This window comes from Ctenopharyngodon idella, chromosome 23 (genome assembly GCF_019924925.1).
Source record: "Ctenopharyngodon idella isolate HZGC_01 chromosome 23, HZGC01, whole genome shotgun sequence".
Lineage (NCBI taxonomy): Eukaryota > Metazoa > Chordata > Actinopteri > Cypriniformes > Xenocyprididae > Ctenopharyngodon > Ctenopharyngodon idella.
The window spans coordinates 5,357,739-5,501,917 of NC_067242.1; the positions used below are offsets into that span (position 1 = coordinate 5,357,739).

Below are 144,179 nucleotides of genomic sequence, written 5' to 3' on the forward strand. Positions count from 1 at the left end.
ATGCCTTTTTATCACATAATTTTGATTAGGCCTATGACTTAGCATGTCACCATTTTTACCTTTCATCTCATAATTAATCAAAATTTCGTCTTACAGTATGTCATAATATCGACTTTTTGTGTCGTAATTATAATATAGGCTACCAAAAGAATAGTAGGCCTACGCTAGAATTGCTTCCCGACCATAGCCTTGCAGTGTTGAAGGTCTCGACTTATGAATATTAATTAGCTTACGTGACTGGACGCTCCAGAGCGGTTACCAAGCAACGTCAGCGTGGCCTAGTTAATATTCATAAGCTAAGCCCTTCCCCTCAGTATTGCTGCTTGTGTTGGTCCTCTGGCGGTCTGTTAGAAGCCCGGCGCGCGGACACAAAGCACTCAGTTGAGCGGCTTGAGCCTCTGTCCAGCAGTGCAGTTTCCCTCAGCGAGGTATTAGATTCGGAAGCCCGCCTATGTGTTATATGTAGCGGTTGGGGGCCGTCAGGAAGGCTCAGACATCTCTAATGAAAACAACGAAGTGCGAAGAATTCGCGCAACAAAGCACCACATATTGCAGGTGTTTTTTTTTGTTTGTTTTTTTCCAGCGTTTAAAAACTCTCATTGAGCTTATAGGCTTACCTGACAAATATAAAATCCGATTCAATGATTTAGCATTAGATGAATTTTTATAGTATGGCATTTAATAGACTCGGAAAATAGAAGTTTAAATTGACTTGTCAGTCAACAGAAAGTTTGTAGTTTACCAAAAGGGGAAAAAAAAAAAATGCTTTCCTTTCCATCAGTTTAAACGGTTATATATGGGTTATGTGATAAAATATTAGCCTACATGTCTGCCACAATCCTGAGGTAGCAGTGGAAGTTGTACTGTAGCTAGACTGTCTGTACAAAAATAAAGATTTACAAAAATCCAGGGTCTAAACAGCTACTTCAAAGTCCACAACAAGTCCATTTGATCATCATCTAGATCAATTCGAGTCGAGATAGAAAACATGGAACTCATAGGCTACAGTACAGCATGAAAACTTACTGGAAAAAATGTAATTGTTGATTGAAAATCATGAGCTTTTAAAGGTGTCCCACTCTAAGCTAAAGTGAGATATTGGTTAAAACAAACCCTCACAAATGTACCCAAATTCACGTTTTCAACAATACAAACCTTTTGTATTGACCATTCAATGATCAATGAAAAACCACCATAAAGTCATTTGCAGGGCGGATCTTCCATCATGTGCTCGTTCAGAATGAGAATGACAAAGAATCTTGTGACAATTATTAATGACTGTTATATTTGATTGTCTCCTGATAAGGGCAATCGGTCATAAAACCTATTTGTCCCACTTTAACTGATGGCCTACTCATGTTAAACCCACCATCCATGCACAAAATACATTTTAATATCTACTTTAAGCTTTATTGAGAATAGGTTGTGATATACAAACTCTATTGTGAAAATGATTTAGAATTATTTCAACAATCTGATTGTAGTGTTCATTCAACAAATGTTTTGTTTCAGTGTAGTGGATGGTGTAGGCGGCTTGCCGGGGCAGCATCATGGAACAGGGCGTGAGGCATTCTGGATGGACTCGCGTTCTCGTGGAGCCCGTGGCGCGCAGCGGAGTGCAGAACTTCTCTCAGATTCCTTAAGAATGAAGCGCGCTTTCTGCCTTATCTCCGGACCCGTCCCTTGGTTTCGACCTCTTTGAATGGCTGCATGAGCGAGCCCGCGGTCACTGGAAGATTTCAGCCTGACTCAGTACGACAGGACCCTGTGATTCCTCGCGTTGAGTGCGGCGGTGGCTGTTGCGCAAAGCCAAATGCAGAGCCAAATGAAGGATACAAGCGGAGACTGACTCTTATTTGGAGAGGGAGACGCGATCAGCTCCGAGTCTGATGTTTACGGATTTGAGAGGACAGTATCGCTGCAGAAGATAACGGCGATCGCCGGATCGTATACTGTACTGGATGTTAACGGGGTTAACAGCTTGTAGGCAAGTGCTGATTGTTTGTCTAAGCAGAAAGGATTCGGTTGAAGTGACAAGCATATTCTGTTTAGAATAAGGACACCGTCGCGCACGAAAGCGAAATCGATGCGCTCTTGTACGACCAACTTATTCATACATACTGCTGCGTAACGCGCGCAAATCACACTCGTTTAATGCTCCGCTTTGTATTTATGGATGAAACACGCGTTTTAAGTCACCCTGCAGTGTAAGGAGACAAGGTTGCAACAGATTTCAGTGTGATAAACCTTTAAAGAAAATGCACATGGACACATTTCCATATTTGTAATATTTCCATCCTTCTAATAATCAGGATTGTGCAATATTGAACGAAGTTCTGGATTAATAATAATAGGAAAAATAATAAATCTCACATGAAGTATGGAGAAAATGCACTAAAATAATATAGATAGCCTACGATACATGCAATGCAAATATGAAACAATAGCTATAAATGAAATAAATTTACAGTTTTACGCATTTTCATGTTTGAAACGGTTTCCACATAAATCAGTACAAAATCCAACATACAGCGAGAGCTAATATTATTGAAGCTAGTTCTTTATTTTGGTCAGCAAGTTCCATCGTCGCTTGACATTAAGGAAAGCACCCGTGCCGCGCTTCCACAGCGCGCGAGAGCTGGACAGTGTCTCACAGAGAGCTAGGGGTCTCTGGGCTCTTTTATAGGAGAGGTTGGGCTCCATATAGGTCGGGCTTTGCATATGTGTAATCAAACCAATGAGAATCCCCTGCGCGTCTGGCACACGGCAGAGCAACAAACTCTAGGAAGAAGAGAAGCGTAATTTAGGGGGTGTATCCCTTGTTTAAGACGCTGTTATGGCAAAGCCAATCGCCAGATGTTTGTGTTCCTCACTCAGATTTTGAGACTAAGCAGAACGCCGGGTTACTACGCGGAGGCTGATTCGCGTATCCAAGCCACTTTTAGCCAAAGTATAGCTACACGCGATCTCTCTCACCCGCTTTACGCACAGGATTACGGCTATTTCGCGGAACTGCAACGTTTTTTCTGTCATTCTTTAACAGGCTGAAGGAAATGGCAAAGGAGAGAGGATCGCGTCTGGGAGAGCGCAGAGGAAACCAGAGCTGAATGGCAGGATGCAAGCGACCTGAAGACGCACAAAACCCCGCATTTCTACAGCTCACAGCCCCTTTTACGCGTTCTTTTGGTTTCCTTCCTTGCGAACGAGAGGAATTATCACTAAACGACCATTTAAGGATTTTCTTTTTTCTTCATTTTTCAAATTTGTATCATTTTCACACACAGAACTCTAGGAATCGAGGATGCATTGTGGATTAGTGTTGATCCTCTTTACGGGAATCTTTCTCATCGTCAGTGCTTTCAAAAATGGTGAGTGTCAACTGAGTTACCGGGGTGTTTTAATGACTTTTGTGGGGGATTAGATGAGGAAAGGGTTGCGACTTCAGTCTGGTCACCTGCTCTCACCTGCCGCCTGTTTCTGACACTGGATGGCCAGTCAAAACCATGCCTTTTATCCGCTCTCATATTCAGTTCTTGTTTTTGTTTTTCGACTGTGCAATAAACGCAGTGTTTGATTGTGGTCAAATGCGTTCACAACTTCTATTAATAATATTAATGTTTACAAAATTTATTTTACATTTGTATTATTAATTTTTCATCATAATTTAAATAGGCTTATGACATTATATTTCGTAAATGAAGTTAATGTGCGTTCAAATATTTCAAAATGTCACGAAACTCATTTTCATATAGGCTATAAGTTTAAGATTTGAATACAGATTAACTACTCATTACCATTATATTATGTTTGCTAGTAATTAATAAAAATTTAAAAAATAAAAAAGTGCTACCCTGAAGTTTTCCGTTCGTCTAATAACTTAAAAAGTTTTGCGTTTCTGACCCTAATCTCGGCCAAATTAGGGAAACAACTTTATAACATTGTTAAAATTATTCCTGAAAACCCGACGCCTAACTGACTGGCCTGATACTGTGAACTATACAATTATAAATAATAATTTTGTCCCATTAGTCGTAGTCGTGAATACGTTTAGGTAAATATAGCTATAAGCTAATATTATTTATAAACTTAGGTTGTTATGGTATTATTGACTAGGCCATTACTGTAAGAAGTTCTGTATTTTTCAGTAATATTTGCGCAATTATGCGCGTGTATTGCTAAATCACACAAAAGTCACACAATGTGCATCGTGTCTGTCCGGAATAAAGTCTAGAAGGATTCAAGCGAAATTTCCTGGGGTCACTTGCATGTAGTCTTCAGTCACCTATAGAGAGCATGGGTTGAAAAGTAATGCGTATACATCCATAAATTAAAATAATGATTAAATAGTACAAATTCTAGACTTTTAAGAGAGATTACAGGGTGTTTATTCACTTTTGTTGTATTTCAACAATATCAAAAAGCATGATAAAGTCATGAAAAGACTTTGAATTTACATTATTATGCATTAAACTTTACTGGACCTTATTTAAAACATTAAGTCCATGCTCAAGAAAGATGCTCAAATATCTTGATATCTTGTTTTTGTATACTTACCTTTATTCTATGTTAACAATTTTACATTAAAACCCTGTTTTGTTCAATAAAAAGTTAGTTTGTATGTAAACATCTCCGTTAAACCATGTGCTCCATGAGTTTGTTTGTTGTTAATGGATATGATAAAATTCAGTGTTGATCAGCTGTAGAGTAGTTGAAAGAGCAAATAAATAAAATATGGAAGAGACAAAGGTCATGCTTCCCCTCCCACATAATGACATTAAATGTAGGCGAAAATATCAAGCCTTTATTTAGTGCTTAGAAATAGGTCAGAAATGACTAGAGGAGATTTTCTCTGAATATTTGGAGAGAAACGGCAAAGTCATTCTTATGTCAAACTACAGTGCTTTTATTGTATTAAATATTCTAAAATAAAGCATTAAGACAATGTCACACAATGGAAACGTTACTGAAACAAAAGCCACTGTGTTAAAACTCATTTTTATTTTAATATTACTGTAGGTAGTCTCTATTTGGGGTATGGATTATTGCTTGGTAAACCAACAGAAAAGGAGAAGCTGGTCAATAAGCATGATCTTCCTGATAAACCTGATTCAGCTAGTTAAAAAGTTTGGTTCGCAGCATTCAAAACACAACGTACAGTGTTGAATGTTGGTGACCAGCAATGTATTTTCAGTATGAATGATTTTTTTTTTCTTTTCTGTTCTTTCAGACAAATGTGGGGACAATATCAAAATCAGTAGCGCAAATTACCTCACTTCACCCGGTTATCCGGTGTCTTACTACCCATCTCAGAAATGCATATGGGTGATTACAGCTCCAGGACCGAACCAGAGGATTTTGATCAACTTCAACCCACACTTTGACCTGGAAGACAGAGAGTGCAAGTAAGTGTTCAGTATTTGGTGTGGAGGTGCGCCACCTGCTGGTGCTGTTTGAGTATGTGCAAGACGTTCATCTGGTGTAGAGCAGAGAGCCACATGTGTGCTTGGCTTCTTTTAGTGCTGATTTCACCAAGATTTTCCAAAAACATTTTTTTTTTCTGTAAATGTGTTAAAAATAACACATATTGTGTATACTTGTGTGTTCAAGTTCCTTTTTACACACTGTCTTGTCAGTTTTGTCATGCCAAAAGGTAAAATAATAAAGTACTGAAAGCTAGTTTTTTTATTTTTACATCATGATTCAATAGTTCACATGTGGTTTGGTTGGTGTAGTTTGTTTCCACCATCTTCTCTCACTCTTTCTCCTTCTCTTTCCGTCTGTTTCCTTTGTTTGTGCTGGCGGGTCTGAGGGACGTCATTGTACTGTCAGAGTGTGACCGACTCTGTTACTGTATCCCCTCCACCCAGATAGTCTTCCGCCTGGAGTCCTTTGTTTTCACTGAATGCCTTGTATTAATGGCACCGTTTATCAGGATCTTTACCTTTTTATGGCTCTGTAAACCTACAGAGATTTACAGCCCCAGATGACCCCGCACTGTCTACTCGTAGGGGGTCCGTCTCTTCTGAGAGTTCAGGTTTCGCTGACCAGAAACGACCAGACCCCCCTCTAGTCACACACACACACAAATCTCCAACCAGGGGATACTTAGAGTGAATGGAGTGTGGATACACACATGGTGAGGACATAATGAGCCCTCCTAATGAAATTATCCAGCCTGTGTTCGAACAAGCCAAGTTAAAGAATTGCAAGTTTAGCTCCCGAGGCAGTCAGTGGATATAAATGAGTTTAACGTGAGCTCTTTAAAGTGTGCTGGGATTTTTATATGGAACTGTTTAGGATTATGAAGTCGTTCGAAATAGACTTCATAATCAAAATTTTGGATTATGGAGTCCTTCCGATTTTACATAATTTGCACACAAACTGGATAGTAGCTTTATTGTTTTCTTTTCGTCCATGATACAAAAGTGCTTTATTCCAAAAGTCTTCAAAATCTATCAAAGTATAAATTTCTCCGCCTCTAAAACAAATGTCCTTTTCGGCTGACATGATCAATACTTCTTATTTTTAGCCCCTCCCATCAAACTGCCTAATTCAAATTAGCAGTGGATTGCGAATGTCATTTTGTGTTTACATCAAATTGTTTAGAAGACATTTCTTTTGTATTTCTTTAAAAATCTGAGTGGCTTCATCCCAGGGCCGTAACCACCATAGACATTAAGGGGGACAAGTCCCCCCCAATAACCAGAAATGGTCAAATTGTCCCCCCTCAATATTTACTATTACTGATGCTGCTCTGCTGTACTCCATTATTCACCGCTCTCTGTTTGTTGTTAGGATGACAAAAAAAGTTTTAAAAGTTACATTTTAGACTGGTCTGCCTCAGCGGTCTAACATCACCGTCAGAATGACTGAGATGGCCAATCAAATCAAAGAAGGCGGGGCTTACGGTTTGCAGAAGATGAGTGCGAATTTCAATGTGATGCTTTCGTTTTAGCAGTGAAAGAGTATGTGGCAAGTAAGTAGCTAAACATTTAATATTTGACGACTGTTTTATGATTTAAATATTCAGCAACTAACTACTCAACATTTTTATGAAATTTCGCTGTTTTGAATTGAAAAAATGCTATTATTTGACATATTAGACATACAAATAAGAGGGAATATAGGCTATTTTTAAATATATATATATATATATATATATATATTTGGAAATAGTTTAAATTGATTACTTAATAACTACAATAGACCTGGAACTTTTACCATTCTTAACACAAAATATGGTGCCCCCCAATGTTAAAGACATGATTACGGCCTTTCTTCATCCGTTACTCAAAAATGCTCTTTGTACCACATGCCAAATGTCCATGCTTGGTTTTGCATTATGCCTTTGCATGTGGTCGCGGTTCATAAAATAGCAGAACCATTTAAGTGCTAACTTGAAGACACACTCATGCCCTCCGTGCTGCGTTTTCTGCGGGAACTCTGCTCCAGGGCTTTTTTCCCAATCCTAAAGCGTGCTGCGGTTGTATTTCCCCTCCAAGGCAACATATGCCGTTCACTGGGGTTCATACCACTCTATAATCTTTCCACTTCAATCTATCATTTTAAATTGCTGTGCAGAACAGCCATTCAAACAAATTTAAAGTTGTTTAGTAATTTTTGTTGCGACTGGCTGAAAGTTATGAGCGACAGAGATTGACACCCCCCACCACCACCATTACCTCTATCTCTAATTCAATTCTATGACCAGATAGACATCTGTTTGGTGGATCTGGTTTCTATAGATTAGGGAGTGTTTTCTTGACTCCCAGATTCAGTTGGACACACATTAAGGGCCTCTTGCATAATGGAAACTGTTGATGGCCGAAATGGCTTCTTTATCAGATGGACTGCCGAGCGAGGGAAGCTACAACACACGCTTCAGTGCGCCGCTCGCAATCTAATTAGCAACAAATGGAACGCACATGCTCAGCATAACATGTCCGTTATCAACAAAGCAAACAAGAAATGCTTCATGTCCACTTGTGAACAAAAAACAGCTGCCAGATCAGAGTCGACACTGGGTGTTGCACGAGAATGATGTCAGGCATGTTTTGTTTGTGATTGGAGCCAATGGATATATTTATATGAACATTTTTAAATATATATTTTCATTCTTTATTATTTAAACTTATATATTTAACATTTTATTTTATGATAAAATAACATGGTTTTACTGCAAGAACATTTTTGAAGAAAAAAAGGCTGACAGCATTGTTGAATGTGTCACACGGGTGTATTTAGTGCTCTTAAAGCAGATGGACTTCAGTGAGGTCATAGTGTGTCTCTGTGTGTGTACTGTGTTGTGTCAGAGGCCGCCCTCTGCAGATAACACATTCCTCTGACAGCATTATGAATCATTGATGCGCCCCAATCCGCTGACCTAACAAAAACTGGAAACATTTCCTCCCGATTGTTAGATTCCTGTCTTGAAGCGGTGAGGGGATGTGTTGGATGGCGGAATTGTTGAAACGTGGTAAAGGACAGAGTGTAGCTTTGCTCTCGAAAGCTTTGCTGCTTAAAGCAGTATTCTTTGTACTTAGTCAGAGAATGTGCAACAATGGCCGGTCGGTTTTGATTTGTGCATGTGTGTGCACTTGTGAATAGTCAAGATGGCATTCAGAGAATGCTTGCTCAAGAATGGTCCCAAAGGAGGTCACTAAAAGGCCCTATGTTTCCGCAGTAAACTTAAGCTTGAAAGCGCAGCTTTACAGTGACCAACCTTCAGCGCCGCCCTGCTGGGTCAGCCCGCAAAGTGCCACATGTCCTGCAGAGAAAGCAAATACACTTTTGGCTTGCCAAACAAACCACACATCCTGTATCTGTGTTGCTCGGAGACTTGGATAAAGCTGATTAGTCATGGAGACACTAACAGTAGATGCCTTTGATTTAGTTATGGGTTGTTTCATAAAGAAGTTTTAGGTTTAATTCATATAGAAACACACTCATTCAGTTGCTCAGATGCCCTGCTGTTGATGTGATTTAGTGTTGTGGCTGAGAAGAGAAAGGGTGAAACAGTAGATCTCACTGGTGTTTAAATATCAACACAGCTCTTCCACTCAGGCAGGGTCTCGATCTGTTGTTTGTGTGCTCCAGTGCAGTAGGGGCCCCGTGGGTCTCCTCTCCCCCACTGAGAGGCACCATAGCCAGGCTGGGAATGGCCGTAACTCTCCCTGCTTCCTCCAGACACCTAACACTGGCCCTCTCCACTCCTCCGCAATGAATAAACACAGTGAGGGAGACGTATGGCATGAACATTCATCAGCGGTTGTCACGGAAGGGAAAACCAAAGAAGTATGGAATGCAATGGACCTCCTTTCATCCTCAATGACGAGGGTTTTTAAAGGCAGGGAATGCTTTGACCTCTGGGCAGTGGAGGAGGCTTGGCCTGACAGAGATTGTTTTAAATACTTATGGCCCCTGTTAACAAACATAAGCACGGCGATCTATTCTCAGGGAGGGTCAGGGAAGCAATCGTAGGATCAAAAGCAGTACCGGGCCATTTGTGAGCTGTTGATGAGAGGCAGAGAGCCTTGCCTGACTCCATCCGAGCTCCTAAAACAGGTGTACCACTCCTGTTTCATTTCACGAAGATGCCATTTTTTCTCTTTACGGTTGATGTGCTTTGTGTCGCAGAGCAGACAGAAAGCAGACCGCAAAACAAGGATTTTTGCTACTGCGCTGAGCTGTTTGCTGTGTTGGGAGGTTGTTTCTTGTCCCTAGACTGCCTCTAAATCACATTTGTTCTGGCTCTGCACTGAATTCTGGGTACAGGGAAAGGAGGCAGCAGCTGTCATATGGAGCAACAGCGAGGTGGTGTTACTAAAGCCAGTCCAGATGGAAAATGAGGCATAAACATAGGAAAACATACACAAAAGTGCCCACATAGGCTGTTGAGAACAGGAGATTGGATTGGAACAGGAGGTTGGTTCCCCTGAAAAGTTTAAACTCTGTGGTGCTTTCAAACCATTGTTGTTTGTTTGAGAATCCTGACCAGCCTAACACAGTAACAGTTCAAGCAATGGCGTGAGTCTGGGGTGTGGCTATTTTTCTGTTCGACCAGTGAAAGCCAGGGGGAGTATTTCTGTAATGTGTTTTAAAACAACCATTATTAGGCCATCTCCTCAAAAAGACTATTTGAAGAGATCTTAACAATGTTTCATAGTGTGCTCAGAGATACAATCAGACTTTCAATGTGAACTCAAACTTTTCTCATCAAATTCGTCCAGTAGCATGTTATCTGAGCTATGCTAACCAGATTAATTTCATAGCTCTAAAACAATTGTTGTTTGTCAAAAGTACCAACTTAGTATCGAAGTGAAATGAAATTTTAAAAATGTGATGCTTTGAGGACTGTTGAGCGGATTTGTAAACACCTCTGATTGGCCATTGTGTTCACACGCTCATCAGATATGTCTGTGATTGGCTACAATGATCAACACTTCAAAAACACGTTGTAAATAGACATCTTTGACTCTGTTCACCGATCGCTTACACGGACACGGGAGCATTTGAAAGCAGGCGTCTATCAGAGGACCGGTCCGCTGGTAGACGCCTGCTTTCAAATGCTCCCGCTTTTAAACCGCTTTCAAATTCAAACACTTTCATGTGCTTTCAAACTCTCCCTTGCGTTGTAGCCAATCACAGACATATATGTTGAGCGCGTGAACACAATGGCCAATCAGAGGTGTTTATAAATCTACTCAACAGTGCTCAAAGCATCACATTTTTTTAATTTCAGCACTGACTTGGTATCAAAGTCAGTACTTTTGACAACACTAGTTTGTTGTGTACTTTATTTTCCACAGTCATGCCTTTCTCACTCTGTGGTATTCATTTCTTCACCTCATTTTCTCTTTGGCCCTCTAACCCCCTCACATGACACTGGGCAACTTGAGGTTGTAAAGCGGTCTGGCTAATGAGAAAGATTAAATTGTGTGTATCTTTCGGTATGTGTGTGTCAGGGCAAGGGGTTTCCGCCGCTAAAGCGCTTCACCTTGGCCCGTGTGTTGGAAGGACAGGCTGATTGAAAAGCTCTCTCTCTCTGTGACATCTGCTGTCCTCCCTGCTGTTCTGTCACCGGCTTGATTCATGTCCTCCTCGTTCTCTCGCTCTTCGTCTCTCTCTCTCAGAAAGCCTAGGCACTTCGCCACTCAGCGTGAGCTTATCTATGAGGGGAGGAGAAAGTGATGAAGTAGGGAAGTGGGGAAGAAAAGGAAGAGAGTGTTAGAAAGTGAGTAGATGAAGAGGGGGAGGCAGATAGGATGAAAAAAGGGAAAGATTCAAATACAAAACACTACAGGATGTACAAGTTATAGTTGGATAAATGAGAGAGAAAGGAGTGAGGAGTGAGAAAAATCTATTTGGATTTAACAAAGAAGTAGCAAACCTCCTCCCTTGTCACAGTAGATCACAGAAGACATTAGAAATCTCAAAATTCCCCCTCTGACAAAAGAATGATGAAGCTTCTAAAGAGCATTTGGCAAAGGCCTCTCCAGCTTTCCACACAGAACAGGTTTCCCAATATGGAAGTTTCTGTTCTCCACTGTGAGCCGTCACAGCTGAGAAAATCCTGTTGCTCATTTCCTTTTTGTTCCAGCTCAGATGTTCTTAAGAATATCTTTAGTTGCGTGATTAAAGAACAATTTGTTTATCTCACCGCTGGATTAAGATTTAAAGATGTGGCTTATTGAAATGATAAAAAAGCAGGTATAAAAAATTGAGTAACACTTTATAATACTGATCCTTCATTAATGAATAACTACACAGGAACAAATGAGTAATGCATTGTTAACACTCTAGTAACTGCTGTGAACTAACAAGAAACTCTGATTCATGAATTAGTAAGCCATAGTGCTCAGGTGAAGGTGGTAGTTCCCTATTAGCTAATCAGTAACTACTATTTTTTTCATACCTCCCAGAGAACTACTAAGAACTACTATATACAGGTTCATAATTAATGTGAATAATGCATATGCATAATTGATTCTAAAGTGAAGATCATGGTAACCCACTAGTAATGACTGAAGTATTACCAAATCCTTCAGAAGGAATTACTAATTATTTGGATCAGTATTCTAAAGTGAGAAACATGATAACTCTCTAGTAACTACTGGAGTCATTGTAAACTTTTGAGGTTTTTGTAAAGTATTGGATATTAATAACTCAAGAGGTACTACATAATTCTAAAGGAACTACTACTTATCTGGATCAGTATTCTAAAGTGAAGATCATGGTAACCCACTAGTAATTACTTAAGTGTTACCAAATACATCAGAAGTAATTACTGTACAAAAATGTACAAAAACCTCAACAATTTACAATGACTTCAGTAGTTACTAGACAGTCTGTTTTTTGTTTTTATCATGTTTTTCACTTTAGAATACTGATCCAAATAATTAGTAATTCCTTCTGAAGGCTTTGGTAATACTTCAGTCATTACTAGTGGGTTACCATGACCTTTACTTTAGAATTAATTATACATTATGCATCATTCATGTTAATTATGAACCTGTATATAGTAGTCCTTAGTAGGGCTTAGTATCTGGGAGGTGTATATATATGTATAAACAGTAGTTACTGATTAGCTAATAGTGAACTACCACATTCAACTGAGCACTATTACTTACTACCTTTACTTACATTAATCAGAGTTTCTTGTTAGTTAATAGTAGTTACTAGAGTGTTAATAATGCATTACTCATTTGTTCCTGTGTAGTTATTCATTAATGAAGGATCAGTATTCTTATGTGTTACCAAAAATTGTTTTGCCGAAAGCATTACCGAAAACTGTTGTTGAAGACCCCTTGGCATTTAGTTCATGTCGATTAGCTTTCAGGCCATCTATGTGTTAATCTACACATAAAACACATAAAACATAAGTCTTTATCTTTTAGGAAGACCAAAAATAGGACTTATCTTGCTTACATAAGTATATATATATATATATATATATTGTCTAATAAAATGTACCATAAAGTGTGAAATGTCCGTGGCGTCTAGCAATAGCAATATGAAAAACAGCACAGGAAAACGGGGTCATCTACAAAAAGTAAAGTTCTCATTGTCTAAACTGCAGTAATTTAATTATGCATTACGCATGTAAAAATGCAGTGGAACATAAATCTCTGAATTTGTTTAGATGAAGCTCATTAGCAACAGTGTTTCCATGTAGAGGCCCAAATATGGAATCCGAGAACTTACGAGAACACAGAGAGAGAGAGAGAGAGAGATGAATGGGGGGAATTTACCACTGCTTAGGAACCAAAAGTTAAGGTTCTCAGTAAGATTGGTTAAAGATCTGATTTAAGACAACCTGGTTTTTTAAACTCCCCTGGAGAACATCAGAAGGGCCTAAGCTTTAATTGATGTGGTCCTGTTGGAGAGCTAATGCACCATGTCTGCACATGCTGGCCTTGTTTAGTTTGCCGCCAGAGCCGCAAATGGCCCTTTATTTTTGATTGATGGGGCTCCTTCCCAGCTATGGTTCAGCCCACACCGCTCTGAGCTTAAGGGACCAGTTGGATGGGGATTTGGGTTTGATAAGGTTCAGCTCCACTTGGGCCCCATGCTAAGATGGCAAATTGAGTTTTTCAGGTTGTATTTTTGAATGTTTTTTTTTTTTTTTTTTGTAAATTTAGCCTGTGAGATCTTGTTTTGAGAACTTAACTTTCATCTCATTCACATTCGTTCGCTCTAGATTGAGTGTAGCCGAGGGCTGTCCTTCTTTGTTTTCTCTGCGACAGTGTTGGTAGTAAGTTTGATGGCTGGAAAGAGACAGTGATGAATGGGGCAAAGGCTCTCTGATTGAGTTGAGGCAGTTCACACTCCGCTCGCCCGCCCCTTTGTTTGCTTTCCTCTTGGTCTTGTCTTTCAGAGGATTGGTGTTCGTTTTAGGGGGTTTGATTGTGTGCGAATGTGGCATTTTTCTCACACTATAATTTGCCATTAAATAGCACGTCTCAAAAGCTGCAAACTGACCTGTGAGTAAATCAACCCCTTAGTGGGATGTACGTGGTCTTGTAATGTTTCAGACTCAATGCCAGCTTAAGTCTGTCAGTCCCTCCTCTCCTATCCTTTCCTCCAGTTTCCAGCAGGTCTGCTGGTCATAGCATGAGCTAATTATCTTTCACGAGGTCTCCAAGTTGGCAGCGGCACTGTGGGTTTGTGAATGGAGAGGTCATTTTGCCCTCCAAACTTTGGCATCATCTTTGGCATCGGTGCTTTGATCAAACTGCTGCACGACAAGACACCACACATATGTGTGCACACACTTTGACACAAGCACATTGCCCGGGCCACAACAGAATGCACCGGAATTGCAATAGAAAGAAAACAACACACCACCTGGTTGTCTCAGTGTGCGCCCTCTAAAGTGCGTAATTCCAGGAACTTGATTTCCTTTTTGAAGAGAAAAGATAACCTGTTGGGAAAGGAAAGAGATAAAGTGAGAATGTACATGATAATGAATAAGGACACACAAAGAATAAGGAAACTAGTCAAATGCCAAGATGTTGAAACGAATGTCAGACAATTGACAAAGCAAAGATTTCTCTTTTGTTCTCCTTCTTCCGCTTATGTAATAAAAAATCAGCATCTGAAGGGTGTGAGTGTCCCAATTCCGTATGTCACTGTTGACCATGACACTGTTCCCATGAGATATGATGCAGACTTGGTCAAAGGAACCACTTTCTATCCCTTCCCTGCCCCCATTTGTCGCCGTCATTGTACTAGCCTGGATGAGGAGGAAGGCGAGGGGGTGAAAGGAAGGAGAGGGGGCAAGGCACGCAAGGAAAGCAAGTTAATTGAATTACTCTCAGTGCAGTTATAACCACAGTTTTCCTCTTAAAGAAAGAATAAGCTGGACATTATGGGGAAACTCCAAGTGACCCAGGACATAGCCCAGAGGGACCTCATGCTCTCATCCATGCACATGCTCTCTCAATCTTTCTCTTTCTGTCTACCTCTCTCTTTCTCTCATGGACGCCACCCACTGGTTTACCTCTAGTTGACCTCCCTAAGCATTCTGTTCATTATCAACAAGAGAGCACTTATTAGACTGCAGTATGTAGATGGGCCAGATAGTTAAGCAGTGGTCTTGTTTTCTTTATGCATGCTCGTTGTCTCATACTGTACATTAACAGTCATCATTTGGGTCTGCTTTTAACCCTTCTCAGAAAGTCAGTAGGTCATATCTTCATCATCAGCTTGTCCTGACAGTGCTAAATTGGATTTGTGGGTTGTTTTATTTAATAATGCACTTAGATACACATCTATAATAACTGTCTTTTCCTTTTTTTTTTTTTTTTTGCTGTCGGACTAATGCAGTGTCAGACATTCTAGCCTGTGGGAACTTTTTATATACAGTATCTCCAAATAATTAGTATTGTAATTAGCATAGCAAAAGGTATTACCTTTAAGCTGACCCTATTTCTCTCTGCACGTAGTAGGAATGAATTTAGTCCTCATTAGAGGAGAGGCTCACATGTCACCTTCTACCACTGCAGAATCAGTGTCAGCCCAAGGGTGGGAGACACCGGGGTTACTGGGTGGTAGGGGGGTTGCATAGAATTTTTAATGGAAGACTGTGCACATCTGCCCTCTGACCCCAGTCAGCCACCTCCTTCCCTCATACTCAATCCACGTTCTTTTCTATAGCTTGACTTTTCATCTTCTTAACCATGCGCCCTTCTCCAAAGGGCAGTGGCCACTCTGGCTCAGTAATAATACCCCCTATCAGATGTCAAGGTGGGACAAATGGTGGCTATTCTCTTAGTAATAACCAGTGAAATGGGCTCCTGACAGAGACCGAATGAAGACCTGTGTCCCTTATACACCATATAGTGCAATTTCTTTTTCCATTGTCCTATTCATGGACTAAAATGGATTTTTGTTCTCTCTTTCTCTCTTATGTACAACAACAGTGAATATATATTACTTATATAAAATGTATTTTTAGCTGAATCCTATATTAACATTTAATATCGTATTGCACTCTAATGGTTTAGCTTCACATTGGACATCAACTTGAGAACTCAAGTGGCGAACCAACACACAAAATAATTGTCTCAGTGTTTTTTTTTGCTGTATGTTTATACCTTTTGCACATTTTTGTGAAAGTCCACAGCTAAATCTTAATCTGTAGTTATAACGATGTTTAACTCTTGCCCAGTTCATAACATTTTTTTTTTCCTAAATTGCAGCAAGTTTGCAGCAGCTTCCTTCATGTCATTGCTACACTAAGACTAAATCTCTGAGGTAAAGTTAAGCCAATTTAGTGCAGTTCCTCATCATATCCTGTCAGTGGATGATACACAGATATCCATCCTGCCCTGCTGGCTGATGACAGAACTTCCTCAAGTTCCTTCAGCTGTGTTTATATTGGATCATTTGGGAATTGTACATTAGCGAAGAAGTGTGGCACTCTAAAGTGGCCTAACCGAGCTCTATGCCACGGCTCGCTTAGTGTACGCGTTTCACTTAATCAGTAAATGCATATTAGCCATTTTGCCCCCTGGGCAGAACTCTAATTAATTGCTCTTGCTCCTTCCTCCAACTAGAACAGGATGTTAGGCATTTTGTGGTCTAATGTATTCTGTGTTTCTTCGAATTCCAAACTATAATGCTTTCTGTTTTACAGCAAAATTGCTTTAATGGATAATGACAGATGATGGATTGAGGAGAAACAGAATCGTTTGCTGACGTGCACCATTGTAGAGGGGAATTAATATTGTAGTGGTAGCACAGTACCCTCTTTGTCTTGTGGCCCTCTCTGCTTTTCCCTGACAAAAATTAACATCCAACAAGTTTGGATGTGGTTAAGAGGAAGGACAAGGAGTTATCTCAGAGGTGTAAACCAAAAAATGGACAGCTTGCTATCAGTGTTTCACATGTGATTGCACATTTTCTCTTTTGCATTCTTTCTCAGCTTTTACTGCTACCTCTTTCATTGGGTTATTTGCCTATTAAAGACTATAAACTGTTAGTAGTGCAGTACGCAATAATTCCCTCAAAATACTGGAATTTATTAATGTGATTGTTGAGAATCCGTGTCTCTCTGAACAGTCTAATTAGCAGTGCTAATGAAAGCGGACACGCTAAATCCATCAATGTTAATCATAATTGCCATTTATGAAAGCATGCGGCGTGGTCTCCTGCACCATGCCCATTCAAAATAAATTAGCATCTAAAAATATGTCTCAAAGATTAAGCATGATGCTCAAGACCTCTCTCCGATTGTGGCTACTGGGGCTGGGTTGATGTAATTTACTCTCACGGAATTGAACAGTATTGAACCACTTGACATGTCCACACCCTTCGCCAGCCCTGCACCACATGCGCTCTGTGCCACCCATTTCTAAATGGTGCTGCTCTAATCATTTGTGTTTTGGAAGGTAGGTCAAACCAGTGGGTGGTTGTTTGGATAGACACATCAGTCGCTGGGGAACATGAAACATGATTTGCACCCATTTTTAAATTATTTTCTGATGTTGGCAAGAAAGTCTATTTGAGGTCAACAGCACACATGCAGTGTGTAAAGGTACTTTCACACCCAAACTTAATTTCTAATTTTCCTTTGAATAAACAATATTCAATTCTCTTGAGACAAAAAGAATGTCCCTTTAGCTCATAGAACCAACCAGTCTCAACCAGTCATTTCAAAAGGTATAGTAAGAAAAAAATAAACAAAATAAAGCACCCCTAAGCCGTTACTCAGTTATCATGAAAACACAGGTCTAACTTTATAGCCATAGCCTCAAGTCATGGCCCCTCCCTCTACACTCTTCAACAGTCGCATGTAAGCTAATAACTCCATCGGGAGGTGTTTTCATTCTCTGTACTGTTGTAACGGACTCTGGTCCCAACCCCAACTCCTTTTTTTGTCTGTTTTACTAACATTTTGAGTGACAGCGGAGAGGTTATTATCGTTCCAAATACAGCTTGCAGCTGCAGGAGCCTATTACAGTAGGCTTGGTTAACACTTGTCACATACTATGGAGAATGGTAGACAGTTTTGGTGAGCGAGCTGCTACCTTGTCCCCTAAAGGCTTGAGCTGTTAAAACAGAAAGAAAAGTCTAGCTTGCTTCGTGGAAAGTTAACCTTGTTCGGCATGGTGACAGTACGTTGGTGTTTTTTTTTTTTTTTTTTTTTTTTGCACATGACGTTTGGGTCAGAGTCTCTCAACAGTTTACAGCTCTACATGTTTACACTTTCTTTAGGACAATGACGGCTTGTACATCCCCTCAGCCTTCTCCAAGCCAAAAGAAAATATGAGAAAAGAGTGATTGTTTCGAAAAGGGCACGTCGAACCTAATCTTTCCCTAAGGTGATGGATAAAATGTTCCGCTGAATTGTAGACTGACATGCCGGTCATATTTTGTTTCTGTGAATGCTTATGGGTGGTGAAGGTAACAGCCTTCAGTCTGTGAGTCAATGAAAAATTGTTAGCTTGTGGTTGATCGTCTTAACCCTAGGCGTGCAAAATTTAGGCGTGCTGCGTTTCCCATCTGACTGCTCTGGATTGCCTAGCCATTACTATCCCTGTAGACAGGATTGTCTGCTAGTATTGCAAGGCAGCGAAGTGAAGGTCTCTGAGATATAGGTTCATCCTTTTTGTTTTAATTTCCCCTTTGGATTGGCAGGCTATATTCACTACTATTATGGTTGAATGTGTGTGTGTATAAAGAGGCCTTAGAGACTGGTTCACAATCCTAACAACAGTCCAGTGGTATATGCCCAAAGATTTTGAACAATCAAAAAGGGCAAAGGTAGAGCAGCAAGATAGAGAGATGGGAAATGCATTAAAAACAATCTGTCTGCTGTCTATTCTGGGGTCGTAAAAATGAAGCAGGCGGAGACCGGGTGGAGCGAGGGGGTGGTTTAAGACCTGGGGCAGGTGGAGAGGTGTCTGGTCTGAGAAATTGGGACTCTGTACTTGATGAGAATGCTTTACACCTCTCTTCTTAGCTTCAGGGGCAAAACTTCATTTTAAAATCGGTCCGTGCTGTTTTTTCTTGCTCTGTTAACGGCAAACTCCATCTTGTAGCCTCAGACTCCCGCAAGTTCCAGAAGAAATAGATTAGCAAATACTGTTCTACACAGACCACTCTTGGAAAAAGTCTTTCTCTGAATGTAAAATGGCCTCTGCAGTCAATCCCATAATGCCCTGCATATGATTAGCAGGGCCAAGTTGGCACTCCAGAGCCACTGAGCTTGCAGAATGGGATGAAACTGTGTGCAGCCTGTGCCGAGTAGTCTTTAAAAACAGAAATGAGAATGTGGTTAGAATGCTTAAAGACATTTCTTCTTTTTTTTCATAAGCAGCACTGGCCTTGAGGCGACTACTGCAGTTCCATCTGCATCTTATTCTAATACCTCCCACTCCAGCTTTACAAGGTCCATCTGTGTTAGGGAACAAGTGCCGCGCCTGACTAAAAAATGCCATAAACAAGATTTCTGAAGGTGCTAAGACTTTACATGCAGGCAACCAGGAGAGGCCTGCTGTTTTTCAAAGCCATAGCGAAAAGGATGTCTTGAGGAGAGCTTGTAGTACAGTATAATGTTGCCTCTGCTGTGACTACGGTTGTGCAACGGTGACTGTGATTCTGTGACAGACTGCTGAAATCCGATAACACACCTTTGATTCTCACAGCACCACTGAGGAGGAAACGACTTCTTAAACCCCAAAATCTTTTGCTGGATAACGCCTGCATCAATTTTTCAAAGGTCTGGTCACGCTTGAGTTTACCTGGTTGGGATTTAAAGTAGAAAGAAAATCTGTGTGTGCGTGCATATGCTCAAAGTAGAGGTATCATTCAGCTAGCCATAAGAGCAGGGAGAAATTACCGGCTGAAAGAGGAAGGAGAGAGCAGAACAGACAGATCTGAACAAGACTGATGCTCTCCATCTCCATTACTGCACCCAAACATCTTCACAAGCTGTATTCAGACCAATCTCTAATTCACTTTTCAATGACTGAATTTGGTTAGGATTTTAGAGCAACTTGGTGTGCATTCTTGTATTTGCTTGCAGTCGCAATGCAAATTAGTCAAGTAAGACATGCTCCTGAATCAATATACTTGTTGGACCTGGAACAACATCCCTATCAAATAAATATAAGCCAAACTTACCCTAGCAACAAGCTACCTCTAAAATCAGAGAGGAAGTGTTTGTTGTGCCGAATTTTGAGCCCCTGCCAGATTATTACCCCCTATTGGTAGGTTTATAAGTAGGTGTGGGAGAGGGGTTAGGATTGGGGTGGGGTTAAGATTAGGCAATCAGGTAGCGACTTAAACGAGGGGGGCGAAATTTGGCAGGGGGGCGAAATTCTGCACAACAGTTTGGTTGATAAAATTGTTGAAGTCCCAAATCCTAGTCCTAACCCAGCCTATCCCAAACAAAGGCCATTTCCTTAAGCCCTTTCAGTAGTCTTTTATGTCCACACTTTGATAGCATAATTCCATGTAGACTGTTGGGCAGTGTGTAGTCTCTGCAAACGTCTTGTGGTGGCAGTTAAGAGAGTGAAATGAAACCTATGACAAATGCGACACCTTACATTCTCAAGATCATCACAAATTCACAAGATCACAGGTACAATGAAATGCATCATTTGAGACAGGGCCTAAAAATCAAGGTCATTAAACCTAATTCTCAGATCAGTTTGGAATTGTGTTCTGGCACCAACAAGGAAAGTAGTCCACTCCACCAATCAGATTCTTGGGTTAGTGTTAGGACTAGAGCCTTGGACAAGTTTCTTACCAAACAATGATTCCCTTCTGGTTTTAGTGATCGGGTAGGTCTATGTTTGTTTGAGGACAAATATTGCCCCAGGAACATGTTTAGACTTGAATACAGGGATCTACATCTGCACTAAAATAATGATGTTGATGATCAACATAACCATCACTCTAAGCTTTCCTTCTCTTCATCTTCTCTTATCATTTACTCAGAGCTCTGAATCATTTGACCTAACTTTAGTAATTCAGGCTCACCAGAATGGCAAGCCAGAATGATGAGAGAAAACAAAAGAAGTCTTTGGGAAAGTTAATGACTGCTTTTTATGGCCACTGTGCCGTAAAGGCAGTGAGTAAAAGCATAAGTGCATTGGCTGGATTCCTGTGTAAATGTACCATGATGGGGTAGAGGTAGACTGAGTTCTCCTGCTCAGACTGATAAAGGAGAAGAGGAGAACAGAGCTTGTTTGTGTGGGTGCAGGAGTGCTGTTTCCACAGCTGGCCTTAAGAGGAAGAGGGCAGGGATTGAAAAACAGAACAGCGTGCTAAAAAATGGCACCAAGCACAAAACAGTAGACCCAAGCCAAACAGAGTGAGGTCATAGCTCTGCAAACGTCATATGAGCAGAAAAGGCTCGGGTAAAGCTGTCTGAAAAGAGCAGTCTGTTTGCAGATGTGTTTGTTTGTATTATGTCGATATTTGGGTCACTGACAAAATAAAAAAGGGAAAATACTTTAAAAATCAAAGAAAATTCACACATCAAGTTCTTAAAGGGTTAGTTCACCCAAAAATTTAAATTCTGTCATTAATTACTCACCCTCATGTCGTTCCAAACCCATAAGACCTTTGTTCATCTTCAGAACACAAATGTAGATCTTATAGATGAAATCTGAGAGATTTCTCTCTCCATTTTTGCAAATTGATCATTGACGCTTCAAAAAGTTTATAAAGAGATTGTAAAAATAATCCATATGAATCGAGCGGTTTAGTCCAAATTTTCTGAAGAGACTCGATCACATTATACGATGAACAGATTTAATTTAGACTTTTAGTGAAGTTCACAATGTAATTTCGGGAGGAGTGAACCCATCTAATCTTTCAATTAGTGAAATTGAAACATAATTTCAAGAGGAGTGAACCCTAATCTTTCAATTAATGGCCAGAGCATATAAGCAGCTATTCACCCTGCTCTGGCATCAGTTGTTTCGATATCCCTCCACCTCCCCAACTCCACCACATAATTTAGGCATCTCATTTATCATACTCCTCTTCCAGGCACTAGTAGTCCCTGGGGGGGGGTATATCCAAGCTCGAGTTGAAGCTGCTTCCTCGAGCCCCTCCACAGCGGACAGCAAGCCAAATACGCTTAACCTCATTAGCTTAAAGATTATATGAGGAAACAAACTCGTGAATTCATAAACATTGATCAGTGAACATAAACAGAAGCTCAGCTGAACCTGCTTGACGCACGAGAACAAACCTCTTGCTGAAGCTCAGACGTGCTGCGTAACACAAGAATGAACCTCATTGGTTCTCGCAGAAGTTAAAAAACGTGCTGCGTAACACATGAGAACGAACCTCATTGGTTCTCGCAGAAGTTTAAATGTGCTGCGTAACACGAGAATGAACCTAATTGGTTATCACGGAAGCTCAAACATGCTGCGTAACACACGAGAATGAACCTCATTGGTTCTCACGGAAGTTCAAACGTTCTGCATAACACCAGAATAAATCTCATTGGTTTTCGCAGAAGCTCAAACGTGCTAAATAACACCAGAATGAATCTCATTGGTTCTCGCGGAAGCTCAAACGTTCTGCGTAACACAAGAATGAATCTCATTGGTTCTCGCGGAAGCTCAAACGTGCTGCGTAACACAAGAATGAACCTCATTGGTTCACCCGGGAGTTCAAACGTGCTGCGTAACACGAATTAATCTCACTGGTTCTCACGGAAGTTCAAACATGCTGCGTAACACGAGACATAACACAAAGCAATCGTGTCACTTCAGAAAATTTGGACTAAACCGCTCAATTCAGATGGATTAGTTTTACGATCTCTTCATGAACTTTTTAAAGCGTCAAAGCGGTAGTTGCATAGACTGTCAATGGAGAGACAGAAATCTCTTAGATTTCATCAAAAAGATGTTCATTTGTGTTTCAAAGATGAACAAAAGTCTTATGGGTTTGGAACAACATGAGGGTGAGTAAATATTGACAGAAGTTTCATTTTTGGGTGAACTATCCCTTCAAAAAGGTATAGTTTTTTTTACTTACTTAATAACCTACACAAACACTCAGGAGGGTCCACAGGGGTCCTCTCTATATTGTCCAATTTTTTAATAAATTAAAATTTATTTTATAAAAAGTTATGTCATTCTCCTATTTGCATGAATGTATTGTACTTTGTGTGGCATTTTTGCAGAGAAGGTGGACTTTCTTTACCTGCCAGTTTAAATGCATTTTCATTGTATATGTAGCATTAGAGCCGTGGCACTCTCTTCTGCTGTGACTGATGGAGTTCTAGGCCTCTTCCATCAGGCCAGCCAAGCGGAGAGACACGGGTGAAGTCATCTCTACATTACTGCCCCCTCAGGGGACCCAATTTCAGAGAGCGGCACGCTTCTCATATTCCGTCCCCTCCATTCGCACACATACGGTATCATGCCACCCCCAACGGTGTGAAACAAACCAACCTTTATATCACTGAATGCACAGTATGAGACGCGCCCCAATTTTAATGCCTCCCATAACCCTTCTGGACACACTAACACGCAGACACACATTCTGCTGTCTGCAATACCTTCGTTAAATTTTCACACATTTCCTCCCGTAATGTGTGACAGGTGGAATAGACCATTTTCTTGAGCAGGGAGATCTTCTGTTGCATATCTAGGCTATTATGCACATGAATAATATATATATATATATATGTAAGTATCAGTATTTTAATACTCCTCTCCACATAATGAAATTATATTATGCACAGGCAAGATTTTGTTTCTGCATCCCTAATATGCTTAGAGAAACCAAACTGAAATTCTTTGAAAAGAAATAGACCGTTGTACTCCCCATGATGCTTTGCTCTCCTTTCCTCCCGCCGTTCCCGCGGTTACGGGTGTCAGGGGTGATTAAACGCCATGGAAACAAGACCCTGCTGTCAATCATATTCCATGCTGAGCCTTCCCCCAATTGAAATTCGCCATTATTATATTAGTATGCGGAGTGTATTGTACAAACAGACTTAAAACAAGAGAGAATTCACATCAGCTTTAGTTTTTCATCCCATCTCACTCACTCGCTACTTGAGGCAGGACCACCCACCCACTCTCGTCTTGTATTACAGACACAATATTAGCGTGCGTATGTGTGCGCACGTGGGTTTGTGTGTGTGCACGTGCTGCCATTTGTGCAACAGTCTTCCAAACTGTCGCCGACTCAATTATGTGGCGGCACAAACCAATAGCTTTAGGGTTGAAATTCTATTTTGAGGACAACTGGAGCGTGTGTGTGTGTGTGTGTGTGTGTGTGTGTGTGTGTGTGTGTGTGTGTGTGGAGGCGACACCTGTGTCTTCTCATACTATAACTGTTGTCCTACTCATATATATTGTGAAACCGACATGCAAAGTCAACTAAGAGTATGTATGACTGTCTTCTATCATTCATATGCAGCAATTTATATGCCACTTTTTACCTTTCTAACACACACAGACACACTCTCTCACACATACACTCTCTCTCTCTCCCACACACACACACACACTCACACACATACACACTCTCTCACACACATTCTTTCTCTCTCTCACACACACACACACACACACACACACACACACATACACACACACTCTCTCACACACACTCTTTCTGTCTCTCTCTCTCTCTCTCTCTCTCTCACACACACACACACACACACACACACACACACACTCTCAGACACACACGTTGCGTTTTCATGCTTTATTGGGACATTCCATAGACATAATTATTTTTATACTTTATTTACAATTTTAGCACATGCAGGTGTTCACAACCTAGTCATTGTTTTTAAAAAAATTTTTTTTAAATTTTTTCATTTTTTTATAAATTTTTGAAAGTAAATATCTTTATATATATGTAAGTAAAAATTCATAACCAGATAAATGAAAGAAACTGAATGAACCGCCTTGCTAAAATATATATATAAAAAAGTGTATATTGTTAACAGTTTAGATGAACAAATCTTTGTGTTTCTCTCTCTGTGCAGATATGACTATGTGGAAGTGAGAGATGGAGTGGATGAGAGCGGGCAGCTGGTCGGGAAGTATTGCGGGAAGATCGCCCCCTCTCCAGTGGTCTCCTCTGGGAACCAGCTCTTCATCAAGTTTGTGTCTGACTACGAGACTCATGGCGCTGGCTTCTCCATCCGCTACGAGATCTTCAAAACGGGTGAGTAGAAGGAAAATAAGAAAGGGATGAGAACTCATAAGTGAATGTCAGCTTCAACAGCCCCACAGTGGATCATTTGATCAGATTTGCCATGTTACTTCAACATCCATAACTGTTTGTTTAATAAGTAAGTATTTAAGAAAGATGCGTACAAGGAAGGAATTAACAGTAGGTGAATACAACAACCATACAAGGACAGAAGTAAGCGAGGGAGACCACTTTCTGTTTTCTCATTGTCAGTCCCAGTGGGAGAGTTGCCTGAGGAGAAGAGATCAGTTGATAACGCAGACTTGTAGACCTTCAGGGTCTCTCTGACATTGTCTGGCCCACAGAGACACACACAGATACACAATAAGGGACCGATGGTCTTATCTGGAGATGTCATGGCAATAAGCAGAAATTTCCTGTTGTTCAGATCTGTTTCCTGTGTTTGAGGTAGGGCTAGAGACTCAGAGAAGCGAGAGAGAATGTGTGTATGCGTAACCTCGAACAGGTGCGGTACACATCATGGCCGAATATTGTCCCTTGGTTACCCCGATCATGACCTCAGGATGAGATGGATGTTCCTCGGGGGGTTATTTTCATCTTTATTGTCTGTTTGTGTGGAGTCATTCCCATAGAAAAGATCTATCACAATTGCTATTCCTAGCAATGAGATTATAAGGAGAGGAAATGGAGAATTTTGTAGAAGTGCCAATAGTGTCAAACTGTGACATTACATTTTTCAAGATAGAAAAATCTGCTTTGTTTTTTCTTATATTTCTGCTTGCCAAGGCTGCATTTATTTGATCAAAAAATACAGTAAAAACAGTAATTTTGTAATATATTTTTACTATTTAAATGAACTGTTTTCTATTGTAATATATTTAAAATTCTAATTTATTCCTGTGATCAAAGCTGAATTTTTAGCATCATTACTCCAGTCTTCATTGTCACATGATCCTTCAGAAATCATTATAATATGCTGATTTGCTGCTCAAGAAACATTTATTTTTATCATCAGTATTGAAATCAATGTTGAAAACAGTTGTGCTGCTTCCTTTTTTTATTGGAAACCCTGATACATTTTTTTCAGGATTTTGTGATATAGTTCAAAAGAACAGCATTTATTTGAAATAAAATCTTTTGTAACAATATAAATGTTTTTACAGTCACTTTTTATCAATTTAATATCCTTGTTGAGTAAAAGTATTAATTTCCCTTCCAGAAGAGGGCAGAGCTTTAACAGCTCGCACTTCGGTTGCTCAACAACAACAAAGCTGGAGAATCTCACGCAGCCAAAATGACGACTGTCAGTAACGGTGTTCAGCCTTACATTGTTCAAACCAGAGTTGGAGACTGATGGAGAGACTCAGGAAGAAGTTATGACTTTTAAAATGCAAATAGACATTTCTGAATGGTTAGTGGATAAATTTATGTAGTTGCTGTGGAGTTGATTGAACTCATTGACTAGCATGTGCCGTCATGTTAATCTTTTTTGCAAATCCAGCGTTGAATTGACCCTCGTTTGTGAAGCAGTCCGGCGTAAAATGATGGCATTTTAACAACACTCTACTACAAAAACTCTTCCTCTTCTCTAAAGCAGCACAACATATATAGGTTTTGATCTGTTTTATTTATTTAAATATTTTAAAGAAATTTTCCCTTAAGGAATTTCAAGAGAAACATTTGAGACAAAGTTGATACTTCAGAAAACTGATTCTCCTGAGCTATAAAAGAGCAACCTCAGAGTAATACATTTTCCTCTGGCTTGCCATCCCCCATAGCACCCCCACACACTTTGGCTCATCAATAACATCAATAAGTCTCCCACAGTATTCCATTATCTCAGTGCTGGTTTTCTTAAACTCATCTTCTTGATGTGTCTGATTGGAAATAAGGTTTCTCTGGAGAGACCAAAGACGTCTGAAACATATCGACTCTGTGCAGTCAAGGGTTCTACCAGACGCTCTCGGCCAGTGCTGGGTGTGTTCCTCCAGAAAACCCTCTTAGTTTATCAGCATGGGTGGGCCACAAGATCCTGTGTGAACAACAAATACTGTTATGTTTGTAGTCCAGGGCATGGGAATTTGTTGTGTCTACGCAAACTCTGAAAAACGTACAGCAACCTTATCAATTAAAGACAGAGAAGGACAGCGAGAAAACAAAGGAAAGGATGTGAAAAGAGTGACGGACAGTGAATAAAGAAAGGGAAATTGATTTGAAAGCCTTGTCAACAACATCTAATCTCTGTGTGTATGACATACAAGTAAACTCAGTGATTATGCACAGGTGTTGAAACAGGTGTGCAGGTATTGAAATGAGAGATGATTATAAGAATGTAACCATTTAAAATGAGATTATACTCATTTCAAGCTGCTGCTGCTACATTTAGAGAGGTAAGCTGTGGATTAGAGCAGGTTTCACACACATCCAGTGTGTGGGCTGCATTGCTTGAAGCAGAAGTACAGCAGAATATCTAATTAAAGGTACACAATGTATTTTGTGTGCTCTCAGATGGCTAAAATGATTTTAGAACAGGTATCTTCAACTTCAGCTACTTCTATATGTTTTTAAAGCAATTAGCCATGAGAGAATGTGCTTTACAGGGATTTTACTCCACCCTGTCCTTGAGAACACCACTTAACCATGGTTAAAGCACTTTAACACGTATTTCAAGTGGCTTATTGCTTTTATAAAATGTCAGCAACAGTGATATGATGAAAGACTGCAGTATTGACTAAATAAACCTATATTTCTGGCAAGCATTAGTGTAGCGGATGGATGGATGGATGGATGGATGGATAGATAGATAGATAGATAGATAGATAGATAGATAGATAGATAGATAGATAGATAGATAGACTATAAAAGAAGGAGAGAATAAACAGAGAACACACAAGGAGAGAAGAATCTATTCAGGAAAAAAGTGTGAAGGTGACAAAGAAAGTGAGGGAGAGAAGATGTGAAGAGAGGGCGAGAAAAGCTGGGAGCTACACACACACACACACACACACACACAGGAAAGATAAGAGATGAGAATCTCTCCGCCGCAGCTATCTATGAATGCAATCAAGCCTGACCCAAGCACTAACCCACACTGGACAGCATGGATATCTAACGAAGAGCTGTCCTCAGGGGCTTTCAGACCGCTATGGTTTCACAGGCACCATGTTCTTTCTCTCAGAGTTCCCTCAAAACCATCCTTAACAAGGGGCTTTTAGATGATTTTTAGAAACTTCCGTAAAAAAAGAGGAGTCTGTAGTTATCATGTCACCCTGCCTTGCCGTGGCATCCCCAAAAAGGCCTTTCTTAGGGTGGAAGGGGACATACGTTTTTAGTTAACAGCTCTGCAATTTTCAGAGCCACAGCAAGTGTGAAGAGAGGCCGGTGGAGTGGAAGGCGTGGGTGTGGGATAGAAGCATGGATAAGTAAGTTACACTCGCTCAGAGTAGTAGTATGGGACTATGGAAGTCTGATTCCAAATCAGAGTACAAAAAAAGGTAATTGTGCGATAGTAAATTGACTCAAATTGCGAGATATAAAGTGACATTATGAGATATAAAATCGCAATTGCTAGGATTAAATTCGCAATTTTGAGAGATAAAGTCACAATTACCTTGGGCTTCCATATTAGATGGACTACTAATAGAAAGAATGGGAGAAATCGTAACGTTCAAAATGGCGGCTGTGGTAACACTTCAATTCGATGGTCCACTTTAGACATTTTACTAACTATAAGTAATTTTGCAACTACATGTCAACTAGCAGTCATTAGAGTTTTAGTAGACTGTCTGCTTAAAGGGTTAGTTCACCCAAAAATGAAAATAATGTCACTTATTACTCACCCTCATGGCGTTCCACACCCGTAAGACCTTCGTTAATCTTCAGAACACAAATTAAGATATTTTTGTTGAAATCCGATGGCTCAGTGAGGCCTCCATAGCCAGCAATGACATTTCCTCTCTCAAGATCCATTAATGTACTAAAAACATATTTAAATCAGTTCATGTGAGTACAGTGGTTCAATATTAATATTATAAAGTGACAAGAATATTTTTGGTGCGCCAAAAAAACTAAATAACGACTTATATAGTGATGGCCGATTTCAAAACACTGCTTCAGGAAGCTTTGGAGCGTTATGAATCAGTATGTCGAATCATGATTCGGATCGCGTGTCAAACCGCCCAACTGCTGAAATCACGTGACTTTGGCTCTCCGAACCGCTGATTCGTTATTTTGTCTTTTTTGGCACACCAAAAATATTCTCATCGCTTTATAATATTAATATTGAACCACTGTACTCACATGAACTGATTTAAATATGTTTTTAGTACATTAATGGATCTTGAGAGAGGAAATGTCATTGCTGGCTATGTAGGCCTCACTGAGCCATCAGATTTCAACAAAAATATCTTAATTTGTGTTTCGAAGATTAACAAAGGTCTTACGGGTGTGGAACGGCATGAGGGTGAGTAATAAATGACATTATTTTCATTTTTGGGTGAACTAACCCTTTAATATCTGCTAACACTTTATTTTGATAAATTCTACTCACGTTGGTTATAGTTTGTATCGGGGCTAAGGTTTAATGCTCTATCACATTTGAAAATAACGTACCACTTATACTAAACCTAACCGAATTTGTTAACAAAAACAAATGTGAGAGAAAAACACATTTGCTGAAACAACTGTGGCATTTTAGTCGCTTCTTAAAGCTCTTTTATCGTGACACATGTTTCACAGGACTTGTACCCGAGCGCTTCACGTCACAAGCGTAATGCTGTATCAGGTGAGCTAATGAGCAAGTTTACTACAGCAGAAAAGCCAAACATATGGAGCTGGTTATGTGATGCAAACCTCAAAATGCTTTAGTTTACAAATCATTTACTATGGCAAAAGTGTTTTGAGGTCATAACATAGTATTGTGCAAGGAACTACATGAAAAAAGTCTTTATTAATCAATAATCTTGCCCTGTAATCCTGAATTTGTCTGAAAAGGAATCAAAGGTGTTGTGGTTTTACCACCACTAGTGCTCATTTCAGCTGAAAACTGCAGTGAATTGTATGTATATGTGCGTTGTTAGAGTTTTGCAAAAATGTTGTGTGTTCCTGTTCCTTAAATAGCTACATGGCCAAGAAGGCCACTGAGTGCCTTAAAGTAATGCTAAAGTCTGCGTCATCATCACATCTAGCTAGGCCATTCATCATGGAGATGTTATCTGAACGTCTTTACGATGGCACCTGTGTCAACACAGTAGGACAAGGATTGCGTGAGGAGGGCAGCTTGTTCAATGTATCCAGTTTAGTTGTCTTTTACAAGTTTAGTTGCTTTTTACAGGCCAGTGGCATAGGTCACATCTGGCACAGCAAGCATGTCTTTCTACGAGCCCGTCTTTTAAATAAACCCCCCTACATTAACACTCAGAGCTAATGAAATCCAAGGCAGAAACTGTCTTTCTGTGTGTTGCCCATTCTGGTTCTCAAGGGGACCCATCAGCGGTGCTGGCTGGCTAAATGATGTGTCAGCAACTGTAGATTGTAAGTGTATGTGTGTTTGTGTGTTCTGGGTAACCCCACAGCTGTGACTCTAGATTAATGTTTGTTGGAAAGTGTGGCTGAATTTTGCTTCTCAAACTCTCATCGCGCCCATTAACCTGTCTTAGTGTAGCCACGGGGGTAAACGGCAAGGAAATGTATGTGTGCGTCCAGATTAATTATTCTCCCTGCAGATATATGGAATATAAACAACAGCGATTAGTTCACTAGACCCAGAACACCTTAAGCCATTTCATTTCTGCTTCAACGTTACACATCTTTTGTCGTATGCACAGGGATCTAGTGACACAAATGTGTTAGCATAGCTGTGTCAGCTCAGGTTTTCCCAAACTGTATGCCATGGAGCTAACAAACAAATCTTCCCCCGGTTTCAAAGAGGCGTAAGCCTAGTCCCAGACTAAAATGCATGTTTAAGCTGTTTTAACCGAAAGCAACTTGCATTGGCATATCTTAAAATATGTCAGTGTTATTGTTTTGTCTCAAGATGCACACCAGTAATGTTTTCTCTAAGGCACGTTTATAAAAACTACTTAAATGTCCTAACTGAACTAAGGTCTAATCCTGGCTTGATCTAAACCCTGTCTGTGAAACCAGGCCTTTAACATTTACAGAGAACCCTTAGAGAAACAGTTACAATAATGGATGCAAATCAATGTATCTTAGTTTTATTTATATACTATAATAGTATTTATTTATTTTAAAGGGGACATATCATGAAAATCTGACTTTTTCCATGTTTAAGTACTATAAAGCATGCTAACTGTTCTGTCGTTGGCTGCATAGACGGGCACAGAAGACTATTTAGAGTCTCGTTAACTTGGATAGTCTGCAAGTTGAACCTGGCAAGCTCGATTGCTAAAAAAGGAGCTTTTCTGTCTGAGCAATATTTTGGAAAAAAAATATTAGACCTTTCACAGCATTTGATAGGAATCATAAACATTAGCCTGGTGCATATAGCTCTGTTTGGCAAACAGTTACGCTATGTATAATGGGCGTCCATACTGGATTTGCACAAAAGATTAACATGACAGCACCTGCTAGTCGATAAGTTAAATCAACTCCACAGCAACTACATAAATTTATCCACTAACCATTCAGAAATGTCCAGTTGCATTCTAAAAGTTGTAACTTCTTCCTGAGTCTCTCCATCAGTGTCCGACTCCGGTTTGAACAATGTGAGGTTGAGCGTTACTGAAAATCGTCATTTTGGCTGCGTGAGATTTTCCAGCTTTGTTGTTGTTGATCAACCAAAGTGTGAGCTGTTAAAGCTCCGGCCTCTTCTGGAAAGGGGGCCGGGAGCAGCAGCTCTTTTGCATTTAAAAGGAACACACAAAAAAGGTATGTTTTTGCTCACGCCCACATAGGGACAAATTTGACAAGCTATAATAAATGATCTGTGGGGTATTTTGAGCTGAAACTTCACAGACACATTCTGGGGACACCAGAGACTTATATTACAAATTGTGAAAAGGGGCATAATATCTGGATTTGTTTAGCTGAGAAGAACTTATTAATATTATTGAAACCGAAAATAAAAGGCTCATTTCAAAATGACAGTACTGTTTAGACATTGTTTTGTTATTGTTAGATATAGCCTACATCATTGGGGTCTCTGGGAACCAAACCGTAACAACAGTAACAGTTAATCTCAACAGAACATGAGGATTAAATCTATGACACTTTGCTGGGTTTGTTTGCACTAAAGGGAGACCTGAAAGTGATCTTTCAACAAGCGTTGCCTCTGGCTTGTTAAATAAACTGAGCATATTCCATAGAGGCCCAAGGCTTCGGCCACTTCACCACATTGAATAGATAAGCCCTGTGTATATACGTTATTGTGGAAAAGCAAAATAAATCGACAAAAGCTAACCGTTAATGTCAGGATTAGCGCTTAGATGCTATGAATCAACCCTGTGTTGTTTTTTCAATACCACTTCACTGGACTCCCATAAATTCTGGTGTTTAAGTGTAAATTTAGTTCAAAACGACTTGAAAGTATTTGTGGCTGTGAGAGGGAAAGAAACCAAGAGAGAGAGAGAGAGAGAGAGAGAAAGCTGGACGGCTCTCACAAAGCTTTATTTGTTTGGCTTGAGTTTACAGCCTCCCGTTTCGCATCTCAGCTTTCCCCAGTCTTTCTCTTGTAAAGGTTTTCCCAACTATTTGCAAATAACTGCAGAAACAAACCAAGGGACATGGGAATGTGTGGAGGTTTTGAGCATTTGTGGTTAGCGACAATAGCAACATGTCTCTGTATGCTTATGAAACACGCATAATCACAAACACGCACACACATACTGTAATACACAAATCCTAGAATCCCACAGCAATCTGTAAACAGCAGTGGTGCGTTACAAAGCCAGTCACAGTGAAGAGCAGCAAAGATACACAGTTTCAGCTAGACGGATAAATATACTAGTGGACCCACAATTCTCTTTATTTTGCACTCTATATTCTAGACATCCACATAGAGGCACATGTTGACAGTTTAGCTAACTTTAACTAACTTAATCAGCCAGATTCTTTTAAATTGTTGCTCCACCTACACCTAAAGCCCAGGGTATAAGTTTTTTTTTTTTTTTTTACATGTACGCTAGTGTACACACACAGTCGTACGCATTAAAAAAATATATTTGACTCATACGTATACACAGGCGTTCGATGTATGCGCCATTTTGAGCAATCTATCGCCACGAGTTACAACCCATGTAAACATCTTTGTATTCTTTCATGCTAGAGTTGTACAAATGAGGGTACTTTCTAACCTCTTTGAACAATCTCTTTGTCTATGTGGACCTCCATCGTCGCTGTAGCTTGCATGCGTTCTGGTCTGTTCTGTTTATGCAGTTTTTCTTCGACTACCTTGTGAATCAATGCCCCCAGGGCATGGTTGCCACCTTGTGGATAAACTAATAACTACAAAAAAAATTCAATGTGCATGTGCGACAACGTGCGGTTACAAAAATCCGACGGTGTGCGTATAGTACGCGCATACTCTTCTGATGAAGAAATTTGTGTTACGCACACTGTACACTGACCCTCATGTACGCATAAAAAAAGTGAACTATACTTTGGCCTTCAGAAACCTAAACATGAAAAATGATCATAAAAACGACAGTTAGAACTAATTCCCATTATAGTGCCCCTTTTTGGCAATGCTAAGAATGTAACGTGAATTGTGTTCTGATAAATTTCGTAAATCAGCAATGTGTGAAATCATGCAAACTTAGAAACATTTGCTTTCATGTCCTTGCTTTGAGTATATTCTGGGTTGTTTTACTGAAAAAAAAAAGTTATAATATGCACTTTATATAAATAGTGCTGAAGAAATGTGTTCTTATCTTGCAAGAGGAAAATGAAATTCCTTCTTGCCCGTGGAACAGCCACTGAACTTTTTCCTCTCTCAGAAGATTATCTTAAGAATAGTCTACAGTGTTTCTGTGTGTCTATCTGCAAGTGCTGGAACTATCAGAAAATAAAGATGAAAGTTGAACGTTTTTGGCTCCATCATCAAATAGTTCCTTTGAATTTCTCTGCAAGCCTGTTAAGCCTAGTAACTTTTATTTCAAGTTGGAAAGTTTTAGAGACACTGATTGCTGACCATTCAGCTGACAGTTTTCAACTCCAAACCCCAAAGTTTTTGTGCAATTACCCTGTCCTATTCGTGTGACACCTTCTCCCCACGTGTAATTGCTGACACCCTAGTTTTCAATAGATTAAAGTAGAGTCCTGTAGAGTTCTGAAGGCCACATTAAGCTTTATTTTTCTTATTTATGAAAGAAAATGTAATTTTAAATGTCTGGAATTTTAAAGCTCTGTGTAATGAAAGGACTAAAAGTGTGGAATTTATGTCCTGCTGTTTAAAAACCAACCAAGTAGTACCCTAAATGTCAACTCACTTTAGTTTCAAATTCCCGTGCTGGTCATTTTCTTTAGAGCGCTTTCAGGAAAAATGGAAAAGAAATAAAAAGAATGAAAAAAGAAGCAGTTAACGGTTTTTTGGTAGAATGTGGTAGTGAAGAGGTTTTGATGAGATTAAATTATGCACCCAATAATGTTCACAAATACAAAATAACAGAAAAAGCTCTTCAACATCCAAAAATTCTGTTATCATTTAGTACATACCATCATGCCAAAACCCATTTGACTTATAGAACAATTTAGGAGATATGTAGTAGAATGTCCATGCTGCTCTTTTACACTTAGGCTAATGAAAGTGAGAGGTGATCTTTGTGATCTGCCCAAACATTGACATTTCGATCTATGGCTTCAGAAGAATATAGAGCACAACTTGTGTGAACCACTTTTATGATGCAGTCCTGGCCCCCATTCAGTTTTTATGCAAGAAAGCAGCTTCATCTTATCCTTTTGTGCTTCCACTTAAAGGGGACATATCATGAAAATCTGACTTTTTCCATGTTTAAGTGCTATAATCGGGTCCCCGATGCATCTTCCAACCCGGAAAACGTGAACAAGGACAATCCATTAACTTTGTTTTGGTAAGCCTTTCTCTGCAAGCATCTGAAAAAATGAGCCGCTCAGATTTATCTCCCCTTGTGACGTAGGAAGGGTATCTTATTATAATATTTATTATATTAGCGCCCCTTGATCTGTTAAAACGTTAGCCTGTTGTGTATGCTATGTATAGTCGGCTTCCATATGGGTTTTGCACAAAAGATTAACATGACAGCACATGCTAGTCGATGAGTTGAATCAACTCCACAGCAACTACATAAATTTATCCACTAACCATTCAGAAACATCCAGTTTCATTCTAAAAGTTGTAACTTCTTCCTGAGTCTCTCCATCAGTGTCCGACTCCGTTTTGAACAATGTAAGGCTGAACACCGTTACTGACAATCGTCATTTTGGCTGTGTGAGATTCTCCAGCTTTGTTGTTGTTGAGCATCCGAAGCGCGAGCTGTTAAAGCTCCGCCCTCTTCTGGAAAGGGGGCCGGGAGCAGCAGCTCATTTGCATTTAAAGGAACACACAAAAATGGCGTGTTTTTGCTCACACCTAAATGGGGCAAATTTGTCAAGCTATAATAAATGATCTGTGGGGTATTTTGAGCTGAAACTTCACAGACACATTCTGGGGACACCTTATATTACATCTTGTGAAAAGGGGCATAATAGGTCCTCTTTAAGAAACTAAGTAATATGAGTTTGGAAGCACATGAGGGTTATTAGCCACAGTGACATCATTATTTGTCATCTCTGTTCTGGTTCAGGATCTTTAAATTTTTTCACCCGCAGTCATAATCATAAGATTCCACACTACATTAGGTACAGTGCTAACGTAATGTTGACATTTTCGGTGTTGATGATCAAGAGGTGATCTGATATGCATCACTCTGTAACAAGAGTGTATTTACTCTTAGAGCTCTGAGCCTATTCATCACACAACAGGTTTAGTCGAGCGGCCGTCATGTAAGTGCAAAGTAGTGATGTATGTGTGAACTTCAACAACACACTGCATCAACAAAGCTAGTCCACTAGGGAGTTCTGGGAAAATGTTTTGACTTGCCGATATAAAAGTGTGTGTGCACATTTCTAAAGGGTGGTTTTATAAAGCATGATGGACATATTTTGCTATTTCTTAATTGTGCTGATGTAAGTACCAACCATACTGCCTATGAAACATTTAATAAGTACAGCCTCATATGTGCTTGTACTTTCTTTTTGGTCTCGTTTCATCTTCATCATTAGCCCACACACCCAAGAAAAGAGGCAGCAGCCATATCCCGAGCAGGGTGGGCCTCCACCATGGCCCATAAACCATGCAATCATCGAGCAAAACAACATAGACCACCGTGTTCCTCCTTCGATGTTTGTTTTTTTCCCCTACTCCATCTGCCTCAGTGAACAAACAAAAAATCCCAACTTTTTCCTTCCTCTCTGTGTCCACCTCAGGTCCAGAATGTTCCAGGAACTTCACCTCCAGCAGCGGAGTCATAAAGTCACCTGGATTTCCAGAGAAGTACCCCAACAACCTGGACTGCACATTCATGATCTTTGCTCCTAAGATGTCGGAGATCGTTCTGGAGTTCGAGAGCTTTGAACTGGAGCCAGACACTCAGCCACCCACTGGAGTGTTCTGCCGTTACGACCGCCTGGAGATTTGGGACGGTTTCCCTGGAGGTGAGTCATTGGAGAGATCTGTTGCTCCAAACAGGACAATCAGAATGTTTGAAACAAAATATGATTTAGTTGGATTAGGTTTGCCCATTTATTCTCAAACACTCACACTTCAATGGACCGGCAACAATAAACTTGGATAAATCAATATAGAAGCATCTACAGAAACAAGACATGACATCAAATAACAAGAATGTATACTATATTTACAATGCAAAATATATTTTACATTTTATGAAGAAAATGTGAGTGACCTATGCAAAACGCATTGGGAGGGTGTTGGCTTGGCTACCTCCTTAAGTGATTTTTCACACTGTCAAAAAAATGTACAAAAAAAAGTACAACAGCTTTCCACTGGAGCAGTGGAGCAAGTTAAAGTGACAACTTTGTACCTTATTTATCTCTAAAAGGTGCATGTTTGTACCTTATGTACCTTAAAGGGTTAGTACACCCAAAAATTACATTTCTGTCATTAAGTACTCACCCTCGTGTCGTTTCAAACCTGTAAGACCTTTGTTCATCTTCAGAACTCAAATTAAGATATTTTTGATGAAATCCGAGAGGTTTTTTATTATCTCCCATAGAAAGCAATGAAATTACCACATTCAAGGTCCAGAAAAGTGGTAAAGACATGGTTAAAATAGTCAACATGACTACAGTGGTTCAACCTTAATGTTATGAAGTAACGAGGATACTTTTTGTGTGCCAAAACAAAACAAAAATAACGACTTCATTCAACAATTTCTTCTCTACACTATCATTCTCTTACGCAGTTTTTGTTGAAGACACATTGCATTATCTTCCGTGTTCTACGTCAGAACGCCGACTCTATATTGGCCGGCTCCTGCGTCAGCATCACACGCATCCGTTGTGGTGCTCACGTGAACAACATCAGCCGATACTGAGCTGCCGTTCGGATGTAAACACGGAAGCCCTGAACTGCATTCACTGCGTCAACTGCGTAGGAGACTGACAGGGTAGAGAAGAAATTTTTGAATAAAGTCGTTATTTTTGTTTTGTTTTTGAGCACAAAAAGTATTCTCGTCGCTTCATAACATTAAGGTTGAACCACTGTAGTCACGCTGACTATTTTAACGATGTCTTTACTACTTTTCTGGACCTTGAATGTGGTAATTTTGTTGCGTTCTATGGGAGATAAAAAAAACCTCTTAGATTTCATCAAAAATATCCTAATTTGTGTTCCGAAGATGCACAAAGGTCTTGCGGGTTTGGAACGACATGAGGGTGAGTACTTAATGACAGCAATTTGATTTTTGGGTGAACTAACCCTTTGAAGTATATGGGTACTAACCTTTTATAGGTAAATAAGGTAAAAAGTTGTCCCTTTAAGTGGTAAGCTGTTGTACCCCTAAACGTAAAATTTCTCCACATTTTTCTGAGATTGCAGAAGTTTTATCTGCCAGGTGAAAACTGTAAATCAGATTATGTTGAAAGTATTAGCAGACCTTGCTTCAACAAGCCACATGATTTGAGATATCATACATCTTCAAACAGTGCTGAAGTTCAATACTTAAGAAGGGGGTCTGGAAAATTAAAATAAATAGAGGTCAATGGAAGGGTCTCGTCTTTGACTTTTAACAAATAAGTCAGATGCTATGATTAAAAACCAAAGCCATAGATCTCTAGGTGAGAACAGATGCCTGGCCCTGATCCATTTGCTGTGTTTCACAAGCGAAACAAAACTCTCATAAGCATGGCCAATTTTCTAGATAGATATTTGGATCTGCACACATAATCTTACATTCACAATTTGCTGTATCTGAGAACATGTCAGTAAGATCTCTTTATCCCGTTAATAGCTGACTCTCTGGACATTAGACTGTGGTTTGTCTCGGGCAGTTCAGGGTGAGGGACTCTGGAATGTAGACTGTTGTCATAACACCAAAAATATTTTGTTCTTCTAGATAATTACAGTTTTTATTTGTGTGTATTTGAACTGCATAAACACACCCAGCAGCACAACAGGAAGATTCCAGCTCAGAGCGGGAAGGAAGTCTGCGAGGACCAGAGGTCTTATTCAGTTTCCACTTCATTATCGACTTTTTTCCATCTTAACGGAAGAGAGAAGCTGTGAACAAATGGCACCTTTGAACTGAGGCTGAGCCTTTTGAGCTTTCTCATGAGTTATAATTTTTTTTATATTAGTTTCAGCATCTTATCCAAGGATAGGTTGTGAACCTATAGCTCAACAATTATGAGAAAATTAAGTCTAAGTGTTTTTGAAAGGTTACACTACTTCTGCAAAGATCTTCAGAGCTTTTTGTGAGTGCAAATTCCATGTAGGCCTGAGGGAAGTGTAGAACCTGGAACAAAGGTTGCATGCTTTATTTTAGACTCGACAGCCTCTGTTGAAAAATCTACAATAAAACGGTGTCCCACAAGTGCACAGTCGCAGAGAAAGAGCCAAGAGGGAGGTTGAAGACAAGACTTTAAAGGGGAGTCCCTGGTGCCTTAGGGCCTCAGTGTAACTCCTCTCTACGGTTCAGACACAAGCTGCATTACCTGTGGAGCCACACCAATCAATAAGTGCATTAGTGTGGAAAGACTGCAAGGCATGAGACAGAAGCTTCTATGACTTCAAGCCCCCGGCCCACCCCTCCATCACCCACTGGCCGCCCACTTTGAGGCAGTGGCAGAGGGTGTATGAAACCCCCTCCTACTCCACCAGAGCAGACATGCTGGATGGATTCATGGAGAAGCTCTTTAAAATTTCATAGCCCTGTTGAGTCATGCAGATAATCCGGATGCTTCACCACACCCAGAGCCGTCTCCACACACACAAAGCGCACACACACATTTATACACACTTGGATGCACCTGTTTCTCCATTCTATGAATTCTTATGAAGATTAAGATCTATGTAAACCCCTAGATCTATTTTATGTAATCACACGCACACAAAGCTGGCAGTTCTGTTTAATCTCTGTTGGACTGTAATGGGCATCTTCTTAGAGCCAATCACAATGTTTCTCTTGAGAGAAACTGCAAACCTTGACCAAGGAACTATTTTATTTCTTTCACTTCTTCTTATTTTAAATATTTTTTATTACTCCTCCTGTGTCATACCTAAAGCCAATATTTCTCTCTTTTTAATAGTAAATTTTAACCCTGGATTAACATAATACTTTCATATTTTACATGGTTCATATTTTGCTTTGAGTCCGTAATTAGTCCTTTTATTTGAGATTTTAGATTTGACACTGTATAATTTTAATTAGAGTTAATTGTGCTATTACAATTTTTCGAAGTTAATATTTTTGATTAGACATTCCAGTATGCGAAAAACACACAAGTTTCTGTGGCTGTACAAAACTGATGAATAATTAATAAGGCAAGCAATGGGACCATTTATGATTGGTTGTCTGTTGTCAAACAACTTACCGTTACATTCTAGCACCGAAATCTAGCAAGTTTGAAATGTTGCTTAGCCCAGAGTTTAAAGTGGCCTTAACCTGGAGAGCCTGTTATTTCTTATTTTTCAGTAGAGCTTCAAAATATTTACTTCTCTCAACTGAATGTACTGCATACCTCTCCATTTACATCCTCAGTTGTGTTCAATTCTTTTTTTCCTGTCCCCTCCAACTCCTACACATTTTTTTCTTTTAAAGTGGCTTCTGGGAAGTCACATCAAAGTGGCCCTGGAACGAACAATACGTGCAGGAATTTATGATCGCCACTGAAAACAGAAAGCCAAGGTCATAGACACTTACAAAACAGACACTGCCCTTTTCATTTCCATCAACAGTAAGGTTTAGAGAGAATGTTTTGTTCAATCAACACAGTTATACAAGGTCAACCAATGTCACTGTCCTTGACGTTGACACACTACAGTATCAGCTGTGATAGAATGGCTTGAATAGTGGATTATTGAATGCTTATAATCAAGCCTTCTCATTTCTTTTTACAGTTGGTCCATACATTGGCAGATACTGTGGACAAAATACTCCAGGACGGATCATATCCTACACTGGAATCTTGGCTTTGACAATCAACACTGATAGTGCTATTGCAAAAGAGGGATTCTCAGCTAATTTTACTGTGCTGGAAAGGACAGTCCCAGATGGTAAGTCAATACTGTAATGTTTAAAGTGCACAAAGTAGTTCATGAAATTAATATAAATTTTTTACACTCATGAGATGAAGTCTTCAGTCATATGGTGGTCGCCATGTTGAGATCACACAATCAGTCTTGTTGTGCGAATAAAGTATGTTCAATATTTAAGATTTAATAGTTAATAAACACAAATTTCATATAGACTTATTTCGCATAGAACGTCAAATTGTTATACTGCAAACTTTTCAATTTGCACATAAACACCAGAGCTGGTGGGGCAGTAGATTGATGAGGGCAAACAAAACATGTAATTACACTCTAAACAGTGCTGGATTAAAAACAACCCAAGTTGGGTTGAAAATGTAAAAACCAAGCAATTGCGTTGCTTTAACTCAGAGGTTGGGTTAAATGTTTGCCCAACATGCTGAGCAGTTTTATTTAACCCAACTATTATTTAAAAATTACTTTATGCTGGCTTAAAATGAACCCAAAATAGGTTGGAAATTAAAAATCATACACATAATTACTAGAGGCAACAATAATAATCAAAAGGTGAACATTTATTAATAAGCAATTTGATAAATGTTTATTGTTTAATTATTATTCGTTAAAGTTGTTAATAAATGTCCATTTATTAAACATATTAATAAATGTTAATTTCCAACATATTTTGGGTTCATTTTAAGCAAGCAATACAGTAATTTTTAAACAATAGCTGAGTTAAATAAAACTACCCAGCAAGTTGGGCAAACATTTAACCCAACCGCTGGGTTAAAACAACCCAATTGCTGGGTTTGTCCATTTTCAGCCCAACTTGGATTGTTTTTAACCCAGTGTACTTAGAGAACCTCTAGAATTAACAAAAATATTAATAAAAACATTATTTTTTACAAACAGTCAAAATGTCCAGTTTCCTTAGTCGATCCAGTTCCTCTAAAACTGCCTCAGCACCGACAAATATGTACCGTTCTGCCTCTTGGGGTTTTTCGAAGTCATTTTGACAATAATAATAGATGCATAAATCCACAAGTGCTGTATTTAGGTGCTGTGTGTGTGTGTGTGTGTGTGTGTGTGGGGGTGTGGGTGTGTGTGTGTGTGTGTATGTGTGTGTGTGTGTGTGTGTGTGTGTGTGTGTGTGAGTGTGTGTGTGTGTGTAGTTGTGCACACAGCTCTAATGCATCAATGCAGTCCATATGACGTGCACATATGCAAATTAATGAATAAAATAAAAATGAAAAGCAAGGACTCTAAAGCCCACCATTACTTTATCATAGTCACGGTGGTGGCTGCCAGACCATGATTAGAATGTATATTTAGCAAAAAACTAAGTTAGCATAACCTGAAAAATCTGATTCTACACTAAAAAATGGCAGGTTGTTTCAACCCATGTTTGCGTCAAATATGGACAAACCCAAATGTTGGTTTAAATTTTTAAATAAAATTTTAAACCCAACAGTTTGTCCATATCTGACCCAAAAATGGGTTGAAACAACCCAGCATTTTTTAGAATGTAGAAAATACTATTTAAAAAAAAAAAAACTAGGTTAAAGGACATTTGAAAAACATGAGAACTTTATTATGAGAATGTTTGTTCCTAACGTTTGCACAGCCTTTACATAACGTTAGCCAAAGTTATTGAAACATTTCCTGTTGGGTGGGGTAGACAGCCATATACCATGTACACACATTCACACACACATTCAACATGATGTAACATGGGAAGCTATTAAATCACCATGTCCCGCTCAGCTGTGGCCCTCTTTCATTAAGTGATTGTGTTAAGAGTCATGGCCCATCTGCCCTGCTTTTTGGAGGTTGGATTACTTCTTTTTTTTTCTTTTTTTTCTCCCCAAACCAGCTCACCCAGAGGGTTCACCTTTTCACCCCAATTTGAGAAATGCTCCGACTAAACATTTAATTTCAGAACACACCATCAACCCTCACTCGCAATCATGCTATGCATGCAGATCTATCCCTAGACACTTTTCTTTCTTTCTCCTTCACTATCTGTCTTTTTGTTACCTTCTCTTGAGAATATACCTTTTCAACATTACCACAGTATAGTGATGCTTGTGAATCAACATGAACAGTAAAGCTAATCACAGGTCATACCAGATTGTCAAGCTGTTATTTATACATACAGTATGTGTTATAAAGTACATATTACCATTAGTGCTGTGAACTGATGTACATGTTATATTTCAGCTTGCTACATCTAAACCATCCCGGCTCATGCTCAAGAATACATTCGGTGTGTTCTCAGCAGGGGCTTTGCTGAACAGTCGCAGTCTATCAATTATTTATTGGCTCCATAAATTTACATTCTGTGGCAGCTTCTCTAGCAGTTCGACATGTTTACCAGTATATTGTGCTTTGCAGGAAGGAAGGAGATCGCCATTGGCAATAAGTCTTTATGTGAAGGATTTTGTCAGAGAACCGTCATAGATTTATGGTCTCTGCCGAGTGGGACCAAACAGTGACGGATGCCAGATGTAATCAGACGAGCGATCTGGTTGTTTTCAGTCATTGTTCTAAAGAATGAAAGGGTGGAAAGAGAATAGATGGCTTGAAGAGATAGAGAGATAAAACAGAGCACAAGAGAATGAGTAATCATGTTAAGATTAAGTTGAGCTGTAGTTTCAAGGGTAAAAGAGAGAAATTCATGAGAAGCACATAAAAGACTCAACACTCCCTTTTGATTTTAATAGAGTTTGACGCTAACACACGTTGCTAAGCTAATAATGTTATTCTATAATAATACATAGCACTCTTTTACAAATTGACAATGATAATCATAGTTGTTACAATAAGTTAATATTATGACAGAATCTATGATTACTATGGTATATTTTTCTACACTTTCAGAAAAAAAAGGTACAGAAGCTGTCACTGGGATGGTACCTTTTCAAAAGTTACACCATTGTACCTAAAGAGTGGATATCAAAGGTACATATTGGTACCAAAAGTGTACATATTAGTACCTAAATGGTACATATTAGAACCACATTAAAGGTTAATAGCTGTCCCGGTGACAGCTTTTGGACCATTTTTTCTGAGATTGTATGGATAAAATTGTCTGTTATTTAGATATTAAGCATTTTTAATGATACTTTTCCATATTGAATTAAATTTATAGTTATATACAGTATATTAACATTTCTCTCAAACCCATGCAGCCGCCACTTTTGTTTTTTCACTGAGCTTTACAAAAGGCACTCTCAGGTTGGCTAATTTACAAAGAATAAATGTGATGCTTACAATTTGGTATAAGTATAGTTGCATAAATTTGATGCCTTCAAGTGCTGTCTGGGCAGGCGACTCACTATGTTTTCAAAACAGGGCTAATGGCTCAGTGTGAGTGAACACATAAAACTACTGTCCATTTAACACACATGCCTTCTCCATCTGTTACATGTGTTTAGGCCTGCATGTTTGGCCTGTGTTGTTTGAGTATGTGTGTATCTGACCTGCTTGCACCTTTCGCTGTTAAATTAGGGAACATGAGCTCAACATGTATTTCCCTACATTGAGGACTCCAATATGTGTTTGTTTGGTGTCTGTGACCTCTCGTAAATAAATTAGCGTGTCTCCCACCTCGGCCTCAACATTTCCCCATCCTCCGCAGTCCTAAATACTGTGCCGATGTGTCTGGATAAAGACCCTCAGGGGTCAAAGCATGAACTTTGCTTGTCTCCGACACACGGTCAGCATGCACCATAACATCAAAAAACAATCAGTAATGCCCTTATCCTGGGTGGCATGGCATGTGGAGTGATATACAACCTGCTCTCCTAGCATCTAAAAACACAGACACACTAGGGCCGTCTGTGACTTTCCATTCTTCCAAACGCTGACGCTGGGGAAATGGCCTTCCCATGTGCCATTTAACTGTGCACCTTCCAGAGGCTTTTCTTTTATGAACCTCATGACTTGTTGCTGGACTTAAGAGCTTAAACTGAATGTTTTATGAATAAAGGTTTGCGTCTTAATGTGGTATGCTACCCACCGTGCTTCCATTAAATTGTGCTTTTTTAGCGAGGAGTGAGAGGGAAAGAGGAGTGCGTATGTTTTATTCTGGTGCAAAGAGATGAAAACCTATGGTACTTTGCTGCTGAGTGGCCCATTCCCAAGAGGCAGGCCTTAGTTTGGGTCGTGATCTGATGTATTCTTTATTTAGATCATGAAATGACATTTTAACAACTCCCCCTCCCCTCTTTCTCTCTGTGCTTTCTTCAGACTTTGACTGTACCGAGCCTTTGGGTATGGAAGCTGGGGAAATCCATTTTGACCAAATCACGGCCTCATCCCAGTACAACCCCAGCTGGTCTCCGGAACGTTCTAGACTCAACAACCCAGAGAATGGTTGGACCCCTGCAGAGGACTCAAACAAAGAATGGATTCAGGTAGTGCACGATTCACATGCATATACTGTAGACAGCAGTCTATTATGAATGAGTAATGGAAGAGGGATTTGTCCTTGGCAGAGAATAGACACTGCTGTGATTTTTTTGAAGAATAGAGAAGCTGAGTCTACAGAAGAAAAGTTTGAAACTCTGAAACTCCCCCACACTTTTATGATTTTTGAGTCTAGTTGAATTTAACTTCAGCTCTAACAGGCAGCCTTGCAGATGCTTTTGCCACTGGCTTGCTGCTCTCTATTGAAGACCAGCAGCAACATCTGTTGAATTTTGCCCTTTGGTTGACAGCCATGGAATGTTAAAACCCAAATGTACTGGTTTGCTCCCAGCCAACAGATGCTTGTAACCTCAACAAAATCTGTCTATGATATGCATTTGGGATCTAACATAATCGTAATGTCCGAGAGACAATACGAAACCTGAAACTTGTTCTAAGGAATGTGGCCACACACAAGTACAGTTACACGTTCTAAGACAACAGATTATTTGTGCATGTCTATTTTGGACACATGAATCTGTAAGAAAAAAAAATTGGCAGCAGTTATTGTGTTGATTACAGGCCTTTTCTTGCACTTAGGGGCTTTTCTGTGACCCAAACCCCAAGGGTACCCTGAAAACCCAGACTTGTTTGCCTGACTGGAAAGTTTGGGCCAAAGAAACTCCTCAGGAGGCTAATAACAGACATGACCCGCGGCCAAATATCTGCTAGGGGAGGTCTGTTAAGCAGATTTTCCTTATTGCTATCAAAATATTGTCTATGAAAACCCTTGTTCTGAACCAGAGACTAATTGAATTAGGGGAAGGTACCTCAATGCAGCAGAGAAGAGGAACTGTGATGTTTAATTAATTTAATTGCGGAAGCAAGACATATGGATGTCCCAAGGAACTGGAGACAAGTTCTCCCCCTATGGCTGCAAATTCTGCCCCACATTTTTAGGAAGAAATTCCATAGCTTAGTAGAGCAGAGCCCTGAGGATACAATGTTGAGAATGATCAATATGAGGATTGTGACTGTTGCCGTTTTATCTGTTGATTTCTCAAGTGTTCTTGATCATCATGGTATTTCAAAGTTCTTCTTTGTTTAGATGGCCTCATTATGCTTATAGATTACCGGTCTCTGTCAATATGGTATTGATTTGGGACTCTTGTACAGAGCACAATGAACTATACTAACACTCTACCAGGATGTTCTCTGAGAAGCAGTCGATAATTAGCCTCTACTCGTTTTACAGACCATCACTTCAACTGAAGGATTCTCATGTTCGTCAGATGACAGTATATTTGTCAATGTTTAGCATGTGGTTTTGACATGCTGTTGCGCGAAATCTTGCATCAAACCAATGGGAAGTCTTCAAAAATGTGAAACATTATGCATTTGTGACTCAAATGAGTCTCAAAGATCAAATGAAGAGAAAATTTATATTCTAGCTCCTAAACCAATCGGTTCCACATCATTTCACAGTTGCCACTTCATATTTTATTCAGGATAATTAAGTAGACTTTGCAAATGTTCGCCCTCTTGGCTTGCTAAACTTGTTTAGTCATTTCAGATATTAATGAAACCCTAAATGACTCGCCTCCCACAGTGCAGTATCGAGCTGAAGAGAGCACAATTTTGCAGGCGCTTGGAATTCTCTAAAGGATATTGATTAGAGGAAGGGTACTCTTTTCGGTAGGAGAAATTTCAGCAAATCAAACATATTCTGTTTCAGCCCTCATGTGCAGTGCCCTGTAAATCCCTTTCCGCCAATCAGATGTCAAAGTTGAACCCCGCACATCTGTTTCCAAGGGAACAAAGGCGGAACCCTGCCGAGGATGAATGATTTATAATTTGGAGACGTCCTGCGCTCATTCTCTCTCTCGTGCCCAGCACTTGTGGAGGAGTTTAATTATAACAAGCGTTATTAAAAGAGTGGAATTCTTCATTTCGCTTCCATTAAGCAACACGACCCACCACAACAGTATTTCTCAATCTAATAGCGCAGTCCAACAACTCGCTCACTCCTGTATCCTCCAACGCATGTTATCAGTTCATTATTTATTACATTTAGACTCTCAAATGTAATTTACAGCAGACACTTATATTATTCATAGAAGCCCTGTTCTTCCTTGTTAAAAAATCCCCAATTCTAGCAGGTTTTTTTTCCACCCAGAAGGTGTCAAAAAGACAGCGTTTGTCATGCATCTTAATGCAGCTTCAAATTAGATTCAGGGTCTAATGCTCCCAGCTTGCCACTCCTGATAATTAGTCAAGGGTCAGGAGATCTTCAGCTAAGCCAGAAAGCTACAGAGGCTACTATTCTCTATGTCCATTTACAATGGTTTGTGCCATGCTGACAAACAAATGTCCGTTAAGGTCTTTATCAGATTTAATGGATGAAACAAGGGGCAAAGTCTTGCAGAACATGGGATTCTGGCACTGAAGACTTCCAGTGTGCTAAGTTTATGGATACAGCCTGGTTTCAATCGGAAGACTATGTTAAAGCGTGACAAGCCGAGACACCTACATCTGTACAACACATTTTGACTCTCACAGGGAAAGACTTCCGATTTATAGAATACCGTAACCTAAAACAAAGACACTCTGAAGGGCCTTATGGATGGCAGATTTTCAATCCCGTGGAGAGCCTGGCACAACAAAAAACAGATCCTGTTTGGTAGACAGACTGAGATATTTGAACATCAATGCGGCGTACTGCAAGTGATGCAATAAATGCGCGCTCATCCACTCTAGCCGCATCAAAGCACTTATATGAATTATGTATTTTGGTCTGGGAAAAAGTCAACTGTCGATAGTTGAAAGCTCCTGTCTAGCTCTGCTAATGGTTGAATAGAAGTTGCTCATTATAGATCATGTTCTGTTTCATTAATCTTCGCCTCGCATTCATTCTCATCCACAGGTCTGCCGAAACGCGTCAGCTGTTGCATTTATGCTTTGAATACACAGTGGTTCATTTATGAACCTGCTGCATACGCCTGTCCTGCTGTTCAGCTAAATGGTTTGATCAGGGCTTGATTCACAGGGATGCGAAGGCTTTTCTCCTTAGCATCACTGGAGAGGATGTGAACCTTCATCTTGTTCATTAAAGCATCTCTGACAAGAGGGCAGAGCGTTCAAAACAACAAGGCGATGTTTTCAAGTCTGGAACTGTAGAATGCCAACCAGGTTTTGTGTCAGCCAGTTCAAGAGGAAGCCGTCAGCTTGATTGATGGAGGTGAGAAGGGAATGTGCCAGGTCCGTAGATGGAAACAATGATTGAGACACCACCCCAACCTCTTATTCTTATCCGCTGTGCCAATGCCTTGAGTCGCCGACCCATTTTGTCACAAAAACAGGTCGGAATTCCCATCAAGCAGGCACTAATTACAGACTTCCTCTGAGAAAAACATTCCTCTCAGGCTCTCGAGCGTACGATTATCTAGGAAGGTTGAATGTAACGAAGGAAATAGCGTGAATGAGGGAGAATTAGGGGCAAAATGTCACTCCCGAATCAACGCGTTTGGCCGTATCCTGTTTGGCTTCGCATGTCATCTACATGTGTTTTCTATTAGCGATGGTCATGTAGACGCAGCTATGTCCGCTCTCCATTGTTTTGCTTAGATTTTTTTCTCTCTTCAATTAAAGGATTAGCTGCTGCTATTTTGAGACGGGTGCTGTTCTCCTGCCAGCTGATGAGTAATTAGACAGTGGGACTGTAATTAACATGAGAGTCTCTACTGACAAAGCCTGCAGAGCTGGTGTCAAGCTAGGCCACCCTGCTAGCATCACACCTGCGCTAGGTACATTCTTATGGTTTAGATTTTAAACCATCTTCAGTGCCTACATGTAATTAGCTTGAAGCGTTTAAAATATCTTCTTTGATATAATTTTCTAGCAATTAAATATGAATCCAGGTGTATGCTGGATACATAAGCTCTTATGCTACTGTGAAAGTGGTCCTAGCAACATTGCATTCATAATAAATTCATGTCAGAGGAAGTCCATTTCTATATTCCATTGTCATCAGTGAACTTATTGTTGTCTTATTGTATTTGGTTAGTAATAACAACAAAACAGGACCATGAACTTTATGATAACAGACCTCTAGCCTATAGTCCAAAATCCAGCAATACAGCGCAACAGATGAAACAACTTTCGGAAACTATTTTACTTGCATAATGTTACATATTGCAAGGATGTTGGTTTTATCCATTTGCAATTCATTGAATTGTGAAAAGTGACCAATATATCACATGTGTTTGAAGGAAAGGATCTCTTTTTTAGACTTTTTTTAGATGAGTTATTAGGTTAATCTTTTCAACTGTGGGGAAATTATATTCATTTTTGTGTGTTTTGTTTTTTATACATTTGCTCCACTTACATACCATCCTCCCCATTAGACTGGTTTGGGTAATTTTTCTCTGAAGGAGAAGTAGATGATCACCACTCAGGCACACGCATAATTTTAAAAATTAAAAAATCTTCAAGTTCTAAAAATAACGCTAGCTAATTCTGCCAGGTAAATTGGGTGATGAATGTGAGGTCTTCGAGGAGCCTATAGATCTCTCAGCTGGCAGTAATACAATTTTCATGAAAATGTGAATTAATTATACCTGTGGTTAATGGAATTTTAGAGGAGCTTTCGGAGCAACCAGGTGTCGTGGGATGGGATGGTGGGAGGAAGCCGTGATTTGATGGATGAAGTAGAACTTTGCCCTGCGAAACCTGCCGTCCCACATTTGTGTTTGCTTTGACTGGGCCATCGCGCATCTGTCTGCTCAACGTCTTAGTTCCTCCTGGCTAACCCGCACCAGATGGTGCTTGAGCCTTAGATACACAAGAGCAGTTGTGCTTTTAATGATTGACCAATTTGTGGATTTTTGTTGTCCTCTAATATGCAAGACAAGGGTGAAAGACACAAAAAAAAAAATAGACAGAATGAAGAAAAATATTTTTATTCAACGCTTTATTTTTACAGAGCAGAAATTGAAGAACCGCAAATGAGAAAATGTAAGCAACTTCCTACAAGCACAGTAAACAAAATAAACACCATTATGAGCCCATGCCAGGATGAGCACAACTGTCACAGCTTTAGGAAGTGAGCAGACATGTTTGACGCTTGTTTAATTCAACGCAATTAGCATGAGAAGCTTCAGTGAGTGTGAGCTGGGTTTAGGCAGATTAGATTTCTGCCGCTTCCTTACATGCGGGCCGAGGCCAAGGCAAGAACTGTCCCTTCCAACACAGTCACACACAGACTCTGATGTAATAAAACACACACTCTTTGTAAATTTAATTAGCTGTGAAAAATCTAAGCTGAGGTCCATACTTCACAGATGGACTCTGGGCAAAACGAGCAGGTTTTAACATGCCAGGACTTTCCCATGACTGAATTATAAGAAGTAGTTACACTTGGGTTCTTGCCAGCAAGATATATTAATGATATGTTTTTATTCAATTTCACATTTTAGATCATTGGGCGTGATATCATGAGAACGGCATGAGAAAAGCATTATTTGATTTGTGTATTGAGTGGGATCTCTGTAGACCCATCCTCTTACATAACCCACAACATCCAAACAAACAGAGTAGAAATAGTGAAGAATATAAAACAATATGATTTGCAGAGTCAGCTGGCTTGAGGACACATTTTCCTCCAGAGACATTTGAATTCAAGTTCGGACACTTTCTCACAGACTTCAAATTGGACTGACCGTTATAAAACTGCATATTCACACTAGTGACTAATACAAGTACTCGGCTGGGCTGGTTTGTCTTCAAATGTCTGTGTGGTTTCAACTGTTACCAAAAATTATTTAATTCGTCGTTGTTTTTGCTTCTGTGGTCACGATATTTCAAACGAAATGCCTACAGTCGAGTCCGGCTTGTTTCCTTATAAGGAAGTGTAATTCAATTTTAGAATAGTTTTTTTTCTGGAAGCCAGAAAGTGGAGTTTCTCAGCCAGGGAATTCCCATGAGCAACTTGGGTTTTCCCTTAATCTCCTGTTTGCACTGTATTGCTTTTAGAGGTGAAGTGTGTATTTGTTTCTTGATGTTAAAATATTGTCTTCTATACCAGCTTAATAAGCAGAGACGACAATAAGCAAACCATTTGTAGTTTGATTTCCCTGGAAATTATACACTCTGCGATTCTGTTGTGGTTTTAAAAAACATTGCTCTATTTAAGAATCCTGACCAGCCTGACACAGCAACAACTCAACCAATGGAGTCAGTTTGAGGCAGAACTAACTGATTGGCTGACCAATGGCAGCCAGGGAGTGTATTCAGGAAACCTACTAAAAAAAAGTTAATAAACCCACGAGGCACTCATTAGTTCTGATCTGTGATCAGCTGGTGTGAGGGAAATTGATCCAGACTGTCTTTTCTCCAGCCAAGCTTTCTGATCTCAGTTCGCTCTCTTATCTTCCCGCTATGTATATTTTAGCATAGCCAGAAAATCAGATCTGCACTCATTCAGCAGACCTCAGAAACAAAGACCTTATTTTTTAATACAATTAAACTGAGTGAGGACTATGTCTTACAAATGCTGCACAATAGGGAACAGACTGAGTTTGCAATTAGCTCTTTCTATGCTAAATGAGTTTGAGACGAGCAAAACCATTATGTTAGTGCTTCTACATCCCATCATGTTTATTACAGCTCTGATATTACTGGATTTGCCCAAATCACAAGACAGCTCTGTCCACATTGTTTTCTCTTCCAGTAACCCTTGACCGCTCTCTCCCGACCACCTCTCAGACACGCTCACCGCAAGCTCACGGGAATGACATCAGAACTCATGACTTCTTTATGAAGCATTCATTTTTCAATACAGCACACGTCTGAAATACACGTTTCCTTTCAAACAATTTTTTCCCCGGCACAGATTCCATGAAGTTAAATATCCTTCCTCATCCAATAAGCTCTTGTCTCCCGTTCAGGAAATTAAATCGTCACATCGACTTTGCTTTATTAAATTGGGATTCATTAAAATTAATCTTTCATTCTAATATTCACCTGGGGTCTTATGAGCTCAATATGTGACACACGATAAGCCACTTTTAAAGTGATACTCCCTCTGTTCTGAGCAATATAGAAGTAATATGGTTCTCTCTCCTCAGGTTGATCTTGGATTCCTGCGCTTTGTCTCGGCAATCGGCATACAGGGAGCCATCTCGCAAGAGACCAGGAAGAAGTACTATGTGAAATCCTACAAGGTGGATGTAAGCTCAAATGGAGAAGACTGGATAACTATTAAGGATGGCCCAAAACAGAAGGTGACTTATTTGATTATTTTCATGCTCATTCTTAAAGGATTAGTTCATTTCAGAATTAAAATTTCCTGATTATTTACTCACCCCCATGTCATCCAAGATGTTTATGTCTTTATTTCTTCAGTCAAAAAGAAATTAAAGTATTTGAGGAAAACATTCCAGGATTTTTCTCCATATAGTGGACTTCAATAAGGTACAACGGGTTGAAGGTCCAAATTGCAGTTTCAGTGCAGCTTTAAAGGGCTCTACACAATCCCAGTTGAGGAATAAGGGTCTTGTCTAGTGAAACGAATGGTCATTTTCTAAAAAACATAAATAAAAAATTATATACTTTTTAACCACAAATGCTCGTCTTGCACTGCTCTGCAATGCGCCACGCATTACATAATCACGTTGGAAAGGTCACGCATGACGTAGGCAGAAGTACAAGCATTTGTGGTTAAAAGTGTGTGTGTGTATATATATATATATATATATTTTTATATATATATATATTTTTTTTTTTTTTTTAGAAAATGACCAATCATTTCGCTAGACAAGACCCTTTTTCCTTTTTCCTCGTCTGGGATCATGTAGAACCCCATTGAAACTGCAATTTGGACCTTCAACCCATTGTACCCCAGTAAGGACCGTTATATGGAGAAAAATCTCTCGAATCTCTACAGAAATCTAAAAAGTTTTATGTAAGAACTACTATATGCAATACGGTTTCTGCTTTTAAACTATCCACGATGAACAGTTTCTGTTTTTAAACTATCTACAATTACTTCCACTGTAAATATGTTACTGTAAACACAATTTGTGTTTGTTTTTAGAAACTAAGCAACAGGTCAAAAGGATTTTCTTCTGTGGTAATAGAGCGGTCGATAACGCTTTACTCATTTTGAACCTGGAACATTCCCTAACCATTAAACATATTCATATAACAATGAAATAGTGTTAGAATGTCCTGGTAAGAGCTCAGGTTTGGTTCCGTACAGCTCATTTTCCACTAAACGATAAAGAGGTCTTTTATTTTCTCATCCTAACATGGAAGTAATCCGTAACTAGGTACATTTCCAGAGCTCCTTGGCAGGAAGCCCTGTAAACATCTTCTTGCATTGTAGCGCTGTCACCATGTGCATTCGTTACACCAATCCATGCTCCAGCTCCAGACGGGAATGCCACGCTCATGTGTTCTGCAGGGGTTGTGTTTCTCTGACTCCATTATGTGCCCAGTGTGGTATGTTAATCCACCCTCTTAAAAGACTGAACTTGCAAGCACTGTAAAAACTCCAACTCCAAAGCCACCACAGTAGTCTGACTGCTTTTCTTTTTCCCTTAAAGGAATGATGTCAACATTTGTGGTAGGGCTTTTTATTTTCTTTGAAAGGAAAGAACAAAAGAGTTAATAAACACAGAGTGGCTAATTGAGAGAGTGAGAGGAGGAGGCATTCTGGGAAGGTTTACCAGGTTTAGAGTGTTTGAACAGCTGGTTGGATGCACTTGAGCACGTGACTCATAGAATGAGGGCCAAGGAAAGGCTGATCGATTAGCCATCGAGTGAGCTGACTCTAATGTGTCCCTCAACACAGAACAGTTAACTACAGGAAGACATGCCTATTACATTTGACACATTGGCTGTCTCTCGAAACCTTGTGAGCCTACCTACCTTGACATCATTTTGGGGATCATAGCCAAGACAGGTTCAAATAGAACAAGAAAATGCATGTGGACCACATGAAACCTGCCAAGAACATGTTCAGATCAGAAAAAAAAAATATATATATATATTTTTTTTCCCCAGAATCAAATTTTACCTTAATCCAAACAACTCAAGTGTAATGTGAACAACATGATGTGTTACATATGCAAATTTTAAGTGTATATAACTTAATTTTGCTGCTGAATGATCCAAAGATTCGGCCTCTGTATGCAGCTTTGTAGGTTTTGAGACACTTCCAGTGTGTGAAGTTTGTTTTACTCATTTGTGAGTGCAGGACGTGTTCATATGCATGTTTATGTCTGCTTGGCAGACTTGCTTTAACAATACAAGTTTTGAAATAGACCTGTCAAGCTCAGCAAACCAATTAGATGGTTACGTATGTGTGTGTGTGTGTGTGTGCGTGTGTACGCGTACACATCTTCATGCTTGGAAGTAACAGTGAGCTTAAATATACCCAAAGGCCCAATTTCTATGTCGACCCTCAACTAAAGTACACTGTTCTCTTTTTAGAGCGTGCATTTTTAAGGTGCGGTGCCTTGTTTCTGTCTGCTTGGCTCTAAAGTGCTTTTGTGAGGTGAGGGCCCATTTACAGACTGCTGAAACAGCAGTTCGACTGTGGGGTTGTTGCACAAAGGAAAGCCTTTTTACTACTTAGAGCAGTAGGGCAGAGCATTGGCGTGACATTTAAAGATAGCGGATGGCTCCTCATGTGTCTCCCTCCCAGACACACGTTTTGAAAAGTAGTGCCCAGGGACACGATTAGCAGCATGGATTCTGGAATAGACGGATGGCTGTATACCCTGACTTGGCTATCCTGTACGGCTTATAGTTTGACCTTGTCTTGTTTAGAATTGTGTTGAATGTACTGATATTAAAGCAATACACTGAGAGAGAGAGAGAGAGAGAGGCTGCACATTGCAGTGATTTTACCACTGGTTAGGGTGGTTTCTAAAGTGTTAAGGTTGCCTAGATTGACTTCTTGCTTAGAAAATGGTGGCAACAGCATTATGAATAGAGTTTGCACAGATAACTTAAACTTCTTTTTAGAAATGTAATTACAGGATTACTGGAAAATCAGCCTTATAATTTTTGTCAGCTACAACACTTTTTTTTACAGGTCAGTGGCTTTAGTCAAATTTCCATATTTCCTTTAGGTAATCAGGTGTGAAGACATGATGCTTTAGAAATGCAAAAACTTTAGAAATGGCTGTTCATGCGTTTGTTACGTCACGTGTAGATTACTGCAATTCTTTATATTGCGGTATATCTAAATCTCAAATTGCGCGACTTCAGCTTGTCCAAAATGCTGCAGCCAGACTTCTTTTAAAGTGTCGTAAACATGAACACATAACTCCAATTCTTAGATCCCTTCACTGGTTGCCGATTTGTCAGAGAATAGACTTTAAAATTCTCCTCTTCGTTTATAAATCCCTACATAACAAAGCTCCTGTCTATTTATCTGAACTTCTTCATCCTTATACTCCATCTAGAAGCCTACGATCCTGTGACTTGGCCTTGTTGGTGGTTCCTCGCGCTAGACTAAAGCGTAGAGGGGAGCGTGCATTTGCGGTGGCAGGGCCTCGACTCTGGAATACCCTGCCCTTAGAGATTAGACTGGCCCCTTCCTTGTCTACCTTTAAGTCCTTGCTAAAAACTTTTTTATTTTCCTTAGTGTATTGACTACTGTGATATGTTAAATTTTTAAATGGGTGGTTTTAAATTTTTCTCTGATCTATTTTCCGTGTATGTGTAATATTCTTGCTCTTCTGTAAAGCACTTTGGTCAGCCTGGGGGCTGCTGTAAATGTGCTATACAAATAAAATTGAAATTGAAATGCTATCAGCAATTACAGTTCATTCTTAAAGGTGCAATATGTACGATTTTTGCAGTAAAATATCCAAAAACCACTAGGCCAGTGTTATATATTTTGTTCACTTGAGTACTTACAATATCCCAAATGTTTCCAACTATTTGTAAATCGTGAGAAAATTGCATCGTGTGAGGAGTCGCCTGTCAATTGCGTCATACCCACGATACCCTTGGTTTCCTGTTTTATTTTGTAGAAACCATGAAAACACCCAAGACGCTTCAATATATTACACGTTTTAATAGACAAGGGAACAACTGTTTTGATATATTTATAGACAGAAAACTAATTATTGTTATATAGCTCAACACGTTTAGTTTTATTGTTTAAATCTAAATTTCTTGATTTTTTTTTTTTTTTTTTTTTTTTTTGCGAGTACCATGCTTTACCATGCCTCAGAGAAAAACACTATTTTGTCAAGTAGCTAACATAGCATAATCAGATGCAGCTTTATTTTTAGTAACAGTAACACAGAATTATCTCCATCATACAATACATTTTAAAATGAATTGCATGCCATTCATCAACACAAGCCATCCAGTATTTAATATGATATTCTAAAATCGATCTAGCTTACTGCAGTGTGTCTCAAACAAGTGTCTCACAGCAGCCACCGAGCGAACGCACAGAGTAACGTTATTTTCAACACTCTCAAAGGTATCTAATATGATAAACAGAGCTGCGTTACCTCATACTCATGACCGGAAAAGCGGACGCGGCGCCGGCGACTGTGGCATAATAAAAGTTTCGCTGCTCGTTAGGTGTGTGTTGCGCAATCGCTCCAGCGGCCTCGCTCAGCTCTCACAACATTTGGTCCTGCTCTGCTTCATACTACAGTAATGTTAATAATCACATCCACGAACATGATTTCTTCCCGAGTCCTATCCCTATTCTTTTTGCGTCCATTAGGGTGAAGACCACATGTCCCAAGATTCCGCGCTCAAACTTGGCATCATCAAGCTACGCCTTTGTTTTGAATAGGCCTCTAGCGACCTCTAGCGGACAGAAATCCTACATACTGCACCTTTAACTCTCCTCTGAGTTTGTCTCATCTTGAGAGCAAAAAGTCGGGAATTGAGGAGGTGAAAGAGAGAACCTTCAAAATGTACTTAAAAAAATCCACTGACCTTTATACAGTGCCAAGATGCTATGTACAACAAAGTCGCCTTTGCTTTCATTTGTCTTTCTTGTAACACATTTCCAGATCCTCCCTTCACAGAGAACATGTGCTAGCTGTCAGCAAGTATCAGTGCCCATAAACAAAACACAATTTGATTCATCGCTATGTCTGTTGAAACAACAACAGAGACCATTGTGTAACTGAAGCGTCCAAAACATTCAGCCCTAGTTGTAACCCAGACTCTGACATCACAAAGTAGCTTTTGTATTGCTACACAGTTGGCTCCAGAGATAATTCAATTCAGGCTCTATTTAGGTTGTCATATTTGAAGATGCTGATCTAAACACATTCCTATCATTTCTCTCTGTTTCTAGGGCAGGATGTTAGGTGAGTCCCAGGCCACAACGGTCTGTCCTTGGTGGCTCCCTTAAACAAACCATGTTAATAATTAATATGTTTGTTCTTCGTTTGTCAGATTTTCCAAGGTAACACCAACCCTACTGATGTAGCGAAAGCCGCGTTCCCCAAGCCCACGTTGACACGATACCTCCGGATCCGACCTTACTCATGGGAGACCGGCATCGCCCTGCGGTTCGAGGTGTATGGATGCAAAATCTCAGGTTGGTTCCAAAAGAATCTGGTTCTTTTCACAGGCCTCGAAACAAACTGTCAACAGCACAACTGAGATATATCAAAAAAATCTGTTTAGAAGCAGAGTGTTAATTCAGATTTAGAAGCAGTGTTTTGTCAACACACCACTCCATCATGATCTTTCAATTAGATGGTTTACGTTTTGCTTGCTTTGGAGGCAGGCGTACAGAGAAGTGTTTATTCATGCCTCTGAAAGCCATGTGCGAACCGCGCGTGTGCAATAGTCAAGGAGCTATTGCATTAAAGACAAGTGTTCACGTCAACGAAAAGGACCGTGTATTCATGTTTCCCCACGTTTGGATGTACTTCATTCAAAATGAATGGCGTGCACAGCATGCACGGCTGCTGTTACAACCTCTTCACTTCTACCCCAATTCTGCCTCTACCCTCCTCCCCTGAGCTTTAACCTCTCAGCCTCTCACACACACAGATGTACATATTGCACATGCGATTGTGCTCGCCGAGATCTACACCCACCAGCCGCGGTCAGGCCCAGCTGGCCCTGTCCTCATTTGCATACTCATCTGCATGTTTTGGCATGGCTCCACCCTACAGAGCCTTGATTGCAAAGGCTTTCGTATCATCAGTGGCTCCCTGCTGAGAACATTTCCTCATATGTGTAGGAGGAGGGCGAGTGTGTTTGCCATCATGCACCGTCTATCAGCTTTACATTCAACATGCATACAGGGGGCTTATTTTTAGATTGTGTGTGTGCGTGTACACAGATTTAGCACTGGTTGTATATTTGTGCGTGTATGTGTGTGGTTCACCACGGTTCTGGAGCGCAGCTGTTGCAGTCATGTTTTGGATGGGTGAACAGACCGCATTCTAAACACATCACAAGAGCGAAGGCCTCCCAGTGACATCATCAGTGAGCATTGGGCTCCCTTGTTATGATGCGGCCAAGCTGGGCGACTGATTAGAAAAGAATGTTCCCCTAGTTTCACTTACTAACAAGAACCATGGTATTACTACTGGATGTTTTTGGTAACACTTTAGTATAGGGAACACATATAAACTATTAACTACAACTTTTCCCTCAATAAACTCCTAATTTACTACTTATTAATAGTTAGTAAGGTATTTGTTAAGTTTAGGTATTGGGTAGGATTAAGAATGTAGAATAAGGTCTTGCAGAATAAGGCATTAATATGTGCTAATAAATAGCCAATATTCTAGTAATATGCATGCTAATAAACAACTAGTTAAAAGACCCTAAAATAAAGTGTTACCATGTTTTTAGTACAAGGTACCATGTTAAAAGTGTATTTCTTAAAGATATAATTTGAAAAGACCATGTTTTTGGATATTTACCAGGATATACTACAAAGAATACCATGGCGCATGTCCACAAGCCATGAAAGTACCCTGGAGTACCATATAAACACCATTATTTTAGTACCAATGTATACAGGTCAAAATACCATTGTATTACTATCGTTTTAAGTAAGTAAGTGACATGTGAAGGCCAAGTATGGTAACCCATACTCGGAATTTGTCCTCTGCATTTTTGCTGTGGTGCCTGGGGAGCAATTGGGGGTTAGGTGACTTCCTCAAGGGCAGCTCTGTCATTTCCTGCCGGTATTGAGACTCGAACCCGCACCCTTCGGGTTACCAGTCTGACTCTAACCATTAGGCCACAACTGCCCCATCCACCCCCACTTTACTATGGTAACACCACAGTACTTTTTGCTAGGGCATATAGCAAGGAAATGTACTTGTTAGATTAATATATACCAACATGATAACCATTCATTACCACGGTAAGTATTAAAGTACCATGGTTTTACCTTCACTTTACCCCCACAGACACTATTCCTGGGCACTATGATTGTTAACACCGTACCTTGATACTACCCACAGAGGATGCCGGCTGGCAGTTAGAAGGTGGTCTTGTGCACAGTTCAGGTCTGATAGGCTTTCCACATCCACACAGCCATTAATAAACTTCCTCCCGCTGTTTGTAAATAAAACCATCTGTGTGTGTGGTCATCCAGCCTTTATGTGCTGTGCACAGACCAAACCAACAGATGATACAAGTGATGCATATGAACCAGTCCACCCTCAGGGTGTGTCTGTCAGGGTCTACCACACCAGGAGCTTCTACCAAGCATCCCCATCTGAGATCCATAAACAGGTCCAGAAGACAGTGCCAGCCAGCGGATTAAAAATAAACTTGGTTGTCTTCCAAACTTTGAGGTCCAACCACCCCAGTGCAGATCTTTTTCATTCAGGTCCCGAAACAATTTGGCACGCATATATTAGAAATTATTCAAAGAGACATCTTCCAAATCTGGCAAGGGTATGAGAAACCCAACCCTGGCTGTACATCCACAAACAAACAAAGGGAAAGTCAAAGTCCCATGCATTTGTTGTTTTAGGAGCCTGGAACTTACATTTGGACTCTGTGCAACTCCTGAAGGGGTCACAGACAAGTGCTCTTTCCGTTCCAGAACTACAGAGGAAGTTCCCTACATCAGTACAAAGGCAGTGTTGTGAATGAAAACTCTGTTCTGGTGGTATTTCACGGGACATTAGGTCCATCTGTGACTAGTCCAAGATTGTCTCTGACGCTTTCCTGCTCCACGGGTGCTGATCGTAGATTATGGTATCGCTGGCAGGTCACAAATCCCACAGCGTTGGAGAAGGTATGAAAGTCGTGACAGGCAACTCACAGAGTCAGTCGGTCGGCGCTGCGTGTCTGATAATTTTCCTCAAACTCAACATGCCTTTACCTAAAAGTAGCAAGGCGTGAAAAATCTTATTATCAACGCAGGAACAAAGGAAGTCAGTTTGGAGAGATGAAGACAGATTGCAAGAGAGATGAAGGGGTAGGTCTGAATTAGAAAGCAGTGAAAAACAAAAGAAAAGGAAGGTAGGAGTGGAGCAGGACTGAGGATGAGAGCAAGAAGCTGTTCGGAAATGAAAGGTAGAAGCTCGAGAGAAAGGTTTTAATTAGGTAGCTTGAGAAAAAAAGAGGCGGAAGAGTTAATGCACAAGGTCATTGGTGAAAGGAAGATGGAGAGAGAGAAACAAAGAGAACAAGAGGTTTCTTATCTCTTCTGTCCACTTCATCTGTCTTTCCTGTGCAATGAATGTCTTTCCTTCTCTCTTTGTTCAGCCTCTTTATGGCCTGTGACCTCTTTAGGTTGTTGGTAAGAATGTTTTCAAGCTCATCGAGACGTGACCATTTCTACCATGTTTATCAGCTAACGTCATTTTTTCTTCTCTTTTCTTTCTCTTCCACTCAGACTCATCCACTCACAGCTAATCAAATCTTTCATAGACACTTCCCTCAATTACCATTCAAGTATTCCACTATATGTACTCAAACAACTCTCTCTTTCTCCGTGCCCATGTGATTTATTGGCATGACAAATAATGGTACATTTGTTTTGCCACAGCAGTGGCAGGTTAGACAACAGTCTAACCAAGGGATCAGGATATGGCTGGTTAGTTTGGCTCTGTTAGCCCCTGCTGGTCGGTGCCATAACTACACAATCTGGGTCCAAATGCATCTCCATTGATCGCCATTCAAAGGTTTTTTGAAGGCTCTTAAAAACATGAAATGTACTTGGGATAGTCACTAGTGAAGGGTTTAAAATTTCCTTCAATCTAACACTGTCTTTGTCCCTCAACAGAGTACCCATGTTCAGGAATGTTGGGAATGGTCTCGGGCCTCATCGCAGACTCCCAGATCACAGTCTCCTCCCACACCGAGCGCACCTGGGTGTCAGAGAATGCTCGTCTGCTGACCAGCCGTTCGGGATGGACGTTGTTGTCACAGTCCCAGCCATACGTGGACGAGTGGCTACAGATAGATTTGAGCGAGGAGAAACTGGTCAGAGGTTTGATCATCCAGGGAGGCAAACATCGTGATAACAAGGTCTTCATGAAGAAGTTTCGGCTGGGCTACAGCAACAACGGATCCGACTGGAAAATGGTGATGGATGCTACTGGCAACAAGCCCAAGGTAAGATATAGGGAAGCTGGAAGGTAGTTGGACATAAACTAGATGCTCATTTAGAATGGTTGTGAATCACTATGGGTGCTAGTCTGAGATTGATTTTTAGGAATTAAGTTTAAGAAAGTTGAATGTGGAGCTATAATGCATTCTTCCCAAAGCCTTTAGATGGACAGAGGAGAGAATGACAATAATTAGACTAATGCTGTGAGTACAGTATTGGGGAAACATCCCAAATGCATTCAATAATATTACCAATAAATTTAACCCTAACAACAGTCATAAGACAACAGAAAATAATGTTACTGTATGTAATGGATAATGTACGATCAGGCAACTGTACATTATCCTGTTTGGTTTTAAACGAAAAATAAACCATTTAAAATTATTAAACGAGAAGGAGAGAGCATGGAGTGATATTAGAAGCATAAAAACTAGTAGGAAACTAGTAGGAAATCAGATAACTAGAACAATGATTAAGGACATAGTACAGTGCTCATCATCATACATGAAACCGGCAAATTTCGGAAAAGAATTGACAACGTGAATCACATAAAATTTGCCTTTTTTGTGGAGCATGGACTATGTGCCTTATCCCCAGTATCAGTCTTAGAAGGCCCCTTTCAAAACCCTTATATCTCTTCTTTAGCTTGAAGGACAAAAGGAGACATGATGGCCATTAATGTTCTTTTATGACTCCTCATCTTGTTCTGTACCTTTGTTACCTCTGGCGAGTGTCTTTCTGTCTTTCCTTCCTTTTTTCTGTCTATCTCCTGTGGTACTTTGTGTCTGGGTTGTAAGACTTCAGAAGTGTGAAGTCAAAGGCAGATGCTTTTGAAAGGCTGTGCATCCTGCTGTCGTAGACTGCAGTGTTAGCCCGCAGCCTTTATTTTTTGAGCTTGCTCAGCCGTACGATGTCAGAAGTAAAGTTGAAGAGTTTCTTTTCTCTAGTGCTTTGTTGCATTAGACATACAGCAGTGCCCAAGTTAAGAAAGGTGTGAGCTGTGTGCCCTCTCACTCGTTCTCTTTCATTAAATCTCTGTTCTTTGCTTTCCCTGTCAGACTACTTTTAATAAATCTTTCCCCTTTATCTTTTTCCATTTTTATCTTTCCAAGTTCTCTTTCTCTGCTTGACTGCTAACTATTGCCTTGGACTCTGTCATTGTTCTTGGCAGATTTTTGAGGGGAATTTGAACTATGACACACCAGCATTGAGGACGGTGGAGCCTACATTGACACGCTTTGTTAGGGTGTACCCAGACAGAGCCACTCCTGCTGGGATGGGACTTAGACTGGAACTCCTGGGCTGTGAAATGGAAGGTAAGTTAAAAACTCTTTCACAGACACACACACATAACCACTCATTCATACCACTGCTGAGGAGTACCCAAGTAGTGACGCTACTAACTTAAGTACATTTTTCACTCGCATAACAGTTGCTCAATTGTTTTCAAGATAGTGTAACTTTAGCCAAGTGTAGTGAGTTAATTATTTGTACCACTTTGCACAGCACATTTTTTGTCTCATTGTATTGCACACACAGCTTTGTAGTCAAGCAAACCAAGACAATAATCTCATATGTACCATTAGGAAGTGAATCATAATCTGGGGTGCGTTTCCTGTACAACATTGTAACTCGCTGCTTAACTTAACTACCATAGTATGATGCATCAACTAGTTGGTCACAACTGTTTCCTTAAACCGTATTAAAAAACACTGACATTCTGGATTCCAATGGCAATGAAATCACCGACTAGCCCCTGTAAATGTTGAAAATGCCTTACGTCCCCATGAGAAACAATTACTGTCCGAATAGGGCTTTAGCTAGTCTTTGCTAATATCTTATACCCTGCTAAGAAACACAGTTTGCTGGTGATTTTGTATAGCTTGCTGCTTTTGGCATGACTAGCTTAACTAACGGCAATTATGGGTAGCTTTATATGTAGCATTTTCCAAATAGCTTCCTCAACAGTGATTCATACACATAATGGACAGACCCTCTGCACTCTAAAGACATACTGTCTAAACCAAGTGAACAAAAGACAAACAAAATTATAGAGTTTTGAAGGTCCTCAAGTGTGTGGTCTTATAGTACAGATGCTATTTCATTAAATTTGGACTTATCAACTCAGGGAGAACAGGATATGGTATGGTTTAGCTTTCTTCATAATTACTTGTCCCATCGATGCAGCATCAAAGGATGTCTCCTACCCAGAAAAGCAGGGGCCTATGACACTCCTAAATAACAGGGCCCCTCACAGCTGGAGATAATCTTTGGTCCACCTGCCTTGAAGGATTACGGAAAGGTCCTTGATGTCTTCCCCTCTGTCTTTCTTTCTGAATTAGCTTAGCTCTGATGGGGGGTGTGTGTGTGTTTTCTGTTGAGGCAGCGTTAAGTGGATTTACATATTGGATTTCTGAGAGACTGTGAGACTTGCTTGTGTAAGCCACAGCATCCCACCGGGAGCTTTAGTCAGATGATAATGCTTGTTTTCACTTTTAATGCCAGCACATGTGCATGCAGTCCAACACTCTGTATATAAATTCACCCAGTGTCTTAGCTAAAACTCTCACACTCAAACAAGTGACCCCACGCATACACATACACACTCCTAACAGCGGGGCGCCAAGTCCTAGCAGGAGTGTGCGATCAACAATGCTGTCCAGAGCCAGCATGATGACCTCTCTGCGACCCCTCGGCTTTAGAGACTCTCTTTAAAATGCCCTCAGTTCACCCGCACAACTTACACTACAGCTCCGTTTCCCCCTCTCCCTCCCTGCTCATTTTTTCCCTATTTCTATCCCGGGAAAGCCCTACAGGCTTATGGGCAGCTCATTACAAGCTGAGAGTAAACACAGGGCTTTAGGCAGATGTAGGCAAAGGCCACATCCAAAGGGGCACAGGCAGCCATAATGAGAGGACACCGCAGTTTCAGGGAGCTGTACAGGCCCAGGGTGGAGCATAACATCCTCAACTCTGCAGCCTAAACCCCAGCAGCCAGAGTCACGCACAGGACTCTATCAAAGGGCTAAAGACTTGGAAAGACTACAAAAGGAGCATAATCATTAAGATGATTTGTGGAGTGACCTACAAAAAATACCATGGTTTTAAATGGTTTTTGGGCATTCAGTAATCACTGATATGCCATGGTTTTTGGGATGAGAGGTGATTCATCACTTGACGCTTTGTGTGACACTTGTGTAAGAGCAGGGCCATACCCACCATTGATGTCCCCAATTTTTCTGCGGTGTATATAATGAAGGTTGTGAAATAAATGTCTAATATTAACTCTACTTTGGTGCTGCACGGATATTGCCCAACGGCACGATAACTGACCTTCTCATCTGAGCTGTCAGTGGTCAAACAACACTCGTCAATGTAAAAATGTTTGACATGACCAATCAAATTAAAGTAGGCGGGCCTTAAGTTCACATAATCTGCTGAATGTTGATCATGAATTCCAGCTAGATCACTTCAGTAAATGGTAATAAAGTGCAAGAAAAGATATAAGTAGCTAAAAATAAGATTTAATATTTGTCAGCTGTTTTACAATAGAAATGATAAATGACCGACAGAAATATTTAGGGATGCAAACTAATAAACTTTTGTTTAATTTCGCTATTTTTATTGAAATATATAGGCTATAATTTACATGATTCATTGTAATTCGTAGCCAGTGATGGGAAAAGTTACTTTTTTAAAAGTAATGCATTACAATATTGCGTTACTCCCTAAAAAAGTAACTAATTGCATTACTACTTTTAATGAAAAGTAATGCGTTACATATACTTTTGTGTTACTTTTTCTCACCTGGCCTGGGCTTGCTTATTTGTTTTTTTAAATAACAACAAAAAAAGTTCTATCTTTGTTAAGGCTGTTTCACACCAAAAGTGAAATGAAATTGATCACAACATTTTTTTCCTCTGTCAGATCAACTTAAATAATTAATGTGGTTCAGATAACATAATATTTTGAGTTTCTATTGATTAAACCAATCGCCTTCATTGTATTAACTTAAATTTTTAATTTCAATGAACTCAAAATTTTACTTACTTAAAGTTAAACCAACAATTCTTTTTTTACAGTGTAGTTATTTGAAAAAGTAATCTAATTACGTAAATCAAGTTACTTGTAATGCGTTACCCTTAACACTGTTTGTAACTGTCACTGTGACGATACAAGGAACATTAATGAAAATGCACTAAATGAATATGCACATTAACTCTCTGACAGTAGATGGCGCTTATGGAACAGTATTGAAATATTTCATTCAAATTTTTGTATTCGCTTTGGTGTTCATCACAGCACCAAATACTTAAAATACTTAATAGGCTATTTATTTTTAAATATTTGTTTACACTTTTTTTTTCCACAACAATACTTCTAAAGCATTTGTTAATCTTAGTTGATGTTAATTTCAGCATTTACTAATGCATTATTAAAATCAAAAGTTGTACCTGTTAATATTAGGCTATTTAATGGAACTGAGCTAGCATGAACAATGGATAGTAACTAATATTAACAAAAAAACAATAACTACTATAAAAAATGTATTGCTCATTGTTAATGTTAGTTAACACATTAACAAACATTAACTAATGGGACCTTATTGTAAAGTGTTACCAATTGGTCATTATAGTTCCAAGAATGCTGATATTTTACCATTATCAGTAGCATTAAACATAGTCTCTTCTGTATTTCCAGATTGTGTTGTGGAACATTCATTGCAACATTTAACCTGATTCTTATGTTTAAGTATCCGAGCTGTGCTTGACAAATAATGTATGCTACTGACATGATTTTAAAGCTTGCCTCCGAACCCCCCTAGCCAACTACATCTTGTGAACTTGGTAATTATGAAACCCTGTATACGGCCCTGTGTAATATCATGAGTACCTTTATCTCTCTTTCTCTCTGTAGTGCCTACAGTGATTCCTACTACGCCCGCTTCCTCCACCACACCGTCAGACGAGTGTGATGATGACCAGGCCAACTGCCATAGCGGAACAGGTGATGACTACGACCAGACAGGTGCTAACACCCGCCTGCAGAGACTGCACCCTTACTTACTGCATCTTGCACCTTTAGCTATGCTAATCACACTATGCTAATCCCACTAGACTAATTGTCCCCCTTGCTTCTGCAAGCATCAGCCTTTTTTGGGAATGGTTCTGCACTAATCACTCCTCACACCTGCGACCCCAATCATCGCTTCCCCCATAATCAAACTTACCATACTACTCCTACTAGAAATTAAGTATTGTGTGCATGGTATGCAAATTTTCTGTGTGCATCTACTATTGAAATAACCTACTACATTTGCCAAATGCACTCCACTTGACCTTCCATTACATTATAAAATCCAGACAGTGATGAATGAATGGCGAGCGATATCAAATGCAATCTCAACTTCTACTTTGTGACTTCATGGACTGCCAAAAGTTAGGATTGTTTTATACAAAATTGGATTAAAAATGCTAATTCGCTGCATTTATTTCTGATATGCTCCATTAGTGTAAATCAAGGTTATTTCACAACAATGTAGCATTCTCAGTTTAAATGGTTCATACTGCTTCACGTATGTTTAAAACAGTCTGCAGTATACAGTATATACTTTGTAGTATGTAGAATTCAACATGTACATACTAAAGGTCATGAATTGAGCATACTGCTTCTTAAAATGCAAAATTTACTGTTCGTTTACTACATACTGCTTTACATAATATTAAAGGGATAGTTCACCCAAAAATGAAAATTCTGTCATCATTTACTCACCCTCAAGTTGTTCCAAACCTGTATAAATGTCTTTGTTCTGTTGAACACAAGGAATATATTTTGAAGAATGTGGGAAACTGAACAGTTTTTGGGTGAACTATCCCTTTAAGGAAACAGCATGCAGTATACAGTGTAGTATGTAGCTTTCATTCATTCCATTCCATAATTAATTCCATAATTAAAACTTGTTGTACCAGTTCCACACAGTATGTAGTATACACTACGATAGTATTCCATTCCAACATAGCAATATGCTGAATTCAGAACCGCATACTAGCATACTACTCATACGCCCTGGGTGTACTTCGTTTTTTTTACGCATACGTTAGCATACGCACACAGTCGAACGCACAGCCTCGGAAAGTATACTTCATTTGACTTGCAGGCGTTCGACACATCCGCAGTTTTGAGCAATCTCTCACCGCGAGTTACAACCCATGTAAACATCTTTGTATTCTTTAGTGCTAGAGTTGTACAAATGAGGGTACTTTCTAACCTCTTCGCACAATCTGTCGTCTGTATAGGCCTCCATCATTGCTGTAGCTTGCATGTGATCCGGTCTGTTCTGTTTATGCAGTTTTTCTTCAACTACGTTGTGAACCGACAGCCCCAGGGCACGGTTGCCACCTTGTGGATAAACTAATTACTGCAAAAAAAATAAATTAATTAAATGCACATGTGCGACCTGAGCGTACAAGTACTCTTCTGATGATGAAATTGCACTGTACGCTGACCCTCACATACACATAAAAAGTGATGTATACTTTGGGCTTTACTATTTCTGCCATAGAACAATAGGGTAAAATTAGTACGAGCAGTAACTAGTATGCGGTTCCGAATTCAGCAATAGTCTGCACTTATCCTCGGTGCCCATGTTTGACTACTAAATTTTCTTCTGCTCTCCAGCTGCTAATACTAACACTAGATTTAAAATTCTGCCTCTAATCTCCTCTGTGTTCACATCAGTGCAGTCTCACAGAGTGTGTGTTGCACAGAATTACACTCCCCTCTGCTAAATGCTAAAAGTAAAGGTTCCACGTGAACAAAAATGTATTTGCATGTCTCATCCGGCAAAGCTCATTTTAAAAATGCTAAGCACACACAAAGAGGGGAATTAGCACAGTCAGATCCGTACCTCCTGATAATACCCAAATAAAACATTACTTCACTGTCTCCTTTTAAATTTTCATCTAATGGCCTTCACTGTGTTCACACTACAGGTGGAACCGCTGCGCCAGAGACGACCACAGAGATGACCACCATTCCAGGTGAGAAAGGTACTTATCTTATAGTACTTTCCTTCTCTGTGCAATTGCTATCTATAATTTCTTTAATTATCCTGGATTTTGCTAATGCAAACTCCCTTAAAGGTGCGGCGTACCATTTTTGCTATGTTAGCATGCTTTCTTATATCCCAGTCCAATTTGCAGAGACCACACTATTAGTAAGCCAATCGTAGCTCACTTCCATGAACAGTGTAAACGACACTATTTAAAATAATTAATTGTGTATGTGGTCTAGCGAATTATACACTGCACCTTTAAAAAAAAATTCTTATCATATGTTTTCTTTGTTCTGTTTGGTTGTTTAGGCTATTTGATTATAAGTGTGTAAACTCTAAGATGAGTATGTAATCTTGTTTCTAAAGTGTTCTTGTGAAAAAATCTATAAAGAGCCCCTTTGATTTGCTCATTCAGCATAATGACTGATTAGCCATTCAAGACTCCTCACTAATGGGCAAATGAGAAATGCCCCTTAACTGACCTTGCCTAATTAGCCAGTATTTGTGTGTGTGTGTGTGTCTGTTTGGCCCTGTCTGAGCCTCATCACAACAGCAAAACAACTGAATAGAATGAAGGTCCTAATAAGCATGTGTCCTTGTGCGTGAGTGTGTGTGTGTGGTCTTGGTTTGGTTAACATTGAGTAGATGTGTGCGCTTTCTATTATTGGATGTGGTTTATTTGCTATGACAAGCATTCAAAACTGGTAGAACGTTCTGGACTGCGGTGAAACGTATCCTTGCACTGTCCTCCACTGCAACAGCCCCAGTCCATTTAAAGATGGAAAAGAAGAAATAACTTTTAATTGGAAACTGGCATTTTTTGTAGCGGCAGTGGCTGTGTGCCTGAGCTGCGGCTTTTAATGGGAAATTCTTTCCTCCGCATTCAGTGAGCAAATACCCTCCGAAACTCGCAGAGAATCCTGCCATTATTAAGGGAGCGGAGCGCTTGGCTTTATTAAACTGTCTAGAAAAGCAGCGCTGAGGCTGTGCAGGCACCGGCAGAGCTGACATCCTAGACGTGCTTCTGTCTCAATTCTCTCTGCCTCTCAGGCTCTCTCTCTCTCTCTTTGGCTCTGTATCTCTCACTCAATCTAACATCGTTAAATCCCTCCCTCGTTTTGTCACGTCAATCTCGATTTCAGAGCTTCATTGTTTCGTATGGTCTGTATTCTCTCTCAAGACTAAGCTATATTTGGTGTATAAATGTGGATTTGGCTTAGGCATAAAAGAAGTTAGAATAGATTTGAAAATGCTTAAATGTTAGGATTTTGTAATTGTAAAATAACTCTCTATTGCCATCAAGTGGACAATAGATATAAAACATGTTGTTGTGGGCCCTTCATGCACTGTAAAAGATTATTTTCATGATTTGTTATCACAACATCCTTTGTCAAATCAACTTCGATAATTAATGTGGTTCAGATAACATAATATTTTGAGTTTCTGTTGATTAAACCAATCACCTTCATTGTATTAACTTACATTTTTAATTTCAATGAACTCAAAATTTTAAGGCAACCAGGTAACTTACTTTTTTTAACTTAAACCAACACATTTTTTTACAGTGTGGAGTCTAATCAACCACACAATGGTGTTAATGATGATGACATTAAAAATGATAATGTTATTATATACACAACCATTCAATACTAATATTATTATATATTTTAAAGAAATTAACACTTTTATTCAGCAAGGATGCATTAAATTGATCAAAAGTGACAGTAAAGTTGTTTATACTGTTACAAAAGATTCTGTTTCAAATAAATGCTGTTCTTTTAAACTTTCTATTCATTAAGGAATCCTGAAAAATAAAAATGTATCACAGTTTCCACAAAAAAAAAAAAATCTGAAGCAGCACAACTGTTTCCAACATTGATAATAATCTGAAATTGTTTTTGAGCAGCAAATCAGCATATTAGAATAATTTCTGAAGGATCATGTGACACTGAAGACTGGAGTAATGATGCAGAAGAGACCTCTTAACCAACCCTAACTGTACATAAAATTTATTTTTGATCATATTTATTCGTGCTGTCAATCGATTAAAAAAAATACTGTTACTTTTGTCTCTATGAAATTGATTTTTTCCCCTCGATTTTAGCCTTTCAGCATTACAGTATAATTGAAAGCTATCATTTTTAAACATTTATTAGGCTTTATATAATATAACAACTTTTAAATTGAAGTGAACTTAAAACAACTTCACATAAACCACATATGTTATTAATCCTTTGCTGTGTGTGTGTTCTGTCTGTAGCGTTCCTGTGGTTTGCCTGTGACTTCGGCTGGGCCAATGATCCTTCATTCTGTGGCTGGATGTCAGAGGACAGTGGTTTCAGGTGGCAGATCCAGTCCAGCGGCACCCCTACTCTAAACACTGGCCCGAACATGGACCACACTGGTAAGAGAAGAAATGTACGCATAGGTCTTACAGCACAGAAAGTGTGAATCTTCAAAACCTCACATCCTGTGTTTCCTTCTGCCGTAGGTGGATCAGGGAACTTCATCTACACACTGGCGACAGGTGCTCAGGAGACAGAAGTGGCTCGGTTAGTGAGTCCGTCAGTGTCGGGGCAGGACTCGGACCTGTGCTTGTCTTTCTGGTACCACATGTTTGGCTCCCACATCGGCACGCTACACATCAAACAGCGCAGGGAGAGCAGCCAGGGCTCAGCTGATGTCCTGCTCTGGACCGTCAGCGGTCATCAAGGCAACCGGTGGAGGGAGGGTCGTGTTCTGATACCCCACTCCAACAAACCCTACCAGGTATTCAAAGGATATATATGTCATCAGGGCTTAACGGGTAGAATTTTATATAAAATACATTTTTCAGTTGTAGTCTTTTACAAGGGCATCTTAAATAATAAACTAACTGCAATGTAGTGTTGTCAAAAATATAGATTTTTCCATACATATCGATACTGAAATATCTGAAACGCTTCCAAAACTAATTTTCCACAGAGCAGATACACGATACCAGCTACGCTTTCTCTCTTTTTCATTTCTACGACAGCGAGTCGACACACGAACGCGCCTCCCCTCACTCACTTGTTTCATTTGCTATTGTTGGTGTTCCAGGGCTTGAATTTTGGAGTGGGATTGAGCGTATTGCACATAATTTTACTTTTTTTGCTCATACCCAAAGTGCGCACACATAAAGCTGCCTCTCAGTACTAAATTGAGTTATTTTTTGCTGCTTATTACAGTCAAATACACACAAAATAATATCAGAATGCTGGTCTTGGCGAGTATTCACGTAAACACAGTCAGTTATGTTTTAAGTGAACGTAAACAGTTGAGAAAGAAAACTCTTTAATGGATCAAAATTGAGGCCAGTGAAAATGCTGAGTGGCTTGTAACTTTAAACAGGTTTAAAATACCATTTTTGTGTTTTTATTTATTTCAGGTGGTAATTGAAAGCGTAGTGGAGAGGAAAAGTTGGGGAGACATTGCCGTGGACGACATCAAAATCTTAGACAATCTGAACATGGCCGACTGCAAGGGTGAGTCAACAAGCCCATTACAGTGCAAACACTTTATTTTACAGTGTCCTTGTTACATGTTATATGTACACTAGTTACTATAGTAATAACTATACATTTTGTATAATTACAGTACATACAACTAACTCTAAACCAAACCCTAACTTTTACAGTGTTTTTTGACTCCTATTGTCAAATGAGGCAAAATAAGTGGCAATGTTAAAAATATACACACTCATAAATAGCAATTTCAACCTGATTTAATAAATATCCAGGTCTAGAAATCACACTTTTAAAATTCCCTCATATATCCAGGTTTTCCAAGATAGTGAAAACTCTGATTCTTAAATAAAAATGGCAATTGAGGTCTTATTTTAAATCATTTAGGCCATTGTGCTGTTGAGAACTGCTGACTTAGATGACAATATTGGACTATATACATTTCCTGACTTTTTAATGTTGCTCATTTGCAGACCCAGATGTCCCAGCAGAGCCAATTCTACCTGAGGACAGCTTCAATGAAATCAGTAAGTGGCTTTTTTACATCTGAGGCACACAATGCTGAATAAATGTTGGATCACTCTCAATATTAGTGACTAAAGAAAGCTTGTTACAGTATGTTGTAAAATACTGTTATTTAACATCACTGAACCAACCTACAGTGTTGGGGAAAGTTACTTTTAAAAGTAATGCATTACAATATTGCGTTACTCCCTAAAAAAGTAACTAATTGCATTACTTAGTTACTTTTTATGAAAAGTAATGCGTTACATTACTTTTTGCGTTGCGTTTGTGAAAGTGAGATGAGTAAATGCATGTTCACATTTAGTCTAGAAGTACAGTAACCTTCATATTACACAGCGCAAACAACACCTCTGCACTTTATTTCTCTCAACATGGGGACAGGAGAGCTGTCAGTCAATAAATGTGAAAAAGTAACTTAGATATTTTGTTGTAAATTGAAAAAGTAATGCGTTACTTTACTAGTTACTTGAAAAAGTAATCTGATTTCGTAACTCAAGTTAATTGTAATGCGTTACCCCCAACACTGCCAACCTATATACATTAATTTATACCACCCAAACTAATTCTTATGGGTTAAATCAGGTAGAAATTGCTCTTTAAGGTAACAATTGCAGGTGACCACTTTTTACAGTGCACATGCAATCCAAAAACACTCTCAATACAGGCTTGTTTTAATATGTCATGGCTTATCTGTTTTTTTTTATAGTTGTGGACATCACAGACTTCCCTGAGATTGTGGAGAACCATGAGATCAGCGGAGCCGGAAACATGCTGAAGACGTTGGACCCCATCCTCATCACCATCATCGCCATGAGCGCGCTGGGAGTCTTCCTCGGCGCCATCTGCGGTGTGGTTCTCTACTGCGCCTGCTCCCACAGCGGCATGTCCGACAGGAACTTATCCGCCCTGGAAAACTATAACTTTGAGCTAGTGGACGGTGTCAAGTTAAAGAAGGACAAGCTCAGCTCACAGAACTCGTACTCAGAAGCGTGAGGCACCAACCAATGAGAGGGAACCTCTCCTCAGGGAGGGCGGGGCTAAAACGGACTGCCAATGCCATCCGGTTGGAGGAGGACAAGGCTCTGTGGTTCAGTGAACCAATGGGAGGACGAGGGACTGAGCCATGCTTTTCTCAGGAGCTGCAGTGAAAGGAACCTACCAGTAGGGGACACTGTGTACAAAACATTGAATACAAGGATTTAAAAGAAACAAAAAACAAATCAAAATGAAAAATAAGAATATGTACAGATGATTGAAATTATTATTTTAATTTTTTATTTTATTGTTTTGTATTATTTTTAGTTGATCATTTTTACAATCGGATGCTGGTGTTGAGACCAATATATAATAATGTTATAAAGTATTTATCTTTTTTTTTTTTTTCTAGGAGGAAAAAAAATCATTTATTTTTATTTTAACAGATTGTTTTGCGCTTTAAGGAGATGTGTAAAAAAATAAAAACCCAAGTGAACCATATATACGACCAAGGGAAGGTAATTACCCCATGGTAGGGCAAAAGATCAGGGGTGGAATATCATCCAGCCCTGTTGCATTCTGGGTATGGTTCAGTCAGTGCCTTTGGTACATCTTTTTTGGCCTCCTCTGTTGTTTTCAACCCTTTAGTTCTCAAAAAAGGCTGTTGGTCGAATCTGCAAAACAAAACCCGGTGAATTCATAGCGCTTTAATGTTGAAATCCTGCATATTGTACATAAGTTTTAATATATTTTAATGCCCTTTTCAAAGAAACAAGTAAAAGGACAAAAAAGAAAGCTGCAGTATCCCTTTTTTCTTGGGTTGTATGTTGTAAATACAATCGTCTGACTGTTTTGTGAAAGTGAAACGTGTGCTTTTTTCCGTCCTGTTTGGTTATTTTGCTACGCTCCCAAAAGATGCAGCCCTTGTTCAGAACAGATGTTCATACAAATCCAGTGCACATTTCATCATGGGCATCCGCAGTGGCTCAGTCGAGTTTGGGTTATTACATCATCATATCAACGTTATAATCACATTCAGAATGTCTGTCTATCCAGCATACCAAAAAAAAAAGAATGCTCATCATTGCCTTGCTTTGATTTGAAGTTTGCAGCCCCAAAATATTTCATCAAAGTGCTTATTTCGCCATCCGTCGAGCTTGAATGCATGTGGTCTTGAATAAAACTCTCTTATCAGGGGGAACTGTCATTTTAAGAGTGGTGCTATTAAAGTTTGATGTCACATCCTGGTTGCGTGATGATGTCATAGTGGAGTTCTGTCATTGGCCTTGTGTCTGTACCAAAGGACTGTTGCCTCAAACTGCAGGGTCCAATCACAACAACCCATTGTCATGTGACATCTCGAGACCTCGGCTACGGTGTCATCTCATTGGTTCTTACGATGCTGGTTTCGTCGCTCATTATCATTCCGTTCTGGACTGGCGGATGGATCTGACTTTAGCAATGACACACACATATAGTTTAACCTATAACAGGGCTTCACTGCTGACAATACTAATGTTTTCTACAGGTTTCTTGGTATGTTCATGTAATGTGTTGTATACTGTGGCAAACACTTCTTTTCCCATTTCTTTCCGATGACCTGAATCCACGTGCTACGTGTGTGTTAACGGTGACTGGCTTCAGTCGGGATTCTGTGAGAAAGCATACTGTAGCATTAACTAAAAAGAAACAATGTTGCACTGATCAATATATTTGATGAAGTTTATGTGTTTATAGCATTCATTTGTACAAAAGACAACGGAAATGAAAAAAGACAGTGTTCATTTTTTTTAATATAGTTTCAGAATATGTAATACGATTCTGAAATGGTCAATTATCGAGATGTTTTCATTATTGAAAAAGGTATACAGATTTCCTATAGTAAAGTTCCCATTTACCTGACCCGATTATCTTTTCGTTTTTGTACTGTCGTTTAAATTTTGTGCTGATTTTCTTTTTTTTTTCTTTTTTTACGAGAAGATGCGGAAGCAAAGAAAAATCTTTTATTTTCAATACTGCCTCTGTAATTTGCTGTTGTAGGAAGGAAAAAAATGAATAAAAACAGCAAGGCCTTAAAATGGATTTCAATGTTTTGTATTTGAACATCTGCATCACAAGAGAAAAAACTGTCTCTGATCAAATCAGATCAACTGACATTCCAAAGATTCAGCTCCAATAAATGTTTCTGAAACTATTTTTCTTTCTTTCACTTTTTAATAATTTTTTTTTAATAAGTTAATAGATTTTAAGCAGAAAGATATGCATGCAAGAAGGCAGAGGGCGCTGTTGAGCAACTTGGCGACAAAAGAAGTGTTAACAAATGTGTGATTGCAAATAGTTTCAATAGAAATTACATGTATTTTGCTTATAGAATAAGTAATTAAGTAATTTCACATGCAATTAAGTGTCCATAAACTATGGAAGCTTGTTTCCGCCATAAGATAAAAAATAAAAAAGGTAATTGCGACTTTTTTCACACAATTATGACTTTTTTCCTCGCAATTGTGTGTTGTACAATTGAGAGGGAAAAAAGACACGTTTTTTCTCAGAATTGCAAGTTTAAATCTCACAATTCTGACTTTATAACTCAGATTTGCATGATATAAACACAATTGCGAGTTATAAAGTCAGAATTGCATAATATGATTCTGACTCTGTGTGATATGATTCTGATTCTGACTTTCTTCTAAATTCTGACTTTATATCGCAATTCTGACTTTATATCACGCAATTCTGACTTTATATCACGCAATTCTGACTTTAAATCACATAATTCTGACTTTATAACTCGCAATTCTGACTTTATATCTCACAATTCTGACTTTATATCACTCAATTCTGACTTTATATCATGCAATTCTGATTTTTTATCTCGCAATTCTGACTTCATATAATGCAATTCTGACTTTAAATTCTTTATTAAAGACTTTATTTCTAAGAATTGTGAGATTTAAAGTCAAAAATAAAGTCAGAATTGTGAGATGCAAACTCACAATTGCGAGGAAAAAGTCAGAATTGTGAGATAAAAAGTCATGACCACTAAAAAGTATGTTCAATATAGTATGAATGTGTGTAGTATGAATGAAATTCGGACATACTGCATTCACCATGTTGTCATTAGCATGTGACCTACCAGCACCAGTTGCGTCGCTTCACTGCCATTCACAAATCCTCTCCCGTGGCCTCATGGGAAACTAAAGTGTCCATAATATGCACACTTCAGAAGTACTTGCCAGAAGTAGTAGGTCATCCGGGTACTTTTTGCCTACTCTATTATGATACTGTGAATTTGGACATACTTCTTTAGTCACATACTGTTTTTTACCTACTGTACAGTACGGAAGTATGCTATTTCAAAAGCAGCCACACGCTTATGACTGTGCATGTGCATTGGCTGGTCTAGCCTGAAAAATGCAGTCATGATTTGAGCGTTTAGAAACAAAATTTATGAGACAGTTGTTGTCAGATTTCATTGGTGATTTCAAATTGTAAGCTTGGTGAACAGCTTTGGAGAATCTGATGTTTCCCCATTCAAAGAAATAGGAGCTGTACTTGCATGACTGAAATAGCTGCCCGAGAGGCGTTTCAAAGATGGCCGCTGAGTGAAATGACTTGCCTTAAAGGGACTTTGACTGGACTCAAACTTTTATAGTTACTGAGATATAGTCTTTGTGATGACAAGGCCAGTCTCTGTTTTTAAAGTCTCAAAACACATTTGAAAACAGGCAGAAAATATGACACTGGTCTCATTTAAAAAGCAAATATATTTCCTTATCTTTCTCTGACTGCGATGCCTGCAGGTGAATGTTTGCTCATGTGCCACTGAGTCCAGCATTAAACAGCAGGAAAGAGTAACACAAGCTTTCTTTCATTACCTTCTACTCCTCAATGTTTGAGTTTATCGATCAAAACAAAACCAATTGCCAGAATATACAACATGAAGAGGGTTGAGCTGAAAATCAATGCAATCTTTCAGTTAAAACAGCTTTAATCAACAAAAAACATATATACTCCACCTCTGTCTCAAAGGACTGCTCGCACATGCTTTGCTTTGAAATCTATTAGTTCTTTGCTCAGGGGCGACAAACCAACAGACACACACAGAAGGATGGGAAATATATGGGTATTATAAGAAATCTCCTCAAATTATATACAGTAGTAGTAGTAAAGGTCTGTGTCTCTTTATTCATTTTTTTATCTGAGAGAAAAATAAACAAAGCCTTACAAATAAGATTTAAAAAAAAAAAAAAAAAAAAAATCTGACACTGAAAGCGCAAGCTCAAATAATCAGTATTTATATATATATAAATCATCAGTATTTATAAAAAAAACAAAAAAAAAACACTAGAAGAACAAATACAGACTTAAAGTGTTCTGTTTTAGAATACTTCCTGAAAAAGATGAACATATACAGCCATAAATCTCACAAATATTAGTATATGCAATATCAGTTTGTGAGAAATGACTTCATCAATCATGTACCTCATGTGTGAATATGTGCTCGATCTTGTTCAGCTCTTCTGGATCTGATGTCATAAACCAGAAGAATGACAGTAACCACGCCCACCAGAGCAGAGAGGACCAATCGGATCACAGCTTCAGTAGAACCACAACAGTGGACAGAGTATGAGGAATAAAAACATCAAACTGAGATCAGGGGGTATTCCAGAAAGCAGGTTATGTGATATACCTGGGTATGTTTAAGAGTAAGTAAGCGGATAACCTCAACTTTCGGTTCCAAAAACAGAGGTAACTTTCAGGGTATGTAAGTAGCCATAGCAACTTGCTCTCTAAACATAACCTGCTCCTAGTTCAGGGTTAGTTTGCTTAAGAGGTATTCAGATGCGTGTTATATAATTAATATAGTTATATTAATATATATATAGCTATATAGTTACAGTTATATATGCAATATAATATTATATATAATAAAGCACTATTATAAAGCAGTAATGTTTAAATGTTTATTCAATTCTAATATATGTATTTATTTTATTGTCATCTCACACATGGATCTGCTTTTTTTTTTCCTTTCTATATCAGGACGTTTTTTTATACTAAACTTCCTATAATAAAATAAATATGAGATATCTTATTAAATAATTAGCATCTAAAAAAAAAAAACAATATAATTCTTATTCTCAGTGAATAAAGATTATTTATTAAATAAAAAGATTTTTAAAAAATTGCACAACCACCCATAGGTGGCGTTGTGAACTAAGTAGGTTTGGTAAATCGCCATTAAACAAAAGAAGAAGGAAGTAGTATGGAGCGCTTTTTCTTAGCGTCTGTTTCCATGATGAATCACCGATTCCTTGTTCTGTTGTGAATGTCTTGTGTGTTAACCGGGAACATACTCTGGGTTGGCTGAACTTACTCCCAGAAGCGTTTTTGGAACCAGCATACCTCGAGTAAGCAAGGTTTGGGTTACTCAACCGAGAGTTCAGGGTATATGTGACGGTAAGTTAACTTTGCTTTCTGGAATACCCCCCAGCTCAGTCAATAAACGCTAACATCAAGAATATTTAAAGAAAAAATGATCTCTACTCACTATAGACAGAAACTCTGATCGCTTTTAACGATTCTTTTGGCTCAGTTATGTGTAGTAGATAATATCCAGTATGTTCAGTTGTGATGTTTATGATGGTCAGAGATCCAGTTTGATTGTCCAGCTTCAGTCTGTCTCTGAATCTCCCATCAAGAATATCATCATATACAGTGATTATGTCAGCCTGTTTATTGATTTCAGCTATTTTAGTGATTTCAGGTCCAAACATTCAGAGAATCCGATCACACTTCATTTCAGTAAGAGCAGAGTTTAGAGTGACTGAATCTCCCTCCTTCACTGATATTTCAACTGTATCAAACACACACAGACAACAAACAGAAACAGGGTTCAACACAGATTCATATTTTTTTTTAAAAAAATTTGTTTATGAATAAACATTTTTAAGTTTAAAAATGAATAAAATCATAAAGCAATAGATCAGGAAATTTTTAATTCACCATAGAGAGCAAGAATGAAAGTCATGCCCATATACTTCTTATATATTGTATAACGTCCAGTATGTTCAGCTGTGATGTTTGTGATGGTCAGAGATCCAGTTTGTTTGTCCAGCTTCAGTCTGTCTCTGAATCTCCCATCAAGAACATCATCATATACAGTGATGTTGTTGGCCCATTTATTGATTTCAGCTATTAAACTGTTTGTATAATTTCCAAACTTTCAATGAATCGCATCATCATCCTTCATTTCAGTAAAACGAGAGTTTAGAGTGACTGAATCTCCCTCCTTCACTGATATTTCAACTGTATCACCAAACACACAGTGAACAAACAGAATCAGGGTTTATCACAGATTAATACTGGTAGTCATTTGATGGTTTACAAAAGTAAATACCCGAATTCCGGAAATGTTGGGATGTTTTTTAAATTTGATTAAAATGAAAACTAAAAGACTTTCAAATCACATGAGCCAATATTTTATTCACAATAGAACATAGATAACATAAATGTTTAAACTGAGAAATTTTACAATTTTATGCACAAAATGAGCTAATTTCAAATTTGATGCCTGCTACGGGTCTCAAAATAGTTGGGACGGGGGCATGTTTACCATAGTGTAGCATCTCCTCTTCTTTTCAAAACAGTGTGAAGACGTCTGGAGTTTTGGTGTTGAAATTTGGTCCCATTCTTGCCTGATATAAGTTTCAAACTGCTGAAGAGTTCGTGGTCGCCTTTGACATATTTTTCTGTATAGGTGAAAGATCTAGACTGCAGGCAGGCCAATTCAACACTCGGACTCTTCTACGACGAAGCCATGCTGTTGTAATAGGTGCAGTATGTGGTTTTGCATTGTCCTGCTGAAATACACAAGGCCTTCCCTGAAATAGACGTCGTCTGGTGGGGAGCAGATGTTGTTCTAAAACCTTTATATACCTTTCAGCATTCATAGTGCCTTCCAAAACATGCAAGCTGCCCATACCGTATGCACCCCATACCATCAAAGATGCTGGCTTTTGAACTGAAGGCTGATAACACGCTGGAAGGTCTCCCTCCTCTTTAGCCCGGAGGACACGGCGTCCATGATTTCCAACAAGAATGTCAAATTTGGATTCGTCTGACCATAGAACACTTTTCCACTTTGAAACAGTCCATTTTAAATGAGCCTTGGCCCACAGGACACAATGGCACTTCTGGACCATGTTAACATATGGCTTCCTTTTTTGCATGATAGAGCTTTAGTTGGCATCTGCAGATGGCACGGCGGATTGTGTTTACCGACGGTGGTTTCTTGAAGTATTCCTGGGCCCATTTAGTAATGTCATTGACACAATCATGCTGATGAGTGATGCAGTGTCGTCTGAGGGCCCGAAGACCACGGGCATCCAATAAAGGTCTTCGGCCTTGTCCCTTACGCACAGAGATTTCTCCAGTTTCTCTGAATCTTTTGATGATGTTATGCACTGTAGATGATGAGATTTGCAAAACCTTTGCAATTTGACGTTGAGGAACATTGTTTTTAAAGTATTCCACAATCTTTACTTATAAGAGACTCTGCCTCTCTAAGACATCCCTTTTATAGCTAATCATGTTACAGAACTGATATCAATTAACTTAATTAGTTGCTATATGTTCTCCCAGCAGAATCTTTTCAAAATGTCTTGCTTTTTCAGCCATTTGTTACCCCCGTGCCAACTTTTTTGAGACCTGTAGCAGGCATCAAATTTGAAATGAGCTCATTTAGTGCATAAAATTGTAAAATTGATCTGTTTAAACATTTTTTGTTATCTGTGTTCTATTGTGAATAAAATATAGGCTCTTGTGATTTGAAAGTCTTTTAGTTTTCATTTTATGCAAATTTTAAAAATCTCACAGCATTTCCAGAATTTGGGTTGTAGTTCAAAATTTAAATTTTAAATAAATATCATCAAACAACAGAAGCAAAATTGAGTTTGGATTATTAATTGTATCTTTGTGTTGATTAAAATATAAAACAGATTAAACAAATATTTAACTCACCACAAACAGTAAGAAAGAAATACTGTCTTCTACTGTTCTGTAGTTCATAATATTTAGCATGTTTCATTGTGGTGTTTGTGATGGTCAGAGATCCAGTTTGTTTGTTCAGCTTCAGTCTGTCTCTGAATCTCCCATCAAGAATCATCATATACAGTGATTCTGTCAGCCTGTTTGTTGATTTCAGCTATTACGGTGTTTTCATTTACCAACATCCACTGAATCACATCATCCTCCTTAATTTCAGTAAGACCAGAGTTTAGAGTGACTGAAAATCCCTCAATCACTGACCTTAATTCATCACCAAACGCATCTGAAGAACAGAGATTTTCACAGATTAAAGCTTTAAAATCACTTGATGTTGGTTTGATGAAGCTTCACTAAAATACTTTTAATTATTTAAATGTAATGTTTATAATATTCAGCAACAGTACAGAGATAATAAATAAAAAAAGAAACTAAATAAAAAGAAACTACACTGTTAGACCTTACCAGGCTTTTTTACATTGTCACCAGTAATTTACTGTTGATTGTAGTTATTTACTGTAATCTACAGTATGTTACTGTCAAGCACTAAATTAAAACTTGAGTTAACCGACTGTCTTAAATTGTCCGACTGCCATTTAAATTTATAAACTAATATTTATAATATTCTAATAATGTGTGCATATTATTACTGTGAATTTATTTAATTTTGGTCCACTAAAAAAATATTTTAAATAAAGAGATTTTCACTGGATCAGCACCGCCTCTTAAATAAATCAACATGCAGCATATCATCAATGTTTCTTGGTCTTTTCCTGGACTGAGGCACAGACTCTACACTTCAGCACAATGGTGACCCACAAAACTCAATTTTACTGTAAACTACTGGCAACAGTGTTGCCATTATATAACTGTTTTTTAACTTACAGTTTGTTACTGTTAAAATACATTTTGTGGGTGTGTCTTTTTATCTTTCACCTTTAACCCTTTCAACCCCACAGGGACATCCTCTAGGTCCACACTACAAAGAGTAAACACTGACACTGTGTTGCAGTGAGATAAATGAGTGAATATGTAAGTGATGATTGAGCATTAGTGATGAACACCTGCTGTTAACAAGCAGAATCACTGAAGGGAAGAAGAACAACAAGAACAACAACAACAAAAAGAGACGAGATGAGCAAAAACACAAGAACTACAACTGATTTCCAGCCATTACACATTATTACACTTATTACTAACCAGATTCACTTTATTTCTACAGAAGGTCTTATTAAGAATTAACAGAAGTTTAGATGTTGACGGTGTCACCATCATAGAGACCAGTGTTTGCTTTAGTAGAGCTCTTGAACCTTTTTAACATCAGTTTTCTTTTTCTCTGGCTGCTTTAGCTGTTTTTGCAAGCCACATTTGTTATGGAAAAAAAGATAATTGAATGCTGATAGTTATGTATTGATGATGATATAATCATCATATAGTCTCTTGATTCACTGATCTCATACTGTGTTTAATCCCTTGTGTTACATTATTAACAGACTTAAATTTTACATTACCTCCACTGTGAAACTACAGCAAGAGTTCTAACAACAATCAGTTACAATGAAGTTTTTTTTAAAAACAGATCATGCTCAAAAAAAAAAAAACAGCTACTGCATCATTTAGATGCACACAGATATCAAAAATCAGCACATGAATCTCAACAATGGTGGCAATAAAAAAGACCATTCAGCTGCATAATTTATTCATGCTGCAGTGCATACTGGGAGTTTTGTACTATGTTGGCACCCATCATGCATTGCAATATTAAACTTTTAAATGTCACCATTCTTGTGATTCATATGCTGATTGTTGATGTCTGTGTGAGTCTAAGTTATGCAGGAGCTTAAATTGTTTTATGCACTGTTTTATGACTTCAATACTATTGAAATATTGTTGGATCTCATGCTGTTGAATCTCAGAGATACTATAATCAATAAATATAAAATTAAAATACCCATGAAATCAAAGATTAGACACAGAAAGAGATCAGTGAATCAGACAAGTCCATAATGATTAAGGCATCATCACAACAAAACACCTGATCAACTTCTTTGTGGCTTTTTTTTGCAATAACAAATGTGCTTTATAAACACTCAGTTACAGCAGTCAGAGAAAACTAATGTTAAAGAGTCAAGAGCCCAACTAAAGCAAACACTATTCACCATGATGGCGACTACGAACTTCATTATTTTCAATAAAACATCAACATCCAAAACTGTTAATTCTCAACAAGAACCTCTATACATGTATCAAAGAAATAATGTCAAACTGGTTTGTTAAAGGGTTAGTTCACCCAGAAATGAAAATAATGTCATTTATTACTCACCCTCATGTCGTTCTACACCCATAAGACCTTCGTTCATCTTCGGAACACAAATTAAGATATTTTTGAAAATAACATCATTTATTACTCACCCTCATGTCGTTCTACACCCGTAACACCTTCGTTCATCTTCGGAATACAAATTCATATTTCTGATGAAATCTGATTGCTCAGTGAGGCCTCTATTGAGAGCAAAGCCACTGAACCTCTCAAGATCCATAAGGTGCTAAAAACACATTTAAAACAGTTCATGTGAGTTCAGTGGTTCTACCTTAATATTATAAATTGACGAGAATACTTTTTGTGCTCAAAAAGAAAATAAATTAAAAAAATAATGACTTTTCAACAATATCTCATGATGGCCGATTTCAAAACACTGCTTCATGAAGCTTCTGAGCTTTACAAATCTTTTGTTTCAAATTAATGATTCAGATCTCCTATCAAACGGCTGAAATCACGTGACTTTGACACTCCGAACCACTGAATCGATTCGTAAAGCTCCGAAGCAGTCTTTTGAAATCGGCCATCACGAGATATTGTTGAAAAGTCGTTATTTTGTTTTTGTGGCACAAAAAAAGTATTCTTGTCGCTTTATAATATTAAGGTAGAACCACTGAACTCACATGAACTGTTTGAAAAAAAATGTTTTCAGTACTTTTATGGATCTTGAGAGGTTCAGTGGCTTTGCTCTCAATAGAGGCCTCACTAAGCAATCGGATTTCATCAGAAATATGAATTTGTGTTCCGAAGATGAACGAAGGTGTTACGGGTGTAGAACGGCATGAGGGTGAGTAATAAATGATGTTATTTTCAGTTTTGGGTGAACTAACCCTTTAACTTTCAAACTCAGTGTGGCTGGAAGTCAGTTGTAGTTATTGTGTTTCTGCTCATCTCTTCTCTTTTTTCTGGTCTTGTTTCTCTATCCTTCAGTGATTCTGCTTATCAGGTGTTCATCAGTGGACTATATTAGTGAACTAATGTAGGGAATAATGAATGAGGGTATAGGGTGTGATTTGGAACACAGCCTCTGAATTTCGACTTTGAGCGATGTTAATTCACAGTATATTCCTGTAGGCTACTTTCTCGAAAACGACAAATATTACCAAGAATGCATTTTCTAATGTATATTACTGTTTTAATTGAAAATGGTATGTTATTGTCAGAATTTGGCCATTTTTTACAGCAAGGTTTTACAGTGTGCATAAGCTACTGAAACTTCTTGACCCAGCAAACAAAATACTTTAAGCAGAAAACACTGATTTACTTGCGGCCATTAAGATTGTAAATTGCACAGATGATTGAGTTAAAAAAAAGCACGGTTGAGGCTTTGAGCGGAGAAATGGGTTGAATGCTCCCCATCAGTAATGCCCTGTAACAGTGAATGTTGATCCTCTCCAATTAATTTAACCATTATTACATGATACCAGAACAGAAGCAACTGAAGCCATAAAAACACATTTAAAACTCACCATCCAGACGCCACAAACACAAACAGAAAAAAAACAGTCTAAAACATCTTCAATGGTTTCAGTCCACAAATATGAAAACACTTGACATTTGATTTTCAACAGTGTTTTGATCTGCCTGCATTGACACCATTGTATGCGAACTGAACTGAACTGGATAATATCACTGTTTACTCCAGTGCTGATATAGATAAATTAACTAAATTAATAACTATTGATTCTTACATTGGAATGAATCAATACTGAATTTACTTAAGATGGATAATGACACCATTTTCTTTAAGAGATGCTGTGCAGCCAAAATTATATACCAGTTATAACTGTAAAGCTGCTTTGACACAATCTGCATTGTTAAAAGCACTATGTAAATAAAGGTGACTTGAAAAGACAAACTCTTCAAAACTGCTTCAGTAATAAAATGTCAGATGAGCTGATGTGAAGCTGCTCTGTAGTAAAGTAAAGTGAAACTTAACCTTAAACTAACTGCACATCTTTAAGTGTTAATGAATGTGACCATCTACAGTAGCTATTTTTATCTGATAAATTCACGCTCTTTGAGCTCTAGTAGGCCTCAACTTCCTGTAGATCAATGATATCATTTTCAACAGAAATAAACTCACCTATAACATGTTTAAAATATCTTAAATCAACCGTTTCATCTTGTCATCTCCTGTAACTGTCTTAAGGTCATTTGTTGTTCATTTCTTATCAAATGTCTCAATAGTTTCTCCTCTCAAGACTGATTTCAGAGTTTCTCTAATGGCTTTATGGAGCAGGAACAGATCACCTGCTATAACTGTGTATGAAAGTGTTCTCTGATATTTTCATAGGATTGATATTCAACGGATGTTACGCTCTAAAGGCTTACTTTGTTCAGAGTGAACACCGCATTAGTCCTTACAGCTACTATTATGAGTATGCAATACTCAAATCCACTACAGCTGATAAAGTCACTGACAGCTTGGAGGAAGTTTTCAGTCGTCATGGTCTGACCCTTACTATCAGATCAGACTGTGGCGCACAGTTCATGTCTGATCAATTTAAACAGTTCTCTAAAGCAAATGTCATTCAACATGTGAAGGCAAAACCATAATGGGCACAGACAAAAGGTGAGGTGATGTGATGTGTCCATATTAAAACACTTATAAGTAGCTCAGACGGAGGGGCTCGACCGGGAACAGGCCATGTACAGATCTACTGAACACAAAACTAATAGGGAAAAAGCCTTGCTGAGTTGCTTCTCCAACAGAAAAATCATGGGAAGCTTAAGTTATCGGATCAGCAACTACCCCACCCCCCTTCACATGAGTAAGCAAAAATTAGCATAACCGATGTCCATCGCATATTCAAATTGATATCTAAAAGTTTTTTCTTCTTCTTCTTCTAATCTTCTCATTAGAATTTTAGATATTTCAATCGAATAAAACGCAAACAATAAAAAGAACTAACTAGGTTAGCTGATTTACCTTAAAAGTCCATATAGATGTCGCCGTCAGTTCATACTGCTGTTAACTTTCTCCGACTAGCTATAAAGTAAAACATTAATCACGTCATTTATTTCAGATGATATGCCAGATTGATTCCGCAATATTACAAGTGCTGCTGAATTCCTTATCTACAGCAGAAATGTGAAAGATTTTTTTCTATTAATCAAAATAAGTGTTAAGTCACATATGGCAGCTCCTTATGAAACTGCTTTTATCAGCCTATGTAGTGCGTATAAAGGATCACAAGAGGGCAGTGTTGTATATGCAATAACATTACAATAAAACTGCATGAATGATCTGAAACTAGGAGGTACTAACCCTGAAAAGAGCGTTTTTATTATATGAATAAAATTAAATACAAATATAAATATAAAAAGTGAATATATATATGACCACTGACAGGTGAAGTGAATAACACTGATTATCTCTTCATCACAGCACCTGTTAGTGGGTGGGATATATTAGGCAGCAAGTGAACATTTTGTCCTCAAAGTTGATGTGTTAAAAGCAGGAAAAATGGATTTGAGCGAGTTTGACAAGGGCCAAATTGTCATGGCTAGACGACTGGGTCAGAGCATCTCCAAAACTGCAGCTCTTGTGGGGTGTTCCCGGTCTGCAGTGGTCAGTATCTATCAAAAGTGGTCCAAGGAAGGAACAGTGGTGAACCGGCGACAGGGTCATGGGCGGCCAAAGCTCATTGATGCACGTGGGGAGCGAAGGCTGGCCCGTGTGGTCCGATCCAACAGACGAGCTACTGTAGCTCAAATTGCTCAAGAAGTTAATGCTGGTTCTGATAGAAAGGTGTCAGAATACACAGTGCATCACAGTTTGTTGCGTATGGGGCTGCATAGCCGCAGACCAGTCAGGGTGCCCATGCTGACCCCTGTCCACCGCCGAAAGCTCCAACAGTGGACACGTGAGCATCAGAAATGGACCACGGAGCAATAGAAGACAGTGGTCTGGTCTGATGAATCACGTTTTCTTGTACATCACGTGGATGGCCGGGTGAGTGTGTGTCGCTTACCTGAGGAACACATGGCACCAGGATGGGAAGAAGGATGTTCTGCTGGGAAACCTTGGGTCCTGCCATCCATGTGGATGTTACCTTGACACGTACTAAGTATTGTTGCAGACCATGTACACCCTTTCATGGAAACGGTATTCCCTGCTGGCTGTGGCCTCTTTCAGCAAGATAATGCACCCTGCCACAAAGCAAAAATGGTTCAGGAATGGTTTGAGGAGCACAACAACGAGTTTGAGGTGTTGACTTGGCCTCCAAGTTCCTCAGATCCCAATCCAATCGAGCATCTGTGGGATGTGCTGAACAAACAAGTCCGATCCATGGAGGCCCCACATCGCAACTTACAGGACTTAAAGGATCTGCTGCTAACAGATACCACAGCACACCTTCAGGAGTCTAGTGGAGTCCATGCCTCAACAGGTCAGGGCTGTTTTGGCAGCTAAAGGGGGACCAACACAATATTAGAAAGGTGGTCATAATGTTATGCCTGATCAGTGTGTGTGTGTGTGTGTGTGTGTGTGTGTATGTGTATATATATATATAAATTTTTTACACCATTTTTACACCATTTAGAGTTACTCCTTCATACCAGATGCTGAAGTATTTCAGTATTCAGGCAGGAATTCATTTCGAAAGCTGCATTGCCTCTTTTGGGCGTCTCATTTTCTTGTGCTTATGTAATCATAGCTACTGAGGTTTTCTGGGTCTATTTTTTTGCACATGATACATGATCTTTTTCCATCATTCCTTTTTGTATGATTCCACCCAATACTTTCAACATAAAGCCTGGTTTCCCCTTTAAAATATATATATATATATATTTTTTTTTTTCTTCTGAGTAACAGATCTGATGTAATTCTTTTTTAAATGTCTATCTGCATAATTTCTCTTTCTCTTTGTCTTTCATTTCTCTTCTGTGTTCCTCTTTCTTTGGGATGTATAGTTTAATTATAGCTTTTTTTTTTTTAGACTTTAGAGATTTAAAAGTTTGCTTGGCAAGAGCCAGAGCAAAAAAATAAAAATTAAAAATAAATACATAAATAAATAAACTGTATTTTTCAAATATTTTAGTATATGACCTTTTATGGAAAGTTCTCCCCTTTCTGATGGGAGGAACATATGGCTAATTAAAATTAAATTAGATTTACCTTCTCATAGCATGTTGTCTTGTCTTTTAGATAAAATTGTGAGTTTTTATACCAATCAAATAAAAAAAGTAAAATAAAATAATAACAGTAGGCTACATATACAATATAGAGAGATTACACAATCAATTAATCAATCAATCAATCAATCAATCAATACAGAAAAGAATACCTCTAACTCCTAATATAATCGTTTTAACCTAGGCTTACAGTTTTTGTTATTCAATATGTAAAGACAAAATTACTGAGGCAAACCCACCTTTTCTATTTAGTGTTGGACTAAGAGGGTTCGTGGCGTCATAAGGCAGCTCTGATGACGTCGGGAGGTATTTCCTGTAGGGGCGGGGTCTGTCGGAGGGTCTGCTGACCTCATACTTTTTCATGAAACGTTCATCAGCTCTTCTGTCCGACGCAAACGCGTTGACGGTAAACGCGACCGGTGGACTTTGTGGAATACTTAATTTGACAGCGAACGGACGCGGAATGGATTGTTTTGTGTGATTTGTTTTGACTGAAGGATTTAACAGAAGCTCTTTAAGGGTTAAAAAGAAACAGAAGGATACACGTTGACAAAAGACCCCTATGAGGCTTCGAAAGTGAAGAGAGAAAACTAGTAAAAAAGCCATAAGGTAAAGTTACCGTGCATATGCTGTCCGCCGAATGAAGGGACACTGTTTTCATCGGGGTTTTATTTTAGAAAATGGTCAAGTGTTTTTTAAATCAGATGCGAGTGTGATGTAAAGTGAGAAATGTGTGGTAAAGTTGCTTGTGCGGTTTGAATAACGGTCGGTCTCTCGCGGATATTTTGGGTGGTTTATAAAAAGATTTGTATCTACTTTTGTTAGTTTAGAAGTAAAGCCTCTCATAGGCGCTTCGTTGTCAGTTTACTTGTTTTTGTGTGTGATTTCTAGCACACAACAGGGGGGAAAAATGTTCGACCCTATATTCCATCTGTTTTCTCTATCAATATAAATGCAGCACATCAACACTTGTTGCTAGGGAGAATCATTTTTCTGAGCATTTTGTGCTCCTATTCTGACTGAGCTTTCCGTTTTTTAAAGTGGTTTATTAATATTAATCAAAATACATGTATTTATTTCCAAAAGAAAGAAATGAACGATGACGTATAGAAGGTTCGAATGTGTGATGTCATTTGACATTCAAATGTAGCGCTTATTTCAGGCTGCAGGTTTCTGTGGAAAATATGATTCTTCAAAAAAAACATTCAAATCATATACTAATAAGCAATGGAATAAGAAACAAACAAAGAAATGTAATAAATTGCTTTCATAATGAATTTGCTTAAATGTTTTCCTAGGTAAATGCAACTAACCACTATCCAGTGTTTAAACACAGCCATGGTATTGGTCTGGACTAACTATACAGTACAGAATGACATGTCTACAGATGTTTCTCATTTTACTGTATTACTAGTAATAGGATTCAGTACATATTGGACACAAATGGAAAACATGAGTGAGAAAAAAAAAAACATCTTTCATGGTTTCTGTTTACAATCAATTTCTCAAATATGACCAAAGCAAGTCTTCTTCCTAAAGCTGACATGTTCCTTTGAAATGTCAATACAGCAGGAAAAAGACTGCATTGATTAATTGGATGCAGGGACACCCTTGTACCCATTTTAATCTGAAGAAGACGTCTGGCTCTTCTGTCCTTTAGAACAACCTTGTGTCTGACAGCAGAGGAGCTTTTTTAATCAAGTAAATGTACGAATCCAGTATAAATCGGGTGTGTGGTCAGTAGCATCTGTTCGCTGACAGTACATGACCTCTAACCTTCGCAACAGCTGCTGGACAGAAAAAGAACTTGTTGTTGGACCTTTAACAGCGACTTCTTTTGACAGATAAGTGCTGTCTTTCAAGCAGGTGTGTCACAATCCTGTGGTGTGTTTCTGCTTTGTTGGTTGCTTAAAAGAGTTTTACATATAAGGTGTCGGTAATGATTATAACTTTAAGTTAGAGGTTAGTTTTTCTTGTGAAGTTTGTGTTGTCCCATTTATCTCTTGTCCAACACATTAAAATGCATATATACGCTTATATTTTTCCACAAAAAACTAATTTCAAGTATTTAAGTATAAGCCTTTGAATCAAAAGCTCTTTGAAGATCATGCAAAACATTAAGTTAGTCAAGTGTGTCCAAACTTATTGGTACTCTACATGTGTTTTATGTACGTAATCATGCTTTAATGTAATTATTTTCCATGCACTCTTGTCAATTGAAATCTTAGCAAAAATATTTATAGGAACGTCATTGTTTTCCAGACCTTGTTTGGCAGTCATTCAGAACTGGGCTTTGATCCTGCATCAAATTGAGAGGAGGGGTCCACTTTTATGGAGTTAATATTGTGCCATAATTAAATAAATCCAGCATTTTGCAAACAAACACGATCTGCTTTGCAAAGGAAAACTCGACTCGCCTCGCAAACAAAGTTTGAGCGAAAACGCAGAGGAGTAACAAATATATGTATTGTTTTACAAATATAAATAATTGAGCCTACTTCATATTTCACAAATAAATACAAACCATCCTACAAATGGCTTGTAACACTTACCTTTTTATGAGATCTCTCGGCTTGATTTTCTCACAAATGCAGTTGAGCAACTTCCTCTTCCAAAACAGCAGATGGCGCTTTGCTATGAGTCAGTTTACGCTAGTCTCCCGAGAGAAGCCCCGATAACATCACTCGGCTCGCTCTGGCTACTCCGGTTATCTCTGTATGCATAACATGTTATACAAAACATGTTATAAAACACCAATCTGCCTCTTTTCATTTTCATTTAAACATATTAATAATAGCCACACAAATTTGGTTCAGGCAACGCTTACATTGATCATCTTCACTGCATGTACAGTACCGGTCAAAAGTTTGTAAACATTAAGGTTTTTTGAATGTTTTGAAAGTAGTCTCTTAATCTCACCAAGGCTGTATTTATTTGATAAAAAAAACAAACAGTAAAAACAGTAATACTGTGAAATATTATTGCAATTAAAAGTAACTGGTTTCTGTTGTATATTTCAAAATGTAATTTATTCCTGTGATCAAAGCTGAATTTTCAGCATCATTACTCCAGTCTTCAGTGTCACATGATCCTTCAGAAATCATCATACTCACCTGTTCACCACTCATTTTCGTCAGCTGAAAACTTCTTGTAAACTTTTTTTCAGGCTAGCCTATAGGCCTATGTGATATACATATATATAGCCTATATATGTCTTGAAATGTGTTTTGATGCATGATTCTATAAATGCCCCGAAACATGCATTTATAGTAATAATAATAATGAAAATCAAGCCGAGAGATCTCATAAAAAGGTAACTGTCTTACAATCATAACAGACAGGTGTGTGCTTGTACTAGATTTGTTAGTTCAAAGGTTACATGCCATTTGTAGGATGGTTTGTATTTATTTGTGAAATATGAAGTAGGCTCATTTATTTATATTTGTAAAACAATACATATATGTGTTACTCCTTTGCATTTTCGCTCAAACTGACCTTTGTATTTGCACATCACTTTCTGTTTGTTTGCGAGTCGAGTTTTCCTTTGCAAAGCAAATCGTGTTTGTTTGCAAAATGCTGGATTTGTTTGTTTAATTATGGCACAATATTAACTCCATACATTTGACAGTTCGATTCTCTGTACTTCTATGCATTCCTAATATTTTCAGTAGAGTTGTGATGAGACTGTTAGCTCATGAGACAAGACTAGACGAGACACGATATTGAGTTCACGAGATGAGATTTTTACACAGTATTTTTTAAAAATCCTCAATGGCAAAATACATGAAAAGTAGTGTGCAGTTGCATTTGAAATGTTTTAACTAAGCATCTTGTAATGAATGTCATTTCAGTTCTACTTTCTGAGTATGAATTATCATATGCAGTGAAAGACAACAATACTGAAGCACTGTTAAAGGTTTTCCCACAAACTCAACTGACTGGCTTCTTTCCTGTATGATTTCATATGAGTCTCTTCAGACCTCACTGCACATGATTTATGAGCTTCTACAACTTCTAACTGAACTTCTTTCCACAAATTGATCATAGAAATAAAAACAGTATAAATAAAAATGAATAACACAAATGAAATACTGTCTCAATATTCAAAGTGCAAATAGAGACAAAATTTTTATTCAAGCATGATACAGAGCTGAGAGACAGAGCCCAGCCTAAGATAGCTTTCATATTGGGAGATATTTGCATGCATCATGCAGGGAGCCACTTTCAAAATGCGAGGTATTGAAATTGTGTTTGAATGAGCACTTATGTTTTTTTGTTTCGCTTTTGATTTCACAATTATACTCTGTGAATAGGGAGCAGCGTTGCTGAGCGTGCATTCTACCAGATAAGACATTTGTAAAATGCTTAGGCTCTGTTGTGCAACGAATCCTCCGCCATGGTCTTGTCAGTCATCTCATCACTTACTCTCGTCATGTGATCAGTGAACTCTGATTCTTGCTGCACTATGTACAACTACTCTGCAGCTCGTGTTGGATGAGCTGGATGGGATTGAAGCAACCGTTATCCAACTGAATTAAATGGGTTTTTTTATTTCTATAAAAAGCAAAACGACAGTGGAGGCATAATATAAATGTAGTGGTGGCGTATTCTATACTGATTTCACCCTCACACTTTGTCATGGCAATATTACGAGACAGCTTTTCACCTCGTCAAGAAATCTCATCACATTTTAATTTTGCGAGATCTCATCAGAAAGAAGTCTAAAATTGTAAAATCCAGACTAAAATGCAAATTCTTTCATCATTTACTCATGTTCAAATCCATATGATTTTTTTTTTTAAGAATTTTCATGTTGCTCTGTTCCATTCAGTGAAAGTGAATGGTGGCCAGGGGCTGTCAAGCTGCCCAAAACAACAAAAAAAGTACCATAAAAGTAGTCCATATGACCCGTGCACTGTAATACAAGTTTCATAAAGAAGCTGTGAGTAAGCAACACACCGAAATGTAAGTTTAAGCCACTGGAAATCTTCCCTTCCATTGTAGCTCATAAATATTATTGAATAAATATGCTGATATTCAAATTCGACACACTACAGTCAGTTACAAGACAGTAATCAATGACATTTGGCATCATGACATCAAACCTGGTGTTACGTTCTTGAAGCTTCTTATTAAAATAAACAAAAACGTGAATGAGATTTGAGAACAATAGTGGGTGAGAAGATCAGTGATACATTTCTTAAGTTTCCCACAAAATCATATCTGTGTTACTTTTTGTAATTTTTGGACATTTTTGACATCCAGATCACCATTCTTTTAATGTATGGAAGTAAGCTGCTTGGACATTTTGGAGATATTTTAGCATCTCTACCCATTTTTTTTTATTTATTTTTTTTAATGGATTTGTCTTGTAGACCATATTATGCTGCCTTTTTTCCACATCATGTTGTTCTGAGTGTCCTTTTATTTATTATAAGGAGGTTGTTCTGAAGTTGTCAGACTTAAAGGGTTAGTTCAACCAAAAATGAAAATTCTGACATCATTTACTCACCCTTGTTGTTCCAAACCCATAAGACTTTCGTTCATCTTCGAAACACAAATAAAAATATTTTTTATAAAATCTAAGAGCTTTCTGTCCCTCCATTGACAGTCCATGCAACTACCACTTTGACGCTTCAAAAAGTTCATAAAGAGATCATAATCCATATTATGGAAGCTCAAGAATGTGAACCAATGAGGTTCATTCTTGTGGGTCACGCAGCACGTTTGAACCAATGAGGTTTGTTCTTACGCATCAAGCATGGTTGAGCTTCTCGCTCATCAATGTTTATATGTGAATAAAAGCCTAAATTCAGTCTTTTCATCATATAAAGCGATCAAGTCTCTACAGAAAATTTGGATTAAACCGCTCCATTCATATCGATTATTATTACAATCTCTTCATGAACTTTTTGAAACGTCAAAGTGGTAGTTGCGTAGACTGTCAATGGAGGGACAGAAAGCTCTCAGATTTCATTAAAAAGATCTTCATTTGTGTTCCAAAGATGAACGAAAGTCTTCCGGGTTTGGAACGACATGAGGGTGAGTAATTGATGACAATTTTTTTTTTCATTTTTGGGTGAACTAACCCTTTAAAGCATATAACACATGTGTCTGGAGGAACTTGACTCGCTAAATGTCCCAACTTTTCTTCTCAAAAGAATTACCCTTCAACATTTGGCTTACAAAGCATTGAATCTTTTTTTAATGTAATCTTTTTTTCAAAGTGTAAGGTAGTAAACTCTCTTTAGACTCTAAACCCTTTTATGTTTTCATGTCGCGATAAAGGAGCTCAGAATGTGTGTATATCTCTGTTGCTCTGGTAATATCTCTTGTTTGATGCTGGTCTGGAAAACAGGCGTCTGTCTAATCTGATCTTCCTTTTGTCCCCTCCCTATTTTCTTGGAGCAGTCCACTCTTTTCTGATCTCAGTTCTCATTGCTCTTACTGGTCAGCCAATGAGAAATAACTTTTTTTTTTTTTTTTTCCTGCCGGTGTACAATGTAAGCAGTATTCATGTGAGCCAACGAAGGTCACACAGTAAATTAGCTTGAAATTGACCTGGAATGGCATGTGGTCAGTGCAGTATTGTGTAGCTGGTCTCTCATCTGTTTTAAGCATTTTTCTTGCCAATCTGTCATAGAGAAACCTGACGAAAATGCTGAAAACAAACAGTTGTTGTTATACATGCTTAAAAACTTAGTGAAGAGAAAGCTGAACTGTTAGACCAGAAAAATGCAGTTAATATCTAATGCTTGCCGTAAATCTAATGCATTAAATGCAGATGCAAATGATTTCTGTTAAAAGCTACATTATTCACTTTGTACTTACTTCATACTTGAGCATGAATTAATTTGTTAAGGTCTTTGGGGTAAATAGATGGCCTGTAGTGTTGTTAGTTTGGGAAAGTTTTGAATCAATTCTGCACAGTCAACAGCTGGTGTTGTACAGCTGTTGGTAGAAATGCAGAACTGATGTAAAAAAACAAAAAAAAACAAAAAACATGAACACAAGATACAAACCAGAAACATTAGATCCTTATAGAGTATAAAGAGTATATTAAAAAACGTAACTGACAGAAAAAATTACAATGACCATTTTAGTTACAATATATCATTATATCGATATTTTTGAGCATTTGTTATAGTTTCCTGTGGTGGCAAATTTTGACGTTAACGTTGACGCTGAGGATGGGGATGAAGATCGGCGGATAAAGGCTTGATTTTGGGTCTTTTCATCACAATCATATCGATTCAGAAGATCTGAATTACAGTGCACTAATAAAGTGGACTGTTTTTACTGTATTTTATCGTCTGTTTGAAATGGCAGCATATTAATAAAATGCCTCTTGTGGAAGCCTGTAAATAAAAACAGTAATTGCGACTTTTTATCTCAGAATTCTGACTTTTTTTCTCACAATTGCGAGTTATAAAGTCACAATTCTGAAATAAACTTGCAATTGCAAGAAATTGCAATTGCAAGAAAAGAGTTTGTCTCACAATTGTGAGAAAAAAAGTCAGAATTGTGACTTTATATCACACAATTGCGAGGTTATATCTTGCAATTCTGACTCTACAACTCGCAATTGTGAGAATTCTGAGATAAAAAGTCACAATTACTGTTTTTATTTTTTTATTTAGTGGCGGAAATGAGCTTCCATAGCCTTTTGTGTCTCACAGCTAACAAAATAAATATTACATTAAGTATTGGTTAAACAATTACAGAAATGTTGTTTGTTTTAAGGTTTTAAAATGTATACAGTATAAAACAAAACAGATAGACAAGTGTAATCGCAATAAGTTATTCCAGAAATGGCAAAAAGCAATACCGAATTAGTCCAAATGACGATGTATTGCATACAGAGTGCTTTCTCATGGTATACAGTAGTTTTGTGTGAGGTACAGAGTATAATTTTAGTTGTTAATCACCGAAAATCTTATCTTGATCCACTCCATGATGCAAATCTCATTCAAATGCACACATCGCCAAAAACATGGCATGTTGCAAAAGAGACAATGAGCATTTGATATCACTGACGCAAAACCTTTGCTGTAACACTTCTTAAGGTGGCAAAAATTGAATTTTGAATGCGTACGCAATTTGACGGTTATGAGCACTACTGACTAGATAAAGTTTGTTGAATAAAGACTTGATATGGATTCTGAAAATTTGGATTACAGCACAATAAATGTATTACGTTTTTTATCGTTTTATGTTGAGTTTTTGGTGTAATTTTATGGCACATTCAGACACTGATTCACTTCTGTGAATAATAAAATAAATATAACATAATAAGGAATGGTTAAATTATTACAGAAACTGTATTCATTTTAAGATTTTAAAGTGTTGTCTTATTTAAAGTTATGTAATCCGTTAAACAAACTGGCACCAGAAGTCATACAGAACAAAATGAAATATTATAGTAACTTACAAATGATTCAACTGCGTTCAATAAATGTGATTGAAAACATAATCTCAATGATCAAAAATACAATAGCATTAACTGATTTATTGCATTCACATCATTTGTACATCTGTAAAGTTGTTTAAATACATAAATGATTTACATTTTAGATTATTTCAAAATGTCAATATTGTATGTTTTAGTGTCTATGCTAACATAAATAAATGCACTTGTGGTTTCAGTTTTTGAAATATGTTGAACATTGATCTAAATAAATAAATTCAGTTATTGCTGTTGTCCCAGGTAAGCATTTCCCTATAGTTCTAGTTTGTAATCACGTCTTGTATCCTGTTTATTCATGTTAAAATATAGATAACATGTGTATATATGTTTCTACATTCCTGATCTCCCTGTTGGGTTTATTTTGTGATAATGACCAGCTGACTCCACCCTTACTTGTTCTTGTTTTGTTTCACTGCCAAAAATAGGTCCAACCAAGAGGCCAATACAAATCTCAGATAAAATCTTTAATTTCCTCAAAACTATTACAGCCCTCCTTATCTACAGAGACTTCAACACTGCCATAATGTTAATTAATGCTTGGATAAAAAGAACTAACCTCAACAACACTTTTACACCATTTATTGACCTATTAAACCTAATTTATACGTATATTAACATTTCAAGTTGTATAAATTAACAGTCAATGTATGAACCAACATAAATGTACAATGAACAATAGTGTATTTAGAAATAAACATTAACCTACAATAATAAATTCTGATACTTAATTGCATAAATGAATGTTAACAAATTGAACCTTAAAGGGATAGTTCACCCAAAAATGAAAATTTGATGTTTATCTGCTTACCCCCAGGGCATCCAAGATGTAGGTGACTTTGTTTCTTCAGTAGAATACAAATGATGATTTTTAACTCCAACCGCTGCGGTCTGTCAGTCGTATAATGCTTGTCAATGGTAACTCCATCTATAAGAGTAAAAAAAACATGCACAGACAAATCCAAATTAAACCCTGCGGCTTGTGACGACACATTGATGTCCTAAGACACGAAACGATCGGTTTGTGTGAGAAACCGAACAGTATTTATACAATTTTTTACCTCTAAAACACCACTATGTTCAACTTGCGCATCCGGTTGGTGAGGTTTGAACGCGCTCTGACAACGGAAGTGATCTCTCGCACTCATTGAAGTATAAGCGCGATGTAACGGAGGCCAGCTAGTAAGAGCTGTACGTGTAAACCTCACTCCTCTGGCCTCAAGAGGCACACTAGCGACTGATGCTGTAGGCTGTGGTCTTTAGCGTCCTTGTTAGTGCTCATGCCATTAACGCTAGTTCGAAACCCACTCTGAGCAGTGCAAGGAGAACTGAAGGGGCCACATTGGTGCCATGACCCAGGTGGGAGTGAGGTTTAAGGGGGTGAGTGTAACGGAGGCCAGCTAGTTAGAGCTGTGCAAGCAAACCTCACTCCTTTGGGCTCAAGAGGTGCACTAGAGGCTGCAGTCTTTAACATCCTTGTTAGTGCAGCTGCCTCTCATGCCAGAAGCGCTGATCCGCTTGGAGCAGTGCGAGAGGAACCAGAGGGGTTACGTTGGTGCCGTGACCCAGATGGGAGTGAGGTTTAGGGGGGTAAGTGTAATGGAGGCCAGATAGTAAGCTTGTTTTCTTGTTTCCATAGTACCCTGTTTTTGTTCGTAGTCAGTTTGTAGTATTTACTCCTTGGTTTCTGTTCCGTTTGGTGTGGTGCTTTGTGGATGTATCGTGTGTGTTGTTGTTTTCAGTTCAGTTTTTGCCTGAATTTAACCTATTTTTTGTCTATGTTTCTCCGTGTCTGGATTTACTTTTGTTATTTTTGTTATTAAAAGTTTAATGCTACATTTGGATCCCATTCTCCATGTTCTCTGAATCAACCCGAGTTACATTAGCGCTGTAACATATTGGCCTGCTGTTGAGCTGGTTTACCCTTGTGAGACTGAAGAGTCATGTTCAACAGTGCTGTTCTCCTCAGAGTCAGCCCCTCCATTACAATGAATGAATCAGTTAGGTCCAATAATAAAAATGATAGATGAGCATGTGACTGTGTTATTTTTCTATCTTAAATCATACGGATGACTTCAGTGATGCATCAGCCACAGTTACACCAGGATGAATATGAATCAGATCATAAAAAGATACAGTACGTAAAAGGGGAGCAAATATTGGGCGGGGCTTGATTTTGTCCATGGGGAATTGATTGGATGGTTGCGGTTTGCTATTGGTGGATCTTAAGTGAGTGATAGGTTGCCCCGCCCTCATCATCAGAAAAGAGAAGTCGCTGCAAGAGGGAGGGGGAGTAATTTTGATTCAAGATTACGAGGCACATGAATTTACAAAATAATGATGTGCACCCATAAATCATTTATAATTAACAAAAATAAGAATTGTCTATTTTGATTTCATGGTGACTTTAAATGGCAGATCTAGAATTATTGGATATTTACAGTATTATTTTATTGTACACTTCTTAATAGTCCCATTAACAGGCTCATATATGTTCAATACAAACCACCATCTCGTCATCTAAATGTTAGGTATCACAAACATATAGGCCTTACATTGGATAAAGGGTCCTTGAACAAACTGTTGGGCTCTCGTTTTTATGGCCAGAGGTTCACAGCAAGGGGTTTCTGGCTGTTGGCCAGACCGCCTGCAGGTTTCCTGTGTGATAGGGGGAGATTCCCGTAAAGCGAGGGAGTGAAAGCCAACTCAACGGTTAAAAGGGACTAGTCAGGCAGAAGCAGTAACATTACGACGGTCCTGAACCCTGTAATGTCAGCTACAGGTCTCAGAGGCGTAATACATCATGCTCAGTGTAGTCTATGCATTATATGTGTGCTGGCTTTTATTGAGGGCTAACTCTCGCCCAGCCTTCAATTTGATTCATCTGGGTTGCATTTGACTGATACTAGAGGAGATGCTGGGAATAGAGTATAAAAGCCTTTGTTCTGGCCATAGGGAAAACACATCTCAAGGATTCCTGGGATGTTTTTAAAGAGGATGGTAGAGTTAGTGGTTTACTACAGAGGGTGGAGAAGATAAAATGAAGAAGTTGGCCTTAGGGTGGAACCAAGATAGATGAGTTTATCCATATATTCAACACAGGCTCACTGGAAAATGTGCTTCTACATACATTTTTGCAAAACTCCAAAAATGTATACAATTTAGTTTCCAGGTCCCTAAACTTACCCGTATCCCACCTCAATATCAGCGAAAGTATTTTGCAATACAATATGAACAAAATAAGTACATTGTACTTATTTTTTGATGTAAGTACACAGTAGTTATGGCCATCTAGGTTTAAGGGCGGGTTAAAGTGTAAGGGATGGTTCAACAGTGTAATTAATATAAAGTGGGAGCGAAAAGTATTGCATTGAGGGAGGAATCCAAGCCTTATCTAGAGACTTAACAGACTTGTGCCAGTAACACCCAAAACACCCTAGTAACCATATAGCAACATACTAAATAACTCAGAACACTTTTAGCAATGCCCAAATCATCGTAGTATCATGGCAATGACTTTTGTATGAGCAAAAGCCAATCACATCTTCTTACCCTGGTGTCTCTCTGCTGCTTGGTGATTACATACATCTTGTTCTATTTGTGTCGTTGTTGAATTGTGGTTGGCTAAGTAATGTCCAGTACAGCAGAAAGTGGTATTGATCCAGTATGACTGTGAAGGATGGGGTTGAACTCAAGCATTAGCATGGTCAATATTCCCCTAAAGGTCCATTTTATAGAAAGAGCATTACTCTTTGATGTTTTGCCATATTCACAATTTGATTTCGTAGTTTGAAAGTCAAGAAAAAGGTATTTTTTGCAAATGCATTGTTTACAGCAAAGTTTTTGTCAGCCGAACTTCTTTGACCTAAAAAAAAAAAAAAAAAAAAAAAAGGTGCTATATAGTACTAAAAGTAATTCTTTGGCTCGTAATCATGGGGGAACCACTTTAAGTGCTGTATAGCACCAAATCTTGGTGCTTCAGTGGTTCTTTTGGTTCTTTGGGATGACTGAGGTGCTATATAGCACCACTACCGTATACAGGACCTGTTAAGCCGCTGTATGGTTCTTCAATGGTTCTTCAGTGGTTCTTTGGGGTGGTTAAGGTGCTAATAGCACCATTGCCATACAAATAGCCTGTTAAGCCCCTTTAAAGGTTCTTTACAAGCCAAAGAACCACTGTTGGTGCTGTTTAGCACCATTTTTGTTGAAGAAATAAAATGCGATATGGCACCTCTTATGGGTTCTACATAGCACCATTTGACAAAGGTGCTGTAGGGCACCTTTAAAGATATGGTGCTACGTAGCACCAAAAGTGGTTCCCCTATGATTACGAGCCAAGAACCACTTTTAGTGCTTTATAGCACTTTTTTTTTAGAGTGTACATGTACTTTATTGTATTCACAAGGAAACTGAAATAGTCATGTTTCTGCAGCTTGACAGCAAAAAGAGAGTTCCTTAAATATCTATATTTGCATTAATAGTTCAATGTAGAGCCAGATCTATCTAAATAACCTCTTTCAAAACCAAAAGCCTGTTTAGCATTATAAAGAGTTCTGCTATTGTTACAAGGCAAATCCTGGTGAAAAAGAAGTGTGCTTAATTGTATTGAATGTGCATGTGTAGTGTACTTTAAATTTTAAAAGTATATTTTAAAAAAACCTTATTTGGAGATAATATAATATTAATGAAATAAAGTCACTTAAGTGTACTTGTAGATAGTACACTTTCATGTTTCTTAACACATTTAAGTACACTTTTAAAGAGTTTATAATTATTGTAATAATTTCAAAAGTACTTTTTAAATCAGTAGGGTTTAATAATCTTTTGTCGTGCTTTAAAGAAGTACTCTTATTTAGATACTTAATTATAATTTTATAATCATAATTTTAACTGTAAAATGTTATTCAGTATTACATGTAAAGTTAATATATTTTAAATGTACTAAATAGTAAATGTGTAATTGCAAATATATTCATGACATACAAGTTTCGGTAACACTTTTTTACAGAGTCCTTGTCACAAATGTTACATGTACTTAGTAATAACAGTAAAATAATTACAAGCAAGTAAGCCTAAGCCAAATCCTAAGCCTAACTGTTAGTACATGTTTTCAATTATTATTACATGGCTCTGTGGAATACTTGATTCTGATTGGTCAATCGCGCCATCCAGCAGTATGTTATTCCCCGATAACAACCACTGAAAACAGATAACACAGGCTCACCCGGGTTACTGAAGTCAGCAGCGCTATACGCTTGCTAGGAACGTTTTTTCTTTGTCAAAGTTTTGCGTTTGGTGAGCTAATGAAATATTAAAACTTTAGTTATTTAATTATGCCATCCAGTATCGTGGACTCATTCTCTCTTGTTTCACACAAACGCATCTGCTGCCATTTTGCGACTATTTTTTTGTACACTGTTGGATTATAAGATAGCAAACAGGTACGATTTTAAACAGTTTCATCTCAGATCAATATCTCTTATCAACATAACTATACTATATATAACTGCTCTCTCCGCGGAAGCTTTGCGTTTAAAGAGCTAATAAAATATTTTGACTCAGATCAATATTTCACATCTAATTATTTACTTATGTGGCAAGTAGCCGTGTAATAAGCGGGATAATGTACATTTAGCTGGTTGTTATCTAAGAATAAACCCCTTCAGCCTGATTACCCTGTCTGGGTTTATTCTGAGATAACAACCGGCTGGATGTACATTATCCCTTACTTATTAATCAGTACTTAATTGTATAATTACACTGTAACAGTAACATCTTAAAATGACATGTAACTCAAGTTTCAATGGAAATTACATTATAGGACATTTTAGCTTACCAATAAATGCATGTCAGTACAGCACTTTAACCAGATTTCAAAGACAGTAGGGCCCGGTTTCACAGACAGGGCTTAGACTAAGCCAGGATTAGGCCTTGGTTCAATTAGGGCATTTAAGTAGCTTTTATAAACATACACTAGAAAAACACATTACTTGCATCTTAAGACAAAACAATGGCTCTGACATATTTTAAGATATGTCAGTGCAAGTTGCTTTCAGTTAAAACAGCTCAAACATGCATTTTAGTCTGGGACTAGCTTAAGCCTTGTCTGTGAAACCAGGGGTAGAAGTAATAAAATTGCATATAAAGATGCACTTAAGTGGAGCAAAAAAGCACTTAAAAGTTAATTCATAATACATTCATTTAAGCTATAAAACATTTTCATTTAATTTCAGATAACATGCAATTAAGGGTCTGAAAACATTACATTCAGTTAGCACTTAAGTATTCTTTTAAAGTATATAATTTCTGTAATAAGTGCTCTTTTTAATCAAGCTAGTGTTATTTTTCACAAGGGAAAATCCCTTGAACTAATCTGTTGATTTTCAGAACCAGCGATTATGAGTTTTATTCCCTGGACAATCTGACTAAATCTGAAGAACAGAAACGAAACCTTCTGATTTGAAAAGCATTTTGAGGTTGTTGAGTGCTTGAGAAAACAAATATATATATATATATATATATATATATAATTTATCTTTAAATAAGCAACAGAATGCGTCAAAAGAGACTTTCTTCTGGCGGATTGTTAAAGCTGGACCTCATTACATGCTCCCCCATTTAAAGGGATATTATGTCATGGTTGTGTTTGGCCTTCATTTCAGGATGGGGCATTTGTGGGCATTTATTCTGATCCCTCTTTCCCAGTCCAGAATGGAAAAGAGAGACCAGAGAAGAAAGAGGGTGGTCTTTCCACGCAGCATTCGAAGGGTTTGAAGTTTCTGTCTGGATTTCAGTGTCCTGGAGAGAAGGGCCGTCCTTTTTACTGTTTTTCTCTTTGCTCCTTTTTTTTCCTTTCCTTTTGCATTTGTATGTGCATTTATCTTTGTGTTATCTTAATGTGGCGAAGAAAATTGCATTAGGATCAGAAGAAAGTTTTCGAAAGTCAATGATGAAAAAGAACAGATTTTCACCAACTGCTGAGTTTTGTTGTGACACTATCTGTGTCTCAGAGTTGTACCAGGCTTTTTACCACAGCATTGTATAGATAGAGACATCATTCCCATGATGCTCTCTGTTCAGCCTCTCCCCAGCATTCCTGTGAAACCAGCTGTAAAACCTCACTGAACAGAAACACAGCAACAGCCATGTTGTTTGTTTGTATTTGTTGTTGTTTTTTTGTTTGTTTGTTTGTTTTTTTTTCAGTGTGACACCTTAATGGTGTTTATCAAGATGGTTTACGTTCACACTCTTAATTAGGGCCTAAAAATGTGTTTTTCTTGGCTAGATTAATTAAAAATGAGTGAATGCATTTGTTTCCATTGAATTTAACAAGTCAAAAAAGTACAGAATAATGCTTATGTGTGCACTATTTTTGTATTAAAGGACAATGGGGCTACACTGAAAAAAGTAATTTTTATATTGGTTTAATCAATAATCATGGTTTTCGGTTTAAACCTTTTTTGTTGAGTTTGTCTTAAATAACACTCTTTGTAGAAAAATAATTAAAAGATTTTTTTTTTTTTTTTTTTTAAATAGTATTTTCACTTGATGTGCAGAACACATTACTGGCTAGCTTTCAAGGGTTAGTTCACCCAAAAATGAAAATTCTGTCATTAATTACTCACCCTCATGTCGTTCCACACCCGTAAGACCTTTGTTCATCTTCAGAACACAAATTAAGGTATTTTTGATAAAATCCGATGGCTCAGTGAGGCCTGCATTGACAGCAAGATAATTAACACTTTCAGTGCCCGGAAAGGTACTAAAGACATATTTAACCCTCTGGCCCTTTTAGTTTAGGAGTCACACTTGCCTTCTTTACGGTCAAAAGTGACCGAAGCCTTGAAATGTAACTTTTTTGTTTTTCAAGAAAACCAATGTAATATATTTTTGTTCAATAATATTTTTTTGATTATTATATCAAATTTTGAGGGTATTTTATGATACTATGCAATATTTATACAAGTTTTTATTAGCTATTTTTCTATTATTTTTTTTTTTCTAATATATTTTTAAATTATTTTTCAATTAAAGCAGTATTCCATGTTAAAACAGAGACAAAGCATTTAAAATCCATTTTTTTGAAGGTACGTTAATGCCATCTGGTGGGAGTAAAAAAAAGAAAAACTTTGGTAATGCCATGGTGTAACCACTAGATTCCTATATAGTTCTGTATAAAGTGGCTTATAAATTCTCTAGTGTTTTTTTAGACACAAATACTTATTTTTATTAAGTTTTGGATTTGGATTTATACTTAGACATTCTCAAAGACTACTTTTTGTCAAGGTTTAGATTTTTTTGGTTTGAAATGTTTTTTTGAAGTGTCAGTTTTTGCATTAATTTTACTACAGTCAAACCTGAACACAGAGGAGGGCATTTTGTTACACATAACATCAAAATTCAATAAAAAATATAACAAAAATGAACAGGTATGTTTTATTACAGCTTAATAAATCTGAGTATGATCTGATGTCAACCTCTTATTTGAGTTTTGGCTTAATTTTACCATATTGTTACAGCCACACCGGTTCATTTGTGTGTGTATAATAGTGTGTTGTGTGTGTGTGAATGTGTGTAAGTGAGTGTGTGTTTGAGTGGGTTTTTCTGTTTTGTACTCTCGATGTTTTTGAGTGTAACCTCTTTCTTACTGTTCATTCTTTTACTGCTTTGTGGCTGAATTATTGACTTTATTTCACACGTTTGTATAAACCTGCTCTGTATTATAGTCTTGCTAGTTCATATGTATGTGTGTGGGGGGAGGGGGTTGGGGGGTTGGGTGTGTCTGTTTTGCACTCTTGGCATTTAGGAGTGTCACCCCTTCATTGCTGTGCACTTTTTTTCTGCACAGTGGCTGATTTGTAGTTTGTACCAACAAAAGATTCTCTGAGTTTTCATATTTTTTCGTATTTCCCATTCATTTCCTATGACGGTCATTTGATGACCGCAAAGAAGTGTGACTATTTTTTTTTTTTTCTTTAACCCTTTAACATGTCCGAATCATGTCCTTGATTTTTTTGTGTGTTCATATTGCTAATGCGACAAAAGTCACCAAGTGTCACCTTATTCAGATGAAGCTATGATTTTTAACATTTCAAAATATATAATTTTTCGAAAATGACCGAAGAGGGCCAGAATAGTTCATGTGACTACAGTGCTTCAACCTTAATGTTATGAAGTGACGAGAATACTTTTTGTGTGCCCAAAAAACAAAATAACGACTTTATTCAACATTATCTAGTGATGGGCGATTTCAAAACACTGCTTCATGAAGCTTCGAAGCTTTACGAATCATTTCTTTCGAATTAGTGGTTCGCGTATCAAACTGCCAAAGTCACGCCCCCCAGTGGTGAACCATTGAAATTTCGAATGTTTTCGAAAAACTTATGACGTAACAAAGCCTCATTTACTGAAATTACGTGACTTTGGCAGTTTGAATAATATATATATATATATATATATATATATGAGATCTACAATAAGTACAACTTTGCTTGAGTGTAAAGAAAATATTTCAATTAAGTATATGGTCTTTATAATAAATACTTTTGACTTTGTATGAATGTTTTTTTCTTTGGGAAAATAAATATTTTTGATTAAAATGAAATGTAATCAATAAATATAATTTAAGAAAAACTAATACATTTGGCTGTTTAAAAAAAAAAAGGTGAGGTATGAAATGCCTTTTAAAGCATTTTTTCAGTCATTGTAATGAGAAGCTTTGGTGTGACTTCACAGCGTTAAATGCTCAGTGACACACGGTCTAATCTGGTCGCTCTGCCCGACATGCTGTCTGCACACTGTGTGTATAAAAGGCACACTGAGAGGAACAGTTTTTAGCACACACACACACACACACACGCGCTTACTCACACTGACGGAATTACCCAATACTTAGTTTAGTTTACTATGGAAAAGACTCACAGCGTAACAACTTTCAGAGGTGTTACCAAGTTACTTATGATTTAATCTCGGCCGCCGCAGGTCCCACAGTGGCCCGCTTCAATGTTTAAAGGGTGGAATTCTTCTAAGCCACCTCATCTCTGCCCATTGAGTTTAATTGAAACCACATGCATTACATTCAACAGGGAAGTAAAAGGCATTTTCAGCTTCACCCTGGACGCCCCACATGGGCTGAGGCTGTTTTTGTTTCCAGTCAAGCCATAACAGCACTGGTTATATTTGTGATTTCTTTGGAACTATCATTGACGTCCTATGTAATTTAGAGGCAGCGTACTTGCATCAGACATTTCTTACATCAAGCCAGTATCACGTTAAGTGTATCTGTCAACACTTTTGGATAATGATATACTATTTGTAGATTGTGGTGGCAGCCAGAACGTCTTTCAAATCATTTCAAAATCATTGGTTGTGTATGTTAAACTCTTGCATAAGTCACTCATTTGGCCATATATTAATGAACTCATGAAGCTTTTTGCGGGGGAATTTTGTATATTGAGGATATTGAGGAAGTTTATATGCTAGGATATTTCTTAAACCTGACCAAATGTTTGAACTGGAGGACAAAGTGTTTTAATTGTGATTATCTATGATATAAGCAGTCAAAGAAGGTTGACGACTGTGGCGTAAACTAGATACTACTGGCTAGATTAATAAAAAGAGATGATCCCTTTCCCTTGTGAAAAAGATGTGTGCTCTATTGTTTTCAGTGTGTACTTGTTGTGTACTTCAAATCTTAAATGTATTGTATTACTTACAGATAACATAATAATAATAATAATGGAATAAAAGGCCACTTAAGTGTACATAAAGCGAGTACACTTTAATGACTGTTTCTTAGCACACTTAAGTGCGCTTAAAGCGACTGTTTCTTAGCACACTTAAGTGCGCTTAAAGCGAGTACACTTTCATGAATGTTTCTTAGCACATTTAAGTACACTTAAAGAAACTGTTTCTTAGCACACTTAAGTGCACTTAAAGCGAGTACATTTTAATGACTGTTTCTTAGCACACTTAAGTGCATTTAAAGCAGCTGTTTCTTAGCACAATGAAGTGCACTTAAAGCAAGCACACTTTAATGACTTTCTTAGCACACTTAAGTGCACTTAAAGTCGTTGTTTCTTAGCACACTTAAGTGCACTTAAAGCGAGTACATTTTAATGACTGTTTCTTAGCACACTTAAGTGCACTTAAAGCAGCTGTTTCTTAGCACAATGAAGTGCACTTAAAGCAAGCACTTTAATGACTTTCTTAGCACACTTAAGTGCACTTAAAGTGGCTGTTTCTTTGCACACTTAAGTGCAGCACTTAAAGTGAGTACACTTTCATGACTGTTTCTTAGCGCACTTAAGTGCACTTAAAGTGACTGTTTCTTAGCACACTGAAGTGCGCTTAAAGCGAGTACACTTTCATTATTGTTTCTTAACACACTTAAGTGCTCTTTAAAAATGCACTTTGTAATAATGTCAAATTAAAAGTTTTACTTCAAAGTACATTTTAAATCATTATATTTTATCTTTTCATGACATTATATTCATTATATCATTACATTTTATTATTTTGTCATGCTTTAAAGTACACTTATTTTGATGTGTTGACTAACATAATTTTAACTGTAGTGTGTTAAATGCGATATTACATTTAAAGTTCATATATTTTAAATGTACTAAATTGCAGCTTCATCATTACAGATGTGTAATGTCAAATGGATTCAAATGGATTTAAATACCTGACATACAAGTTTCAGTAGAAATGACACTGACTGAAGTAAATTTTAGTTTACCATAAATGCTTGTCAGTACATTCAGCAGTACCTTATTTAAATGATGTAGAAGTAATTATGAAATGACATATAAAGAAGTCCTTCTCAAGTGCATGGGTCAAAAACACTGCATTTAATATAAATTTAAACTATAATACATTTTTTCATTGCAATTAACATGTGAAAACTTTACATTCAGTATATTATTTCTGTAATAAGTACTCATTTTAAAAGTATGCTAAAGTGTGCTAGTTTTTCACAAGGTTGGTATGTCCCGCTGCAGGAAGTTTTTATTTAATAATTTAACATCCTGTTTTGTTAAGAGATATGTCAGAACAGGAAAGAAAACAGCATTTGTTAAACCTTTGACTTCAAATTAAGGAAACTTCTTTTAGCACACAATAATGTTAACCACTCATACTTTCTAATAGATTTCACTGTACTAAAGACGCAATGCACTTTTGAGCCCTTCACTGACATGTGGAGCCAAACAGAGAATAATTTATTAACCAGACACAACACAAAGTCTCATGGGACACACTAATCAATAATGCTTTACCTGCAGACAACAGCCATTTATGCTTTCAGCAGGCAGAAGTGCTCTGAATCTAATGAGAGATCAATGTCAGCCAGTGTTACAGGAAGTAAAGAGACTATTGAACAGATGACTAGTGTCCACATGCACCTGAATTTTTATAATCATAATATACACTGATCAGGCATAACATTATGACCACTGATAGGTGAAGTGAGTAACACTGATTATCTCTTCATCACAGCACCTGTTAGTGGGTGGGATATATTAGGCAGCAAGCGAACATTTTTGTCCTCAAAGTTGATGTGTTAGAAGCAGGAAAAAATGGGCAAGCGTAAGGATTTGAGCAAATTTGACAAGGGCCAAATTGTCATGGCTAGACGACTGGGTCAGAGCATCTCCAAAACTGCAGCTCTAGTGGGGTGTTCCCGCTCTGCAGTGGTCAGTATCTATCCAAGGAAGGATGCATGTTCGTCGCTTACTTGGGAAACACATGGCACCAAGATGCTCTATGGGAAGAAGGCAAGCCAACGGAGGCAGTGTGATGCTTTGGGCAATGTTCTGCTGGGAAACCTTGGGTCCTGCCATCTATGTGGATGTTACTTTGACACGTACCACCTACCTAAGAATTGTTGCAGACCATGTACACCCTTTCATGGAAATGGTATTCCCTGCTCGCTGTGGCCTCTTTTAGCAGGATAATGTGCCCTGCCACAAAGCAAAAATGGTTCAGGAATGGCTTGAGGAGCACAACAATGTTATTGTTAACAAAGTTATTTTGTGTGTGTGTATGTTATTCTACAGCTATTATACATTATGTTGGATTTTTTTATATATATTTTTTTTACAGTGAACTCATCTAGTATTCTGTTGAGGATACTGTTTGTCCACTTGAGTAACACCCTTTGCCAAAAGAAGTCAGCACTATTTCTGGCAAGGGAAGGAGCCACTAGGAAATGGTTTGACCGATGAATTATGGTTACTTCTACCCAAGAATGGCATCTGAGAGGCGGTATTTATATTAGCCCAGTGGTTCCTCTTTCAGGAGCTGAGAATAGATGAACCCTGTTGAGTAATGAAGGTTTATGACCTCCAGTGAACTCAAGGTCATCACTTTGAAAATATGAGCAACAAAAGATCTTTTTCAACATTTCAAGGTCAGATCAAGTAGAGATGCACTCTTAAAAATAGGTTATTTATTCGCATTTACCATTCCACGAAGAACCTTGAACATCGTTCCAATTGCACACAAGGTTCTTTAAACTCTTAAAAGTATAGGTTATAAAAGGGGGGTTTTGCAGTGATGCCATAGAAAAACCATTTTCGGTTCCCCAAATAAACTTTCAATGAACAGTTCTTAAAAGAACCTGTTTTTTTTTTTTTTCTTAGTTTGAAGAACATTTCAAAATCTAAATAACTTTTTCCACTAAAGAACCTTTGTCCATTGAAAAGTTTCCATGGGTGTTAAAAGTTATTCATGGAACCACTGATGCCAATAAACAACCTTTATTTTAGAGTGTATAAAAGGTTCTGTAGATTATTTAAATGTTCTTCACACACGGTTCTTTCAAAGTCCCTTTAAGACAAGTCATTTCACTCGGCGGCCATCTTTGAAACGCCTCTAGGGAATGCAAGTGCAACTCCTATCTCTTTGAATGGGTAAACATCAAATTCTACAAAGCTGTTTGCCAAGCTTTCGATTAAATTTCATATTTGAAATCAGCAATGAAATCTGACAACAACAGTCTCATAATTTTTTTTCCAAACGCTCGAATCATGACAAAAAAACTGTATTTTTTAGGCTGGATCAAGCTAATGCGCATGCGCAGACCTAAATGTGCGTCTCTTGTGCCTCGTTTCTGAGGTGCGCGTCTGACTGTTTCTATAGAAACCGGTGCTTCTAACGGCCGCTGCAGTGACGCGATGACTTTACCAGTCGGCGATTGGCTCTTATTTTGAAGGCGGGACTTATTGCGCATTACACTTTCTCCCATTCAAAACAATACGAGTGACACGTCTTGTGTTATTCTATAGTCTTTGGTTCTTTTCAGAACTGATCACTGAAAGGTTCTTTAGGGAGCCCATAATGGTTCTTCTATGGCATTGCTGTGAAAAACCCCTTTTGGAATCTTTATTTTTAAGAATTATGTATGTTCTTTTTGGAACCATAGATGCTGATAAAGAACCTTTGGATTTTTACCCCAGTAGCACTCTTTGCATTTCTTGTTTTAAAGAACCTTCAGTACCATTATAAAGCTTGGTAGAGCCAGGATATTTTTAAACATATCTCCAGTTGTGTTCGTCTGAAAGAAGATAGTCATATAGACCCAGGATGGTTTGAGGCTGAGTAAATCATGGGATAATTTTCATTTTTGGGTGAACTATCCCTTTTAAAATTTCCAGTGTCCCTTATATATAACATGGCATTGATTGATATATGCTATTGATATGGTAGTCAAAGTTATTTCAAAGATCATGGTCACTGTAAAAAGTGAAACTGTCAATGATACCTTACCTATCTATTTTTTCCTAAATATGATTTTTATTGTTATAGCCAAATGATGACGGTTTCATTAATTTATATAATATATTGAAATAAATAGCTTGGATGTTACCACATTCATTGTTTTCCCAATGGTGCTTGTTTTGAAAGTGACTCCACTGCTTATGGGTTTTGTCTTTTTGTTGTAGATGGACCTGAAGCTACTTTTCATATCAACATTATTAGGGATCATTTGTTGCAGCCGCGCACAGCAAGGTAATGTGAACTTTGCTCGTTCTGTTCAGTGTACTGTAACTCTGTCCATCAGAATTAATAACTGCTGTGTTCCTGTTGAGGATAACTAACCAAGGTTCTCGTTCAGCAGTTAAATACTGCTGTCATTACTCAGAGGTCGCTCCACCCAGCGCGGTCGGAGCATTATCCATAATGGAAAACATAGAGTAGTCATCTTTGGCTCCAATTGCAGGAAGCCAGAGCGATGTAAATGAATCGACTCTTTGGACAGATTTGAAACGCTCTCTGTCTCTTGTGTTCTGCAGAGGGCAACGAGTGCATCAAAGCCAACGCTTTATCCTGTGGCGAGTGCATACAAGTGGGGGCTAAATGTGGATGGTGCACTGATACCGTGAGTAGCGTTCAAATGCCATGCTCGTTCTTTTCTTTAACTCTCCATTGTTGAAACAAACACTTTCATTGCTCCAATATATTTGTGCAGCATCACAGTCATAATCACAGCCGTACTGATATTCAGACCAACAGCATGATTATGATATTGCTTTTATACAACAGTTCAGCCTGGTCTCATTGTTAATACGTAGGTATTAATACGTAACTTTCAAAGACACAAAACGTTCATTTTTGTACGTTTAGAAAGGTGCTAAAACGTACAATATTGACGTAATTATGGCACTAAAACGTAAAAATACTTACGGTTTTACAGCGAAAAAACTTAAAATATTTACGAATCTTTCATGTCATAAAGATATATGTATAATTTCCATTTTATCGTTTTGTAGATAAATGTAAGATCCCTAATCCCCATCCCGAACTTAAACCTACCCATGTTATACAGAATGTTAAAAGAATAAAACATAAAGAACAGAAATGTGTAGGAAAATGACAATTTTTGTGAAAATATAACATTAAAACGATATTTTGAGCCACTAATCCTACACCTACCCCTAAACCTACCCATAACCATTTCTTTAAACTACCTACTAATATAAATAAAAGAATGACAGACAAACAAGCGTAATCACAATAATTTATTTTTTGCGAAAATGTCAAAAGTTGTACCAAAAGTAGTTGTGTGATGATGAGTTCCAGTCACAGTCCTCTCTGGCGGTAGGGTACAGAGCAGAATTTAATTTATTAATCCATGAAAATATGATAAATCCGGCTACTCTCCGTGAAGGCGCGCACTCATTTCAAATGTATACACAGAAACACGGCATGTCGCAATCTGTGACGAAGCAGGTGAGAACCAATGAGCGTTCGATATCAGTGCCGTAAACCATGTCGTAACGCTTCTCGAAAGTGGCGCTACTTTCAAATTTGAATCATAATAAGCGCGAGCTTTGACTGCGACTGTCGCTGTTGCTGAGAATGAAGATGAAGATCGATGGATAAAGGGCTGAATTTGGATCTGTTCCTTACAAACATATGGATTCTAAAGATTTGGAGTACAGCGAACAAATAAAATGGATGTGATTTGTGAATTTATGTTGTGCTTTGGTGTATCTTACGGTTGTATTGTCAGTCGCTGCATAGGAGAAAACGCCTTCTGTGTCTCACAGCAAACAAACTAAATATTACAAAATGGTTAAACAATTACAGAAATTTTATTCATAAGGTTTCAAATTGTATTCTTGTTTAACATTATGTAATCCTCCGAAACGAGCAGCACAAGTCACGAACAGAAATGTTATTTCATATTAAGTAGATGAGTGAACTGCTTTCAATAAATTCGACTAAAAACATCGTTAAATCATTAAAGCCATGATATTTAATATTAATACATGGGAATTCATATACATTCACACTTTACATTACATGATTTACGTTTTTTTTTTTTTTTTTTTTTTGCTGTTAATACGTAAGTATTTTAACGGTTTAGTGCTATAAATACGTCAATGTTGTACGTTTATGTGTGTATGGTAGAACCACAATTTATGTAAAAATAAATACGTTTTCTTATGAGATCACGTTGAACAGTTCAATAAATGAGAGGTTAATATTGAGAAACTTGCCAGTGCTGCTGGACCAAACAAAATGACTCAAACTTAGCCATTTGATATTAATAGCTATGGCAGATTTGCCAGGAACAGTAATGGCGGATAAGTGTTGTCATTCCATTCATGCTAGGAAATCTCATTCCACATGGAAACATTGTGGTGATGCTTGAGTTTGTGCTTATAAGGAGTCCTTATTAGAGGATTTTCTTTTCTAAAATGTTCTATTTGTTATGGGTTTTTTTGTTTGTTTGTTTGTTTGTTTGTTTGTTTTAGTAGTAGTACTTCATTTCAAGTTTCGTATGGGAAATGTACACTACCATTATTTTTTTTTTTAAAGAAATTAAAACTTTTATTCAGCAAGAATGCATTAAATTGATCAAAAATGGCAGTAAAGACATTTACATTTTCAAATGTTTCAAATAAATGCTGTTCTTCTGAAGTTTCTATTCATTAAAGAATCCTGAAAAATAAAATGTATGACAGTTTCCAAAAAAATATGAAGCAGCACAACTGTTTTAAAAACAAATTCAAATAATCTGACATGCCACAACACACAACACAATCACAAACAACAGCAACAGCCTTAATATTTTCTCCCCAACAGGATTTTCTAAAACAGGGAGAACCGACATCAGCACGCTGCGATGAGCTTGAGTCACTCAAGAAAAGAGGCTGTTCGGCCACCAAGATTGAAAACCCTCACGGAAGCCAAAAGATCCTCAAGAACAAATCAGTGACCAACCGCAAGAAAGCAGCAGCTAAACTTCGACCCGAGGACATAACACAGATCCAGCCTCAGAAACTCAGCCTCAACCTTAGATCTGGTGCCTACAAACTTAAAATCATAGGTTTTTATTGATCTGCTCAAGTAATTGTGGGAATACTAACACATTTTTTTTGTGTGTGGGAATGAATTGTTATTTCTGTAGGGGAACCTCAAAATATCAATCTAAAGTTCAAGAGGGCTGAAGACTATCCCATAGACCTGTACTACCTGATGGACCTGTCCTACTCCATGAAGGATGACTTGGAGAACGTCAAGAATCTAGGGACTAGTTTGATGAAGGAAATGTCCAAGATCACCTCAGATTTCAGGATAGGTGAGAGTCTTATAAAATCATACTGGAAAACAAAACTGTCCAGTAGTTTTGCTTTAAAACCTTGGTTCTATTATATACTAGATTGCAATGTAAGTCAATGAGATCTTTATAACAGTATAGCAGATACTTACATAAAATGTATATAAATATCAGTTGTCATCTCTCTGTAGTTTTACTATGGGGTCATATAATGCAATACAGTACTATGATGATTGAGAGATGAGCAAATAAACGTTCCTCAAAAGCCTGATGGATTATATTTGATCGCATTTTAACATGATTTTTCGGTAACACTTTATTTTTTGGGTTTTTTATCTAGTTGCTTAATAGCATGCATATTACTAGACTATTGGCTATTTATTAGTACTTATTAAGCACATATTAATGCCTTATTCTGCATGACCTTATTCCAAATTCTTAATCCTACACAATACCTAAACTTAACAACTACCTTACTAACTATTAATAAGCAGTAAATTAAGAGTTTAAAGTCGTAGTTAATAGTTTATGTGTGTTCCCTATACTATACTATACCTAACCAAAACTTTCATCTCGCTGCCAAAGCCATTAGAGTCATGAGTAGACATGAATTTAAAGCTAAGATGCTGCTTCGCTCATTTACTTCGCACAGGTTTTGGCTCTTTTGTGGAGAAGACTGTTATGCCGTATATCAGTACAACTCCAGCCAAGCTCCTGAACCCCTGCACAGGGGACCAAAACTGCACCAGCCCCTTCAGCTACAAAAATGTGCTGAAACTCACCAGCAATGGGACGCAGTTCAACAGTCTGGTGGGGCAACAGCAGATATCTGGCAACCTTGACTCACCTGAGGGAGGATTTGATGCTATCATGCAGGTTGCTGTCTGTGGAGTGAGTATTAAACAGCTTGGGGAGGGTTTGCTCTGTTTTTTACAATATATATAAAGTTTATTTACTATGCACCGAGAAGATTGGCCAGTTGCATAAACTGCTGTTAGTCATCTAATTTTGTCCTTCAAGACTGGTCCTAACCTTTTTTAATGTAAAGTCAGTTAGTTCTTAAGAAACAGTCTTAACATAGAGGCTCAGTTTATGCAACTGGCAGTATTATATGTCCTAATTTGATTATTTTCTGACTTCCTTTATTAGTGGAAAAATTTAAATGCAACAGTAATATGGCATCTTTAATTCAATTGTGTTCCCAATCTGTTTTTGTACTTTCAGCTCACTCTTTGTATCCCTTGGCTTCATTTATCTCCTTCTTCCTGTGTTTATTTATTTTTTCTCTCTCCTAGAACCACATTGGCTGGAGAAATGTTACCCGTTTGTTGGTGTTCTCTACTGACGCAGGTTTTCATTTTGCCGGAGATGGCAAACTCGGTGGAATCGTGCTTCCCAATGATGGGAAATGCCACTTAGAAAACAACATGTACACGATGAGCCATTATTATGTATGTATATGACATTTTCTGGCAAGGCTGTAACCGTGTCTTAAACATTGGGGTGGACAAAAAAAATGTTGCTAGATTTTTTGGGGGTTGGAGGGAGCTGCTGTCACAAATGTAACAGTCCTTTTGTTTAAAAGAAATTTAAGAATTAAAGGATTTAAAGGGAATAAACAAAAAAAAAAAAGAAAGATAGTAGTAAAAAGAACTTACGGCCCTGTTTTCTGGTCAACCACAAGCTAAAGGTGGACGTTTGTACAATTATACTAAAAAGGCCTTTTAGTTGCTAAAAAAGTCTAAACTATCAATCAGACGACAGAAGGCATGTAGTAGATTATGTGTAGCAGGTTTTTCAGCAAAGTTTGTATCACATTGATATAATTTTGCATATCAAATATGATACAGAAGGCATTATAGGATTAAACATGTAATAACATTGTTATATATGTGTAATATATATGTAATGATTAACAAACCTATAATATCTATCAAGGATACAGTGTAAATTGATATTGATAAAGTATAAATATAGTTAAATTGTATGGTCTATTTTCAATTCAAAATGGTGAGATTTGGCAAAAAAATTGAATAGTTTGACTTTGCGTGATTATTGGGGTGGACTTGTCCCCCTCAATGTCTATGGTCTCAGTGGTTATGGCCCTGTTTTCTGGTGATTTTCAGACCAGACTAATGGATGTTTGACAGATTTGAATGTATTGGTCAGCTCATTTCTTTCCTGTCCTTTCCTGATAGGATTATCCCTCCATCGCCCACTTGGTTCAAAAACTGAGCGAAAATAACATCCAGACCATCTTCGCAGTTACAGAGGAGTTTCAGCCTGTTTACAAAGTAGGTCCATAGATGATTATCTTAATGATGTGTATGAAAGCATGAGCAGGAACACTTGTATTTTTGTCTGTCTGGAGCTTGTCGTTTCTTTCCCTGTTAGAATTTTTTTGTACTTGGTCAAAGAGAAGCCAACTTTTTGATTTGTTAACGTTTCCATTTGGTCTGTAGTCTCTTTCCACACTAGTCAAAACTTTGTGGTGCTTGCTGGATTTGATTAAACACTAAATGCTAAGGGTTAAATTTAAGCACATAACATTTCATTGTTGCAAGAATGATTCCTCAAATCATGTGGCTTGTTGAGGGGAGGCATGTTGTTACTTTTCTAAGTGATCAGACTTACAATATTCATCTGTTGGACGATAAAAAACGGATTAAAAAAAGCCATATCTAGAGACAAGACTATGTCTTACAAATGGATGAATTGTAAAATGAAATACCATCTCAAAAATTTCACTACCAAGAGCCTTAAACTCTTGGGCATCTGAACACTTTGAATCCAACGTCTCTGTATTTGGAAAGCCACAACCCCAGTTTCCCGGCTTGGAATGATCCAGACGCCAAAGTCATAATTCAGAGTTCCTGTCTGCTGTTTAAATGCTCTGTTGTAAAACAAACACCCTGTGTCCCTGTGCTTAAGATCCATGAATGTTTTTTCTATGTTTTTTCCCCTTTCCACAGGAACTTAAAAATCTGATTCCAAAGTCTGCAGTGGGAACGCTTTCAGCAAACTCCAGCAATGTTATCAATCTTATTGTTGATGCCTACAATGTGAGTAGATAAAGTTTCTTTATACAGTAGTGGCCGAAAGTCATGTCCGGAGAGGATTTGTTTTTAATGACCCCACAAGTTTGATTAAACCATTAAAATATAAGGAAAATATTCTTTAGGGAAGAACAAAACACTATACTTAATCAAAAAAAAAGTCATACATTGACTACAATATAATCAGTTATTAATATTTCATTGGTTCTCTCTTGTTTTTGCATGTGTTCATAATTTCTTCGTATGATAGCCGGAAATAATGCCGCACAATTTGGCATGTTTCATTGCGTTATACAAAACAATCGACTCCAAGCACAGCTACACAATGCTTACAAAATCTTATGGCTGTTTGATGGCAAAAATCATAATCATGATTATTTTTGCTCAATATTGAAATCACGATTATTTAACACGATTATTGGTGGGTGATATGATCAAAGTTTTATTTCACAATATGAGTAATTTTAAATATCACTGAAATTTCACAATTATCGATACTTCAGCAAACACTAATATTACAAAAAAATGGACAAATAAATACAACAGTGAAAATACAAATTCAATAAACAGTGTTGTAATTTAGTGGTATTCAGATAAGTAATAGCCTACAACAACAAAAAATTTAATAATCAAATGTAAAATAACACTGCACATTAAATACAGTGGCAAGGAAAAAGTATGTGAACCACTTGCAGAATCTGTGAAAATATGCAAAATTTTAACAAAATAAGAGAGATCATACAAAATGCATGTTATTTTTTATTTAGTACTGTCCTGAGTAAGATATTTACATAAAAGATATTTACATATAATCCATAAAACAAAAAAATAGCTGAATTTATTCAAATGACCCAGTTCAAAAGTTTGTGAACCATTGATTCTTAATACTGTGTGTGGTTACCTGGATGATCTACGGCTGTTTTTTTTGTTGTGTGATGGTTGTTCATGAGTCACTTGTTTGTCCTGAGCAGTTAAACTGAGCTCTGTTCTTCAGAAAAAATCTCCAGGTCCCAGAAATTCTTCAGTTTTCCACCATCCATCTTTTCACATGGAGGACAACTGAGGGACTCAAACACAACTATTAAAAAAGGTTCAAACATTCACTGATGCTCCAGAAGGAAACACGATGCATTAAGAGTCGGGGGGTGAAAACTTTTGAACAGGATGAAGAGGTCCAAATTTTTCTTATTTCGCTTGAATATCATTTTTTTTTTTCATTTAGTACTGCTCTTCGGAAGCAACAGAAAATACTTGCATGTTTCCTGGAAGACAAATTAAATACAATTTACCTTGATCTTCAAATTCCAAATGTTTTCACCCCCCATCTATTAATGCATCATGTATTTTCTGGAGCATCAGTGAATGTTTGAACCTTTTTTAAAAGTTGTGTTTGAATCCCTCAGTTGTCCTCAGTGTGAAAAGACGGATCTTAAAATCATTCAGTCACTGCTGGAAAGGGTTCAAATATGCAAAAAAATGCTGGAAAACTGAAGAATCTGCAGGACCTGGAGATTTTTTCTGAAGAACAGAGCTCAGTTTAACTGCTCAGGACAAACAAGAGACTCATGAACAACCATCACACAACAAAAAAACAGCTGTAGATCATCCAGGTAACCACACACAGTATTAAGAATCAGTGGTTCACATACTTATGAATGGGGTTATTTTAATAAATGCAGCTATTTTTTTTGTCTTATGAATTATATGTAAACATCTTTTATGTAAAATATCTTACTCAGGACAGTACTAAATAAAAAATAACATGCATTTTGTATTATCTCCCTTATTGTGTTAAAATTATTAACATTTTCACAGATTCTGCAAGTGGTTCACATACAGCTCTGACAAGCTGTGCATAAAATAATCGCAGCCTTTACCAAATTGCATGCGATAAAATTGCGATAAATCGTGCAGCCCTAAGACATAACCCACTGTGTTTACATGAATACTCTCCAAAAGGCATTTTGACATTTTTGTGTGAAGCCCATTTGCCTATCCGCGTTCGGCTCTGACACACAGAAAGCCACCTGGGGAACAGTGTCTCTTTTGCAGCTTAATGCGCTTTTAATAACGCTGTTTAATATCAAACACATCCCGCTGTTTAGCAACAGTAGACTGCATTTTACAACATTCATTTAATTGGCTGAGTTGGATGTTAAGCTTGGGCTTTTAGGGAGGAACCAAAGCGCACCACTGTGAAGGAAAGGATGGAATGCAGCAGCGGCACAATAATTGTTTTACCTCGATTATCTTGTTTTCATAATCGTTGGAAAATCAATTGATGAAACGCACAGCCCTACAATGTCTTTAACAAATCTTTAATAATATTTGAATGAAAGGTTGAGATGTTAATTTTCTTACTTATGGCCACTACTGTTAACATCTACAGACTATAAAAGAACTGGACTGATTTGTGTTTTCTCTGTCTCTCTCAGTCTCTTTCCTCCGAGGTGATCCTTGAGAACAGTAAGCTTCCTGAGGGAGTGACTATCACCTATCAATCACACTGTAAAAATGGAATTGTGAATGAGGGAGAAAATGGACGGAGGTGCTCTAATATCTCAATTGGAGATGAGGTAAGGTCAAATCAGCATGATGTAATATGCATCAGAAACCTGTAGCCTGTTGTTTCTGAGTCTTTTTCTATTTGGAATGAATTCTCAGGTGTCGTTCAACATTAATATCACAGCTCAAGGCTGCCCCAAACAAGGGAAATCGGAAACCATTAAGATCAAGCCCTTAGGCTTTACTGAGGAGGTCGAGATCGTACTCAACTTTATTTGCGAGTGTGAATGTCACAAGCACGGCATCAACAACAGTGACATGTGCCATTTTGGCAATGGAACGTTTGAGTGCGGAGCCTGCAGGTGAGATGTCCTAAAATAACTATCCTGGATTTGCTCAGGCTTATAAAAATGCATGTCTTTGTTTAATTGCTAAATTTGTTTAATTGTTAAATTGCTAATAATTTTTCCTGGAAGGTGAAGCAAACTGCAAATGCTGTGCTTATATATGAGCAATATCACACTCGTAGCTGTGCAATATGGCTGTTTATCAGCACGCTGTGAGTGTTTAAAACCCTCTTTTGTTTAGAACTACTTCCTTCCAACACTGATTCAAATCTCAAGTTGACAGTTTGACCAAGGCTCCATCTTCTAAAACATAATTTTAGAGAGAGAGCTTGCCTGAGCGAACATTACCTGTGTCTAATATAACATTCATTCTTCAGGTCAATGTCCATAATATTATATCCATTATAAAAATCCGTTTGAATGTCCGCTGAGGAAAGCTATCTTTGTATTCGTTCTTTTTACAGTTAAGGGAATTTTCCATAACAGTGCTAAAACAACGTCCTTTGTTTGAATACAGTTTGTTTGTTTTTTATTTTAGAGTAAAATATGATGCTGAATCTTTGATGTAAAACATCTTTTTGTATTTGCTGCGATTATAAACATGTAAGTCAGAAAGGTCTATCTACATGAGTGTGAGCCGTGTTCTCTACATCTTCTCATTTCTCATTGTGTCCTTTCAGGTGCAATAAGGGACGTGTTGGCAGGCAGTGTGAATGCCGGAAAGATGAGGTGTCCACCGAGGACCTGGACAAGAACTGCCGCAAGGACAACGGCACGGACATCTGCAGCAATAACGGCGAGTGTGTGTGTGGCACTTGTGAGTGCAAGAAGAGGGAAAATCCAGAAGAACGCTACAGCGGAAAATTCTGCGAGTGTGACAACTTCAACTGCGACCGCTCCAATAATAAACTCTGCGGAGGTACTGAAACAGGAAGCTTTATCCTTTTTAGACCACCAATGCATCACTCATCAGACTATTAATAGAGGAAAAGGAGTTGTAAAAGGGTAGTAGAGGAAGAAAGCAGACAGACAAAATCAGCAGATAAAGGAAGTTGATGTGATCTTTTTCCTGTAGGACACGGCCGCTGTGAGTGTAGGGTATGCATCTGTGACGCTAACTACACTGGAAGCGCGTGCGACTGCTCTCTGGACACCTCCACCTGCTTAGCCTCCAACAAGCAGATCTGTAATGGCAGAGGGAATTGCGAGTGCGGGACCTGCAGGTGCACCGACCCCAAGTTCCAGGGGCCCACCTGTGAGATCTGCCCCACCTGCCCTGGAGTCTGTACTGAGCACAAGTCAGTGAAACACATGACATCTCTGTACATGAATCTGTGACATGCTTCATTCAGTACATGTACAATTTAAATGCTGAAGTGTAGCACAACATATGCTGGTGACCAAAAAATATCAAAGGGTTTCTGGCCAAAATATACAGAATATATGCTTAATACAAGGTGTAAACAGCACAGCTTAACAAACTATATTTTTCACATTCCAAATATATTGACTAAATGCAATATATATGTTGTGCAATATAAATATTTTTAATTAAAAATACTGAGTGTCTATTTACTAATGCTGGGACAATAAATAGTTGCAATAAATCGAAAAAATGATTCTGGATTGATTCTGAGATTTTCCAAATGCATCGCAATTCTCTCTTGAATCGATTCTGAGCTTAGTTTGTAACAGCAGATGGCGCTCTAGGCTAGTTTTTAACCGCATACTCAAATGCTCACGAAGAAGACCGCTTGTGCATTCATCTAAATCTGAGAATGTAATTGCACCTCAGAATGCTTTTATGATGCAATATTAATATAAAAAGCCCACTGCAAACACCCTTGTAATTCGCTTCAAACTTTTCGAACTTTATGAATGATCATTTTATAAAAGGGATTATTTTATAGGCTGTTTCTAAAGCACGCAGACAGTGCCATCTGGTAACAACACTCTACTACCACAACTCTTCCTCCTCTCTAAAGCAGCCCAACATGGCCTTACCCCTTTTGTTGTGTGTTCCCGGGGGGAGGGTTTATGTAAATTTTGGGGTTTGTGATGTCACCAACCCAAGAAAAAGCTTGTTGTAGTCCCTACCAGCCGTTTGTTGTAGTCCTTAAAAAGTGATTTCTGTAAAACAAAATATCTCCCTTTGCATTGAACTTTGAGCGCTGTAACGTTGCAGATGTTGTTTATGCTCAAGCAGCAACATTACACACTAACTAAAGTTAAAAAAGTTAAATTATAATCAAGAACCCCTTTAATAAATATAATCATTTACACTTAGTATGTTACTATTGCGTACTCTTTTATACTGAAGTGCAAATAGTATCTAACTGCTATTTACACTTATTGCAAATACTGCTATTTTTACATAGTGTAAATAGAATCTTAGTGCAAATAGCCACTGCCTTAAAAATATAAAAAAAATTATTATGAGGAAATATAATGCCGGGTTCAGACTACACAATATCAGCCCGATTTTGGCACAATCCGTTTTGATGCAGGGTGATTGTCGTGGTGATTTTTAAACAACAATGGGCGTTGAGACGTAAGAATCGGTCGTTTTATCTTGTATAGTGTGTCATAGTGGATGACAACCGATGCCATGTCAGCAACACTTCACAGAAAGGGCCTGTTTACACCTGGTCACTTCATGCGTTTTCTCTGATTGGATCCGATTGTGAAAATGCCTGCCGAAATGCTTTCGAGACGGGTTTAAATCTGATTGCTCAAACCACTTCAGGAGGTGGTCTGAGACGCATTCCAAACAAAACTGGACAAGTGTAAATGCATCTGGTTGTTGATTCCACATGCCAGTTTTACTCCTTCCAAAATGTTAAAAAATAAACATGTGAGAGCATGTTATAGGCTATATGACATGTTATAGCCAGATATGACAGCACTACAGAAACGCGCATCACTGCAGATGAGTAGCTGAGTATCTCTTCAGCAAGCCAACACACAAACTGCCGCACATGAAACTCAAAGCAAGTCGCATACAAAGTCGCAAATTAGCTGATGATAAAGCGATGATTGGTCAGGAAGTAATGTGTAGTCTGACATTTATCTTGTCCACGACACGACAAGAATTTAGGAATCAAAATCGCATAACCTGACACAGTGACTATCGTAACAGACAAAAATATTGTGTAGTCTGAACCTGGCATAAGTGAACATAAAAAATGATTGTTGGTTTAACTTAAAATAAGTAACCTGGTTGCCTTAAATTTTGAGTGTATTGAAACTTTTATTGAAATTTGAGTTAATACAAATCAACCGAAACTCAAAATATTACGTTATATGAACAACTTTAGTGAATGTCTATCAAGTTTTTTTTCACTGTGTATATTAGACATATATTTTTGCCCATTTTTAAAATATTTTTAATATATTTTCGGATATATACACTGCCAGCCAAAAATTAGTCTCTTCTGCTCACCAACGCGGCATTTATCTGATTGAAATACAGTAAAAACAATAAAATTGTGAAATATTATTAGTTTAAAATAACTTTTATTTTTAAATGTAATTTATTTCTGTGATGGCAAAACTGAATTTTCAGCTGCCATGAAAAGCTACTAACTCTCTACTAACTAGTGGTCTTTTTGGCAGAGTTAGTACATTGTCAATATCAGCTCTATTTCTTTGCAGAGATTGTAAGCAAAGCAATATTACCATTTAAACTCTCAGTGATAAATATCTTTGCTTTCTCTATTGGTGTCCGTAAAAGGTTGCCATCTGAACACGCTCATGACTTTTTTCCTGTCACAGGGAGTGTGTGCAGTGCCGGGCGTTTGGCACAGGAGAGAAGAAAGACACGTGTGAGAGAGACTGTAGCTACTTTAACCTCATCAAGGTGAAGGACAGAGATAAGCTCCCTCAGCCGGTGCAGGCCTTCCCTCTCATGCACTGTAAGGAGAGAGACGCCAACGACTGCTGGTTCTACTACACTTACGCCGTCAACAACAACACAGAGAAGGAGGTCCATGTGGTGGAGACTTTAGGTAAGGCTCCACATTGAAGGTTTAATACCTAAAATATCTAACTTGTATTGTTACTTTATCATTCAGTACCAACGTGTACTTTGTTTGGCAGAGTGTCCGGCGGGTCCTGACATCATTCCCATCGTGGCGGGTGTGGTCGCAGGCATCGTTCTGATTGGTCTAGCTCTGCTGCTGATCTGGAAGCTGCTCATGATCATTCACGACCGCCGCGAGTTCGCCAAGTTTGAGAAAGAGAAGATGAACGCCAAGTGGGACACGGTAGGAAAAAAATAACAAGTTTTAACTCTCTTAAAACTGGACCAAGATGCTTCAAGTTACTTCAAGTTTTTAATCTGTCCAAAATTCCGAGACCATTTCATCAGTGTCGGTTTCCTGTTTAAGAGCGCTCGGTTTTTAGGAAAGCTGTTCTGACTTTAAGGCAGCTGTGGAACTGAAAGGAAAGGCTTTGTATCTTCAAGGCCTCATTTTTCTGGGTGTGTCGAGGCCAGTTGAGGTCAGTGTGGATGTTTCACTGCTGCCCTCTGCTGGTTCACTGTGTATATGCATCACCCTTGTGAAACAGAAGTGCGCTTCACTGAATTGAGTGTGCACTTGTAGGATGTTTACTTGTAAGTTTATTTTTAAAAATCTGTACTTCCAGATAATATAATATTAATTAAATAAAAGACCACTTAAGTGCACTTAAATAGATTTCACTTTCATTGCTTTGTTTCTTAACAATTTGTGATAATGTCAAATTAAATAGATTTTAAGTACATTTTAAATGATTATTTTTTTATAATCTTTTGTCATGCTTTAAAGAAATACATTTATTTTGAGTAACATGCTAAAGAACATGTAAAGTACTTGATTATAATTTTAACTGAAGTGTTTTATTCAATATTACTTTTAAAGTTAATATATATATTTTAAATGTTCTAAATTGCATCTTCTTCATTACAGATGTGTAACTAATTACAAATACATTCAAATTTCAGCAGAAATTACATTAAAAGTGTGTTTTACTATTCGGCAAAACACCTAAACCATATTTCAAAGACAATGGAAGTAATTATGAAATTACATATAAAGATGTACTTACGTGGGTCAAAAAAAGCACTCTTAAGTTCAGCTAATGCATTTAATATAAATTTAAACTATAATACATATTCATTTAATCGCAGTTAACATGCAATTAAGTGTCCGTAAACATTACATTCAGTTCACACTCGAATATATTCTTTTGTACTATATTATTTTTTTATAGTATAGTATTTCCATAATAACTACTGTTTTGAAAAGTTTGCTGAAGTGTACTTCTTTTTCACAATGGTATTCTTAGGCAAGCACATTTCAAAATCTGCTCATACACAGGAAATGAGGTATGATGGTATTTAAGGTTTTGATACGGTACTTACTCAGTGGTGTAACAGGTACAAGGTTTTTTAACTTTATTATAAAAATCTTTAGAATTAGAAATAGTCTAATTCATTTAAATGTGGTTTTATTTATATATTTATTTTAGTGCTGTCAAACAATCGCAATTAATCGCATCCAAAATGAAAGTTTGTTTACATAATATGTGTGTACTGTGTATATTTAATAAATACACACATATGCATGTATATATTTATATTTTTATAAAATCTAAATCATATATATATATATATATATATATATATACACACTGCCCGGCCAAAAAAAAAGTTGCTGTTTGGATTTAAATAAGCAAATGATAAAAAACAAGATCTTGACCAAAAATTGATGCACCTCTTGATGGAAGTAACATTACAACATTTATTTCCATCAAGAGGTGCATCAATTTTTGCTCAAGATCTTGTATTGGTAATGCAAGAGGTGAGCACTCTGTAAAGTCTTCTCCAGCACATCCCAAAGACTTTCAATGAATTTAAGGTCTGGACTCAGAGGAGCCAATTCATGTGTGAAAATGATTCTTCATGCTCTCTGAACCATTCTTTCACAATTTGAGCCCGATGAATCTTGACATGGTCATCCTGAAATATGGCCATGTTGCATCTTTCTATATGGTTGTTTAAAAAAAATGAAAAGCTACACACTCCATCAGTTAGGGTTAGAAGAACTGTTGCCAAACATATAACATGCTAGAAACATAATAATCACAGCAATAATGATCCAGTCATAGACTCTTAAGCATTTACCTATTTAAATACGGACAGCGACTTTTTTTTTTTTTTTTTTTTTTGGCCGGACAGGGTATATACAGTGGGTACGGAAAGTATTCAGACCCCCTTAAATTTTTCACTCTTTGTTATATTGCAGCCATTTGCTAAAATCATTTAAGTTCATTTTTTTTCCTCATTAATGTACACACAGCACCCCATATTGACAGAAAAACACAGAATTGTTGACATTTTTTGCAGATTTATTAAAAAAGAAAAACTGAAATATCACATGGTCCTAAGTATTCAGACCCTTTGCTCAGTATTTAGTAGAAGCACCCTTTTGATCTAATACAGCCATGAGTCTTTTTGGGAAAGATGCAACAAGTTTTTCACACCTGGATTTGGGGATCCTCTGCCATTCCTCCTTGCAGATCCTCTCCAGTTCTGTCAGGTTGGATGGTAAATGTTGGTGGACAGCCATTTTTAGGTCTCTCCAGAGATGCTCAATTGGGTTTAAGTCAGGGCTCTGGCTGGGCCATTCAAGAACAGTCACGGAGTTGTTGTGAAGCCACTCCTTCGTTATTTTAGCTGTGTGCTTAGGGTCATTGTCTTGTTGGAAGGTAAACCTTCGGCCCAGTCTGAGGTCCTGAGCACTCTGGAGAAGGTTTTCAACCAGGATATCCCTGTACTTGGCCGCATTCATCTTTCCCTCGATTGCAACCAGTCGTCCTGTCCCTGCAGCTGAAAAACACCCCCACAGCATGATGCTGCCACCACCATGCTTCACTGTTGGGACTGTATTGGACAGGTGATGAGCAGTGCCTGGTTTTCTCCACACATACCGCTTAGAATTAAGGCCAAAAAGTTCTATCTTGGTCTCATCAGACCAGAGAATCTTATTTCTCACCATCTTGGAGTCCTTCAGGTGTTTTTTCATGTGTCTTGCACTGAGGAGAGGCTTCCGTCGGGCCACTCTACCATAAAGCCCCGACTGGTGGAGGGCTGCAGTGATGGTTGACTTTCTACAACTTTCTCCCATCTCCCGACTGCATCTCTGGAGCTCAGCCACAGTGATCTCTGGGTTCTTCTTTACCTCTCTCACCAAGGCTCTTCTCCCCCGATAGCTCAGTTTGGCCGGACGGCCAGCTCTAGGAAGGGTTCTGGTCATCCCAAACGTCTTCCATTTAAGGATTATGGAGGCCACTGTGCTCTTAGGAACCTTAAGTGCAGCAGAAATTTTTTTGTAACCTTGGTCAGATCTGTGCCTTGCCACAATTCTGTCTCTGAGCTCTTCAGGCAGTTCCTTTGACCTCATGATTCTCATTTGCTCTGACATGCACTGTGAGCTGTAAGGTCTTATATAGACAGGTGTGTGGCTTTCCTAATCAAGTCCAATCAGTATAATCAAACACAGTTGGACTCAAATGAAGGTGTCGAACCATCTCAAGGATGATCAGAAGAAATGGACAGCACCTTAGTTAAATATATGAGTGTCACAGCAAAGGGTCTGAATACTTAGGACCATGTGATATTTCAGTTTTTCTTTTTTAATAAATCTGCAAAAATGTCAACAATTCTGTGGTTTTCTGTCAATATGGGGTGCTGTGTGTACATTGAGGAAAAAAAATGAACTTAAATGATTTTAGCAAATGGCTGCAATATAACAAAGAGTGAAAAATTTAAGGGGGTCTGAATACTTTCCGTACCCACTGTATATATACACACACACACACACACGTTTCTTAAATATATACATGCATGTGTGTATTTATATATACATAATAAATATACACACACATATTATGTGAACACAAACTTTTATTTTGGGTGTGATTAATCGCAATTAATCATTTGACAGCTCTAATTTATTTATTCATTAGATTCACACCAAAAAAACTGTTACTTTCTGTATTAAGTTAAACAAAGTGAAATGGAGCAAATAATTGGATAACAGACCTTTTTATGTTTTATGCTTTTTCATTTCATCTTTATTTATACTTAATTCTGTTGCTGAGGTCATCATTCAGTAAGCATGCTTTCCTCCTTTTTTATTCATGCTCATAAAATCTTTCATGAAATCTTCTTTCCTTCTCCCTTTGATCACCATCCTTTGTGTTCTCCACATGTTGTCCATCATTTCAGCTCTTCTGTTGCTTCATCTGTCCTTGATCTGTTGTCTGTCCCTTTCCACTCTCAGACAGAGAATCCAATTTACAAGAGCCCTATTAATAAATTCAGCAACCCAAACTATGGACGTAAAGCTGTGGCTCTATAAGTTTGTATATCTCAATCCTCTTTCTGCATGGCCTTTTTTTGTGTGTGTGAGTTTCTGTACCAGACAACCATTTTTCCATATATTATTTATATCTAGTTCAGTCATGAAACCCTAGATGGCACAGGCTGATCGGTCCTTTACATGCCATCTGCTCTGCAAGCGATCACATCATTACCAAGCTGATTGGCCTCTGTTGATCCTGCAGCCAATGAGATTGCTTGCTCAACACTGAATTTAAATAGTCTGGTTCAATGTTTGCTGTAAGCTATTCCTGTAGAGCGCTATCAGAATTCCTCTGAAACCCTCCACCAGCTCCACCTGCCTAGATCTGCTATGGGATTTATGGACGTCTATTAATGCAGCAGCATATCTTACATGCTCACAGCAGCGTGTCTGTGGATCTATTAGCTGCAGCAAGTCCACTCTGCAGCAGCAGCAGATCTAGTCTACCAAATACATTGCCATATTCAATAACATGCTAAAACTTTTTCGAGAGTTGTGATCATTTTCCAATCTTGATACAAAAGTAATACAAAAGGTTTAAGCATTGGGTAAAAATCACTAATCAACTACAGCATGAGCAGTGTTGTGCTATATTTAATCAGTTTGACTTAATATTTTCACTGGATTTCAATATGTTCATCAAAAAATGCTGTAAATAAATGTTATGTACAGTAGCTGCATGTGTTTTTTCAAAGTTTTATCTTTTTAATCAAAGGATTATTGCACTTTCTTGGGGTGTAAATGCATTTAGATGACATTTTAAGATTGAATTGTACTGTATATTTGTAAAATATTATTTTGTTTGTTTCACAGGGAGAGAACCCCATCTACAAGAGCGCTGTCACAACTGTGATCAACCCTAAATATGAAGGCAAATAATGACATTGGTTTCACATGCAAGAATGTTTTGGAAGGGATGACTGTGCAGAATTCCTCAATTTTCCTTTGATTTATTGTCCATTGTAATGTCATTCTTTTAGATCAGTATTGTAACTATGTTTAAGGAAGTAATATTTTATGAAGAACTGATTGCCTCTCGTCCCTTGCAAACGTGTACAGGTTGTATAGTCTTTTTATTTACACCAGTGTTTCTTCTTTTAACCCTGTGTACATTCACACATTCTCCCTTTTCAAACAGAACAGATCTTTGTGCCTTTGCATAAAGTTTTCAAAATTGCGGTGTAAAGGGAACCATGAATCTCACCCAAAAGATTGCAAAAACTCATCAAATGCCATTTTATAACATATGATTTTATTTTTACATATATATCTGCATTCATACTGCTTTATCATTGATGCTATAAGTCATATGTTGGCATAAGAAAAATATGTGACCGGTGTATATGTGATTTTTTTTTTTTTTTTTTTTTTGGGGGGGGGGGGGGGGGGGGGGGGGGGGGGGGGGAATGAAAGTTTGGTTTGATATGCTGATAATCTATGCATATTCGTTTACTGTCAGACACATCTTGCATTTCATGTCTTTGTTTTTCTTTATTTCCCACCTATTTTTGCTCTTAGAAACTCATTATGACACGTGTCTTGTGGTCAGCTGAAAATGTCTGTGTATTTTATGTGTTATGAACGATTATATGTTGAATTATCATGTGGCTCTTAACAAGTATCAGTGTATTCAGGTGAAATCTTGTAGTTTGTAGTCAATCGGTGTAGAAAGCCAAATGTCCTTAAACCGCTCATTAGAAATGAGCATGATTATTGATACCTACAGTTGAAATTTCAAATGTTTTCAGATAGTATATTTAAAATAAAAAAGGACATTGTAATTCACACATTAGAAAGCAAAGATAAAGCTCTTTGCTACTGAAAAAACAAAAAAAAAAAAAAACATTTTGAGAGTTACATGGAGAAAATGAAGAATTAGAGTGTATAGTTTTGTTTTCAAAAGTTTATATCATATGCTCAAAGGTACAACAATCCTGTATTTTTACTTATTTTATTTGGACATAATAAGCAGACAGTCTTTTAAAGCTACTGGAATGCTTGACAAAATAATAAATATTAAGCTGAAGGATGATAACCAGATAGTTACTGCCACAACACCCAATGCAGCTTGTTTTTTTAAGTGCCCTTTTCTGGTTTTCTCAATATTGCCATTTTGAATTTATTTATTAAAACAAAATCTAAATGATTGTGATCGTGTCTTTCTTTCAAATCTTTCAAAGTGGTAAACGCATTTCAGCATTATTTAGGGTTACTGATATATGCGCTTATAACAATACTATCAAGAATCATAATCTTTGAGACAGATGAGGTCTAAATAAACCCTTGTATTTATGAAAAAAAAAAAAAACATGACTGCTATTATGTTTTATTATTATTATGTTAGTTTATTCTCTAATTCAGTATAACTCCAGAAAATAATACTACCATACTATACTATTTTTGCAGTATGCAAACTGTGCATAGTATGTAAATTGTAAAATTGCATAGAATAGCAGGATGACCTACAAGATTCATTAAAACTACTCCATCTCCCACATGAAATCAACTTTGCGTTTCCATTATAATGAATGAACCTAAAGAAATATCATCTCCTTACTCATTTTTGGACTAGATTGCCAGAAGTTGACATTTTCACATTTTTATTTCAATTTGGAATTAAAATACAAAATATCAATAATTTCTGAGATGATAATCATTTGCATGAAACTGCAACATAAAGAGGTTTAATGGCAACAGTGTGGCATAATATTATTTTTACGTTTATCACTAAATACTAACATATTAGTAGAGTACTCGATTCAAAACGTTCTGTAAATTAAGTGTAGAAACAGACGTTAACCAACAGAGGGCAGCAGCAGATAACAAATAGCCTAGTTTCCTACAAAAGCGATTGTAAACTAAATATCTAAATAAAGTGCGTATTGTTAGGGGGGGAAAGACATTTCGTTAACAGATGCAATATTTAGTTGGAGATAATCAATTGCAGTCGTAGAGAGAAAGAAAAACAAAGACTTCTTTCTCCCTGAAACAACACCATGAGCCAGTGGACAGTTTAAACACCATTGACTCACTTGGGCTTATTGAACCACAGATTCATTCATAATACACTGTAGACTATGGCCACAGAACAGTGACTGACAGCTAACGTCCACAACACACTGAGAAGTGTAAGTTTCTTTTCTCTTTATTTACAGATAACACTGTGATTTATCATTTACAGATTGCCGTTACATCGCATTTATTAGCTTTACAATAGAGACAGTAATCATACTAATCCTCAATGAACAAGCACTTGGATATGGTATATGCGTTGTACTACATGTTATGTCAGCATTCAGCAAGTTACTTTTTTTTTTTTTTTTTTTTTACATACGGATTGTTCTTTCTTACCCATGCAAGCAAAATGAAAATGTGTGTTCAGCTGATGTCACGTGTAGAGGACAAGTGCCTCAGATGACTCAGCTGCAACAACAACCACATATTTACCATCCATCTTGCTGAGTAATTGATTTCATCTTTGCTATTTTGTGCTCAATTGTTTGTATAGTCATGATTCATGCACTAACAATTGAAATAAGTTATGATTATGGTTATCATGACATGTGACTCAAGATGTTCTTAGCTTCAGCTGTTGATGGTTCTTACTAAGGATTTATAGGGGGGAATCCATAAGTGTCCCAAGTGCATTGGTGTGAACAAGCAAGAGTTTGGATCCTTTCAAAAGGTGTATCTCATTCAAATATAGGTCATCACTCAAAAGAAGCGCAAAGGAGGTTCTAACTGACAGCTGGATGCCTGCCAAAGGCCTTTCACCTTCCTTGCTGGAAGTGGTTATCTTCCCCTACGGATAATCTTACTATCCACTGTACTACACTGAACAAAGGAGCTTTCCTTTGCATGTTACAGGTCTGTATGCACACTTGTCACTATGCAGTTAATTCCCAATTGTTCACAGATACAACAAATTACAGAAAACATTTCATTTTAAATAAGTAGCCCTTTATTGAGTGTTTTTAGCAGCAACATATTGCTTTCACAAAATGAAATCTTTACAAATCTTTTAATCCTTGACTAGCGTTATCTGGGATATCAAATAAAAGACTTAGGCCCGGTTTCAGAGTCAGGGCTTAGACTAAGCTAGGATTAGGCCTTAGTTCAATTAGGGCATTTAAGTAGCTTTTATAAACGTGGCCTAGAAAGAGAAAAAACATTACTATGTGCATCTTGAGACAAAAGAATGGCACGGACATATTTTAAGATACGTCAGTGCAAGTTGCTTTCAGTTAAAACAGCTCAAACATGCATTTTAGTCTGGGACTAGCCTTGTCTATGAAACCGGGGGTTAAAGACTCTTAGATCTTGAGACGTCATTCTGTGATTGTCATTAATGCCCTTTAAAGTGCAAATGCCCATACTTTTTCTAGTTTTATTGAACCAAGATGGTCTCTTGAAATCAGGTGTTGGTTTTCTGAAGGAGACTGGGTCAGTTTTATATATTTACAGGAACAGTTCACCCACAAAGAAAATTGTGTCACCTTATTCACAATCATCTTTTTTCAAACCTGTATGACTTAAGGGGCTTTCGTACCTGAGGAACCTTTTCATAGTTCCTAGAACTATTGGAATATATCGGAAGTACCCGGATTTTGCCGCGTTCACATCGCAGGAACTAGAAACAATTTTAGTTCTAGGAACTCCTTTTTGGGGGAAATAAATTAGCTCCTACTTCAGAGTAGGGTCTAAACCAGTACTATAGGAACTACCAGTGACGTAAGTGTACAATGATTGGCCAAATGCACGTGAAACACCGGCACCCGCTATTTAAAAAAAAAAAAAAAAAAGTTTATAGCCTATATTTTTACTCCACAGACTATCTCTACAAACATGAAAAACAATGATAGATGGACCTCTCAAGTTAAGGAGAAAATCCAACGCAACTTTGGACCAGGCGAAACATGATTATGTATTTCTGCTCAGGTAGTGACACTGGACATCAACCACACGGCAAACGCTAATACTTTTTCATATTCTGTCTTTCTTTGTATAACAGCTCTAATAACATATTAGACAGGTTGTTAAACAAATCATAAACTAATGAAGACGGAGAATGTGAGCGCCGTGTGCTCAGGCTTTGGTGTTCTCAGCGCCGTCAAAATAAAGGTCCACCACGCAGTCCAAATAAAAGTCAAAACAACAACAAGCACAGCTTACGTCACTGCATAGTTCCTACTGGCGGTGCGAATGCGGCCAGGAAAATGACCCTAGGGGAACTTTTAGTTCCTGGGAATCACCCTGGTGGCTAGTTCCTAGAACTACCCGGTGCGAAAGCCTCTTTTCTTATTTCTGTGGAAAAAAAGCAACCAGTATATCATTCAAAGTTCAAATGTTTTAAATGTAATCATGTAATGGACAAACTCTAGACATAGACAACCAGCTAAAGAGCTTTTGTAGAAATCAAAACATAAATCAACCTAAACAAACATCTTTCAGACACCTAGGAAAGCTTACTGTTGTACAGTAACAATAACCCATCTTTTTCATGTGATAAATATTATGATATATGTCATATAGTTTTTTAATTGACAAGAACATGGTACAGCTCTGTAAGAAGCAACATGACTCACCAGATGTATCTCAAAACCTCAAAAAGGAACTGCCTTTGAATGTCAAAATTGTGAGTCTAATGTGCAGAGCATTATTTGCTTGACACATAACTATTACTGATGTTGTTGTTTATAAAGGCCGTCTCAAATCAGTTACAAGGTTGCGCTTAAGATGTTAAGATGTTAATGTCAAAACTAATGCCGTCTCCGAAGGCCTCCATCCTGCAGTTTAGTTCCAAACTGCTCCAACACGCTTGCCCAGAAGTTCCCAGTAATCCTGAAGATCTGGTTCAGATGTGTTTAATTAGGTCTGCAGGAAGATAGCCCTCCAGGAATGGGATTTGACCCCCCTTGAGTTGCCCCAGAATTCCAGTAGACAGCAAGTCGACTCATTATGTCAAGGGTGTCCAATTCTGCTGCTGGAGGGCCACCCTCCAAAAGAGTTTAGCTCCAACCCAAATTAAACACATTTGAACAAGCTAATCAAGGTCTCTACAATTACTACAAACTTCCAGACAGGTGTGTTGGAGCTAAACTCTATAGGAGCAGGATTCAACACCCCTGAGTTGCCCCAGAGTTGCAGTAGGCAGGAGACTAGTGTTTCCCAATCCTGTTCATTTTTGTTTTTTTAAACACACCCGATTCAACTCATCAGCTCATTAGGAGAGACTCCTAAGCCTGAAATGAATGGGTCAGATAAGGGGGACATCCAAGATGAATACTGTTTGTGTACCTCCAGGAACAAAGTTGGGAAATACTACAGTAGACAGCGAATCGACTCATTAGGTCAAGGGTGTCCAGTCCTGCTCCTGGAGGGCCACCTTAAAGCAGAGTTTAGCTCTAACCTGAATTAAACATATCTGAACAAGCTAATCAAGGTTTTTAGGATCACTAGAAGCGTCCAGGCAGGTACACTGGATATAAACTCTGCAGGACAGTGTCCCTCCAGGAGCAGGCCCCAGGCCAGGGGTTTTGAACTCTGGCCCTCGAGGTCCACTTTCCTGCAGAGTTTAGCTCCAACCTTTGCTGACCTTTGCTGTGTTCGAAATTGCCCCTTATACCTTCATTCACTATTCCCTACATCAGTCCACTAATAGAGTCCACTTGAAGGAGTGAATTAAAACGAGTGACTGAATTCATTCACTGAGTGTGCTGGAAGGGCTGCTGCTTTTGCACAGTTTGTGCTTACTGTTTAATAATATTTTGAAACTTAGAAAAATGGCAGCTCCAGTAGTAAGATGAAAATATTTATCATGGAAACTACGTATAAACCTTAAACAATTTAATAATCACTTAAAAATTAATTTGTATCTGTATGATATTTCGCTGTAGCCACATTGGATCAGCACAGTTTAGACAATGGATGGATGAATTATTCAGCTGTGGGTGCCATCTTCTGTCGAGACGCGGAAATTCATTCGGCACGTGACTCTCACAGTGCATTATGGGTGTTCTCTAGCCGTTAAGCATACATCAGTTGTGCACTCGTTATTGCGGTGCATTGTGGGATTGAATGGGTGCACTCGATATTGTCCACTATGGTTTCGGACAGCCCTACAAATGGCTGTCCCCTCAAATAGTGCCCTATTTAAGGGTATAGGGGGTGATTTCATACACAGCACTTGATTAGCTTGTTCCGGTGTGTTTGATTAGAGTTGGAGCTAAACTCTGCAGGAAAGTGTCTCTCGAGGGCCAGAGTTTGGGAACCCCTGCAGTATGCAGAAACCAGTGTTTCCCAAGCCTGTTCCTGGAGACACAGTATACATTTTCAAACTCTTCCTAATCAAACACACCTGATTTAACTCATCAGCTCATTAGTAGAGACTCCTAAACTTGAAATGGATGGGTCAAATAAGGGAGACATCCTAAATGAATACTGTTGGTGTGCCTCCAGGAACAGGGTAGAGAAACACTGCAATAGACATCAAATTGACTCACTAGGTCAAGGGTGTCCAATCCTGCCCTGCAAATTTTAGCTTCATCCTCAATCAAACACACTTGAACCAGCCAATGAAGGTCTTTGAGCTAAACTCTGCAGGACAGTGGCCCTCCAAGAGCAGGACTGAGCACCCCTGAACTAGGTTTTGAGACACATCCACCATGTTGCATCTTTTCAGGCAGTCGTAGGAATGCACAAAATATAAACATCTGTTTTTCAGAGGTCAACACCCCCAACCTGTCCCCTCAGTAGAAAGCAGGTATGGTGTGCTCGATCACACAGCGTCTGCAGTGCTGTCGGACTAGTCGAAGCGCCTCAGGTGGCACATCACACTCTTGTACGTTTAGTAATTGCAGCTCGGGGCAACCCGCTGCTAGCGCCATTAGCCCTCTCCCTGTCAAACTCTCGCAGCCCCTCAAACTCAGCCTTCGTAGCCCTTCACAACAGCGTGCTAACACTTCCAGCCCAGCGTCCGACACCAACGGGCAGCGACCAACATCAACAGACCGCAGTCGGGGGCAGTTACGAGCTAAATGGCTCAAACCCTGGTCCGTTAGCCCCTCGCAGCCACGTGCATTCAGGTAGCGGAGCCGCGGACAGTAGCGTGCTACATAACGTAGTCCAACATCTGTTATGCGCAAACAATGTGCTACACTTAGATAGCGTAGGCGGCCCTCCAGACGAGCCACTTCACGCAAGCCAAAGTCTCCCACCAGATGGCAATCGCTGAGGCTAAGCTCACGTAAAGCGGTGCAGCGCAGTGCTAGTTGTCTCAGGGACTCATCTGTTAGGCGGCTGCAGCGCCGCAGGTAGAGGTGTGTGAGACGCGGACAATGAAATGCAATGGTCCTTAAGCCTTCATCCTTCAGTGATACACAGTCCGTCATGTCCAGGTAACGCAGGCCAATCTGCTGTCCATGTAGAGGTGTAAGCTGGAGAGACGCCTCCTCTGTCAGGCTGATACAGGTCACTTTAGGGCAGCCTGAGGGAAAGGGAGTGAATATTATCATTATTGTGGTTTATGAATAGAGAAGTAAATTTCATCACAACAAACTTTAAATGCCTAGTTGTTAAGTCTGGCGTCACACGACACCGATTACAGGTCCAAACGCTCTATCTAAGATCCAAAAAGCAAACAACAAAGGGTGCCAGTATACAATTACTAGTACTACCGGAAAACAGTGATTCATCGTTTCTAAATAGTTAAAATACTGATGCCCGGGACACCATGAGCATGGAGACTGTAGTGTACACTGTGATTCTTTCATGATTTTTATGGAAATTACTTTTTAAATTACTTTAAAATTCTAAAATTTAAAGTCTACATCAGGTTTTCAGATCGAGGTGAATGAATGAAATGTGTGTGAATAAAGGCCAGAGAAAATAAGGCAAAACAGGGAAAAATAATAAAGAAATCAAATCCAGAAACCCCATACGGAACCAAATCCAGGCAGTATCTGTTTTTGCTCCTGTTACAGTTATACTACCTGCTTTTAAAAGTAAATGTAACCACAAGAAAATTTAGGATACTTTTGCAACAAAGGGCGTATTACTTGTGGATAGCAGAACGCATGCTGTGCCCTCTGCATGATGAATAACTGTACAGTGTGTGACTTGTACAATGAACTCAGCAGACGGACTCTTACACTTTGGTTGAGGTTAGCAGTCTATCTTTCAAAACCGAGCAGACCTCACCTTCCCCCAGAGAAAGACTGAAAGACTGGCAGTGATTCCTAGATCCCATAATGTTTTTCCCAGCCTTCCCAGAAAAACTTCACCACTATGAATTACTCCCTGAATAAATCCACAACCAAACATGCTATTCTGATGCATAAAGTCGGCTAATCCATCACAAGAGCTCTTAAAAATAATCAAGACTTAATGTTTTACTTGTTGACCAGGTCTCATGCATAATGAAAGTGTCATACAAATAAATATGTTTGCAGCCCACCTGTGGTGCAATACTTAGGATTTTTAAAATCTTAAAAATCTCATACAAATCCACAACAATGCATCGCATAGTGGTATATAATTTGTAATCTATATATAAAGTAATAATAAAAATGGTCCTAAAATTGGCTTCATTTTCTTTAAAAATATAATTTCTCATTTTCTCTTTTAAATTGGAGTAAATATTTTCTTTTATCACAGGCTCTTGACAGGTTTCATGAGATTCACCCAGTGGCATATGGCATCACCAATTGCAATTTCTGCCAGTATTACCTGATACGTCTAAATGCTCCAGATTGGGACACTTGGATACCACATCAAACACTGCATCATTGGACACATTATAGCAGCCTGCAACCTCCAAACACCGCAGTTCTGGACAGCACTGTGCTATCACACGTAGCCCGCGATCAGACAGCCTCCGGCAGCCACTGGCTACGACCGTCTCCAGGGTCAGACAGACATTGGGAGTGTCCTGACATAACCGATGGGTGAGCACTTTGAGGGCCCGGTCAGCGTTCAGCAGCTCTCCAGTTAGACGAATGCTACTCCAGAGCCGTGGGTCCCAGGCCAGGTTATACCAGCGGCGACACACTCGAGCGCAGCGGCACAGCTGAGGGGTGGACAGGTAAGACAGGATGTGCAGTAAAACAGGATCGGGCAGGATATCAATGAGAGCGGTGTGAGGGACTTTTGAAGGCCGTGAGCGAGTGCCTGGAGGTGGGTGAACCATAGCGACTGTTTCCCCTGGGACGTTAAAGGAAGTGGAAGACGTTTCATGGCCGTTGGGGACTGTTTGAGGGGAGACACAGGAAGGGTTTGGGTTCAGAATGAGGGCGGGACTGGGAGTACTAAGCGTCCTCATGCTCAGGTCTGAATCTGAAAGAGAAGAGACACAGAATTACACAGAGGAAAGGAAAAACTTTGTCTCTTTATCTCAGTTATTTCAGCTAGACATCAATGTGATTAAAGTCACCTTTAAGCAAAGCAGGAAAATAACAGAATCAATGATCAATGAAACTTCATCAAATATGAGACAAATTTCAAATTCTACTGTAAAGCAGCTCTAAAAAGACTATAGTGTCATTATTAAGCTCAGTTCAGTAATGCTGATTCAGTTCAAGTTCATCAATTATGAATTGAGATCAATTCAGCTATAAGCAGCCCTGCAGAAGACAATAGTCCCATTATTTAGCTTGAGTTCGTTCAATGTTGATTCAGTTCCGTTCAATAACAGTGTCGTTATTGAACAGAACTGAATCAACGTTGAACATATTGCAAAACTCGTCAATTATGAAACAAATTCAATTCAGTGTCTCTACAGAAGATTGTAGTGTCATTGTTTAGTTCAAGTTTTGTTCGCTTTCAATAGTGTAGAGCAGCCAAATTGATGATATTACTGAATATTAAGTGTCTTTAAAGCCCAGAACACACCAAGCCGACGTTCGGCTGTCAGGTTTTTGTTTGTCGGCCGACTAAGTTTTCTCAGTGTGTTCCGCACTGTCGGCTGAAGTTGGTCCTCGTCTGCTTTTTTTCGGCTGATTCAACATGTTAAATCTGCGTTGGAGCTCGTCGGTCAGTCGGGCCATCTGATCATTCTGATTGGCTGTTCAGCAACTGCCACCTGCTGGTACGGAAAGGCATTTCTTCTCACAGAACGGACGTGCTACTTGGCCGTCGGGTGTCAAGCATCGGTTTGGTGTGTCAGGGAAACTTTGGACCCAGACACTGCCAACGTGAGCCAACCCCGCAGTCTGCTTTCGTCGCCACTAGTTCGTCGGCATCAGCTTGGTGTGTTCCAGGCTTTAAACACCAAACCAGAGGCGACAGGGGCAAGGAACCCAAACTCCATCAGGTGACAGAAATGAAGGAAAAACCCAAGGAGATATACCAGGCTCAGTACCTTAGGCTAAATAAACAAACATGGTGTTGTTTTTGAATCCAAGATGCATCACAAGTCAGATTTGTGGATTGATGTTATTCAAACATTTAGCATATGCATCTCAATTTTGTCCCCACTAGAGTATTCCCAATGAAATCCAAAATAAAAATTGAACATAATATGATTTACTGTATTAACAGGAAAACAGAACCTGATTCTCATTTGGAGAGAATCTGATATCACATTAAACATCAAGAAGCACAAAGGACCTCAAATATGGAAGCCATCAGTTGCTTTAAGAAACACATTTAGCACAAATGGTGTTAACTCAACCGACGCTCTTGGGCTCTTTGATCTTAAAACTGCAGAGATGTGTTTTTGATATCTTGTTATTGGACGCTGATAAAAGTGTCAAGTTTATCTCAAATGCACTTGAAGTGCTTGCCATGCTCGAGTCTCCATTAATGGTGAAGTTTTCATTCTTCACAGATGGTTCACTGATTTAGATCAAGAAATTGACTGGGTGGTACAGTAGATAGTTTGAGAGTTCTATATCTCATCAAAACAGTGGCTTGCCACTATAGGACTTCTTTCCTGTATTTTTGTTTTCTATTTGACACAAAATGTCGTAAAAATGTTTAGCTCAAAACATTTCCAATTTGTTCTTGTAGCTTCAACCAAGCAAGACACAACCAACACCAAGGTTATGGGTTTGATTCCTAAGGAGCAAATAAATTGAATGTGCTGCAATTGTTTTGTATGAAAGAGTCTTCAAGATTTAATATATCCCAGAATGCAACCTTCCATTCCCAAAGCTATATCAACCACAATTTCTTAACTTATATTGACAAATTAAACATTACACTTTCAGTATACAAAATGATAGTTTTTACTTACAAGATGATCAAATTCATCATTGTTTGGCAAATTTTCATGAACAAAATCTAGTCATTTTCATTGGAATAAAATATATTACATCAGTTGTTAAACCTAAAAAATCATAAAGCAACAGTTATAGTCGCCACTGACTTTAATTCCAGTTTTTCCCTAAAGGCCAGTGTGGTGACGAACAGTTTTACTGTCTCGATTTCCTTTTAGGAAACTGGTTCATAAGCCAGTCATAAACTGAAAGATAATGAGGAGAAATATTTAGGGGAAAAACAGTTTATAATGAGCTCTTGTCTTCCCTTCCTCTCTATTTCATGTCCATGTCAAGCCTCCTCCACAAAAAATGAGCTCAAAGGATGATAGAACGAGAGCAAAACATTTCCAAACTCTGCCTGTTGATTCATGGATTCCCATCCCTAAACTCTCGATTAATAGCTCTTTGCTAAGCTTCAAAATGGTCCTGCTGAGGAAGTGAGGGTTTATATGCAATGATGCTTTTTGTACAGGAAATTTTCTTTAGCAAGGAACTTGGGCGGCTCAGATGCCTCTGACATGATGGATAAGCTTAGGCAGAATTTTCCTCTGCAAGCCACTTTTTGCATGCGAGATTGCATTTACAAACGCTACATTAACAGTCTTCGGTGTATATTTTTCATTCCAAATGAAGCGCTGCAAGAAAAATTTTATATATACTATATGACCAAAAGTATGTGGACAACCCCTTCTAATTTACAGGTTTGGCTTTAGCTACACCTATTACCAACAGGTGCATAAAATCGAGCATAGAGCCACACAGTCTCCATACACAAACATCTACAGTAGATCAGTGACTATCAATGCAGCACTACCCTTACGAAAAAGAAGCTTATTCAAATGTGATATTAGTATACTTCTTTTAAACGATATTTCAGTCTACTTTTTATGTACTTCACATAAATATACATAAAATTGCACTTAAGTGTACTTGACTTCTACTGATAGAAAATTGTAAGTATATTTGGCCTATACACGTCTTTTGATGGAAATATACTTAAGTATTCTAAGTATACTTGGCTTGTAATTGTGTTTACACTTTTGATTGAGTAGCCTATTAAATAGTTTTTTCACATAGTTTTACATACTGTCATAATTAAATTATTGATTTATAAAGAAAACAGATATATGTTCCTAATTCTGTGTATCTGAATTTTTGTGTAGTCCACTTGTACATAGGAATTTACTTAAAGTCTACATTACTCTTTCCACCACCACTGACTGAATTTTCCAGCAATCCATGTTTTCACTGTTATATGGTAGGGGGCGCTATTACGCATCTTCTGAAAGAGTACAGAATCTCTGGATCACAACACAGGTGAAGAAGAAGCAGAAACAAGTGATAGAAGATTGCTTATACAAATGTAAAATGATCTGATCATCAAATATTAAACAGCGTATAAGTTCAAAACTGCCTAAATTTACCAAAGGAAATGTCGACCCAGGAAGAGGTATCCAACTGTGAAGCTTTGGGGTATTGATGGACTCAATCTACTGCATTTGTGTTTTGATCATCACTCTGAATCCAATCCAGACAAAGTCTTTGACAAAAATTAGTTTTTCCTCAGCCTTTTTTTTATTTTTTTTATTAAACTTACCCACATTCAAGTGTTGATAAAAGGGATGCATGAAGCTAG

At 38.2% G+C, this 144,179-nt stretch overlaps 3 protein-coding genes across 8 annotated transcripts in view; 2 read left to right on the forward strand and 1 right to left on the reverse strand.

Annotated features, from left to right (window-relative positions):
- The first annotated feature begins 2,772 nt into the window (after positions 1–2,772).
- nrp1a (neuropilin 1a) lies at positions 2,773–76,125 on the forward strand. 4 transcript variants are annotated; one of them, XM_051881494.1, is made up of 17 exons: positions 2,773–3,368; positions 5,228–5,402; positions 24,980–25,161; positions 36,610–36,837; positions 40,763–40,918; positions 45,146–45,312; positions 52,429–52,584; positions 57,749–57,893; positions 61,566–61,897; positions 63,064–63,208; positions 66,810–66,920; positions 68,885–68,941; positions 71,207–71,350; positions 71,438–71,715; positions 72,356–72,452; positions 72,905–72,958; positions 73,663–76,125. In XM_051881494.1, exons 1-17 carry the CDS (start codon positions 3,302–3,304, stop codon positions 73,947–73,949), a joined length of 2,781 nt encoding a protein of 926 aa, XP_051737454.1. In that variant the 5' UTR covers positions 2,773–3,301; the 3' UTR covers positions 73,950–76,125. The 4 variants fall into 4 exon arrangements, with proteins under 4 accessions (XP_051737454.1, XP_051737455.1, XP_051737456.1 ...); XM_051881495.1 differs by having other exon boundaries at positions 68,885–68,932; XM_051881496.1 differs by having other exon boundaries at positions 66,810–66,899.
- Positions 76,126–89,763: 13,638 nt separating this feature from the next.
- On the forward strand, positions 89,764–132,433 carry itgb1a (integrin, beta 1a). 2 transcript variants are annotated; one of them, XM_051881499.1, is made up of 17 exons: positions 89,764–90,045; positions 112,846–112,912; positions 113,197–113,282; positions 115,496–115,715; positions 115,821–115,991; positions 116,623–116,861; positions 117,266–117,421; positions 118,169–118,264; positions 118,943–119,032; positions 121,462–121,602; positions 121,691–121,893; positions 122,559–122,797; positions 122,954–123,176; positions 125,653–125,885; positions 125,977–126,143; positions 130,206–130,283; positions 131,100–132,433. In XM_051881499.1, the coding sequence occupies exons 2-16, from the start codon at positions 112,846–112,848 to the stop codon at positions 130,281–130,283; spliced, it is 2,409 nt and encodes an 802-aa protein (XP_051737459.1). In that variant the 5' UTR covers positions 89,764–90,045; the 3' UTR covers positions 131,100–132,433. The 2 variants fall into 2 exon arrangements, with proteins under 2 accessions (XP_051737459.1, XP_051737460.1); XM_051881500.1 differs by lacking the exon at positions 130,206–130,283 and having other exon boundaries at positions 89,765–90,045.
- A 2,667-nt stretch (positions 132,434–135,100) lies between these two features.
- The window catches only part of si:dkey-192l18.9 (F-box/LRR-repeat protein 7), a 55,162-nt gene continuing 46,083 nt past the window's right edge, over positions 135,101–144,179 (reverse strand). For both annotated transcript variants that reach the window (XM_051882541.1, XM_051882542.1), the window contains exons 3-4: positions 140,013–140,618; positions 135,101–138,771 (exon numbers count right to left, since the gene is read on the reverse strand). In XM_051882541.1, the coding sequence (XP_051738501.1) occupies positions 138,035–138,771; positions 140,013–140,618 (1,343 nt within the window). In that variant the 3' untranslated portion in view covers positions 135,101–138,034. The remainder of the gene's footprint in view (positions 138,772–140,012; positions 140,619–144,179) is intronic.

Excerpts from the sequence above, each read along its gene's own strand:
- itgb1a (XM_051881499.1), top strand. The coding sequence starts at position 112,846 with ATGGACCTGAAGCTACTTTTCATATCAACATTATTAGGGATCATTTGT. Across the intron at positions 116,862-117,265 it reads TGCAGGTTGCTGTCTGTGGA|AACCACATTGGCTGGAGAAA; the intron begins GTGAGTATTAAA and ends TCTCTCTCCTAG. Across the intron at positions 117,422-118,168 it reads ACACGATGAGCCATTATTAT|GATTATCCCTCCATCGCCCA; the intron begins GTATGTATATGA and ends CTTTCCTGATAG.
- nrp1a (XM_051881494.1), top strand. The coding sequence starts at position 3,302 with ATGCATTGTGGATTAGTGTTGATCCTCTTTACGGGAATCTTTCTCATC. Across the intron at positions 40,919-45,145 it reads GGAAAGGACAGTCCCAGATG|ACTTTGACTGTACCGAGCCT; the intron begins GTAAGTCAATAC and ends TGCTTTCTTCAG. Across the intron at positions 72,959-73,662 it reads GGACAGCTTCAATGAAATCA|TTGTGGACATCACAGACTTC; the intron begins GTAAGTGGCTTT and ends TTTTTTTTATAG.